Genomic DNA, 144,179 nt, shown 5'->3' on the forward strand with positions numbered 1-144,179 from the left:
CAGTTTGTACAGAATATCAGTATGACAATACGACACCGTCTGTCCTTAGACCCTCACATCGTACAAGGAAACACTTCCAGAGAAAACCCACAGTTTTAAAGTTATAGATTCATTTGCTGTGTCAGAACATAAACAAAATAGAACTCAAGAGAACAAAATAAAAAATAAACTAGTTTGGGATGTATTTAACAAAAATGATCTTCAAACAAGGTTTTACATAACTATTTTTAATGGTAAATCAATAGGTTTTTCAAAGAAACAATTTATAGTATCATACAAAAATAACACATGTCCGTCATCACGTCAACCCACTTTGTCAGTTATCTATGATTGATGACCTACAAAGATGAAAACACTGAAAGAAAGAAGATATGTATTTGTCAAGTCAAGACTGATAATTAGTTTATCCCTATGGTTTATCCATAAGTAGCATAATGAAATATTTGGTACGTTTTGTTTAGTTTTGAAGTTATAGTGCAGTGACAGTGTAGATACAGAGAGTACTTGATGAAATCTTCAAATAAAGTCACACACGCACAGTGTGTGTGGGGGGCCCGAGCAATGGGCTACTCCATATCAAACTAATGGCCTTGTCCTACAGTAGCTCTCAGGCTCATTTGCAATGCTGCCAAGTAGAAAACATCCAGGTTACAGAAGTACAGAAGTATTATGAGCAGAATGTAAACAAAGTATCCAAAGCTCAATTTGTTCTGATCGAAAGGGCTCTTGTCAGTAAAAGTCAGTACTTGTCATGACCGAAAGTAGCCCTTGATCTACTGGGTTGTTTTTGTCAGCTAGCTCCCAACCTATTGGTGAGGCCACTTCCATAGAGTCACAGTGTGAATGTGAGGGGTTATGAGTTGAAAAAGAAAGTGTGGATCTTCTGATGTACGCAAGGCTATTCTGAGCTGCCTAACGTTACAGATAATAATAATAATAATACATTTTATTAATAAAGCACCTTTCATTGCTAAAAGCAATCCCAAGGTGCTACAGGAGGCATTATAAAAACAAACAAATTAAACAAAAGTTTAATCTAAGGCTTTTTTTAAAAGAAAGGTTTTTAGGCCTTTCTTGAAGGCATCAGTGGTCTGTGGAGTCCTCATGTGGTCTGGGAGGGGAATTCCACAGGTGAGGAGTAGCTGCACAGAATCAGACGAGAAGGATGGCATTAATGTTTACATATTGCGCTGTCAGCACAGGCCACTTGCCAGAGAGAAGATGTTTTCCTTTGTGCTGAGTGTAGTCTTTAGAAAGAAAACAGTTCCTGAATGAAACTGCTTACAACATGCTATACTGTATGTAGAGTATCCTGAGTAGCTGGGTCATGATTTCTGGAAAGAGACATTGCTGTTGAATTTCTGCTGTAATGTATGTTGATTTAATTTGTGCCGCTTTGAGTCCCGCTACCTGAGTACCATCTAGACTAGGACCATTATATTCAAGAGAAGCAAAACAATCTAGATTGATAAACAGCACTACAGGTTGGAGTTATTTTAGTTTTGGGGGTTAACTCCACTGTGCCTGAGTTAATGTACTAAGTCACATTCCATCACTGATTATATGTTGATGTTTTTAGATACATTTATTTCCTTGAAGACATTTTGAGTTTCCAGTTGGCGAAATGTTGATGAAATCAGGAAAAATATAATTAAGAGGGTCATTACGTTACATTTTACTTAGCTGACGCTTTTATCCAAAGCCACCTATAAAAAAAAACATTACAATTTTTTATTCAGAACAGTAAGAAACCTGCAAATGTGTTGCTTCAAATAAGCCAAACCACTGCTGGTGCATTAGTTTCAAATGAGCTAAATCTTAAGAACAACAATTATTGTGTTTTTTGTCTTTGGTTTAATTTCCAAGGTGCAGGCAAACGATGGGTTTTCAGTGTGCTGCGGAAGATGTGTAGAATTTCTGCTGTCCTGATGTCGATTGGGAAACTCATTCCGCCATTTTGGAGCCATGATAGCAAACAGGCATGTTTCATTTGAGGGGCTCCCGGACCCTCTCGCAGTGAGTGATTGGCCGATGCAGAGCTGTAGTGTATGATTTAACTCTGTCTTAGATGTAGAAAGAGCCAGTGTCTTCACCGGGGTCAAGAATTTAATACAAGAGCAGGGTTGCCAACTTTGGGTACCTGGCTGGAGTGAGATTTTGATATCATGGGTTTAATTACACATATGCGCACAAAATGACTGCTATCGTGTCAGCAGCGGGACCTTAGCATATATATAGGATATATATACAATATATACAAATACACAATATTGGACACAGACTATAAAGGGCACAAAGTTTCATTCACTAATGAAAGTAAAACACTTGACAGCTGACACTTGTTTCCACTGTTTTATTGTGTGCCTGATAAGCAATTCATTGACTTATTGTACGATAAATAAAAATGAACTCGATACATTTCCATTTACATGAGGATATGACTAGCAGTTTGAAAGGATGTACTTGAATTATTATTATATGTTATCATTATGTCAGTGGTCTAAAATGGTCATACAACGGTGCCGACAATATTATCGTTTATCGCAATAATTTCCGGGAAAATGTATCCAACAAAATTAATTATCGTGAGAGGCCTATACATGAAACACACACACACAAACAAATCTACAGACTTACTCCAAACTGTCAAATATATTAATTAATACACTCTCACTCTAATATACTCTTTGACTCTATTTTGACCTAGTAGAACAATAAGCAGCAGACTTTTACTTTTTTATCATTTCTACTGGATCGTAGATCTGCGCATGCGCAATACGGGTCGGCAGTTGCGAGAGAGTATTTTTGTTGGGTAATCTATGGTAGGGCTAACCCATACAGTGGTGGGGCTCAAGTCAGTATTTGCATTGTAATTACATACACGCCCCCCTTGACAGTGAAACGCCACGCGTGAGGTTTAGATTATTTCCCTGTCTCAATCCAAATTGAGCTGTATGAAATAAAAAGGCACATTTGTCTTGTAGTAAATAAAAAGGGCGACCTGGAGCCAATCCTGCAATTTCCCCACAAGTGAAAGAATTGACATGCTGAAAACCCAACCCCTGCAGGGGGGTCTGGGGGGATTCTCCCCCAGGAGATTTTTTGAAATACTAACATAAAATACACATTCTGGTACTCTCTTGAGAAGAAAAATAAATCAATCTATTACTACACGACATATTTAAAAAAATTAATGCCATTTTAGTTTTGTGTTACTTTGTTCTGAAAGCTGAACCTGCTGCTCCTCACTGAAGAGAAAAGAGAGGAGGCTGTGTGAATGACTTTACAGTGTGGATAAGGGTGGATAGCCCCATTGTTCTATGTGTCAAAATGAAAGACAGCCCACACACCTATCAATCATCAAACCGTGGGGTCTTATTTCATTACGTGTTGATTTCTATCAACACGTAATGTTGTATCGATGTAGAGATGTACTACAGCAAAAGTATTCTCCGTCGGGACTTCCTGCAACAACACCACGCCGTTATCTTGATTCTGATTGGCCAGAAGACATTATCAAAGATGTTCTATTGAGAAGACGATCACTAAGTGACAAAAGTTTTCAAAACCGTTTCTAGTCTTCAGTATTCTTGTTTTTGGCGTGAGAATAGTTTGGGCAGCGTGAGAGCGTGAGATTGAGAGTGAAAGCGTGTGTCACACGCCAGATGCGTGAGAGTTGGCAACCCTGCAAGAGGGCATCTGAAAGGTGTGTATCTGATGCTTTGATCGATATAATGCAACTGTATTTTAACACGCAAACACACACACATGCACATGTTCAACAAATGAAACAGCGGGTGCACAACAAGCTGCTAGTTGCCTTGGCAAAACAACCTCCAATTGTAGAAAACCACAGAACAAATACACAAGTACACACTCACGCATACACACTGCTGCCAAAATGTGTAAGAGTTATTTGATCAGGTCATGTTGACAGATTGACCCTTTAATGACAAACAGACGGATATCTCGTCTGTGCTCCCCGGGAGGCAACAGATCGCAAGGCCCTGACTTCCTCTGCAGGCCCTTAATAGAGAACACAGCTCGGGTCAAACAAATAAACATGCTGTTGGTGACACACACAACCCTCCGTCCCAAAGTTTATCATCTGGGGGATTTTTCTTACCGTAAATGAACAACACGATCAAAATGTTGTTCTGACTCTGCGACCCGCTAACTCAAAAAACATGATAAGGCATTAGTCAGTTTAAAAAAATGGCAGTTTACAAAGTTTAAGCCAGTTCCTGTAAAGATGACACACCTGATTTACTGTAGAAATAAGTGTTTGGTTAATCTTATTTTGTAGGACATACAATATTGTCAATCCAGGGGATTCAGAAAACTCTTCACTATTTGCATACTTTATTGTTTTATTAATTTGATTACTCTTCCTTTTTGGGTAATTCTAAACACAAAAAAATCTAATTTTTAACATTTCAAAAAGTTAATAAATAATCAGAAAATATTATTTAAGAATATATTGTTGATACACTACCTAATTTAAGTTTTTTTTATAACATACTAAATACATTTGAAAAATGGGTGATCTACTTTTGGTACGTTTCCAAATAATAAAAAAAATGTTTTCATTAGATTATGTAAAAGATATGACAACAAATACAGTTACATCAAAAGTGTTAATGCAGAAAATGATAGTGGTGATATGATAAGGTGTATGAATGGAGAGTATTATAGCATAAGCTAAATAATTACCTAAAATGTACTAACACTATTATATCTACTATTTAACACTATTTTGTGTTTATTTGTTGAGACATTGTTCATGCTGCCCTCTTTTTTAATCTCAATCAGACTTTTTACCTGGTCAAATAAAGGATATATTAGCAGAGGTAACTCAATCTGCTGATGAAGACGGTGAGTGGAAACACCTTGAGTTGAGATTGTTGTGTGAAAACTCTCAGTAACCTCTGTTATTTCGAACTTGCAGCTCTAGGGTTATCACCTTAATGCTGAACAGAGGCAATTAAAGTTTTACGATGCTCTTTCGGGAAAAATGACTTCCTCTACAGTGAAATAATATTTACCCCCCAATAAACTGTCACTGATGCATTATTAAGAGTATACTACACCTCCCAACTTTTACAAGAAACGTTTACCAGAAGCTAAATCATTCTATAATGTTCTTCAGGATCTTCATCGCTTAGGCCACAGAGACGTGAAACTGAAGCTTGTTTTTCAACTTTTTGCCTACATTTAAAAAAAGAAAAGAAAAGCGCACAACAAGTTTACAGCTAGATCAGAGTCCTCGTGCAAAAGGCCTTGAGGAGGTGGTTCATGGAGAAATCGATGCAGTCAAATGAAATACAGTCGCAAAAAAAAGAGTTTGGAAAGAGAGATGGAGAAAGACAGAGAGACCAAACAGACACACACATATGTTGTTGTTATTTCGCAGTGAGGGGTTATTGATCAGATGGGCGGCCTCAACGATTTGTAATAACATCTGTGGAGGTCAGTCACATTGTGGCCCTGCTGCCCCCCAAAAACATCATCTGACAGGAGTGAGCCAGAGCACAAGAAAACAAGTAAATATTTTTCCCCTTTTTCAATATTCTCCTTAAAGAAACAGGAACGATGTTACGAGCGTTACTAACTCCCACAAACTCTCCCTGTTAGTATAATGATAAAACAATGAAGTACAGAAACAAAGACAGAATTAATAGGGAGAAAAAGGCAAAATATATTCAATAAGATAAAGGTAGGTTTAGTCTGCTGGTTAAAAGAGTTGTAGTAAACATTATCATTTTCAAAATGATTTCTCATATCTGATATTTTCCAGGGTAGACTGGAATAAAGATTGTAAGGCTCAAATATCTTCATGTTTCCAGTCTCCAAATAAAATGTTAGCTATTTTTTTTTAAACATTTATGACATGATCTCAAAAAAGTATTGAGCTTTGGGCAACAAATAAAATATGTACTTTGTGTTTAGATTACAGGTTACAAAGCAAAAGGCTACAAATCATATTCAATTGAAGTCAGTAAAATAAACCTACAAACTGACACCTAACTGCTTGTTCCACATTCAAAGTCGACTTTTTAAAGTGCTACAATGAAGCAGCTAAGTAACAAACACTCAAATACTTATTTAATAATTACTGGTCCCCTTCTCTTTCCCCAAAAGTCATGTTGAAAAGACTAAGACTAAGATTATTAAGAACTTTTGTTAATATTAATTTGTTCCCAGGGCTACATTATTTCCCCCGCATACTGCATTGTCTTGTTCGAAGACACAAACAAGGATTTAAAGATAATTTGTTGTCATTTTGCAACAAAGAGCTGCGCAATGCAATGACGTTGCAGATGAGTCCATTTATGGTTCACAAGAAAAACAAAACATAGAGCAAACCAAAAAAGGGCAACCAAAAAAGTTTGTGAATGATCAGAACTGTTAATAGTTAATACGGCCTTTATCTTTAACATTAAACATTTGCGACATCAGGCAAATATTATCCATCAACTTGAGCATTCAAGCACTATAAGCATCTTTGATATAAACACAGAATCTGTCTCCTCTTGTCCCACTGGAGTCCTCTTTCCTTCAGTCCACCCTTCAAGTCAGCCTGCCACCACAGAGCCACACTGTCCTGCTGCTGCTTGGTTAGACTGAGTCTTATTTTCCTGTGACGGACATCAGCCAGGAACAGGCTGGGTAGTGGAATAGCATTAAGTACTAGCTGGGTTAGCTTAGCTCCTCTCTCTGCTCTCCTCCTGAGCCATCACTCCGTCCTTGGGGGTGTCAGATCTGGAAGCTTTTCCTTGTTGTTTGATATCATTTCTGAGAGAAGTGTATTTATCTTTTTTATTTAGTATTTCAGTTGTCTAAAATGTTGTTTATGTGTTTGGTAAGATAGTTGTATAAATCATGTTACTGTGAAAATGTGGACATCATTATCTGAGGATCTCTTGGTGAGTTATGAGAAGGTTTTTTTGTCTGTAAAGATAAGGATAAAATAAAGTTATTGTATGTATTACAGGCAGTGGTGTAAAGTAACTAAGTAGATGTACTCAACTACTGTACTTAAGTACAATTTTGAGGTCCTTGTACTTTGTACATTTTTTGCTACTTTGTACTTCTACTATAGTTTTACTCCACTACATTTATGTAATACCTTTAGTTACTTTGCAGATTTTGATTAAAGATACAAAATATAATCAACACTTGAATAAAACTGTTGTTACACCTGGAGTACATTCACAAGCTACCCTGCAGCATAAAAAGGAATGCATATAAGCTGCACCTTTGATACCATTATAATCCAAACATATAAAATATATTATTCTGAAATGGTACAATCTGCATAATAATGAGTACTTCCACTTTTGGTAATTTCAGTATATGTTGATTCCAATACTTTTGTACTTTTACTTGGGTAACATATTGATGGCAGGACATTCACTTTTAACAGGGTATTCCTACACTCTGGTACTTCTGCTTTTACTCAAGTACAGGATCTGAGTATTTCTTCCACCTCTGATTTCATGTGAGCTGTCTGACTGTGCAACAGATACATGGCTGCAGCCTGTTCTCCCTGTATGGACATCTACAGGAAACATGAGGCATGACACTATGTGCTCTCACCTGGTTGGTTTATTGAGGGTGTTTCACAGCAGGATGCACTGCATGTTATCACTGTCACATCCACACCAATAAGTGCTGGGGGGGGCAACACTTTCCACCCTGCGAGGTCGACCGGTGCCTGTTTTTTAGCTCATTCATTCATTTACTTACTACCCCTTTCACCCCTCACACAAACACATACACAAAGGCACAAAGACACACTCACACAACCACACACACACACACACACACACACACACGCACACATATGCACGCTCGCACACACACAGAGGTTGTAAGAGTTCATGGCAGGGTACACAAGGACCCCTCTGAACTCAAAAAGTTGGCTCCTTTCCAACGACTATCTCACCTCAGTTGCACAGCTCATAACAGAGTCTCCGTGCCCTGCTTGAACACACACACACACACACACACACACACACACACACACACACACACACACACACACACACCACACACACACACACAGACACGTTAAAAACAGGCTAATATACTGCCGTGTTTTCCAAAACAACTGGGTTAGCCTGCTGGCAAGCACACTAAACAGCATTAAAAACCCTCTTTTGATCAGGATGACCTCGAGGCTTCGTTTCTCTATGACATTAACACACAGCGTGGGCACGGCCTGCACCCTGGCACGAAAAAGACAGACAGATGTTGTAACATGCAGCGTGAGTGATGAGCTGGTTAAAACCACATCAGACTCTGTAAACACGAATGAAGAAGAGAAAAAAAAACAGAGGCATGGAAAAAACAAGAGGAGAAAGCCTTGGAATAGTGCAGAATCACATTCAACAGAGGTACAGGTCACTTGCAAACATGTAAGAGCATGTGTGTGGTTTGAAGAATATGTCGCAGAAATAATAATATACTATATATACTATTTGATGCTGAGTATTAACTCTGATTAACTTATGTTTAGCAGTTTTAATGTTTAACATGTTCCTCATCATAGTTAAGCATGTTAAGATGTGCTACTTAGCATTAAACACAAATAACTGATACTGTTAGCTTTGCAGGTATTTTTACCTGATGATGGGGCGCGATGAAAAGTTAAGGGATTATCACAACATATAAGGTTCAAGGTTCTTTATTTGGCATACGAACATAGCTACAGAGTAGTTATGTGGTTGAAAATCTAGTGCAAGTAAATATTAAAAAGTAAATACAAAAAGAAAAATAGTTTTAAAATAGTGAAATAAGAGTCTATATGGAATGATATATTAGATAAATAGATACATAATTACTAAGTAGCAGATTAATGTTATGGATGTTGTTTCAACAGTTCAGTTGTTTAACAGTCTTATTGCCTGTGGGATGAAACTGTCTCTGAATCTGGTGTTTTTTGTCCGGTTGCTGCGGTAACACTTGCCAGACGTCAGCAGACAGAACAGTTTGTGGCTGGGGTGATGGGGGGCTTTTATAATCCGTAGGGATTTCTTCCTGAGCCGCTGGGAGTAAAGGTCCTCCATGGATGGCAGCTCCGTCCTGGTGATGTTCTGTGCAGTTTTCACCATCCTCTGTAAAGCCTTACGATTGATGGCGGTGCAGCTGCCGTACCAGGCCGTGAGCCAGAGTCCTGCATCGGGTCGGGTATACCCACGGGTACGCGGGTGGTATTTTTTCAAACGCTTTTTTCCGGGTTCGGCTCTGGGTAAAACAAAGATGATGCGGGTCGGTCGCGGGTGTTGCATAATAAATATATTAAAATAATAATAATTTAGTAAAATGTTTAAATCGTCAGACCTCTCCCCCGCGGGACCGCGCATAATCATAACCTCTGCAGCGCATCAATCTGCTGCTGAGCGCGCCACATTCGAAATGGCTGAGGTGAAGCTCTCTAGCGGAGAATACAGCATTTTCAATAACACTTCCTCAAGAGCGAAATCCAACGTCTGGGAGGCTTGTGGTGTCATCCTAGATGGAGGAAATAACCAACATCCCACGCTTTTTGAGACAAATATGCAACTGCGTGTGTTAATAATTGCACGTTTTCACTGCTCATAGCTGCGGGTTCGGGTCGGGTTGCGGATCTTGTGCCGACGGGTCGGGTCGGGTTGCGGAACTAATTGGCAATATCTGCGGGTAGCGGGGCGGGTTCGGTATTGCACGTCGCGGGTGCGGGGCGGGAGCGGTTCTTGAAAATCAGACCCGTGCAGGACTCTGCCGTGAGCAGCCAGTCAGGATACTCTCTATGGTGCACCTGTAGAAGTTGCAGAGTATCCTGGAGTCCATGTTGAACCTCCTCAGCCTGCGGAGGAAGAAGAGCCGCTGTCAAGCTTTTTTGGTGATGGTGGTGGTGGGAAGAGTCCATGTCAAGTCCTCAGTGATGTGGACACAGAGGAACCTGAAGCTGCTGATTCTCTCCACCGTAGTCCCATTGATGGCGATGGGGGTGTGTCCCTCTCTCTGCTGCTTCCTGTAATCCACAATGAGCTCCTTTGTTTTGCTGACGTTGAGATGGAGGTTGCTATCCTGGCACCAAGATGTCAGGTTTTCGACCTCCTCTCTGTACGCCGTCTCGTCACCGTCTGTGATCTGACCGATGACGGTTGTGTCGTCAGCAAACTTCACGATGGTGTTGGAGCTGTGTGTGGCCACGCAGTCGTGAGTGAACAGGGAGTAGAGGAGAGGGCTGAGCACGCAGCCTTGAGGGGCTCCGGTGTTGAGGATCAGGGTGGAGGATGTGATGTTTCCCACCTGCACTGCCTGGGGTCTGCCCGTCAGGAAGTTCAGGATCCAGTCACAGAGGGCACTGTTGAGCCCGAGGTCTCTGAGCTTGATGACCAGCTTGGAGGTTGTGATTTTTGTCTTTTTGGGGACAGGAACGATGGTGGAGTGTTTAAAACATGTGGGAACTACAGACTGCAGCAGGGACCTGTTGAAGATGTCTGTGAACACCTCTGCCAGCTGAACTGCACACACCCTGAGAAAACGGCCAGGGATGCCATCAGGTCCAGGAGCCTTGTGTGGGTTAACCATTTTAAAGGATTTAGACACATCTGCCCTGTTTAAAACAAAAGGGCAGGGCTCCTGGTCCTTCTGTGCCTCCACAGCCTGGCTGCTCTCAAAGCGAGCAAAAAAACTGTTCAGCTCATCTGGGCGAGATGCGCACGCAGACACTCCCGCAGCACCCCCCGCTGCTCCTTTGTAGTCTGTCATTGTTCTTAGTCCCGCCCACATGTTCCGGGTGTTACAGCCTTTGAAGTCAGATTCCACCTTCTCTTTGTACTGTCACTTTGCACTGCTGATTGCTCTCCGGAGTTCATACCTAGAATTCCTGAACTCCTCCAATGTCCAGCTCTGTGCGCGATAGTCCGCGCTTTCAGTTTGCCACGTACCTCGCCATTTATCCAGGGCTTTTGATTTGGAAATGTTCGTACAGAAACCTTCGGTACCACGTCATCGATGCATTTCCCAATGTAGCAGATGACCGTATCTGTGTGTGTGTTGATGTTATTGTCCTCAAACACACTCCAATCCATAGATGCAAAGCAATTGTGACGACCCCTCCACACCACGTGGGGTGCCGTCTGGTTGTGGGTGTGCTTTGTGGGTGTTCACAGGTTCCGGTGGTGATGAGCCGCACCTGTCGGGGAGGATACCTGCCTGATGAGCTCGGCCTGGGAAAAGTATATAGGAGGAGCCCAGCCGGATACGTCGCTCTCACTCCTTTGGGCACTCTCTCCGTGCCAGCCTCGGGGACCTGTGGCTGGTTCTTTTCATGACATTGATTATTGAGAATAAACAATTGGTATTTTCTTACCCTTCGTCTCGCCTCCCTGCTTTTTGCTGCAGCCCAGGAGCCGGGTTGTAACAGATGGGGGCTCGTTGCTTTGGACCTGGGAAGCGTGTGCAACTGGATGTCCGTTGTGGGGACGGATTTCGCGCAGCTGCTGTTGTCGCTGGGTGCGGCTGGTTGTTTGGGAGTAGCGTTGCAGGAGTGAGTGTTTTGCAGTTCTAGTGCACAGAGATTGTATGGCAGCGAGTACGGGCACAGTATCGTTAGTTACCGTGGTATCTGTCCCTGTTAGGTCTAGTACGGTCTTCCTTGGAGGTCGTAGGGGGGGCTGTTAGTGCGGTGTGAAAGTGGTTAGAGCTATTAGCTCGGGAGCACGCCGAGGCTGCAGGTGGTGTTACCGGTTTGCTGGTCGCTTCGCCGAAGCTTACGGTATTAAGTGTATAAGTACCCGCCATAACTAGCACCTGAAGACTAGCGGGGAGTTTAGCTAGTTTCTGTAGGCAGTTGGAGGGACGGGCCGCGGTAGCGTGTAGGCTGTATAGTAGCGTGAGCGTGCACTCAGTGTTGTCATGATGGTGAGTGTGGAGGAGTTTGTGAGAGCGCCTACAGAGGAGCTACTGTAGGGCTTCTCACGTGAGCAGCTGATCGGTGTTGCTGAACATTTCCGCTTGGATGTTGGGGATAAAAGGATGAAGGAAAACATAAGAGGGATTGTTAGAGTAAATTAGTTTGAGTTAGGTGTTTTCAAAGGGGGAAAACATACTGTTGATCCTAGCAGAGACAGTGGCAGTACGTCTGGCTGCAGTGATACAGGCCTGACTTTTGAACAGAGAAATGAGTTGCTGTTGTTGCAAACAGAAATGGAGAAGCTGGCAGTGGAAAAAATAAGGGGGGAGGTAGAAATTAAAAGGCTTGAGTTAGAGGAGCGGAGGTTGGGTTTTCCTGCTGGTGGTGCAGGTCAGGCCTCTAATTTCCCTGGTAGAGCTACTCCATTTGACGTTCGCAGTAATTTGCGGGTAGTGCCTCGGTTTAGTGAACGAACACAGAGAGTGGTCTGACGCTGAGGGGACCTTGTTGTTACAGTGTGTGTTAACGGGTAAAGCCCAGGAAGCTTACTCTGCTCTGACGGTGGCAGAGAGCAAGGTTTATCTGACTGTTAAGACTGCTGTGTTGAAGGCATACGAGTTAATCTCTGAGGCATATCGACAGAGGTTCAGGTCCTGGGAGAAGTCTAGCGGACAGACCCATGTTGAGTTTGCCAGGGATCTGGTTACTTTTTTCAGTAGGTGGTGTAAATCCCTGAATGTTGAAACGTACACTGCAGTATGTGAGTTGATGGTGTTGGAGCAATTGAAAAATTCTGTACCCAGCCACATTGCGGTTTACATCAGCGAGCGCAAAGTGAAGACTGCTGTAGAGGCTGCTGCACTGGCTGATAACTATGTGCTAACGCACAGGGGCGGTCGAGTTTTCAGGGGCCAGGATGAAGCTGGTATGTGTCGTGCAGCAGGGAGATGGGAAGAGAAAGCTAATCCGCACTGGGGTAATCCTGAGCGTGGGATGCAAGGTCAGCCACAGGGTGATTCGGAAATTTGTAATTTCTGCAGGGAGAGAGGGCACTGGAAGGCTGACTGTCCCAAAGCTAAGGCAAGCAGGGGGAACTGTGTAGGCCAGTTTAACTCTGCTGCTTGTGCTGTATCTGTGGTACCCTTACCTGTCAGCAGATTAATGAGCCATGCAGGTTGAAGGAACCACTGTTTTCTGCATTTTTGTCAACCGGATACGTGTCATTGGTGGGAAGTGATATCAGCGTGCCGGTAAAGATTTTGAGAGACACTGCATCGTATGACTCATACATTCTGAGCTCTGTATTACCGTTTTTTGGACAAATCTAGAACTGGGGATTTTGTCCGAATGCGAGGTATGGGAATGAATGTTGTGCCTGTTCCTCTGCATTCTGTTGTGCTTAACTCTGGTCTGGTGCAGGGTGAGGCCGCCATGGGGGTCCGGCCTGAAATGCCGATTGGTGGTGTGGATGTTATCCTGGGTAACGGCCTGGCTGGCAGCCGTGTGTGGGCTGAGGGTCCACCACCTACCATTCAGTCATCTTCACCCACTGTGACTGTTAACGCAGAGGAGAAAGTTAAGTGCTCTCCTGCAGTGTTTGTGGCTTGCTCTGTGACCCGGGCTGTGAGCCGTGCACAGGAGGAGTCTGGGCAGGGGGAAGAGGTCAGTGAGATAGATTCTGTGGTTATTCCTGACTGGTTGTTGTCTGTATCCCGCAGTGAGTTGGTGGTAGAGCAGAAAGCGGATGTCTCCCTCAGTCCGTTTTTTGAGGCGGTTCTCTCCACCGAGGATGGTAATGGTGTCACCAGGGGTTGTCAGCTGCAAGGGGGATTGCTGGTCAGAAAGTGGTGGTCACGTGGGAAAGGCTTCATTGGTGAGCCAGTGTATCAGATTGTGGTTCCTGTCAGATTTCGTGAGGAGGTCCTCAGGAAAGCGCATGGGCAGTCGGGACATCGGGGGGTGCGTAAAACATGTGGTTACATGTTGCGGTATGTCTTTTGGCCTGGTCTGAAGAGAGATGTGTCTCGGCACGCTAAATCATGTCAGACAGGTAAGCCAATTTGGCAGCGACCTTGGGGTCAGGTCTTTGGTTTTTTGCCAAGGGCTAGTTTGCGGTTTATGGAAGGACATTCCGGGTTCTTCCAGGTGCTGGGTCAAGGGACTGACCAGAGTGGTCTTCTGTCCACGGAAAAAGTATATAGGAGGAGCCCAGCCGGATGCGTCGCTCTCACTCCTTTGGGCACTCTCTCCGTGCCAGCCTCGGGGACCTGTGGCTGGTTCTTTTCATGATATTGATTATTGAGAATAAACAATTGGTATTTTCTAACCCTTCGTCTCGCCTCCCGGCTTTTTGTTGCAGCCCAGGAGCCGGGTTGTAACACAATCCTGCAGAGCTGAATCTGACTCCTCACTCCATCGCTGTACTCTCCTTGTTACCGGTCTGTCCCTTTTAAGTTTCTGCTTGTAAGCAGGCAGCAGCAGCAGTGAGATGTGGTCTGATTTGCCAAAGGGAGGTCGAGGGAGAGCCTTATATCCATGTTGAAAAGGGGAATAAACATGGTCCTATGTATATACTCGCATTTTAGACTCTGTTACTAACTGTATATCTGTAGACTTGGTATGTCTTAAATGTCCGGTTAGGATGTATTAGAACGAAATCTAAAATGAAAATTGTAAATAAGCAATCTGTATGTAAAAACCACCTGTATGTAAATTGTAAATAAGCCATCTGTATGTCAAATATGTCTTATATGTCTTAAATGATATGATGAATTAGAAATGGGGGACCCTGATGTAAACAAGACGAAAGTCTTTCTCTGGTCTGCATCCGCTTAACAATTGTATGTTTTGAGCTGTACTGTACTGTACCCAATATACAAGCTGTTAATAAACTTTTCAATCAATCAATCAATCAATCAATCAGTCCAGTATGTTTCCCCCGTGCGTTGGGCAGCTGATGTGTTGGTAGTACTTCGGCAGGACCTTCTTCATGGTAGTGGTGTTAAAATCCCCGGCCACAACGAATGCCGCCTCTGGCCGTGAAGTCTCGGTCTTGTCAATAATCCCAAACAGCTGATCGAGTGCCGTGTTGTTGTCGGCTAGCAGCGGAATATACACTGCTGTTATCACAACAGATGTGAATTCTCTCGGCAGGTGAAAAGCCCGGCATGAGATCATGAGGTGCTCTAAATGAGCGGAACAGTCAGAAGAAATAACCCTCACATCTGTGCACCAGTTGTTATTAGTAATTACACACACACCGCCACCTTTACTTTTCCCCGAGTAAACAGTCCGGTCCTGACGAAAAATATTGAATCCATTAGGAACAATGGCGGAATCCGGGAGAGCGGGGTTGAGCCAAGTCTCAGTGAGAATTGAAAGGTTACAGTTCTTAATGACCCATTGAAATCCGACTTCTGAGTTAATCTAGCTTATTTTCAATGGATTGAACATTAGCCAGAAGAATACTCGGAGGAGGGGGTCGGTTTTCTTGTTTCCTCAGTCTGACCAGCAACCCGGCGCGGGTGTCACAGTCTGCTCCATCATTCACCAGTAGTTTTCCATTCACCTGTCTCACCTGTTAATCACACATTTTTGCTCACTCTCTTTCTCTTCTGCACCCATTCGCTTCACTGCCAGTATTTAAACCCTCACCAGACACACACCCATTGCCAGATCGTACTTTGCCTTCATGCTAGTCTTTCACGCGTTTGTTACCAGATTGCCTACCCGGTTCCGACCCTGCCTGTCCCCAACCTGCCTGCTCTGCCTGATCCCTGATCCTGCCTGTCCTTTGACTATCCTGCCTTGCCTGCTGTCTGACCATGCCTGTACCTCCGTTGACCGCCTCGCCTGCTCCCTGACCCTCTGCCCGGCCCTTACTCACCTTCTGCCTGCTGTCCTCTGGTTCGTTTGCCGGTACATCATCCGGCTGAATACTGTTCTGCTGGTATATCCCTCTGCTCTGGTATTATTACCAATAAAGTTCATTACCAATACTCCTTGGTTTCTCGAGTGCTGCATTTGGGTCTTTCATAAGATTTTGACAGCGGGACCCTCGCTTGGTCTTCCTCCTGCGTCTCTCAGGTAGGACAGCAACAGGTAGCCATGGCGAATCTCCATTGTCTGTCGGTGGGTTATTGTCCACGACGTTTTGGATGTGAAGAAGTTCCTCTCTGCTAGAGTTGGTGAGGTCGGCTTGCCTGTTGGTGGTCGGCTTGCACAATATATATGCTTCCGTTAGGCAATATTATAAGGAGGAATCATTCTGTAAATTTTCATTGTTATGCGGATGATACTCATCTATATTTATCAATCAAGCCTGATGAAATTAAAGATCTAAATTCAAATTCAATTCAAGACTGCCTCAAGGACTTAAAAACGTGGATGACCTTAAACTTTTTTATGTTAAACACGACCAAAACTGAAGTTATTGTACTTGGCCCGAAGAATCTACGAAACAAATTATCTAAAGATATACTAACTATGGATGGCATTAATTTGGCCTCCAGTGAGACTGTAAGGAATCTTGGTGTTATATTTGATCAGGATTTATCCTTTAACGCCCACATAAAATCAATTTCAAGGACCGCCTACTTCCATCTACGTAACATTGCGAAAATCAGGCATATCTTGCCTCAAAACGATGCAGAGAAACTAGTCGATGCATTTGTTACTTCAAGGCTGGATTATTGTAACTCTTTATTATCAGGGTGTACCAAGAAGTCAGTTAAATCGCTTCAGCTAATTCAAAATGCTGCAGCTCGTGTACTAACAGGGGCGGATCTAGACAAATATCCATGGGGTGGCAAGAGGGTGGCAGGAGATTTTGAGGGGTGGCATCCCCTGGCAGAAGTATATGCTGATTTAATCGCAGTCATATCAATCAATGTTAACTTGGAAAGCCACAATATTAATATTTTAACTCAATAACATAGGTGACATTATTGTTGCACATCAGTAAAGCCTTACATATAAATGTATAAGGTGGCAGACATAATTTAATTAATTTTAATTGAACAATAACTGAATGAGTTTGTTTCTTAGACCAGTAGGGGTACCAAATCTATGAAGACTGCTGCAATAAGTACATTAATTAACTGTTTCGTCGATGTTTGTCTGTATGAATATGATACTATTAACAATCATATTATTCCTATCAGCTGTTAACCACTGTTATGATTCACATATTCATTTATTATTAAATAAACTATATTTTTTGGAGGAGTTAATGATGAATGTTCCTCAAGATGCTTGCTCACCCTCCTTCAAATTTGAAAGACAAGTAATTACTATCATATATCAAAAGATTCAAAGGAACAGTTCAGCGCCCCACCACTTTACTGCAAACAGTTACAACCTTGACTTTACATCAGAAAGAACAAACATTAAAGAAGTGACTAACTGCATCAGTTAGGGTTAAAACACGTGTATTCAGCTAAAACATATACATCGCTGCAGTTATTATCTAGTGGAAAGTCCTTACCTAGTGGCCTAGTTACATCAAAGTGGTTACTTTTTTTGGCTGGGCAGTGTAGTTTTACCAACACATCCTCACTCCCAGGTCGGCCTATGTTGACGTTATGTCAAGTCCCCTGTGTCGGCTTTTTCCAACGCAAGGGGGGCGGCCTTAGCGTCCATTTTCAACGCAAGGGGGGGGCCCTTAGCGTCCATTTTTAGCTTTCCGGGATGTCCATATGCTTCTATGGACGCTCATGGAAGCACGGCATTTGTGTCGACTGCCCTTAAAAGCAATGTGAGCGTCCATTCTCATTGGATAACGGAGAATTATACACCCGGAAGTAAGTATTCCCCTTACTGTCGATTGATTTTACAGTGATATCTGCACTACTCATCGACTAAAAAACACCAGATTATCCTTGTTAATTACACAACATTGATTGGTTTAAATTGTGTGCAATGCTTTTGTATTTTTCCCCTTCGATTCGGAGAAACAAATGTTTTTTCGGAGTAAAGGATGGCAGAAGACACTACACTACCCAGAATCCCCAGCTATCGTTTGGACTACACCATGTGCTCTGTTTGACAAACCCTGTGATAGTCCTCAAGCTCTGTGATTGGAGAGTGTGCTCCGAGGGTTACGCCGAGCCTCGAACAGCACTTGAAATGGGATGGAACCACGGCAGACTGTCCAAAACTGGATTTGAACGGGTCCACCGCGTCCCCCCCTCCCCCACCCCGTCCCCAGAACTACACATGCTGGCTATTCTGTTTCGCAACATGTTCTCTGTCTATGGCACGTCTCTGATTATTTGATTGATTGATTGAAAAGTTTATTAACAGCTTGTATATTGGGTACAGTACAGTACAGCTCAAAACATACAATTGTTAAGGGGATGCAGACCAGAGAAAGACTTTCGTCTTGTTTACATCAGGGTCCCCCATTTCCCCCCTTGCGTTGGAAAAAGCCGACACAGGGGACTTGACATAATGTCAACATAGGCCGACCTGGGAGTGACGATGTGTTGAGTTTTACACACCGTCTTATTTGACTTTCTCAGGACTTAAAACAGTTTTTTGGGGGCAGACCCCCACAAAGAAAAAATATATATATTTACACACGTAAGGTCATCATCAGTGGCGGCGCCAGAGTATTTTTGTTGGGTAATCTATGGTAGGGCTAACCCATACAGTGGTGGGGCTCAAGTCAGTATTTGCAATGTAATTACATACACGCTATATCGCCCCCCTTGACAGTGAAACGCTACGCGTGAGGTTTAGATTATTTCCCTGTCTCAATCCAAATTGAATTGTATGAAATAAAAAGGCACATTTGTCTTGTAATAAATAAAAAGGGCGAGCTGGAGCCAATCCTGCAATTTCTCCACAGGTGAAAGAGTTGACATGCTGAAAACCCAACCCCTGCAGGGGGGTCTGGGGGGATTCTCCCCCAGGAGATTTTTTGAAATACTAACATAAAATACACATTCTGGTACTCTCTTGAGAAGAGAAATAAATAAATCTATTACTACACATTTAAAAAAATGAATACCATTTTAGTTTTTTGTTACTTTGTTCTGAAAGCTGAACCTGCTGCTCCTCACTGAAGAGGGAAGAGGCTGTGTGAATTACTTTACATTGTGGATAAGGGTGGATAGCCCCCATTGTTCTGTGTCTCAAAATGAAAGACAGCCCACACACCTATCAATCATCAAACCGTGGGGTCTTATTTCATTACGTGTTGATTTCTATCAACACGTAATGTTGTATCGATGTAAAGAGATGTACTACAGCAAAAGTATTCTCCGTCAGGACTTCCTGCAACAACACCACGCCGTTATCTTGATTCTGATTGGCCAGAAGACATCATCAAAGATGTTCTATTGAGAAGACAATCACTACGTTTCTAGTCTTCGGTATTTCCAGACAAGATGCTATACTGAAATCAATCTTACTAACTGCTGTCTGTGCAATTTAGTCTGCGCGAGTTGGCAGACTTTATTTTGCTTACTTTAACATCATTTTTCATGGTGGGGCTAAGCCATTTCTTGGTATGGCTGTAGCCTACCCCAGCCATACCCTGGCGCCGCCACTGGTCATCATCATAACAGTTTGTTATGCTCATCGAGTCATCCGTGAGCAGAGCATCAAGTTGGCATGCCTATAACAGCTGAATGCGGCGATTACCATTTTGTTCAGCAAAGCGCCTCACAAACTTATTAAGATCAACAGTTTTAGTGCGTTTTAATTCAATGCTGAGTACAGCCAGACTTGACAGACTCTTCTCTGTCATTGTAGACCGCAAATACCTAATTCCTTCCGTGTACTTGGATCTGAATGCTTCTCGTTTTGCGCCGTCCCCCCGTTCAAATGATCATATTTCCAAGCTCGCGCCAGGGCCGGGGCAGGGGTTACAAGGCTCGCGTCTTGTGTTGCATTTACTTGCACTCGGACATATATCGGACGGATATTTTCTCTCATAAATGTCCGATGAGCCACAACTTTTCTTTCAAAACAAAGATGCCAACTGGGGTGGCAGCTGGGGTGGCAACAAGGCTATTGTTTAGGGTGGCAGTTGCCACCCCATGCCACCCCGGTAGATCCGCCCCTGTCTAACCAGAGTTAGGAAAAGGGACCACATTACTCCTGTTCTGGCTGCCTTACACTGGCTCCCTATAGAACACAGGATATAATTTAAAATTCTTCTTCTCGCCTACAAAGCCCTTAATGGGCAGGCGCCATCTTACCTTAAAGAACTCATTATACCCTACTGTCCTACTAGGGCATTGCGTTCCAAGAATGCAGGGTTGTTGGTTGTTCCTAGAGTCTCTAAAAGTACAATGGGAGCCAGGGCCTTTTCTTATCAAGCTCCACTTTTGTGGAATCAGCTTCCAGTTTGTGTTCGGGCGGCAGACACCCTATCCGTTTTTTGCGCTTAAGACCTTCCTTTTTGATAAAGTTTATAGTTAGGGCTGATTAGATTCAGCCCCTAGTTTTGCTGATATAGGCTTAGTTTGTCGGGGGACACCTTACTTCTTCCTTCTCTCTGTCTATACCTGTGTACTCTCATGTTCCGATTAACCCAGCTTCCCCAAATGTCTTTCTTTTTGGTGTCTATATACGCCGGGATCCGGAGTCATGGATGATCCTGCGGTCCTGTGTCCTGGATCGCGAGCCCTGGATCTTGAGTCGTGGCTGTCCATGTTGCTGTGGTCCTGGATCATAAGTCCTGGATGGATATCCTCGTGGATTCATCTTCCTATTATACACACATGCATTTCCAAACATTTGGACTACCTATGTTGCAAATGTATTATCTTTTCAATTTACACACGGCATCTATTGCACGTCTGTCCATCCTGGGAGAGGGATCCCTCCTCTGTTGCTCTCCCTGAGGTTTCTCCCATTCTTCCCTTTAAACTGTAGGTTTTCTCCGGAAGTTTTTCCTTGTACGATGTGAGGGTCTAAGGACAGAGGGTGTCGTATTGTTATACTGATATTCTGTACAAACTGTGAAGTCCACTGAGACAAATGTAACATTTGTGATATTGGGCTATATAGATAAACATTGATTGATTTATTGATTGATGTTGCGAACCATGTTAAAAGCAAAACGGCAAAAAGTAAATAAACACGCACAAAATACGAAAAAGGGCAAAGTTGGAAAGGAGCCAAACGACAATGAGGCCATCTTCACCGGCGCATCATCATCATTTAACCAAATTTCATTCCAATCCATCCAACAGTTGTCAACACAAAACACTTTAAACCTCCGATTTAAGTGCAATGGCTCCAAAGTCACTGACATTTATCTGGAGATACATTTCTGTACCATTGCATTTAGCTAAAGCTTTTATCCCAAGCGACTTACAATGACGGTGCTTGCATAACTACATAAAGTATAACTACCTGTGCTGGCTCTCGCCTTAGTGGCGCCCTGAGCAACATCTGGAAATGTAGATGCAATACAAACAGTCCTGCTATGAATGGCTGCCAGTATTTAACAGATGTACAAGTTTATATATTCTTACGAGAAGTTGTAACTGATATTGATCGGAAAAACCAGTCAAACTCAATTGAAATTGATATTTTTCTCTTGTGGTTTCGGAACAGCCGAGTTTGCCTCAGCCTCAGCTTAGAAAACATCTCTCTGGGTTGGCTGAGGTAATATGTAGTAAACACATTTTACTTCCTATGCATTGAGCAAGTATGGATACGTTATCTTTATGCCTTTTTCCCCCCAACATTGGCTTGTGCAACTCATTTCTACGTGGGAAAAAATGGTTGTAAAAACTTGCACCGCCCTCATCTTCACCCACTATGACAAAGTTGAGTTTGAGCTACAACAGTGTCTCAACATGCCTGTTTTTATGGTTTTCATCCCTATTTTTGTGTTTCTCTCCTCGTGTTTACTACGTCACTGAGCTATGCAGTTGTGATCCAAATGAAACCTGATATTGTTAATGTACGCTCAGGAATGTTTTTCACCCGGTGAGCGTCAGGGTGTTCACATCTCTTTGCTCGTTCCACAAAAGCCTCCTTTGAGGCTCCACTGTTTGCTCACCCTCTCTTTATGAATGAATGTGAAGGTACATACATCACATGTCATGCAAGAATTAACTCACAACATTTCTAAGAAGAGTGTGTAAGGCCTCTTCTCTGCACCCCAGTGTTCTGGTTACTGTTGTACCATATGTGCAGAACTGTCCATCATGCTGTAGTGTCCACACTTGTTATGCTCTCTCACGAAAACAAGTGGTTACTCCATCTCGGCTTGTGTTGATAATGAGACCATTGAGGTAGTCTTCCAAACTGGGCCAATGATTTATTGGTGTTATTGAGTTTAGAAAATTGTTTTATTTTATGTTATACTGTTATATATGAGAAAGAAGCGAGAGTTTAGGTAGGTTTAGGTAGCAAGTACCACAGTAATATACAGCTTTTGACCACACTTAAGGAGTCAGTTAATGAGTTTATTTAACAAACCTTATTTTGCTTTTTTACAGTAACACCACGCTTTTGGGGCTGCTGTACAAAATATACTTTGCTTTGAAATTGTAACTTTATTATTATATTGGAAACATGTCAGATCTCTTTCTTTGGGCCGCAACACGGAGCGTGTCTAACTGCATTCATAATAGCAGGAGCCTTAGACCTTATTTCAAACATACATATTCTGTTCCACATGTAAGCTCTGACCTCGTCACCACCTGTAAACACACAATAAAAACAGATGTGGGGGTGATGATAGTAATCTTGTCACCCCCAAAACACATTGAATACAGTCTGCTTCCTCTAACTTTAAATCAATCATCATCTGCAATGCAATTGGAGTTTTCTTTATCATGGATGGACATCCTGGAACATTTTGGGATATCATGGATGGATTTTGCTTAAATGTCATTGAACAATACTTACTTTTCGATGATACATCATCATATTCTCTGACCTTGATCAAAGCTGATATGTGATAATATAAAACAATATCTAGACATCACACATTCAAAAGACCTCATGAAAGACGACACAAGAAGTGAGGATACCCGGCCCGGAGGAAGCCCGGGGTCCCCTTCTGGAGCCAGGCCCAGAAGGAGGACTCGTCGGCGAGCGTCTGGTGGCCGGGCTTGCCACGGAGCCCGGCCGGGCCCAGCCCGAAAAGGCAACGTGGGCAACACCTCCGCTTCTCCGTCCCGCGGGCCCACCACCTACGGGAAACATCGATGGGGTCGGGTGCGCTGCCAGAAGGGTGGCAGTGAAAGCGGAGGGTCTCGACGGACCAGACCCGGGCGACAGAAGCTGGCTTTGGGGACGTGGAACGTCACCTCTCTGGGGGGGAAGGAGCCGGAGCTTGTGCGGGAGGTGGAGCGTTACCAGTTGGATCTGGTTGGGCTCACCTCTACGCACAGCGTCGGCTCTGGAACCTTACTTCTGGATAGGGGTTGGACTCTATTCTTCTCCGGAGTTGCTCAAGGTGTGAGGCGCCGGGCGGGTGTGGGGATACTCACAAGTCCCCGGTTAGGTGCTTCGTTGTTGGAGTTTACCCCAGTGGACGAGAGGGTCGCCTCCCTACGCCTGCGGGTTATGGGGGGGAAAACTCTGACTGTTGTGTGTGCTTATGCACCCAACAGCAGTTCAGAGTATACGGCCTTCTTGGAGACCCTGGAAAGAGTCCTGTATGGGGCTCCTGAAGGGGACTCTTTAATCTTGCTGGGAGACTTCAACGCACATGTGGGCAATGATGGAGACACTTGGAGGGGCGTGATTGGGAGGAACGGCCCCCCTGATCTGAACCGGAGTGGTGGTTTGTTACTGGACTTCTGTGCTAGTCATGGATTGGCCATAACAAACACCATGTTCGAACATAAGGATGCTCATAAGTGTACGTGGTACCAGAGCACCCTAGGCAGAAGGTCCATGATCGATTTCGTTATCGTATCATCGGACCTGAGGCCGTATGTTTTGGACACTCGGGTAAAGAGAGGGGCGGAGTTGTCAACTGATCACCATCTGGTGGTGAGTTGGGTCGAGTGGCGGGGGGAAGCCTCTGGATAGACCTGGTAAGCCCAAACGTGTAGTTCGGGTGAACTGGGAACGTCTGGAGGAGGCCCAAGTTCAGGAGGCTTTCAACTCACACCTCCGGCGGAGCTTTTCGGGCATTCCTGTGGAGGTTGGGGACATTGAACCGGAGTGGTCGGTGTTCAAAGCCTCTATTGCCGAAGCCGCGGCGGGGAGCTGTGGTCTCAAGGTCCTAGGTGCCTCAAGGGGCGGTAACCCTCGAACCTCCTGGTGGACACCGGTGGTCAGGGAAGCCGTCCGACTGAAGAAGGAGGCCTTCAGGGATTTGTTATCCCGGGGGACTCCCGAGGCAGTTGCAAGGTACCGACAGGCCCGAAGGGCAGCAGCCTCATCCGTGGCCGAGGCAAAGCAGCGGATGTGGGAGAAGTTCGGAGAAGACATGGAGAAGGACTTTCGGGCGGCACCAAAGTTGTTCTGGAAAACTGTCCGACACCTCAGGAGGGGGAAGCAGGGAACCATCCAAGCTGTGTACAGTAAGGATGGGACGTTGTTGACCTCAACTGATGGAGTGTTAGGGCGTTGGAAGGAACACTTTGAGGAACTCCTGAACCCGACAACTCCGCCCTCTATGTTAGAGGCAGAGCTGGAGTATGACGGAGGATCAACACCAATCTCCCGGGGGGAGGTCACTGAGGTCGTCAAACAACTCCACAGTGGCAAAGCCCCGGGGGTGGATGAGATCCGCCCGGAAATGCTGAAGGCTCTGGGTGTTGAGGGACTGTCATGGTTGACACGTCTCATCAACGTTGCGTGGAAGTCGGAAACAGTACCGAAGGAGTGGCAGACCGGGGTGGTGGTTCCCCTTTTTAAAAAGGGGGATCAGAGGGTGTGTGCCAATTACAGAGGCATCACACTACTCAGCCTCCCCGGGAAAGTTTACTCTAAGGTACTCGAAAGGAGGGTCAGGCCGATTGTCGAACCTCAGATTGAGGAGGAACAATGCGGATTCCGTCCTGGTCGTGGAACGACGGATCAGCTTTTTACTCTCGCAAGGATCCTGGAGGGGGCCTGGGAGTACGCTTATCCGGTCTACATGTGTTTTGTAGACTTGGAGAAGGCGTATGACCGAGTTCCCAGGGAGTTACTGTGGGAGGTGCTGCGGGAGTATGGGGTGAGGGGGGTCTCTACTCAGGGCCATCCAATCTCTGTACTCCCAAAGCGAGAGCTGTGTCCGGGTCCTCGGCAGTAAGTCGGACCCATTTCCGGTGAGGGTTGGCCTCCGCCAGGGCTGCGCTTTGTCACCAATCCTGTTTGTAATATACATGGATCGGATTTCGAGGCGTAGTCATGGGGGAGGGGGTCTGCAGTTCGGTGGACTAAGGATTGCACCACTGCTTTTTGCAGATGATGTGGTTCTAATGGCTTCATCGGTCTGCGACCTTCAGCACTCACTGGATCGGTTCGCAACCGAGTGTGAAGCGGCTGGGATGAGGATCAGCACCTCCAAATCTAAGGCCATGGTTCTCAGCAGGAAACCGATGGACTGTCCACTCCAAGTAGGGAATGAGTCCTTACCCCAAGTGAAGGAGTTCAAGTATCTCGGGGTCTTGTAGACCTAGGACCAGGTGGAGGGATTATATCTCTTCGCTGGCCTGGGAGCGCCTTGGGATCCCCCAGTTAGAGCTGGTTGATGTCGCCAGGGAAAAGAAAGTTTGGGGCTCTCTGCTGGAACTGCTACCCCCGCGACCCGACCACGGATAAGCGGGAGAAGATGGATGGATCTAGACATCACACCATGCTTTTATGTGGAATATACTGCACTGAAAAAACTTAAACGTTGACTTTAATTAAATGTATTATGTCATCAAATTTAACATAACTTCATTAGGTTAGATGAAAGCAATAATATTATGTTTAAATACAAAAATACTAGGTTCAACTTGATATTAATTCTTTAATCTATTCTAACCTAATACACTTATGTAAAATGTGTTGACATAATACATTTAATTAAAGTCACCGTTTCAGTTTTTTCGGTGTGTATTCTTTTTCGGTTTGCCACTTTGTGACCATCTCCCAAGAAAATACATGAACTGCAAGCATAAGCGTAGCTGTGGGTGAAAAATTATCTGGAAAATCTGTGTCAGCAGCCAGTGAATGTAGCATATTGTAAATTGTATTGTTGCAGTCTGCAAGGATTAAATCTAGCAAATTGAGATTTAAATGAGTATGTTGAACCTGGTTTAAACTCAAAAACAATAAAGAAAAGATAATGGTCTTATAGTCCCATATTAAAAAACGTTTCAAAGTGAGTCAAGGCTGGACGTGTACTTCACTAACATTTAAATGAACAATAACATTTTCCTTACTTAATTTTTCCTCCCTTTTGGTGTTAAATACACCAGGAAGAAATAGTTTCCATAATCCATGTGTCAATTATGTTTTCATACTGAACATCATTCGTTTTTCTTTTTTATAACCACTGGTTTATTAAATAAATCTACTGGACAAATCAATTATTTTAGACTCTCTTTAATTGTAATAACACTGGTACAGTTTAATAACTTACTAGTGCCAAGTTTAAGGACTCATCTCAACGGAACAAATACTGTAGTTTGATGAGCCTTTATAGGTTCATTGTTTTGCTCAGTGATAATAAGGGCCAGCTGAAAGATAGCCTCTTTGGTAAATAACCACCATGAAGCACAATTAAGGCTCTTTAAGGCACATTTTTTGTCATGCAAACATCTCTGTGTTCTGCCTTGCACGGGTTCCTCTGAATGCCCACCAGCAGGCGGGCTGACAGGAGTTCGGTGCATGATGACATTCAGCAAAGAGCTGCTGTTTATAGTGATAAGATAACAGAGGCAGGGCGATGAGTTGACGGGGCCATGAGGGGTACGCTGTATCTAAGGGTCAAACTTTGACAAATTTACCTCTGAGGCTCAGGTCAGCAGGGAGGTCAAAGTGTACCAGAGTGTGCCAACGATATAATCAACAGGTTGATGTGGGGCCATGGCAGCGATGGTGATGTAACAACTACAGAGATCAATATGAATATTTTGTATATGTTTGATTACTTATTTTCAATATACCTGAATGCGTAGCACTCTTTGAAAACAAATCTTACTTTGCTGAATGGATCATATTGTTGACCAGATGACCAGATAGTAAACTCCAAACAAAATTGCTCCATAGTAACCATTGACCTTGTCAAATGCTACTGCACTTGGTGCACTCCTTCAGTAACTGGACTTTAAATTATAATTCTACAGACGATCACAGCTGTTGACTGTTGAGAATAGGGCAGCACATATTGTCAGTGAGTGTCTTCAGCAGCATGTCAAATCACAATACCATCTATCTTTAGTCAGATTAGTCAGTCGTGGTTCCCTCAAGGGGCGTCTTTGGAGGCAGCCTTATTGTTGCCTCCAAAGAGAACCTTTTTCTCACGTATTAAAATGTCATACAAACTTCTTATTACACACTCAATCATTATGCCTCGTTTGCCATAATTAGTAATTATTTTATCCAACCGCTAATTATTTTTAAAAGTCTGGCTTGCCACAATGCATTGTGGGGCAGCTGAGTCCAGTAAAATCATGTGCCATGGATATATAAAGAGAACTGGATACTGTTCATTCCTACTGTATGAAAGTTGCTCAGTAGTGCATGAGCCCAGAACTGTGTAGTTTATTTAGCTAAAAAAAATGACATCACGGACTGACATGGCCACCATTTGGCCACTACAGTCATTCCAGAAATCTGCTTCAACGGACGGCGCACTTTCCTGGGGGCTTTGTTAGTATGCTAGCTATTTCGCAGCCAAGCTAGCAGCTCTGTCAGGCTGTTCTAAGGCAAAAACGTGCTCTGAGCTAAATGCCAATGTTCAAATGTTTTCTAAATAAATGCTTACATGCAGGTTATGATTACTCGGTTCAACATTTAGTGTGTTAGCATGCAACGTTTACTAATGTGTACTGAACACAGCTGACGCTAGTGGGAGCCTAATTCGTTTTTAAAGCATTTGTATGTATTAAAGGTTTGAATGTATTTCTGAAAACACAAGCAACCATGAGTCAAAATGACCAGAGCACGGAAAAAACGTTTTTCTCAATGTGGCCATTTCATATTTATTTTTCCAGTTTCCAAATTATGGGGGTTTTGCGGTGAGAAGTTCCTCTAATTACGACTTGGACCCCCTCAAAAAAGCGATAGAGATAACAGATTGGTGTTTATCCTATATCCTTCTTACCTGTAGTCTGGCTTTAATGTTAAAATGTATTTCTATTTCTGGAAGAATCTTGTTAAATGATTTCAGAAACCCCCAATGTGGACCATACCATTTCATAGCCTTGGTGTTAGCTGGATGTCCTGTCTGACTGCCTCACTCTTTTTTGCGTCATGCATTCCAATGGAGACGCTGTCGCTTAATGTAAGTTGCTTCCTATCTATCAATTTGATTACATTTGATTTGAATTGTAATTTCAGACATATTGTTAAGCGAGCAAGATACTATAAGAGTTGTAGGCTTTAGTTTACTGAAGCATGCAATGCTGTGCTCGGTTCGCTTTATTCGCCGCAGATACAATTGACAGTCATGGTATAATAGGCACTCTTGATAAAGACAATATATCTATCTAAATATTCATGATGTTTTGATGACTTGTTAGAGTTAAGGTAACACTTTATGGTAAGGGTACATTAATCATCATGAATTCATGCATGACTTAATGCATGAAAAAGCATGAATTCATTCATGTAGTACTTCATGGACTATCAGTAATGTACAAGGATTAATAGTATCTGATGCATGACTTAATGCAGGAACAATACCTTAATTAATGCATCAACTAAGGTATCTCAATCATTGTTACGTGCCGCAGTTGGTGCGTGTGTGTGCTGTTGTGTGTGTGTGTGTGTGTGTATGTATGTATGTATGTATGTGTATGTGTGTCTCTCTCTCTCTCCCTGATTGTCTCCAGGTGCAGCCTCTCACCCAGGTATTCCCAATCCCCAATCAGGGCCTCCTTAAAGGACCTGAGGAAGGCTGCAGTGGCCCCTCTCCTTCTCCTCTGGCTGCATGTGTGCAGCATGTCTCTGTGTGAGGCCTGTGTTTTTGTGACTTGTTAGATGTGCTCCAGTTTACCTTTTTGTGTATTGTTTAATTTAGTCACTTTCTTTTAGAAGAAAGTTGTTCTTAGTTATCTTAAGTTTGTTTTGTAAATTGGCTGGTGAGCCTATTTTCTTTTCTATGAATTAAAGCATCACTTTGTGGCTTCAGCAGTCAGTTTCCTCTCCTCTTTCTCTCGCCAGGTTGTTTTTGTGTTTTGTTACTTCCCTTTGTACCCCTAGTTTAGGAGGGAACGTAATAAATGGGGGTTCCTCCGGGATCTTTGAGACAAGGAGTGAGTATTTGATTGTTTGTTGTATAGTGTTGATATTGTCTTTAGTGGTGAGTAGTAGGGATGTAACGATACCAAAAACTCACGGTACGATAATATCGCAATAACAAGTCCACGGTACGGTATTTATCGCGATATTGAATAATAAAGAACACTTTTTTTTTTTCAATATACATTTTTTTTTACTCGGAAAATGTTTCTTTATTACATCATAAATCTGATTTGTACAGCATTTTAGTAGGATAGCAGTATTTTAAAGTGTCAAAAACAAAGTGACAGTAACAGACTGGAACAAGAAAACCAGTGTTTTTGTACCTATAGTAGCCTACTACCAAACAAAGTAGGCATTTTCTTTGTGCCACTGCATCTCACAAATAAACAAGGACATTTAATAATTAAACCCTGCAATAAAATAAATCAAGTTTCACTTTAGTTTTTCAAGTAACTCAACTCACTAGTCACTCATTCAGCATCATCAGACAGGTTTTTAGGAATATGAGAATGTCCACATTTCCAGGTATTTATAAGCTGGGATGTTTGGGCATTTACAATATCCCCTGCTCTGGAAAAAACTCTCTCGCTTGGTACTGATGTTGCTGGGACAGCAGTGGTCGCGTTAACCGAATATTTTATTTATCAATGACGGACAAATCTGAAAGCAGTCTGTCAACGTTCTCATTCATAACACTCCGTTCGATGTCTCACTATGGGATGCGCCTCATCGTGGAGCAAACAGAAGCATCAATCTCATTACGCCAATCCTGATTGGCTGGTGATCTTGACGTCAGCGTCAGGGAATTCACCCCCTATAAGTAGCTTGTGCCACGACGCATGCGTCATTCAAACACCTCTTCTCGCTTCAGAGCACATCTCTATAGTAGCCGGACAAGCTTAACGGTCCACAGACTGAACCCAAATATAACCATTTCGGTCGACGGGCGCTCGCCGGCTACTCCTTCTGCTTCGCAGGAAGACGGTAATACTAACGCCAGTTAGTATTGAAATCGACCTCGCCATTTCTTTCCCCAGAAAGTAAGGTAAGGTTTTGATTTTTTCTCAAGCTAGCTACGCACCTGTTGCTAGCTAGCTTCCCCTTACTACCGACACCACGGTAGCGAGGACGCTTTTCTTTTTCTCTCTCACGGAGGAGAAAAGGATTAGAAGTATATTGACACACCAGTCAATATTCTTTGAGAACAAAGGACCCACACCGTCCCTTTTTCTCCGGATTAAGGACGGGTTGGTAACACTTTTTCTCTCAACGACGTACCTGTTACGAGTGGGTCCTCTCCACGCCACGAGGCGAACAAGATGGACGCCTCTCCCCCTCACACCAGAGGAGTCAGGGACTCGGAGGCTCGGTCATGCGGCTGCGGGTTGAAGATAGCAGGCACAGACTCACACCAGGTCTGCTCGTCCTGCCTCGGGCTGGAACACGCCCAGGAGGCTATCGACAACCCCGGCTCGTGCGGGCTTTGTGCCCGTTTCATCCGAAAGAGCCTCCACCGACGGCTAGCACACCAAGCTAGCTTGTTGGAACAGGACTCCCTCATGTCCACTGACTCGCCATTTGAAAATCAAGACACCGGGGCGTCCGCCGCAGAGACTGAGCCCCTCACTGTGTCGGTCTGGGGCTCACTAACAGCGGCAGCTGCGGAACCGGGATCCCACGCCGTGTCAGGCCGGGACCCGGTGGCGGCAAGAGACGCGGGAACGGAGCCCCACATCTCACCAGGCGGGAGCACCCGGCGAGACCTCACCATGGTCTCGCCCGCAGAAGCTCGGCCTGCTCCGCATACCGCCGATGGAACTGCTGGTGGCAGCCCACCTCCTACCGAGGATGGGCCCGTCACCAAGCAGGAAACCCACGCTGCCAGCGAAGGTGAACCGTTTCCAGTCGACCATGACTGAACGGTCCTACAGAGCCGCAGCGTTGTCCGCCAGGGCTCTGAACGTTTCCTCACTGCTAACCGCATACCAAGCGGAGCTCTGTGAGGATATGTTGAGTAATCCTGGACCGGCCGTTCTGGATGAGTTGGCCGCGGTCACAGACATTTGTCTCCGTGTCCAACGCTCGCCGTCCAGGCCACGGGCAAAAATAATGGGGATCATGGTGGTGCAGGAAAGAGCTAGATGGCTCAACCTCACCAACCTCCCAGACCGGGAAAAGGAGGATGTGCTTGACATGCCCATCGTTCCCGAGGGGATTTTCGGCTCCGCTCTTGCCTCCATGCAGAGGAGATGCGAGTCGAAAAAGAAGGAGGACGAGGCCCTCCACCTCTGCCTCCCTCGAAGGGCTCAGCCGCTGCCTTCGCAGCGGCAGCTGCCAAGTGAGCCAGTGACACTCATGCGCTATCTGTACAGTCTTCATGCACTCAGTTCGCCCCAGGGCAAACAGAGTGTGGTTGAAGCCCAACCCTGCCTTTATCTTAAGGCGGTTGGTTCAGGTACCACATTTGACATTGAGGCATCCTCCCCGCCACTGTATTCCTCCGGGGAACAGCGGCCGGATTTGCCGTGTCCAGCCCGTGCTTTACGCACGTACAGGGACAGATCAAGGGTGCTTCGTCATAATGACCAACCCCTTGTGTCCTGGGCTAACCCTTATAAGGGCAAGCCTGTTACTAAGCAACGGTTCTCCCACTGGTTTGTGGAAGCAATTGCTTTGGGGCTCATACGAGTCAGAGTTCGCAGGCACCCTCGGGTCCGCGAACTCTTTCGACTCAGGGTCTGGCTGCATCCTGGGCTCTGTCCAGGATGTCTCCCATCCAAGACATTGGTGCAGCGGCGAGCTGGTCCTCACCGCTCACTTTTGTCCGCCTCTTAACAGGCTGGACGTTCTGCTCCCAGTGTGACTCAAGCAGTGCTGGGCACCTGGTTGAGTCAGAGCTCTACCTGTTAAGTTCTGGTTGGTTTGGTGATTTTCGAGATAAGTTCGTCTGACAATACGGGAGCTACAATTTCCCATAGTGAGACATCGAACGGAGTGTTATGAATGAGAACTATAGGTTACTTACGTAACCCCAGTTCTCAGAGTAACATGAAGTGAGATGTCTCACCAGACGGCCCTCCTTGCTATGGTGAAGCGAGAAGAGGTGCTTATTTTGAATGACGCATGCGTCGTGGCCAGAGATGGAGTCGTTACTAAAAAAAAAGTAATATATTACATATTACATATTACTTTAAAAAAAAGTAATATATTACACTACTTCGTTACTCTCTACATAAAGTAACTCGTTACTTTATTCGTTACTTTACTCGTTACTTTACTCGCAGGGCCGGCCCGCCCCTCCCTACAGGCAGATCACGCAGACTGCGGCGCACCTATGTAAGCGCGCCACAGTTTTGCCTCTGCGAGACTCCACTTGCACCCCCAATTACTATTGCATTAAGGAAGACATAACACAAGTCTTTCTTTTTATATGCTCTAAAATAGGCTACCAGCCTACCACAACAAGCTAACAGTCTGTGAAACGTCAAGACACTAATTAATGAAACCAGTTCAAGACGCATTATTCTTATCATTCTTTATGAGTGCATAACGGTAAGTTATCTAATTACTTATTTATTTAGAATTCCATAACTTAGTAACAGAGATGGTCAAACTAAAGTGGTAGAGACATGGCAGAATTCCTACAATGAAGCGGGGCATTGAACTGTTCACCCGTGAGAAGGCGATCCACAAAAGAGAGCGAGCGGCCCGGTTGAGGGAGTTTACAGATGAAAAGCCATGTTTATGCAGCACTGCTGCACGTGGAGATGTGGTCTCGCAAGTCGCGCAGATTACATAGGCCTACATGTATAAACCTGCGGCGGAAACCCCTCTTGTCTGTCAGTGAGTGTGATTATTTTATAAAAGTAACGAAGTAACGCGTGTCGGGGCAATGTTAACGCGTTACTTTGTAACGCGTTACACCCAACTCTGGTCGTGGCGCAAGCTACTTATAGGGGGTGAATTCCCTGACGCTGACGTTAAGATCACCAGCCAATCAGGATTGGCGTAATGAGATTGATGCTTCTGTTTGCTCCGCGATGAGGCGCATCCCATAGTGAGACATCTCACTTCATGTTACTCTGAGAACTGGGGTTACGTAAGTAACCTATAGTTTCCCCGCAGCGAGGCTCTGGTGTTATGCCGTGTGCATGCCCTCCAAAAGGAAATTATATAGTTTCCAAACCGTACTTTGCCGTACAGATCAACACATGTCTGGGAGCTTTCGCTTTACGCTGTGTGCGCTCCCGCGAGGTGCATGCACACACGGCATAACACCACCCCCCCCCCCCGTTGACAGTTCACGAGCGTGCTCTCTTGTCTCTTGTGAACTGTTCAGACCCGACGGGTAATAAGGGATTATGACGGACATTTTACGATCCTGTCTGTCAAAATGACAGACAACGAAAAAGTCTAACGCCACCTCAGTGGGACGGAGAGATATGCTTTGGCCATGGGTGACAGCAGTGGGTCAAACTGTGCATTGTCTCTCCACCACTTCAAAAACAATACCGTTTTTGCCAAGAAGGTGAGGCTTATTTACAGGGCGAGATATAAATATACTGTTGGTACTTGTCAATGTCTCTTGGTGTGTAAATGTAGCCCTGTAAATACGATGTCCTTTTGTGTTCTGTTGTTTTATGTTTATGTTGTAACCTACTTGCTGCCATGTTGGACAGGTCTCTCTTGAAAAAGAGATCGATGATCTCAATGGGACCTCCTGGTTAAATAAAGGTTTAAAACAAAAAAAAGTGTTTCAAAAAAAATAATATATCTTTTTTTTAATTCTTTTTTTTTTTAAATCGCGGTAGATTTTGTCAGTCTCACGACGGTATTGGGACGTTTATTTAGCGCGATACCGCGATATTCGGTATATCGTTACATCCCTAGTGAGTAGTAGTGTATATAATGCGGCTTTCACACCAGCGCTTTTCCCTTTCTAGCTCCGAGCTAGAGCTTTTCTGGTTCAGCTCCGGTTTCCCTTTTCTGCTCCCGCTCTGTTCACACCGCCCAGCACCCGACTGGTGCTGCCGCTGCTGCTTCATGACGTCACCGTTTACATCGCTGATTTGCTCCCCAACGGAATTACGGCACTCACAACAACGGGGAACTGCGTCGGGTCGATGATCGTGTTGCTTTTAATCACACGAAGCCAGAATAAATTGAATAACGACTTCTCCAACCTTATACTTTGCTCCAGAGTGCCGTGGTTCATTGTTTATTCATGTGTTTCTGCAGCATTTACCGACCGCTGCAGTGTTGGCTGCTCTTCCACGGGAGTTTATTCTCCTCCGTTAGCTCCCGGTTAGCTCACACTGCAGCGGCCGCTCTAAAGTATTCACTGTCCGACTCACACAAGCAGCTGATACATATCCCCAGTTCCCCTTAGCCTAAGTGAATGTGTGTCAGTCTGAATTGACGCTGTTTGGTATCACAACGCTGTTATGAAAGTTTCTCTGGTATAAAATGGGTGATGTTAGCATAAAAACCGAAGCTAAACTGACTACTTGCTATTGCTATCCTATTGTGGCATAAACCGTTTTCTACAGGCACATTTTACCGGCGTATTTTTATTATGATTCTACTTGTGATAGTCGGACACGACAACCTGTGCAACACATCCTCACTCCCAGGTCGGCCTATGTTGACGTTATGTCAAGTCCCCTGTCGGCTTTTTCCAACGCAAGGTGGGGGGCCTTAGCGTCCATTTTCAACGCAAGGGGGGGGCCCTTAGCGTCCATTTTCAGCTTTCCGGGATGTCCATATGCTTCTATGGACGCTCATGGAAGCACGGCGTTCGTTTGTGTCGACTGCCCTTAAAGGCAATGTGAGCGTCCATTCTCATTGGATAACGGAGAATTGTACACCCGGAAGTAAGTATTCCCCTTACTGTCGATTGATTTTACAGTGATATCTGCACTACTCATCGACTAAAAAACACCAGATTATCCTTGTTAATTACACAACATTGATTGGTTTAAATTGTGTGCAATGCTTTTGTATTTTTCCCCTTCGATTCGGAGAAACAAATGTTTTTTCCGGAGTAAAGGATAGCAGAAGACACTACACTACCCAGAATCCCCAGCTATCGTTTGGACTACACCATGTGCTCTGTTTGACAAACCCCGTGATAGTCCTCAAGCTCTGTGATTGGAGAGTGTGCTCCGAGCCCTTGAAATGGGATGGAACCACGCAGACTGTCCAAAACTGGATTTGAACGGGTCCACCGCGTCCCCCCTCCCCCACCCTGTCCCCAGAACTACAAATGCTGGCTATTCTGTTTCGCAACATGTTCTGTATCTATGGCACGTCTCTACTGGGAGTTGTAGTTTTAAAAGACGTTTTCGTATTTCCCATAATAAGAAGTTGCCAGTATTAAACTGTGTACATCCCTGGAGGTTTAGGGGATAGGAAACACTCACATTTAAAACATATAATTAATAAATGGGTGAACATTACTTGTGCCCATAATGGGCAGCATTAATATATATATACACACATGCCAGCTAAGGTCAGAAGAGCTTTATTTAACAGCTGGTCTTATGTTTGTGACCCCTGTTGTTAATTGATAACATTACATTAATTGATAAGCCTGAAACATGCACTTGTTAAGGTTCAGAGGCACATTTTGCAAATATGGCAGTATAGCCATCGATCAGCTTAAGATAAGATATACTTTATTGATCTCATGTTGGAACATTTGCGTTACATCAGCATGTGTTACAGTTAAATATGCAGTGGTGTTTATTTGTAAATCATTTAGTATAATCACACAAATTCTGTGTTTTATATTCAACAATTCTGTGTTCTTTATTTATTGATTGTTCAATACCTGACAAGGTCGGAGATGAAATATCTACATACATCTTATAAGAGTATAATACATTATGTATAATATCAGTTAAAATAAGTGCTTCAACATAGTTAACATTGCTGGAGGTATGCACAAATATTGATAGATGTCTTGTAATGCACTATTGAGGAACCTGCGACCCAAGTTTTTCATTCATTGCATAACTACACCATAGTTGTGTAGGCCTATATGATATGTCAATAAACCTTAGAAAATCTTGAAATCTTGAAAGGGATGTGCAAAATAGTCATTATATACAGTCTTTAATGAACTATTAGTAGAGAATAACGAGTAATTAATATACTTTATAGGGATCCTATTAATATCTAATGATAAAAATAATGAAATTCAATAACATGCTTTAACCACTAGGTGTCCCTTTATATCAGGTGTGCACCTTTATGGTGTAAATACAGCCTATCTACCAATTGGATCAAATATAAAAGTCAGCCGAATTAGTGTTGATACTGCAAGGAGACGTATTGTGTGAAAAGAAATGTAAGATGTTGTTTAATGGCTGATATATTTATGATCCACGTCACGTTTTCAGTTCCTCATGTTTGTCTAGAAGTCTTCTCATCAGGGCTCTATAAATACAGAACTACGGCAGATATGTAATATTTAATGCAGCCGAACCATGTATTACAATGCCGTTATGTGATGACTTCCAAAGAGAAAAGCAAGCACACTCGGGATAAAGTATTATTGTATTTTTTTTCAATGTTTTCGGTCTGTTTCCGTTATTTGTTAATGACGATGTGCTGTGAGATGTGAGACTGGAATTGCACAGGGGAAAATAACGTAGGCTATCTTTAGATGCGGATTTTGTTAAACTAATATGTTTTCGCTGTGGACCAACACTATACATTGACGGGGAAGGGGGTAGCAATAAAGATAACACCATTAAACAGTTACACAACATAACAGAAATAATATCGATAGCAGCGTCCCTAGCAACCACCTTGATAACAATGAAAACGTTATGGACGCAATTTCCTGAAGTAATCTTCGTAATAACTAGCAAACTAAAGATCATGTACATCCACTGCACACATAATCTGAAATAACAACTCATATTTCTCGCATCAAATGACATCAAAACGCATTTTAATGGCCAAACTAACTTTAAAATAGGCATTTTCCATCGAGAATAAAACGAAGTTCGGCCATGTTTTTTTTTTCTTATGGGAGAAATTTGAAGATCACGTGACGTCAAACAGAGCACATGGTGTAGTCCAAACGATAGCTGGGGATTCTGGGTAGTGTAGTGTCTTCTGCCATCCTTTACTCCGAAAACATATTTGTTTCTCCGAATCGAAGGGGAAAAATACAAAAGCATTGCACACAATTTAAACCAATCAATGTTGTGTAATTAACAAGGATAATCTGGTGTTTTTTAGTCGATGAGTAGTGCAGATATCACTGTAAAATCAATCGACAGTAAGGGGAATACTTACTTCCGGGTGTACAATTCTCCGTTATCCAATGAGAATGGACGCTCACATTGCCTTTAAGGGCAGCCGACACAAACGAATGCCGTGTTTCCATGAGCGTCTATAGAAGCATATGGACATCCCGGAAAGCTGAAAATGGACGCTAAGGGCCCCCCCCCTTGCGTTGAAAATGGACGCTAAGGCCCCCCCCTTGCGTTGGAAAAAGCCGACAGGGGACTTGACATAACGTCAACATAGGCCGACCTGGGAGTGAGGATGTGTTGACCTGTGCAGCCCATGTATTGATTCCATCCGATAGCTGCTATAATACAAAACAAAACGTCTGCCTCTCTCCACAATGATCAATAACAGTGAACGGATGGTCAAAGTAAGGTACAAATAAACAGAATCACACGAAACCTGGTTAGTGTTGCCTGACTTTATAAAGTGTGTTTATAAGCACTACTGCTTGTAGGCAGGCATGACAGTCGACCCATGTTCGGGGGAGGTGGGTTTAGTTTCCTGCACGCCTCGATGTAAGAGAGACGTAAGCGACGCCACCTCTTAGCTCCGAAGCTCTTGCCTCTAGACCGACAATTTTTTGGAGCTGGAAGTGAACCGGATTCCGGAGCTAAGAGCCGGCGCCGCTGCGGTGTGAACAGGAAAAACCTTCAGGCACTCATTTATTATTTTGTCTTTTTTATTTTCGGGGTAATCCTGGGTGGGGGTTTAGTCCCTGTTGGGGGCAGGCGTTTCAGGGTTTCGGCCGCTGATATTTGCCTTTTTTAAAGTCGCCTCGAGCCCGGCACGCTCCAGAAGATAGTTAGGTAAGTTGTGGTAGGCAGGATCTGGGGAAGATTTGTTGTTTGAAAGACTAGAGTCAATGTTTGTGTAGCATCAGATATATTTGAAAATTAGTTTGTGTGTTTAGTATGGCCTCCCTTGTGTGGAGTGAGTCCTCTCATACTGGTTCTAAATTAGGTGCCAGGTTGAAAGTGAGGTTAGCTCGTCTACAGTGGGAGAAGGAGGAGCGAGAGTTTCAGCTCAGGAGGGAGCTGGAGATCAGAAAGTTAGATGCAGACACAGCTTTCAGGATGCGTCAGCTAGAGCTGCAGACAGGTTCAGTTGGTACCTCTTCGGGTACACAACCATTGTCAGGTTCTGCTGCTGCTTTTGATGTTGGTGGCAACATTCAGCAGGTCCCTGCTTTCATGAGTCAGAAGTGGAGACCTTCTTTGGTGCATTTGAGCGCATTGTTGCTGCTCTGCGCTGGCCAGAAGACGTGTGGGCCATACTTGTACAGTGCAAGCTAGTCGGCAAGGCTCAGGAGGATTGCTCTTCTCTTTCTGTCGAGGATTGTATGTTGTATGACAATGTGAAAGGTGCTGTTCTCAGGGCATATGAGCTTGTACCTGAGGCCTACAGGTAGCGTTTCCGCGGCCTGAAGAAAACTTCTGGCCAGACTTATGTGGACTTTGCGAGGGAGAAGAAAATCCTCTTTGACAGGTGGTGTAGAGCTTGTAAAGCTGATGACATTACCTCAATGTGTGAACTAATTATGCTGGAGGAGTTTAAAAACTGTGTACCCGAGCATACTGTAGTTCATTTAAATGAGCAAAAAGTATCTACCCTTCAGCAGGCTGCCACTCTAGCAGATGAGTTTGCACTTACACATAAAAGCGTTTGTTCTCAGCGTGATATCCCTCATCAAGACCGTGATTCCCCTCAGCGAGATTTTTACCATAGAGCTCGTGACACATACGTTCCCCGTGCCAGTTTTCCAGTATCAGGTCCCAAGCTGGAAAAGCCTTGTTGTTTTTGTCATAACCCTGGTCATTTGATAGCAGACTGTGCAGCTTTGAAGCGAAAGCAGGCTGCCACTCTGGCGGATGAGGAAGGGATTGTGCTATCACACAGTGGTGTTTTGGCTCAGAGCAATTCTCCTCATCGTGTTGGTTTCCGGAAAGCTCGTAACAGCCGTGCCACACATGCTCATTCAGTTTCTCTTCCAGGACCCAATAAAAAGAGATTGTGTTTCTTTTGTCTTGACCCTGGTCATCTAGTGGCAGAGTGTGTAGCTCGGAAGAAGCAGGTGGCAGCTTCCAAGTGGTATGTGGAAAAGCCAAAAGGCCGGCACCCAGTTGTGATGCAACAGAGTGGTGAGTTGCAGTTAAGTTCTGCGTCCGTCTGTGACAGTGCTGTGGGTGTGGGTGTTCCCGTCTCTGAAGCGGTGGGTGTTGACCTGGCTCAGAGCGATGTGGATCTGTGTTCAGTGAGTGATGAGGGTATTCCATGTGATGTGTGTATTCCGTGTGTTGCGCCGATATTAGGTGTGTGTGTGTGGTGTGTGTGGTGTGTGTGTGTGTGTGTGTGTGTGTGTGTGTGTGTGTGTGTGTGTGTGTGTGCGCGTGTGTGTACTCCCAATCCCCAATCAGGGCCTCCTTAAAGGACCTGAGGAAGGCTGCAGTGGCCCCTCTCCTTCTCCTCTGGCTACATGTGTGCAGCATGTCTCTGTGTGAGGCCTGTGTTTTTGTGACTTGTTAGATGTGCTCCAGTTTACCTTTTTGTGTATTGTTTAATTTAGTCACTTTCTTTTAGAAGAAAGTTGTTCTTAGTTTTAAGTTTGTTTTGCAAATTGGCTGGTGAGCCTCTTTTCTTTTCTATTAATTAAAGCATCTCTTTGTGGCTTCAGTAGTCAGTTTCCTCTCCTCTTTTTCTCGCCCGGTTGTTTTTGTGTTTTGTTACTTCCCTTTGTACCCCTAGTTTAGGAGGGAACGTAACAATCATCATGACTTCTGAGTTATTAATGACGTTCATGTCTTCTTTATATAGATCTGCAGTTAAAGTGACAGGCCAAAAAACTGACCAGTCACAGCAATTCCAAGTGTTGTAATCATGATTAACTTAGCATTATTTTGTCATTACTTCATCATGTTTGTGCCCCTTCAAATAAAGTGGTGACCCGGTCTGTCGGTCACAGCAGAGCATGTATTCTGTATTGTAAAGTGTTGTAATCATGATTAACTACAAAACAATAATTTGGCACCTTAGGGGAAACCAAACTGAGAAACTTTTGAAAGAACATCCTGCAGTTATAGAATGGACTTACTGGTTTGGAAACAGGCATAAGAAAGGACCTCTCGGTCGTTGACTGAAGGACATTCGAGTCATGTTTCCCTGATTGAACAACCAAGAGCTCACTGACTTCAGATATGAAGAAGATGGACGTTTCAAGATAGCCCCTGTTCGTGCCTCACATCTATTATCATTACATATGACTCAGGTGATTTTTCTGAAATATTTTTCTGTCACTTGCAGATCTATATGAAGAAGACATGAGCATCATTAATAACTCAGAAGTCATGATGATTGAGATACCTTAGTTCAGAGGTGCCCAGTACGTCGACAATGCTGCTAGATCGTGAGTCATTCATAAAAAAAAAAAATCCAGTTCCGTTAGAATAGGCAAAACAGGTTTTGATCCCTCCTCCCTTGGCCTCCCTGCCACTTAATTCAGGAGTTTACTTGATTGATAGAAAAAGCGACCTATCGCTTTCCAGTCTGTTAACCCAGAATGCAAAGCGATACAAAATCAGTCAAGTGCCAGGAAAACTCAAATTAAGTTAAAGAAACAAACAAGAGACAAGTTACAAAATGAGTGCGGGACCGAGCAAAAAGCTAAAAACATACCACTTCACCAGAATGGGATGAAGAATATTTGTTTGTGATGTCACATTCAAAGGTTATTTGCCTTATTTGTAAAGCAAGCGTCGCTCTGCCAAATAAAGGTAACGTGGAGAGGCATTATCGGAGTGTTCACAAGGCATATGACCAGTGGCGACGGGTCATTAGGGGCCGGTGGGGCACAGCCCCACCTAGTGTCAGCAGAAAGTATTAAAAATAATGATTACAAAAAAATGCAAAAAAATAAAATAAAAAATATTTTAAGATCATGTTTAATCATCTGATTCCTCTATACATTGCTGTTTTAGTCTGTGTTCTTCTAATTAGTGTCTACAGTGTGTGCCTATTGAGCTATTTAGAGCCATGTGGGACAAAACCCGATCATGCCCCTCCCTCTCACTGTCTAAGTGAGCGGTGACTGTAAAAACTACATTGCGCATGCTCAGAGTATTGTCCTATTTAATGTGCGTGGCAAAAAAAGAATGACCATAGGCGCATAGAGCTGCCATCCCCACCATACGTCATCTCACATAATCCAGAGCTGATTGGCTGTAAGTATGTGTGCCGCGAAAAGTGTGGTGTGTGAAGAGGAGACCAGAGAGCTGCAGTCCCCATCCATGCTGCAGTCACGCGTCCTAAAACCCGGAAGTAAGCTGCGCATTGTTTCCCTCCACAAAAAAGCAATGAGATTTCTCCATAGGATTTTAGAAAATAGCTGGAAATAAGGTCTGTGGGAAACGTACCAGTTAGATAAATGCACGTTTTGTTCAGCCGGATAATATCCACATGTCTACCCTACTTTTATCATTTTCTAATCATAAATCTATCGATTAGATGTATGATATACTTTTGAAACTACAAGAAGATAAGGAGGACTTTTACAAAAAAGTAATAGAGATTTTTGTCCAGAAGGATAGGCAAATGGACTTCATCTTCAAGTCAAGGTAAGACCACAATTTTATTGAAAATGGGATCTTACTAAGAGAGAACAATTCAATATTTAAATGATAAAAATACATTTTTTTGGGTATCCTTTTGTTGAACTGTCTGTTTAAAATTAATCGAAGCATCAGACAAAAAAAGCTTTTGAAAATAATATTATATTTTGATTTAGGTCAAAATATAATATTTGTAAACCTGAAGAGTCAGTGCCTCGCCAGCCATTAACCTAACTGCACGTCACTGCAGAAGCTTATAGACATCTACGTTTTTTGTGCCCCACCACTTTTGTACATATAAAAACGCCACTGCATATGACAGTGACTTCCCTCCGAGTAGCGAGTTGAGAAAGAGAAAGGACATGTATTATTGCTACACAAATATTATCTCGCAGTCTTAGTGTCGCCAACTCGTTTCTAATATGCAAAAAGACAAAAAAAATGCGTCTATGGTCGGTGTATTTTCGATCTTTCCGATCCATACGAGATCTCTCCCCGTGTGCGAGGGGGCGGGGCAGTTTACACACACGCAGCTGCAACATGCAGCAACACACGGAGGAAATGGCGGAGAGAAGCGCTCCAAGGTGTGGTTAAATGTTACCCGTCTTGAGGTGGACAATGCTCCTTGTCAAGAGTGTTCAGCATGTAAGGGCGGTAACACGAGCCATTTGTCTAAACATTTAGCAAAAGTGCACCACATTCAGACGGAGAAATGCACGGAGTTAACTCAATGATACAAACATGGGTTAATGATTAGAGGTAACTGAGTTACTCTTTATTTTGTTAAAGTTTCAACTATTCTGTTTACAGTTCTGTCATCAGATTATTTAATACGATTTGTTAAAACATTGTTGTTTCTTTTGATGTGAAATATTATTTATTTAATTTAAATAAAAAGCAATGTTAATTTTGTAAACAATTTGTTAATTTAATAATATATGTATTTTTGAATCAAGTATTCATCTTTTTGTCTTCATTGTTAGTTTCCACATGCCTAAAACAACCTCAAGCTAAATCTAAAAGTTGATGGCTAAATAAGAGCGTTTGTGAAATTGTGTAAGGCATGTAATAGTCCGAATAGTCTATTAATCGTTTCATTAATCGGTAGATTAATCGATTATCAAATTAGTCGTTTGTTGCAGTCCTATTATCCCATGTATAAATAAAACGTGTTATTCAGGAACCCTTGCAATTTGGGATTTTATTGTTGGTTGGTAGACCTCGGTGAGCTGGTCATTTCAAAAGTAGCTCACCAAGGCAAGGCAAGGCACGTTTATTTATATAGCACTTTTCAACACAAGTAAATTCAAAGTGCTTTACAAAAAATGAAAGACATTAAGAAAACGGCATTTAAAATTAGTCATTAAAAAGAAAAGCTAATAAAATAAACATTAAAAGAAAAAATACATGGATAAAAGTTACAGTGCAGTCTAAGATATGAATAGTTTAATTAAAAGCAGCGACAAAAAGAAAAGTCTTCAGCCTGGATTTAAAAGTAGTAAGAGTTGCAGCGGACCTGCAGGTTTCTGGGAGTTTGTTCCAGATATTTGGAGCATAATAACTGAACGCTGCTTTCCCATGTTTAGTTCTGACTCTGGGGACAGAAAGCTGACCAGTCCCTGAAGACCTGAGAGATCTGGATAGTTCATAATTTAGCAGGAGGTCAGAAATGTATTTTGGGCCTAAACCATTCAGTGCTTTATAAACCAGCAGCAGTATTTTGAAATCTATTCTTTGACACACAGGAAGCCAGTGTAAAGACTTCAGAACAGGAGTGATGTGATCCACTTTCTTAGTGTTAGTGAGGACTCGAGCAGCGGCGTTCTGAATCAGCTGCAGCTTCCTCATAGATTTTTTAGTGAGACCTGAAGATAAAAGCATGGACAAGTGTTTCCAAATCCTGCTGTGACATTAGTCTTTTAATCCTAGATATAGATCCATAGATATATTCTTTAGGTGATAGTAGGCTGATTTAGTAACTGTTTTAATGTGACTGTTGAAACTCAGGTCAGAGTCCATGACTACACCTAGACTTCTGGCTTTATCTGTTGTTTTGAACATTGCAGACTGAAGCTCAGCGCTAACTTTTATACGTTCTGCCTTGGCTCCAAAAACCATTACCTCAGTTTTATCTTTGTTTAATTGGAGAAAGTTCTGACACATCCAGTCATTGATTTGTTCAATGCACTTACTCAGTGTTTGAATTGGAGCATAGTCTCCTGGTGAAATTGGTTACATAAATTGTGTGTCATCTGCATAGCTTTGGTAACTTATTTGTTGTTTTTCATTATCTGAGCCAGTGGTAGCATGTAGATGTTAAAGAGAAGAGCCCCCAAGATGGAGCCTTGAGGAACCCCACATGTCATATTTGTCAACTCAGATGTGTATTTACCTATAGAAACAAAATGGTTTCTGTCCTTTAAGTAGGATTCAAACCAATTTAGAACTGTTTCCGAAAGTCCCACCCAGTTTTCCAGTCGGTCTAGTAATATGCTGTGGTCAACAGTGTCAAACGCAGCACTGAGATCTAATAATACTAACACTGAAGTTCTGCCACTGTCTGTGTTTAAGTGGATGTCATTGAAGACCTTTACAAGAGCAGTCTCAGTGCTGTGGTTTGGACGAAAGCCTGACTGGAACACATCGAAACAGTTATTTAAATGCAAGAAATTACTCAACTGTTGAAAAACAACTTTTTCAATGATTTTACCTAGAAATGGCAGGTTTGATATGGGCCTGTAATTGTTCATTACTGAAGCATCTAGATTATTCTTTTTTAAGAGCGGTTTAATGACTGCGGTTTTCAGGGCCTGTGGAAAAATACCTGAGTGAAGAGATTTGTTTACTATATGAAGTATATCTGAGGCCATGCAAGGCAAAACATCTTTCAAAAATCCTGTTGGAATAATATCAAGGCAGCAGGAGGAGGATTTCAGAAGTTGTATAATGTCCTCTAGGTTTTTATCATTAATCTGATGGAATTGTGTCATGGTGTTTGAATTTATGTTAAGTGGACACAGAGACAACACATTTGCTGTTCCTGATGCAGCAGAGGCACTGGCTGCTTGTCTGATTTTCTGAATTTTGTCAGTGAAAAAGGAGGCAAAATCATTGCGTGCCCTGGTGGATAGAAATTCAGAGGCTACTGACACTGGGGGGTTAGTTAGTCTATCGACGGTAGCAAACAAGGCACGTGCGTTGTTTTTGTTTTTGGTAATGATGTCAGAGAATAACGATTGTCGTGCGTTTTTCAATTCCAAATTATAAAGGCCAAGTCTCTCTTTATAGATTTCAAAGTGAACCTGGAGATTTGTTTTTCGCCACCTGCGTTCAGCTTTTCGACATTCTCTTTTTTCTGTTTTCACGGTCATGGCCTTTCTCCATGGAGATAGTTTCTTGCCAGACACTTCCTTTACCTTAGTTGGAGCAATGGCATCTATAACATTTTTAATTTTTGAATTAAAATGATCTACTAGCTCATTTACTGAGATGTTAGCAGGGGCAAGTGTGGAAGAAAAATTCTGAGTAAACATTTCCCTAGTATTTTCAGTTAAATATCGCTTTGTGGTTACCTCTTTCTGAACATTTTTGTGAACAGAAATAGAGCTCTCAAAGAAAACACAGGAATGGTCAGAGAGTGCAACATCAGTCACCACAACCTTAGAGATATTCAGACCCTTTGAGATAATTAAGTCCAGAGTGTGCCCCTTATTGTGCGTGGGCTCCGTCACATGCTGAGTCAGTCCATAGTTATCAAAAACACAAAACATTTCTTTAGCCCCTCTGTCAACATGGATGTTAAAATCACCAACAATGACTAGACGGTCAAAGTCAATACACACTATAGACAGCAGTTCAGTAAAGTCATCAAAAAAGTTTCCACAGTATTTGGGTGGTCTATAGATATTTAGGAACAGAGCTCGAGAGGAGCATTTCAGCTGAAGGGCCACATATTCAAAAGAATCAAAGTTCCCATAAGATGTCTTCCTGCATTGAAGGGAATCATTGAACAGAATAGCAACTCCACCCCCTTTCTTATGCATTCTTTCCTGACTCATAAAACTAAAGTTGGGAGGGGTTGATTCGATAAGAACAGCTGCACTGTTATTTTGTTCAATCCAAGTTTCTGTTAAAAACATAAAATCAAGATTGTGCTCAGTGATAAAATCGTTGATTACAAATGTTTTTCCTGCCAAAGACCTGACATTTAATAAAGCTAGTTTAAGTTCGTTAAACACACTATCAGTCAGGTTTTTTGTAACAAGCTGTGGCTGACATGGAATCACTGCTAAATTTGATAAACTCACACAACGTTTGAGCACTTCCTGTATCTAAGATGATTCACCGCTCTTAATCTATTACCTATCAACACAGATATCGGCAAAGCCAAAAAAGTGTGGGCACCCCTGCCTTAGTTGATGCATTAATTAAGGTATTGTTCCTGCATTACGTCATGCATGAGATACTATTAATCCTTGTACATTACTGATAGTTCATGAAGTACTACATGAATGAATTCATGCTTTTTTATGCATTAAGTCATGATTCATGTACCCTTACCATAAAGTGTTACCCAAAGACCTTTGTTAACTGTACTCTCCTAGTGAACTCTGCATGCTCACAAAGCAGCAATCCACTCACCCCTGCCTCAACTGACTGTTCCCTTAAAGGAACAATACACTCACTGCAAAAATAACTGCTTCTCAACATATGGGGGAACAACCATGGCGGTTGTTTTTAGGAAACATTTTACTGCGGCACATTTTTAACCCTACATTTATGACTTTGTTTTTGCCATTCCACTTTCCAAGGTACAACCCTGTGGCCTCTCTACTCCAACACTTTCCATTCCTTCATCTTGTTGCTGTCAGAATAGGGAGGCCCTTCTCCATCCAGGGAATCCTGACCCAGATACTGAGGCAACAGCAGACTCAGTGTGTAGAGTTCAGCAAGTTCACAGAGATCTCCTTCCTTACCGGCTCCAGCCCTTCGACATCATCTCTATCAATACGAATGACCTACTTTCTGTCCAGAGTCAATAATCTATAGGCTTTTGTGAGTCCCATCAAATAGATAAAACTCTTTGTTTCTCAGTGTCAGAAATCTTTATGTTTGATGATATTAACACTGGCTCGATTTCAAGAATTGTAATGCTCAATCAAGGCCAATCAAATGTGCAACGAATCGAGACGCATTGAAAAGCTGTGAATGACAATTTGTGAAACAGGGAGCCAGGAAGTATTTGCCTTCTCTGTCGACACTATTTAGAAGCTTTTCTATCAACTCTGAGAGCCTCTGTGCTGCACGGGGAGCTGGTGTGATGTGGGGCAAAACAGGCTGTCAGGAGGCAGAGGACATGGCGGTGCAAGGCGCTCTTTGTGTAACTCCATTCCTGCTCTGGTGTAAATATTTGTCATTCTTAGTGTAAGGGTGGGCTTTGGATAATGGGGCACCTGACATTCTAGGTCAGGCGTTAAATGACCACTTACATGACTGTACGGAGCATTTTCATATACTATGGATCCAAACTAATCTCCTCCTCTGTGGCCTCCGCATTATTTCTTTACTGGATCATGGTGGTCTTCTCGTGTATGAATGTGCATCTTCGTGTGCATGCATGCCTGTGATTCTCCTTCGCACCACGTGCCAGCACCCCTATGTTACACACGGAGCAGTTTGAACCCCAATCCATGAACTCACTGACCTGTCAGTCACTTTGGACAGTTTGAGTCATCAGGTTTGCCTGCACTGTGTGCTGATGACTCCGCTGCTGCCTGAGAAGGTCAGCTATCTCGGTTTATCACTTATCTCTCTGCCTGCTGAAGTCCTCCCTACAAACACTAACTGATTTCAGTGTGAGAATTAGAAAGAAAGATTCACAAGAGTATTCAGGGTGATATCTGCAAGACGAGGTCAGAAATCAGCACTTCAATTGGAGGCTTTTGGTCAATGCATGAGGCTTCAATTAACTTTAAACAAATTATCCACCCAGCATTAAGTGAACTAGATATCTAGCACTAAAGAGGTTAATCTGACAAAGAAAAATCAGTGTAACATTTGTTTTAATTTTTCTTATTTCATGCTTGAGACGCACAATAATAAGTTGATCATTATTTTACTTAAATTACTACATTGTTTTGCTCTGTTATATGCAGTCAAGGTATACAGGTATAGGACATAAAGAGGTTTTATTGTTGTTTTATTTTATATTTTCTAAAGCCGTAAGGCAGAGGTGTATCTTGTCTGGGGTTTGTCTGGGTTTTAGGTGAGGCTTTATGCATGTATTTAATTATGGTGTCTATGTTCCATGAACGAGTACATTCAGTCGCTTTATTGTGTTCCTGTTCCTTTACGCTCACCAGACTAGATTTAAATAAACAAAAACTGTTAAATAAATGTAGTTTACCGTGCAATACATTTATGATATATGTTGTAAGTTCTTATAATGCATCCAGACTGAAGCTCATATGACTGAAAGATAATCACTGACTACTTAGATGAACACATAGCACAAACATTCATCCTCCATATCATTTATTGTGAAACATATTTCAGTCACTTATTTTTCAGGAGGTCAGAGGAGGATATTGTGCAGGACTATTTGCCCACAAAAGAACATGAGGAGAAAACATGTCCTGCGCAGTGCCAGCTGTTAGCTGGATGCCAACGTTACCTTGTGTTGAAGGTAAAGCCTTGCTCAACAACACGCAGATCACGCTTTGTTCTGTTTGAGTAATACAACTGGAGTGAACTCACAGAATGTTCTAACCTGTTCTAACCTGAACCATTATTCCACAAATAAAAGTAATCTTTTCTCATATTAAATATTATTATTTCCCTTGGTCTTTAAGTTATAACATTTACCAAAGTGGTTATGTTTTTGGTTCTATTTGTTGCTGTTTTTGTCTGTTTGTCAGCAAAAATATACTTGATTTTTCTGTGAAATTTGGAGGAAGGGCCAAGGAAAACAGCAGCTTGTCTTTTTTTTTCGTCCATGCTTTTCACACGACACATAGACTTGTTTTCTTAATGAATCATCTGTCTGTTTTATTTGCAAATGGGCCAGAAAATACATCTGTTTTGCGATGATTCTGTCTTTCGATCCTCATGGTTAATGAGTGTGTGTGTGTGTGTGTGTGTGTGTGTGTGTTGGTGTGTGTGTGTGTGTGTGTGTGTGTGTGTGTGTGTGTGTGTGTGTGTGTGTGTGTGTGTGTGTGTGTGTGTGTGTGTGTGTGTGTGTGTGTGTGTGTGTGTGTTACACCTGGGGAACTTCAAGGTTGTTCTGATGCCACCTGAACGTCTGTGAATGAGCACTTTTACAGGGTAACAACATGGGGCCCCGCACGTGTTATTTAAGTCATGCCAGCTCTAAGGGGGCGGTGTGTGTGTGTGTGTGTGTGGTGTGTGTGTGTGTGTGTGTGTTTGTGTGCAAGCATTGGGAGCAGGAAGACAAAAAGGTTGATTAAGCGCTTTGTGCACCAGGAGGACGCTATATAAATAACATGTATTATTATTATTATTATTATTATTATCTAACTGATATCAAAAAGCTGATAGGCCTACTATATCATAGCTTTCGTTTGTGTCAGAAATAGACTTTCAATTGAAGACTTTGCAGTTTAGAAACTGTTGGAAACCCCACACTTGTTTTTAATAGAGGATGCAATAGGAAACTTATGAATGTAATGACTTTCAGATGTGACATTTGCCAGACTCAAAACAACTTCTACTCCAACTTTTTTATAAATAATATTAATATTATGATTGAATAATATATGGACGATTATTTTACACGGAACACACACTCCAAAACACAAACAAAGCAAACACACACACATAACCCATGCTGCAATCTGTCAAATATTTGCCCACGGTCCAGAAGTGTGGCCGTAGTATTTGCTCTGCCAAAGTTTCGATTCCTCCACTCTGTAACACGGTTCAGGCGAACCGCGTCACCTCCGATGTTGACTGTAGGTTTATTTGTAAAGCGAGGGGGGGGGGGGGGGGGCAGGGGGGGGAACTTCCTTGGTCTGTCTGTCAGTGGTCATGCGGCCCTAGCAACGTGGATAAATGAAAAGTGGGCTCGACGCACACCATGCTGGACCGGCCCCTGATTGGTTCAGTGCACGGCAGGAATACACACTCTCAGGGTATATATAGTGCGGTAAGGTGTGATACTTCCAAGAAACGAGAAACCTCCAAGATTATAAAGAAGAGCTACGGTTGAACATTTTTTAAAGAGAAATAAAAATCGATTTGAGGATGAGGGCTCAGATCCAAAAAGTTCCTCAGATTGTTGAGTTCCTGAAAAAGAAGTCTGTCGGACTGCAGCACTTCAAGCCCACATCCTCAGTGTGCGTGCTGGAGGAGAAGGATGCTGTGGAGACTGTGCGCTGCCCTCACGCTGCCTCCAGAGCGCACAGCCTGGACGCGATCCCGGGACCCACCAAGTGGCCGCTCGTCGGCAGCATGTTCGAACTGCATCGGAAAGGAGGTCTGAACAGGCAACACGAGGCACTGGTACAGTAAAACTAACAACTTGACAACATATGTTCTACAATAATTGCGCGAGAAAATGTTTTTAAACGACATGTTGACTCATTTAAAAATATATTTCAGGTTGATTATCATAAGCAATATGGGAAGATTTTCCGGATGAAGCTGGCCTTTTTTGATTCGGTGAACATCGGCTCACCTTGCCTGCTGGAGTCGCTTTACAGGAAGGAGGGCAAGTACCCGCAGAGACTGGAGATCAAACCGTGGACAGCATACAGAGATCTGAGAGACGAGGCGTACGGACTGCTCCTTCTGTAAGTACACTTTTCATTTCTTCATATATAAATGTGTTCGTAAATTGTCGGATTAAAGTGCGCAAAGGTTTTAAAGCTGTATGTGTTTGCAGGGAGGGGAAAGACTGGCAGAGGGTCAGGAGCGTTTTCCAGCAGAAACTCATGAAACCCACAGAGGTAGTGAAGCTTGACCACAAAATAAATGAGGTAAGAGGCTTTAAATGCCATAATGTGTATTTTATATGTGTTTATATGATCGATGACTGACGGCTTGTGTCTGTAAATGTACAGGTGTTGATGGACTTCATGGGCAGAATTGGAAAAATAAACGTCAATGGAAGGATTAAAGACCTTTACTTCGAGCTAAACAAATGGTCGTTTGAGAGTAAGTTATACTTTTCTTACTCAATATTTTTTATCATCAGTTATTTGGTGCTTTAATTGTCTCGATCCTATGATTAGTGTATAAAATCTGTAAAAAAATAGCAGAAGAAAATGGTTAAAAGTGTCTTTAAATGTCCAAAAATGTTAAGTGTGCTTTCACATAAGTAAAGATAACAATCTTCATTTAAGCATCTGGGGAACATGATTGAAAATAATTAATGTATAAAACATTTTTGAATCAGCTTTACAGCTCTTTATGTTGTTTGCCTATATCTTAAGAATGCATGCTAAAATAGTTGTATATAAGCCATGCTATTTTCAATACCTCTATCTTTGAAAAACAAATGTATATGACAAAGTTGTATGTAGTTTGAAATATTTAATTGAAAACCCTTCCTGATTTTATATACATTCAGCTCAGGCTCTAAATCTTACTTTTTTGTAACTTTTCTTTATTGTTCAGCCATCTGCCTCGTCCTCTACGACAACAGATTTGGTCTCTTGAAGAAGGAAGTCAACGAGGAGGCTATGAACTTCATCACCGCCGTGAAAACAGTGAGTTCTCCTGTTGTTTGTTCCTGCAGTGTGTACTGTAGGAGAGGACACCTCTGATACTCTGAGGTGCAGAAACAGTGTAGTTCATGAGGTTCACCTCACACACAGGTCAGCCAGTTTCTGACAGAAACAGCGTAGTTCATGAGGTTCACCTCACACACAGGTCAGCCAGTTTCTGACTGTATTTACTGGGATTGATTTACCTTGGCAAGCCAATATCAGGAGTTGATACAGGCAAAGAGGTCACAGGGCAAAGAAGAAACAACCCTGATTAAGATTGCATCAACGTCTTTTGAGTGAGTGGACAATGATTGGATTGAATGCCTCTTTGTGTTTCTCTGTAGATGATGAGCACGTTTGGCATGATGATGGTCACACCGGTGAAGCTCCACAAGAGCCTCAACACCAAAAGATGGCAGGTCCACACGGAAGCATGGGACTGCATCTTCAGCACAGGTACGCACAGTGGTGAAGAAATAATTCAGATCCTTTAATTAGTTAAAAGTACTAATTCTACACTGTACAAATACTCTATAGAAAGTAAAAGTCCTGCTTTGAGAATTGTACATTTGTCAAGGTAAATTCAATCAGGGAAATGTACTTAAAGTGTTCAAAGTAAAACTACTCCCTTACATCAAATGTAAAAAAATAAAAGAAAGCACATCTTTGCATTTTAAAGGCTGGAACTATAAAATGTTTTTCACAAAACAAAAGAACATTTGTTATTGTTCCAGCTGTACTTAAATGCAATAAGTTCTTCATATGATTTGTGTGTAAAGTAACTAGTAATTCAAGACGTTGAATAAATGTAGTGCATTAAACAATGTTATATTTTCTTTTGAGATATAGTGTAGTAGAAGTATAAAATAGAGAGAAATTACTCAGGTAGAGTCCAAGTGGCTTACATTTGTACTTAACTTGATATACACTACTTAGTCACTGCCACTTGGTACACACACATGAATACTATACACTACATAATCACACAAACACTCAGATTTCTTAAAGTAGTATTTCAGTTTGATTTCACTGCTGCAAAACAGTTTGATCTTGTTTCCCGTCAGAGGATAGAGGAACAGAGGGAATTTGAGCTGAGTGCCTCACTGTTTATGTGCATTTGGCACTCTTTGCAGCCACAGTCGTAGTAAACCGCATGACCTGAGAGGACGAAACCAGCCAAATAGTTGTAGTAGCAGGTGGAGGGAGGGCAGAGCGGGGAGGGAGAAGGTGATGCCGGTAGTGCTGTTTATTTTAATGTGACGACGTCTCACACACATAAAGACACTTTCCCAACATTTGGTAGCTACAATAAACTACCCAGGGGAAACAAACACTTCTGGGCTGCGCAAGATCAAGTGAGGTACATTTTCTTTTAGTATTTTCGTAAAAACAAACTGTCAGTCAGACGTTAAGTACATTTGTTTTTGTGTCATGTGATTTTTATAGGATGCCCAGCACTTATATGCTCATGTGTCTCATGGACAGTCAGGAATCGTAGAAGAACAAAAATAGAAAGACATCACATACTTGATCATACTGTACAAATGATTCTGTCCATATGATTCACATCATATGGATCCGACCTAGGCTTCTAAAAGCGGACATTTGATTTCACACGTCACACATTCTGACACGCTCACATAGAGTGTAATGCATGAAACCTTAAATGGACAGTTATATCCCAAAGAAAAATACATGTGGACATGACTTCATCCTGATTGAAAAGATTGCAACAAAGATGGGACATGTCACTACAATCATATTAGCTGATCTTTGAAATAGGACAAAAACTTCCCTTTAGACCTTAAAAATAACATTTCTTGTCAAAAAAAAAGGAAAGCTGAAGATATTCTTAAAATGATGTAAAGCAGAGAAAAGAAGCAAGTCCTCAAGTCAATCCGATTAATGATGAATCAGAAACTGTTTCAGCTCTCGTTGTTAGCTATACAAGTATTAAGGTCATCACACTCATCACCATTGAACAAATGCAAGGTTAAATGAGAGTATGATTACATATTTTCGTTGTTTTGTGTTTCCTCAGCCAAAGTCTACATCGACAGGAGGCTGAAGAACAACTCCGCCAGAGCTCCTGATGACCTGATCGGCGACATCTTACACCAAAGCAATCTCTCTAAGAAGGAGCTGTACGCCGCCATCACAGAGCTGCAGATCGGAGGAGTGGAGACGGTGAGCAACAAAGACACACTTCACTTTAGGAAAAGTTTGGTAAAATACGCGTTGAATCACCTTTTTGCTGAGAGTTAGATGTGAAGTTCGATATCAGAGACAAGAGAGGTATCAATCTTCTCTTATTACTCTCAGCAAGAAAGACATTTAACCTAATTCTCCATACTGTCAAAATATCTCTGCCTATTACTGCTTTTGGTTTATTACACCTTATACTCTTAAAGAAAATAGCTATATATTTATCACTTAGCTTAACCTTTTGAACGTTTTACCTTTCGCCTGTTTTCCTTCCTGGAGGGAAAGGGGAAAAAAACTGTTCAGCCTCAAAAACAAACAGGTGATGCAGTTACAGTGCTTCAAAAGAGCAAAGTAAATGTGTTGTGGATGTAACTGAGGAGCCTTTGAACATTCCTCAGCTCCCTCCAGGACGCCACTGAGGAATGCACTTAGAGTAGCTGCCTCACTTAGTGACATCTCTGCCTCTCTCTCCGTCTGTTTATGTTTCTCAGACTGCCAACGCTATGCTGTGGGCTATTTTCAACCTGTCACGTAACCCAGGTGCCCAGAGGAAGTTGTTTGAGGAGATCAGAGAGGTGGTGGCTCCCGACCAGGACCCGTGTGGCGAGCACATCAAGAACATGCCATACCTCAAGGCCTGCCTCAAAGAGTCCATGAGGTACAGCAACAAGAGGGTCATGTTGGGGGGTGTAAAACAGCAACATGAAGCTCCTGATGATTCTCCGGCTACATTATGGGATTGAAATAGCAGGCCATGAACTGCAGTGACTTCTAAAAGCAGTCCAAGTAGTGTCATGGAGGCCTATTTTTTCACACACAATAATTACTCCTATTACAGCAATTTTTTGAGCAGCAATAGGCAATAGGAATATATACAGATATCAATATATCTTTAATAATACACATAGGATAATATCATGCGAATAATCCTGATTTAGTTAAAACAGACTTTCTTTCCAACTCCCTATACTTCCTCCCCAAATAAAGATGCAAAACTCACATTAAGTAAAGTTTCTAGGGAATTTGACTGATACTGTTATTCATTTAAAATGTGATATTGATATTTTTGATAATACATTTATATTATAACATATACATATAATTGTGTAATGTAAATCTGATATTGTGACAGGCCTAATGGGATAAATCATGATGGAGATCTTGATACAAAATGTTAAAGTTGTTGAAATTGTGATACAATATGACAGACACACAAGCAATGCAGCACAGTTAAAAGACACAACTATAAAAGATCATACAAGATATAACATTCCACACATACCGAGGTGAAACAGCTCAAGTTTAAAATAGTTCGAGCTGCATGTAACGTGACATAATATCCACAGATAAATCGGGTCCAATCGGGCACGCAGGCTGCATCACGGTTTCCCTCAGTACCACGGAGATTAAGAGGCGAAACTCTCACACATGACTGCCTCAAAAACATGAGATACTGGGGCTGTAGTCCAATAGTCCATTTAGCTTAGGAACCTTGGAGTGAAATGACCCGGAAGTCCCTCAGTGGCAGCCATGATAAGTGCCGTTCGAATTCTCTAGATGATAGGAAAGGAGGTTTCAAACTTCCTTTATAACCTCCTTTAGCTTAGGAACCACTGGACCTCCCTAACCGAAAGGAGAGGAGAAAATGCTTCCTCACAATGCCTTGCAGCCGCAGCATTTGCCGTCACTCAACAGTCGGCCGTTCACAGAAACAACCGATTATGGCCGAGAAATTATATCTTGAAAGTTACGGTGCTTATTAAGCTTTTTAAAACTTAGGTGGTAAGTTGCCAAAGTGCTTTGTTTTGAACGTTCATCAGTATTATAATCAAAAAGAGAAATATGAACGTTAGTTTTTACTGAAATTATCAAATAAAGTCAACATCTCACAGTCTTTACTGAGCTGTGTGGAGTTTGTTCAACTTTTAAAAGATGTTTGAATGGTGATATACACAGTGATAGATGTTAAGGACTAACGTTTATAATAAATACATTTGTATTGATTTTAAGATCTTTTCATACAATCATACGTATTGGGATCATTTGTATTAATGTGGACCGGAGGGAGAGGGTGACGAGCATAAGTTTCACTTTCCTTTTTTATTTCAATTCCAACTTTGGTCCTGAAGAATATGTTTCTCTGTTGTCCACGTTCATAAAGCATAAAGCAACAGCATCAGAGCACGGTGCAGAGTCTCTAGATGAGTTTACAGTAGTCCCTCGTTCTTATTAAACATCCATGTTGTAGTCCGCTATAGAAAACTGTAGTTTCCATAGTTTCCCCACAGCAGCAGACGCACATTCATGACGTCCGCTGGCGCATCATAAACACGTTGGATAGTGAAAGTGCATTCGGATTCTCTAAAGTACCGCAGTCTCTTCTCCTAAGTCCTTTTGAATTCTCCTATCCACTATCCCTTAACCCCGTGACGTTTCACTCAGAGGTCAAGGAATAGACGATAGGGTTAGAATTTAGGAATTTTTGGACTATTTGACTGCAGCCTGGGGCATGACCAGCATCAGGCAGGCATCCCAGCCTAAACCTTGCGGTCACGTTCAAGTCACTTCCTAACCCCTCCATAAGCCCCACTTCTTCTCATGCAGTCACAAATTGCCTAACATGTAATTTAAGGCTAATGCCATAACCGCAGCACACAGGGAATGTATATGATCCCTGACTGCAGATTAAATCTCAGCACATCACGTACAGTGAAAAACATTTAGAGAAGTTTAGCTACCATTAAACAGCTTACATAATATGTGTGTCATGCTCCACCAGCGTCACTGAGGCTGTATTCCCATGCATTTTTTTTTCTCTTCCAGGTTATCACCATCAGTCCCGTTCACCAGCAGGACTATGGACAAAGACACTGTGTTGGGAGATTATGCTATTCCCAAAGGGGTAAGTGGCTTAGTTCTTGTTACCATACACTTGACAGGAGCAGTTTACATTCCACTCTCCTCGTGTACTGTACAAAGTCTAAATGGAGAATATGCAACTTAACTAACTGCATGGTAGATTTAAAGTAACTAGGTATTTATTCTACTTTATTTATATCAACTGTGCTATCCATTTTATTTATCTTTAATTGATTTAATAAAAATGTTCTTGACCTTTGCTCTAACATTGTACAGTTCTGATTTAGCAAGCCTATAATACAATATCTATAAATCATTTGTATATTTTTCATCTGTTACAGACAATTGTAATGATAAACAGCCACGCAATGGGCACAAACGAGGAATACTTTGAGGAAGGGAAGCGGTTCAAACCTGAGCGCTGGCTGCGGGAGAACAACAACATCCACCCCTTCGCCCACATCCCCTTCGGCATCGGGAAGAGGATGTGCATAGGCAGGCGGCTCGCAGAGCTGCAGCTACAGCTGGCCATGTGCTGGGTAAGATAAAGCTCAGTTCAGGCCAGAGTTTGTTTCACTGCAGACTGTTTTTTTTGTTTTTTTATCCATGTCTGTTGGAGTTTTCATCTACTAATCAAATCAAACTCTTGTTTCTTTCTTATAGTTGGTCAGAGAATATGAGATTGTGGCAACAGATAATGAGCCACTCAACGTGATCCACTCAGGAGTTTTGGTTCCCGAAAGAGAACTTCCTGTTGCCTTCATCAAGAGATAATGTGAGTAGATCTCTCTACCTCGATCTCCATCTGTCTAAACCATTTATTTGGTATTTTAATAAATATGCTGATTATCTTTTGTTACCAAGAGTTAGATGAGACAATTGATAACACTCTTAAAACTGTCTGTTAAACATGAAGCTACAGCCAGTTAGCCTAGCTTAGCACAAGGTCAGGAACGTACTGTATAAGGGACAAGTTTGCCTTCATGGCTTTCTGCCCAAACCTGATCAAGATCTTTTCTTAACATCCTTAGTTTTATTACATAAACCTTTGGTGGTTTCTGTCAGAAAGCACTGAAATAAACTTTGTTTAATGTACACTCGAAACCTCCGTTTGTCAAATAAAGCACCTCTTACACTCAATAATTAAGACACCAGATCTCTTTCTGTTAATCTGATCTAAAATCCGATCACTAAGTAACACTCGCACTTATATTGGCTAGCGCTCCAACACATTGTACGTGATAGGCTAAGGGGTGAGACATTTCTAAGCGCTTGATCAATCACAACGGAGCTGGGCAGCTAACCAGTCAGAGTAGACTGTGCTCTGGTTTCAGACAGAGGGTGAAAAGAGGTGCTGCAGCACAGGCAGTATGAGAAATATAAAGACCTCTTTGTACATTAAAGCATGTTAACATGTCACAGTAGTTACAAAATACAAATATGAACCTGAAAATGACCATAATGAGCTTTAAACTCTGGTATGTATGTGATATTTTCTCAATAACTGTAAATGGACTCAAACTTTGGGGTATTCACACATCATTAAATATTTATTTTCCTCTCTGCCCTCAGGCTCCATATTCAACTCGTGTGGACGTAACGACAGGAAAATGATACCTCTGTTGCCATGGTACTGATGATCCAGTGACTCCCTGTATAGCTGCTCTGTAAATAGAAACGAAAGACACAGAAATTATTATACATGTAATCATGCCATACATACCTCAAACTTATTTAAAACAATTACTTGTGACTGATGATGACTGACCAAAATACAATTTTTGTACAAATTAAAATGTTGTACCAAGCAGCTGTGTATGTAAATGTATAACTATTACTTTTCCTTGTTTAATAACTTATATATATATATATATAAATATATATATATAGATCACTTTGTTTATTTTTCATTGTGTATATAACGTACTATTATGTTATTGTAATATTGTACATTGTTTTATGTAGAGACATATTTTGTTCACTGAAATAAAATACACGCATAAATGTATCAACCTGTGTTTATTTTGGTACATTGCCAAGACTTGGTACTATTGGCGATTAGACTCTTTACAGCTTGAGTACAAATAAATATGTAAAACGCTTATGTTTCCTGCCCAGGTCTGCATGCCTGTTTTCTTTATTAGACAAACTCTGTTTTCTTTAGAATTCAATCTGATGCTGGGTTAAACTAAGGATAATTCTAGTTAATCTAATTTTTCACATCAAATAAATCTAAATCCTTTTCAGATAAAGAACAAAAGTTTGATTAAATACCTTCAAAGGACGTTTAACGGTCACATGTGGTTAGCGGAATGTTTTTCTGTGTAGCTTGTGATTCTTAAAATGAAGACATGTCTGCTGGTGACCAAGTTCTGGCCTCAATGTGGACAAATTGTGAGTTTAAGATTTTCATGCAAAAAAATCTTAAGTGTGCAGGAGTTGACATTAAAAGTGTCTTTCTTATCTTTTTCTTTAACACTGGAATAAAAAGTTTACTTCACATAAGGTAATTTTGCTAAATGGTTAGACTTCTTTTTTTTTAATGTGATGAAAACCTGGAGGTAAAACAATAATTTCAAATAATTTTCCACTTAAATAAACTTGTTACATATGATAAAAACGTTTTTTAAACAAGCATGTGTCTTGAAACCAGAAAAAAGGCAAGACAAGTTTAACTCTAACCTTTTCATAAAACAGTCACCATGAACTTTTGGAATATGACAATATAAAAACACAATGGATGTATTGATATTAAATATAAACAAATGTAACATAATAAAATAACATTATAAAGATAGCAGTGTTCTCTCCCTTGCACTAAGATGTTTTCAACATTTCAACATAGGAATAGATTACTCATCTGGAATTCTCCTTACCTCAAAGGGTCCAGCTCTGTCTCAATGTCTATTATGTTGTCATTAAACAGATACAAAATCTAAATATTCCCGAAAATGTTTGATGCAGGCCGAAATGACCGAAAGAGTCTTAACAAAATATGAACATACAATAATAATAAAAACAATTGAATTAATTATATTCTCATCCTATCAACATCGACGACTTTTTAAACACCACATTTTAAATAAAGTTTGATTTTGTATGAAGCAACACATCTGACAATTCGTTAAAGAATACCAGGCAACAATTTCTCAAGCTAATAGACAGATATTTGTACTGGATGGACATGTTCGGGAAATCTTAAACTTCAAATCTAATTCATTATGGTTTAATCTTGGAGATAGATTATCAGGTTTTATATCCTCTGTACACACAAACTAGCCTCAGGCAACATAACTGACATTGTCCCTGGCAAAAGAAACAGGCTGCCTTTTATAAAAATACCAGTGCTGGTAATTAAAGTGTTGCATTGGAACGGTGCGGATCCTCCCCCGTCTCCATGTTTACTTAAATGACTTCCAACATGGCTGATGTAAGGTGAAGTAAAGTGAGGTTGGTGGAGGTGAAGTGAGGTGGGGTTAAATGAGGTGAGGTGAAGTAAGGTGAAGTAAGGTGAAGGGCAGCATGCTCACAACACTAAAGGTGCTACTGTTTAAAAACACATACCAACTGTAAAGGTGCTTCTGTTCAAAACATGTAAAATCCCATTCTCTCATAAAGCATAACAGCTTGCCTTCAGGTCTACTCCCTAGAATAAGGGTTACCAAGGTTAACAAACAAATACACTTGGTTTTTCCAACTTTACAATACCGGTAAAGCATCAATGAATTGTTTAGTATATTAAGTTGAATAATGTACCTACCATTACATCACACATAATTTAACTGCTCACATCTGGGACACCGTCTACTTAAAAGACATCATATAAGGAGTACTGCACGCTCACTCTTAAATCACCAAAGGCCTGAAACTCAGATTATTGTAATGGCTTTTATGACTGTATGTTTTTTAATATATTTCAAAGAGCTAAACTTAATTTAAAAGTGTAGTATGTCTATTTGCCTCTGTTAATGGATGTGATAAACTCAAAGGAAATAAAGAAGACTGAATAAATGTCGACCTTTCTTAACAAAACAAGGGTTAGGAGTTGGTGCTTCATCACATAGGAAAACAAATGTTGAGTCTCAAATGACGTAGACATGTGGAGTTGAAAATCTATGCCAACACCAATTTGTGTACAATTAGTGTTTATTTCACCACTTTGGTTCTGCTATTATGGCCCTCGTCCGGTGATGGGGGTTGCTGATATGGGATTATGGTTGTTTTGTTGTTTTTTTATTGTTTTTGAATTGCCTGTGGACTGCTGTGTGACAAATTCAATAAATAAGTACTGACAGTGGTAATCACTGAACCCAAATTGGGACATTGTTTCTAAGATATATTCAATATTTACCTGAACTACCCAATGGTGTATAAATGAAATAGTTGGTATAAGTTAATCAGCTATAACATTAAAATACCTCTTATGCAGCAACGATAGTGTATGTCTACTTTAACTGGGGTTTGACATCACATCTACCAAACTGTAGAGACAGAAGTTGTGCAAATCTACAGTCTATAGTGCAACTGAGTTTTCTGAGCAGCGTAATTTATATGTTCATCTAAATGCAGGTAGTTGACGTAACTGATCATGCATACAGTAGGCCCCAGTCAGTATTAAACCACGACCCCTGGTTTTTAGTTCTGAGCTATAGAGCCTTGATTGAGTAATCAATGTGTTAAATGTAACCAGCACTGTGAATAATGCAGTGAAGATGAATCTCTTGTAACAAGTCCACTTTAGTGATTATTCCAGGCAAAGTTTATTCAATACACATACTAATAATAAGAAATCATTAAATTTAAGTGAATGCCTTATGAAGCTATTAAGAAGTGACTTGGCTTATAAATGTGAATTCAGGACACAAACCCTGTGAAAGCACACTTGTGAAAATATGTTTTAAAGAGGGATTTAAAAGGGGATAAGGAGCTCACAAGTCTGATCTCCTCAGGGAGGTTGTTCCAGAGAGTTAGAACCGAAAATGTCGGGTTACACGGTATAATAGTTTACTGTTAATGTACACAGAAGTTACTCAAGATTACAAATGTTATGACATTTAGTAATGAATAGGAGCATATATTTCATTTTATTAAATGGAATGAGAAGCAAAATGAAAACAATTGAAACAGTAAAGAAAGATATCACAGGACTGTGTTTTTTTCTTCTTTTATGAAACAAAAAAAAAATCTGAGCACTTGTCAGATTTATTTGTTGGTGTGTAGCCAATGGACTACTAACTATATAAAGTATGTAAAACAAGTGCCGCTCTGTCAAGCTACAAAAAGATGCATGAATGTTATGAATCTATATGATTACTTAAACACTAAAGCTCTTGATGTTTTCTGATAATGTTCAATTTGTGGCAATTGATGACTATAGATAAATATTTTCATCAATTATTTATTGGTGACTGTGAGTCAAAGTGCAGACATGATTAATAGCATAAGTTAACGTTTATTTAACAAACTTTAGCGTTAGCAATGCCGGCTTGCTAGCTGTATGCAGACTGAATTTGCCATATGGCGTAATGTAAACTTTGACGAAAAAGCGACTACATTTTAGTGTTGTTACTTACTCTGAACAGCTCTAATGCACATCGCCACAGGTCCACTGTCAATCAGCATGGTGAGGGGGGCGGGTTCGGAGAGCAGCCGTTCGGGGATTGGCTCTGTCCGATGTGAACTCGCGGCGTGATTGGCTTAGAGCCAGATGTTGCCACTGAGTGCAGTGCCAGAGCTGATAAATTCGCTTCAATACCACCACCTAGTCGACAAAAGGTCCCATCACTGCGTTTTGATTTAATTTAAAACCATTAATTTATTTTAACAGTTTGTGTATGTACTTATTGCGAATGATAACCAAATATACATCTAATCATGTGTTACTGTCTAATGTCATACTAGTTGTGTTTACCCTCTTTTACAACTCCTGTGACTCAACTTGACTCTCACAGGAGGAAATGAGGAGCACGCGCACACACACACACACACACACACACACACACGCACGCGCGCGCGCACCCACACACAAACAAGTCTGCACTTTCTGTCAGCTTGTCACCATCAGCAGTGACAGGAAGCGTCTTTTTTCTTGTCGCGGTGTCGAAGGTTTTATTTAAGCAGCTGCGTAATGTTTTAAACGTATATCTTAGAACAAGGAAAACAACTGTTATAGTGGTTTTTTGTTATGTTTGCTCATGCGTACGGGCTAGTTTAGGTTATTTGGCGAGTCTAAAAGTTATTACAAAAGTAAACGTGTATAAGATTTACATGATGACTTCAGGGGGATTGGGCTTCACCGATGGCCTGGAACAAGACATCAGCCAGGAGGAGCTGGACTTCTCCGACCTGTTTCTCTATAATCCACCTGGGGAAGACTTTCCTGTCAGTGATAAAGGTGTGTAATCCTTACTAGCCTATATGCTTTAACGTGACTTTCCGTAGAATATACTTTCCACTTATTGTTTTTTTCTTAGTTTTTTTTATATTGTGAACGTGTAAAGAAAGATACATTTTATGTTGAGGTTGGAGTCAAGTAAAGATTTCGGATATCCATCAGTGGGTACTTAGCTGTCAGGTACTGATGTTATACTCCTCTAATCTTCCTCATTCACGGTCATTTTTAACTCGGATACATCATTAAAACCCTTCACTCTATTTGAGAAAATACAGAAAAGTTGCATTGCATTGTATTGTCAATATCACAGTTTAATGGAGCAAACACAATTCCTTCTAAATTCAGTCTTCATTGTTGTTACTTTGCTTGGATGCTTGAGCTTCACTGTACAGCATGATGCATGGGCATTTCTGTCATTATTTATAATCATATGTAATAAGGTCATTTAACAGATGCACAATATTATGGCATATAGAATAATATCTCAAAACAGTGGTTCCCAAACGTTTTGGTTTGAGTTAACGCAACAGCCCTTTCAGATTAACTCACACAAAATTAGTAATTCATCAATTCCCAAAGTCTGTTACAAATGTTATAGCCGAACACTATAAACTATTGTTATTGATAAATCAATATTGAAGATGGATATCGTTATTTTTTATATAGGATTAGACAGTAAGTATTTAGGTTCGTCAGTAGTCGTAATAAAAACAAACATTGGAGTCAGGCTAAATGTTTGAACAATTTCTCCATTACTTACATAATATCAGGAAACTAGTAGCCTAGTATTTTAGAAATTAATTCCTTACCTCATTTTTGACAGATGACTCAAGGGCTCTCCTTCAAAACAACAACCAGCCTCCTCTGCTGGTGGTCGACCCTCACACTGCCTACATCTCCAGTTCCAGCCAGCAAGACCCTTGTCCAGACCTCTCCTCCCACAGCCCCACAACAGAAGACCTGTCTGAGGCCGTGATTGACTCCCTGGGGCTGGCATCAAGACTGGCGAACATCCCTGCTCCCAGTCCTAGGATTGAGATCACTCCGTCAGGCGACTCTTTCAGCTCTCAGACCCTGGAGCCCAGCCTTGGCACCAAAGCTCTTGGGGCCTACAGGGATTGTGTGAGCCCTGCCAGCAGCAACTCCTCCTCTGGCTGGCCTGCAGAGGCATACTCTCCTTCGGCTTCACCCTGCATCTCCCCTTCCAATGGGGTAGGCTGTGGAATAGGTTTGTCCAGCTTGGAGCTCTGTACGGTTATCCAGGGCATCCACAATTCTTCTGCCCACTCCTCTCCTGGAGCCTCGCCTTGCAACAGCATCACAGACGAGACCTTTCTCCAACCTCAGCAGCACCGCACCGCCTCATCACTCCCCCACCAGCGTTCCCGCTCTGTTTCGCCACATGGAAAGAGATCCTATGACCAGGCTCATTCCTGTCGGGGAGGCACTCCTGTTAAGCAGCGCTCGAGGAGTCCCAGTCCCATCCCTTCTCCCCATGAGCAGCAGGCGTCCTACCTCCAGCAATACCAGGCCCACGCCGAGCTCCAGCCCCAGGCTCAGACCTCCTCCTCAGGATTGGAGGAGATGCTGAACAGCTTCAGCTCCTGTCCACCCAGAGCCATGCCCTTCTCAGCGGTGCGAGATGTACATGGGCAGGCCCAGAGACAGGACTGTGTGTATGGAGAGAGGTATGACTGGGCCATTGAGCAGGAGAGGATAAGCAGGGCAGGAGCTGAAGTCAAGTCTGAAACTTTCTATATGCTGCCAGCTGTGTGGGCTCCTCATCCAGTTCACCAAGGAGCCTTTGGGTGTGTTACATTACATTACATTACATTACATTGCATTTAGCTGACGCTTTTATCCAAAGCGACTTACAATAAGTGCATTCGACAAAGAAGATAGAAACTTGAAAAAAACAGAATCATATAAGTACATCAGGTTTCATAGAGACAAAACATTTCAAGTGCTACTCAACTGGCTTTAGATAAGCCAGCCCTTTATTAGTATATAAGTGCTTTGTTAGCAATGCTTTGTTAGTGTTATCTGTCCTTTCCTATCACTTACAGAGAAGTTATGTCTCTGAACTTATTTGGTTTATCTTATCTTGCAGATTACAATATACATCATACATGATAGTATATTTTGTGGTTTAAGGTAACATTTTGGAATATCGTTATTATTTTTTCTTTTCAGTTTCCCCTCTTATTGCTTTTTTCTGTCTATCTTTTCCCCAGTGGTCTCTCAGTGGCTCCACTCCCGTCTTTGGAGTGGCCGTTGCCCAGCCAGTCGGGTCAATACGAGCTTCTTATCCAGCAAGAACCCAGATCTCACCACAGGGCTCACTATGAGACTGAGGGGAGCCGTGGAGCTGTGAAGACGCCTAACGGAGGTCATCCGGAAGTTCAGGTGCTCCCCCTGGGTGTGGGCTTTGGTGGAATGTAACAAAAATGTTTAACTCAAGAACTATAGTATTTTCATTTTATGCGACTCTAAACTTTTTAATGTACTGGTGAGAAGTGAAAAAAGGCGTTTCTTCTTATTAACTGAGGGTGAATGGTTCCTTTTTATGAGTACACAAATCTTTACCCTAATACCCTTTTTTTTAAAACCCTCTTGGATCAGCGGGACGTTGTCACAAAGCTGAAACAGGGCTGTGTTTCTGAGCTCATGAAAAGTTAACCTTTTTTTTAAACCTACTTTGCCGTAGGTTAAACCATCCAACAGAACAAAAAGATGTAGAATTTTTTTTTTTAAACATTTAACATCTACGGGTAAACATTAATGCAGCAGTAATATTAACAACATCATTAGTAAAACATTGATAGATACAATTTTCCTACAGAATGAGGGCTTCTACTTACATATTGTTACATATGAGTACATATTGCTGATAACGTGCTTTTTGAAAAGTTTTGAATGCAGGACTTGTAGTGCAGCAGGAGAGATTTAATTGACGACGGTATTTCCCGGATAATGTTGTGTTTATGAAAGCAAACAGCCATGCAAATGAATGAAAGAGCCTCACATTATTACTCCCACAAGGAAAAATGATTAGGTACGGTTGTTAAAACGCCCTATGCAAATCAGTGTTCTTGACATGCCAGTTAGACAGTGACCAGTGAAATCCTCCTCACAGGGTGAGGGTTAGGGTTGAACAAGATTTATTGTGCCGTCTGAATTTGTTTACAGCAACCATGGAGGTTAATTATATTGTAGTTAATTTAATTCAGTGTGAAGCAAGCATTTAATCGCCTTTGTTGCCCTTACTAGCTCTGCGGGTACGAAGGCACAGCTCCACTGGGCTTGCAGGTCTTCATAGGAACAGCAGACGAGAGGATCCTCAAACCTCACGCCTTTTATCAGGTGCACCGTATCACCGGGAAGACCGTCACCACACCCAGCATGGAGAGGATGATGAACGGGACCAAAGTGTTGGAGATTCCTCTGGAGCCAAAGAACCATATGGGTGTAGTGTGAGTATCACGAAGACACTCTGGAATACTTTTTTTTAAAGGGTTCACCCCACAATTTAACATAGCAGTTTTTACTCTTACCGTAAGATGTATTTATGGAACAGATGCTGTTGGTGGGAGTTGCAGAGTGTTGGCGGTATCATCCTTAGAGATGTCTGCCTACTCTCGAATATAATGGAAGTAGATGGCACTCTGCTTTTGGTGCTCAAGGGCAAAAAAATACATTTGAAAAACAATAGCATTGTCTTCGTGCAGAGAAATCCAAGCTAATCCACAGTTGTGAGTTGTGTTGATTACCATACTATACTTGCCAACCATATCACCACACAGAAGGCAGCATACATCTACTCTTATTGAGTTTTTCAAAAGTTGTTTGCAAACACCACATTTAGTTTCATTATAATCTAGAGAAAGCAGAAATCTCTATGATCAATGTCTTTGTCTCACGTTAAAAACAAGTAAGACGAAAAATACTCAATATTCATTTTGCTGTGAAGTGCTCCTTTAAGTAATCTGCAGTCACGTCTGTGGTGTTTTTGCATTTCCTCTCCCATAGATACAGATGCGGAGATACATAAGACTGAGTTGACGTGACCGTGTCATCTGTTTTCTTTAGATGTACTGTTAAAAAAAAGTATTTGTGCTAATGGTTCTTCTCTTACTATTCTCACTCATGGGGGAGATTGCTGTTCATGCTAGCTACGCATTTGTTTCTGCTCCAAAGAAATTGCAGGTGCCACTGACTGAAAATTCAAGTGCATCACTTCCTGTGTGCCAGAGAGTGTTTTTCCAAGAAAGACACTGGGTGTTCACAGCCCTGCTTTGATTAACTTGTGTTTTATCAGTCTTTTCTTATATTTTACAGGATTGACTGTGTAGGAATCCTTAAGTTGAGAAACGCCGACATTGAACTAAGGAACGGTGAGACGGACATTGGACGAAAAAACACACGTGTGCGTTTGGTGTTCCGTGTCCACATTCCTCAACCTGGAGGCCAGCTCGTGTCTCTTCAAGCTGCCTCTCAACCTATTGAATGCTGTAAGGAGGGTTTCATTCCTCATAAGATTCATTTTGCTTCTAATATTGCAATATTCATTTGCACTACTATACTAATGCCTTATCAAACAACCTCAAACATACCTTCTATTGTCTTTTACCAGAATGCTTACCAGTAGTCAATATTGCAATTCTGGAATTTAATTATAATATATTTTAGTGGCCACCTGCCCTAAAGATGTTTCCTCTAGATGTTTTCTGATCTCCCTGTGGTTTCTGATAACGCTGTGTCTTCCTGTTTCCTCAGCCCAGCGCTCTGCTCAGGAGCTCCCTGCAGTGGAGAGGCAGGACCTGGACCGATGCTCGGTACACGGAGGGCAACAAATGGTCCTTACTGGACAGAATTTCACATCCGACTCCAGAGTGATCTTCTCTGAGAAAACACAAGGTGAAGTTTTAGCCTCCGTACTGCTTCTAAAAGGCTTTACTAGGTATTAAAGATAAAAAAATAAATAATATTTCACCTGAGAGAATAGTTAGAATTCACTTTCTTGCCAATAGTTGGATGAGAAGATTGATAACACTCTCATGGCTGTACAAATGTTAAGCTACAGCAACATTTCCCCCAGTATCTAATCCTTTCTGATGCTACTCTATATAAAAAAGTAAAACATTTTAGAAATAAGGCGATGTTTATTCCTTTTAAATGTAATTAGGCCTACATTACAACATATTTACACACAGATCATGCAAGGCCGGTTTCTCTTTTATATTTGGTTTAGTGCTTCATGCCCACCTCAGTTTTTACCTGCCGTTTTTTATGATGTCACCCATGCTCTGAACAAAGAAAATGGCTAGAAATCTGACAAATAGCACACCTAAGTATATTAATAAACAAATACAATATTGTATGTTTATCACTATAAAAAGCAGAAATGACTCGTTCATTCATCTCAATTGTTTTTTGTGACTGAGCCATGTTAGCCCCCAATCTTCACATTTAATTTGAAGCAAGATAGCAAATAAGTTCCAAAAATGTTTAATTGTTACATAAAAGTTATTATAAAAACTCTTGATGTATATACCTACAGTTCTTCTTTTGTGTTTATAGACGGAGAAAGACTACTATGATTAGTCTTTGATTATTTTGTGCAACAACACTCCAAATGTCCTGCTCGAGCATATCCAGCATGTCATATTTGTATTTTCAGAGTATTTGCATATCGCCTGGGCAACATTAAATTCAACTGACGCACATCTTCCTTCAGCCCCCACAAAATGAGCCACCCACTTTTTAAAACTTTTATTGTTTTACTGGCAAGGGACAACTTTGTATTTATTTCTAAATGGAAATGTCTCACCTTGTCACCGCTGCTCCTGCCCACACAACATTTTCACATTGGGTTACATGGTTTAAAAGCAGGATGGGTACAGTTGACTGCATGTAAAGCCTCCCTGTTGCGCGGGGTTTCATGCAACAGGATGTGGTTAGAGAGACTGATAAAGATTCAGAACCAGAGCAGAGGCTGTGTGTGTCTTTAGTTCAGAGTGTGGGTAGAAAACAGAAACAAAAGGTAGAAACTGAGATGTGAATGAAAAGCTAAGCCAGACCGAAAAGAGAAACCTGATTTCCACTTTCTGCTGTCTGCTCACATAATCAAATTTTAAAAAGGACTGGCGTTATCGTAATTCCTGCAAATTCTTATTTTTATATACAGTATAGTAGCAATAGTAGTAGTCAGATATTGTGGAAAATGTGCCCTTTTGCTTTCATTCAGGGATAAGAACATGCAAAAATAAGGCTACAGCCAGCAGGTATTAGCTTAGCTTATCACAGAGGCTGGAAAGGAAACAGGGGAAACACTTACCAAAAGTAACAAAATTAGCCTACCATGTATTTTTAGAATATTGCATTTTAAATAATATGTATTGTGCCTTAATTAATCAAGTTTCTGGTTGAATAAGTATTTGTTTTATTTGCGTGTGAGCTAGGATAGCTGTTTCTCCCTGTTTCCAGTTGTTATGCTAAGCAAACATTCTGCTGTCTGCAGCTACATATTTCTTATATTTCTCACCTTCTTATCTTATTCTCGTAAAAATATCAAACTATCGTTTTAAACTCCATCTGCCCTCTGCTTTCAGATGGGCAGCAAATCTGGGAGATGGAGGCCAATGTGGACAGAGACAAAACACAAGCTGTGAGTCACACATGCTATAAGGAATACGCATCATTTTACATGTCCAATAATGTGAATGTGTATATATTTAATCATCAAACCAACGTCATCTCTTACAAATTCACATAAACAGAAAGCAAAACATGTCACCACACACAATGTGCTACTTTTTACATTTTTGAAAGAGTTTTTCATTTCTGATACTGATCTTGATCCTAAACACAAAAGCAAGAGAATGGGCATCAGCCGCCTCTCTGTTTCAACATGACAGTTTATCTGACGCGTGATCATCTTTTCTGTGCTGAATCCTCATCTAGAACATGCTATTTGTTGAGGTCCCTCCATTCCGAAATCGGACCATTTCCCGCCCAGCAAAAGTCAACTTCTACGTGATCAACGGGAAGAAGAAACGCAGTCAGCCTCAGCACTTAATCTACACTCCGGGGATAGGTAAATATCTGCCAACCGTCTCAGATCTGTCTATCCTGGAAAAAGAGAGGTACCTTGAATGTTAGAGAAATGGGATGGTGACTAAATTGTCAACAGTGTCCAGGAAATAGCTCAACTTTAAACAGCTTAAACTGCTATATTATTAAAGTCAGTCAAAATCAGCTACTTGCTTCTTGGTATGATCCCCATTTTACACTGATGTTTTACAATTTTACAAGAAATCAGAACACACAAGAGTCAGTCATTAAACTGCAGCCACAGCTCAGGTTTTTGCGTAGGGGCATGACTCTCACTTGCTCTAAAGAGGAAAGTCTCTCAACTACTGTTTTTGCTAACAATGCACCACCTACAGTACATGAAATATACAAAATTGAAATGCACCCACACGCTTTCACACATGTTTATCAGGAAACAAATAGCATAATTAACATTTTCGGTATACTTTTCCTAAAATTACCTGTTTTGGTTTCTGTAACCAGATAATGATAGACCTACATTGATGTTTCACCTTTGTTTCTTTTGTTCTAGCCATTAAAGCAGAACCGCTGAATGACTACCAGCTGAATACGTATGGTTACTCAGACAATCAGCCCCTCACTGGCCTGTCAATGAAGTCACTCTACCATCAGCTGGAGCAGGAGAGCAGCCTTCAAGCCTTGAATGTTTCTCCAACAATGTACCATCTAACAACTGCAGACCCGAGAGCCCATGTTGTAGTCCCAGATATCCTGGACGAACAGCCACTCTATTACGGTTCTTTGGTCAACAACCCCGGGCTGTACCACTCTGCAAACCAACGTTACAGTGGGAGTGGTCCCATCCTCCTTGGCAGTTCCCCGGTAGCGTCCCACGCTGCCTCCACTCCCAGCCCCTGTGTGGGTGCCAGAACCGCTGTGAGCAAACTGGATGAAGGTCCTCAAGTTGGTGATTCATATGAGGCCTGTTTTGTGTCAAGACATCAGAGTTTTGTGCAGACGGCGCTACCACTGGGGAAGTCTCCACCATCAAGATACATCCAAGGTCCTGTCCAAGGGAAGTCTGGAGGCCGAGTGGAGTCTCTGACCATGAGGACCCATGAGGAAGGAGCCCCAGAGAGGGTCACCGTCAAACAGGAGAACCTCCGCTATGCTTACCTGGAGGATGGTGAGTGTTCTTATTGCATAATGTCATTCTTTACCAAATTACGTTTCATCCTCACGTTTTGTGTGTACAAATGAGTGCAACACGACGAATACCTTTGAGGTGCTTTCATCCCACAGGCCATAAGACTATTTAACACCTGAGCTTGCGCTATTTTTATAGGTTTTTAAAATATTTATTTTGTTATGTCTTGTAAATTGCACTGTTGAGGAACATGCGATCAAAATGTTTCATAGTACATTACATAATTACACCGTAGTTGTGTATATGTTATGATAATAAACATTTGAATCTTGAATCTTAAAAAAAATGTATCTTGTCCCTATCCATGGGGGCCAGGTTAATCGACACACTTTTGATTGTGATTGTTCTGAAAAAACAGGTTATATGAACTGGTTAGTTTCAAACATACCTCAACCTTAATTAGTGAGCCTTTATGTACTGTATGTACTAGTGTTATTAGTGTTAAGAAATACGGAATAACTACTACCCTGATATCCATCAAACTTGATTATGAAGCATGGGCAAAGGAAGAACACTTTACATTTTTTACCAGATCCAAATCACAGGCCTTTTAGTTTGTGTATCCAACAGTATTGAGAATAATAGGCCCTTTCCAAGGAAGAGCTTTTGACTCATTCCAATAGTGAAGCATATCTTTAAGTAGTTAAATGAATAATGGCTGAATTCAATTTGGATACTTTAATTACATGAATGGTTATCGTGCATGCTGGTGTACTGTCACAGGCCCCTAAACACTATAGATCAGAGAGTTAGCAGTCACATGTGCTTTTCCTGCTAAAACAAGTCAAACTTGAGCGCCACAGTTACATCATCTCTCAATCAGTCAGCAACTCTGATTCATTCTGAGTGCAGTCTATTTGAATGCAGAAGGATCTGTTTCTATCTCCGCTTCAGCTTTTATTGTTTCCTTGAAAAATATTTAGCTGAGTTCTTGAAGATACAGTACTGCAACAATTGCGTCAACAAAATACTAAATGGCAGAATATACTAAAAAACAAAGTAGATGAGTAATCTACTGGTCCAGACTGCAAACGCATACAAGCACATTGCAGCTGTACGCTTTCAAATCCTGCATTGTGGTTTGTGTTGGGCTTTTCTATCCAATTTCCTGTCTCTTTCCGAATCACTCACACAACCGAATAACACTCACTGCTCTTGTAGAATCTTCATGCTCATGTTGAAATAAATCAAACTTGGTTATGAATTTTGATGTATTTGAGGATGAAAAGGGGGAAGAAACAACACCACCATGAAGTTATGTACCCTGGCCTTATTTGCTGTAGAGCAAAGTCTCTGTTTACACCTCTGTGATGGAAGGCAGAAACAGGAAGTTTACTGAAAAGGCAAATACATGCACACACCTGTGGTGAAACGGAAAAAAAGAACCAGCAATGTCCTTTGTTCTGTTGCTTGATACCGACTGTGGTAAACATGAAAGTTTTAGCAGCTACAACAATCTGTTTTACCACACGTCAGCAGCAAATGGATATGTTATTATTTATAGTAATTTGTATTCATTATGAGATCCTATTGATAAAATGTTATTCTTTCAACAGTACTTGAAAAAAATAAGATCACTGATCTAGTGGGAAATACTTCATTACTTCAGGGACTGCAAGTCATCATTGGACTGATGAATACATTAATTTAGAACATTTCTGGTGGCCTTAACCACACATCACATGCAAGTTCAAAGGGGGAACGTTTGCCGCCCTCTCTCCCTCATTTCCTTTCCTTTACTCTTCACTATCTATACTCTTTGATATATTTGACTTTGGCGACCACTGCTGGTACTATTAAAAACAAATTGATGTAGGTCACTTTATCCCAAGAGATTCCACTAAGTAGAACAAGTGACTTGAGGATGAATTAGGTGACACCAATTTTGACTGGAATAGTCTCTTAAGTTTCACAAACAATCATAATTTGAATATCCGCCAACAGGGGCTTTAACCATAAAACAAATGATTATTGAAATTAGAAACAGTTTTATTTCGAAGGATTGCCCATAAAATAATGTTGTTTTGGTCATTTGGTGCATACCAAACAACGCAGTGCAAATGTCAAGAGTCAAAAATAGTGATTCATGTACAAGCTACGCTATAACATAAAATAAGCATCTTGTCTTAATTCATCTCAGCATGGTTGTAAATAAGAAAGTCGCTCACCCCTGTCTGTAATGTTTTACAGTGAATGACATCATACGCAGAGACATGAAAGGACACAATGGAGAGTGAACCTGGAGGCCTGCAGCCGCCATGATGTTCTTCAGATCAAGCTTAAAATGAGTGTGAGGAAAGCATGTATCAGTTATCAAATACAAATCTTGATTGGTGGCTGACATTTAAGGCAAACAATCTAAACTATTACAATGACTTTAGACTTTTTAGCCCCATACTGTGTATCTATTGTGTCTTTCTTTTATGTTGTTTGACTTGTCTTTATTCATATAATTGTACAATTGCTCTTTTTAAACATGTATAAAATATTTTATATAAAATGAAATCTGTTTATATGAATCAGTGTGTATTCAATGAAGTAAGATCTGGAATAAACAGAATAATAAATAAAATATTATAAACTAACACCATTTTTGTTTTTTTCCCTGATAACAAATGTCTTTGTCTTTGAAATAGCTTTTCTTGTGTGGAAGTCATACACCAGACACCATTATAAAGTTAATATAATATAAGGTATCAAGTGTAAACATGTTTTAAGTATGATTATTTGGCTTAACACCTAAATGTAAGGGTTAGGTTGGGGTTAGTCATTCAATTCAAATTTGGAGATACATGGCTTTTACTAGACAGACATTATACAAATTGTAATCTGACAATGTTTACCACTCAGATGTAGTGGGTTCTTACAAAACGGAAAAAGTACCTAGAACTTGAGTAAATGTTTAGTTGCATCCCACCCCTGGTGACGATGGCTAGTAGCTACAGCTCTAAGATATAAATACCATAAAACCATTTTTACGAAGCCTATCTTTATGTTTTGAAAATGTAATCTTAGTGAGAGATATTTGTTTTTATAAAAACGCTAGAGGGCGACATTTTCAAAACAATCATTCCCCGGTTCGGAAGTGGCTCACAGTCTTGTTACGTCACTACCGCTTGGTGAATTCCTTTTCTCTCTTTTGTGTGTATCTTTTCCTTTACAGATTTACTAACATTTGTGCTCTGATATTGAAGTTAACATCCCTGTAACGGCTGAAGGAGAGTGAAGTGTTCTTGTTACTGGTGAGCTTCTTCTTCCACACACTACTGTCTTCATGGTTTTAATAATGTAACCACACTGCTGTGCTACGTTGTAAATCATTCGTTGCAGAGTCTATTTACATTAGCCTCCAATGTACAGTAACGTTTTGTTTTATCAGCGTGATGCAATGAGACCACAGAACATCGTTTGATTCACATTTCCACGCTTTTGTTACAATTCAGTGTTTATATTCTGGTTGCGGATACAATACGAGACAGGCGAGCACCTCTTAATCTTGTCTGGGAGCCATGAAACCCTCATTGTTTAGGAATTACTGACATGTTGTTAATCTGCCTGCTCGGGTCTCTCTCGTCCTGTGACAGCTTTGCATCAAATCCATGTTTATGACAGTACCAACAGAATAGAGTTATTAGAAACATTGAATAACACACATTGAAATGTGTTTTTACATTGTGAATCAGTGCAGGGTTTCTATATAGTACGCAAAAATAATAGAACATTCAGTATGATTATTTGGCTTGGTAAAATCAATAAGCATATAAAATGCCTACTGTACATAGGATTCCATTGAATACAAGGAGGGTTTGTTATTAATATTGTGCTGTTACTGGGGGAAGTATACATTTATATAGTTAAGACTAAAACTATATTTGAACTACTGGAAGAATGAGTTAAATCTCATAATGAAGTCACTGAAGAAAGTACTTACTTTGATTTAACTACTAAATATGTTTACGTTAATTTGAAGAGTGCTCTTTTTTTAAATGAAATGTTGTAATTAGTATTGATCTTGCTCACCCTGTGTCAGAAAGTCTTTAGTGAATAAGACATGTTCATTTGCCTTGTCATGTACTTACTAATAATTGAAGAATAGATCTTGTTGCTAACCGTGTTCCTGTTGTTTGCAGAGATAGGTTGGTGCAAGGAAAAATAATCAAACAGACCATCAGCAGCATCATGTCTGCAGAAGTGGACCTGTCCCCTCCAGAGGTCCCTGAACCCACCTTTCTAGAGAGCCTCCTGCGCTATGGGCTGTTTCTGGGCGCCATCTTCCAGCTCATTTGCATCCTCGCTGTCATCTTCCCCACATCCAAGGGACACGAATATGTGAGTAGACACCAAGAAATAGGGAGGAATAGGGGATTCACATGAAACAAATGTTGCAGTTGATACCAAAATGTCACATCTACATTCTGCTGATTTCTTTCAATTGAACCTATTCAAATGGTCTGTCGAATAGGGATGAAATATGATTCTAAATCTGATGTAAAAAAGAACACAATCAGAAACATTTGCAGCATGGAGGAGCTGCAGATAGAACAGCCAGGATTTTTTATTTTTTTATTTTTTTTAATGAACAACTTTTTCTCCTATCTTGCTTGACAGATCTTAAAGCTCAAAGCTCTGCAATTACACCATTTGGTGTAAGAAATCTTGCAGATTGTTATTATTCAGTCCTCAGAAAAAACAGAATCAGTTATAAAGAGTAGTGCAGAATATCTTATTTATAAATGTCCATGAAGACAGGGCCACTAAGGGCTTCTGCCACGATCTCCATACTTTTAACTGTCAGGAGAGATTATTTATAGACAAGAGCAATTAAATCCACGGTCTCATAATTCTATTTTCAGATGCTCTCATTACTCTCCACAGTATGTCGCCATTTCATCCTTTACAGCAGCCTGCTGTCAGTCTGCCTTGCCATACAAAGACAGAAACAGTGCTGACAGGGGGAAACGCGTCTGGATGTGTTTGGCTTGTGTGTGTTTCTGAGTTGTATCCATACAATTCTCCACCACCAATGTAGAAAAGAAAAGAAGAGATAACAACAAAGTGGACGAGAGCTGAAGAAGGCTTTTGATGCAGTTTTTATTCATGTACATGTGCATCTTGCTAATATAGATTTTTTTTATAATTTCAACTACATTTTATTTATTTCAATTTTAATGATGTGCATTCTATGTAATCTATTTTTTCAATCTAATTCTACTAATACTATCTTATATTTGTTTCAATTATTTGGCATCCTCCCATTGTTTTTATGTACATTCTGTGTCTGTTTTCCATATTGTAAAGCACTTAGCATTTCTTTATGAAGGAAGCTATACTCAGTTTATTATTATTATTCATTTAATTATTATTATTGCTCCATAAATTCAGGAAACTGCCTATAACAATTCCATTCACTTATTAACACATAGTCTGAGGTATCTGGAGTGATGAAGAACTGGAATACTTGAATGTATAAGACTCAGCCCCCATCTAAAGTTTGTTGTATGAAGCACAGACTCAAAATGTACTTGGAAATAGTGTTTTGGCAGATTCCCTATGTGAGAGTGTCAGCTAACAAACACACCATCCAAATACATCTTCAAAACAAAAACACAGTTATCTAATCATGTGATCAAGCAGTCATGTGTCCTAGACCATATTTAAGGTGACTCAGAGGATTTATTTTTTAAATAACAGGGTGGTTAATACGTGTTGTGTCTGCTCACCAGGAAGAGACTGAGTTCACTGATGGCAAGGCCACCGAACAGCTGAAGAAACCTAAAGGACTGACCCCGCAGCTTCGGCAGAAACCAAAGAAAGAGAGCAAGAAGAAGCGATAGATAGTGCTGCGTGTGTGCATGTGTTAAGGTTTGTGTGAATGCGTGTGTTTGTCGACTTCCGTCAATCAACATTAAACGGTTACAATTATCACTACAGGAATATGAAACACTAATGCTATATTACAACATTAAACATGTCTACATTTAATTTGAGACACCTTGACCTTTATATTGACAACAGTATTAAAAAGAGCAATAGTCATGGCGTGTTTATGCAGCTTCATATTTCATTGCATATTTGTTTTGCAATTGTATTTTATAATAAATATCATTGATTGAATTGTATTTGGATTTCAACAGAAAAATAAATCCACTCTGTAGTCATTCACTTCTGCTGTTTATATTAATTGCAACATTTCCATTTGGTCAAATTAGTCAGAATTAGATCATTGTTTTTATATTAACTCACTTCGTATGACAGAATGCTTCATGACTTCCTGTTAAAGCTACAGACTTGGCCCCACAATAGCCTGTTCAACTAGGTATATTTAACTTGTTATTTTTCTCTTTTAACGGTTTACTTGATATTCATCGACCTTATAAAGGGGGTTAAGATAAGTAGAGCTATGTAATAAACAAATGAAAATAAATCCTTAGTGATATTTGAACGAATGTTAACATTCATTTTGAAACTGTTATACAATCCTTAATTCCTATTCTTAGCTTTTTCACACTTTCATGCTCTAAAACCTAGAGCACTGATGGACTTTAAAACTTCCCAATGAATATATCAAATGAAAAATAAAATGTTTTCAGACTGTAGTGGTTCCATGTAACTGTAAGTCAGTATGAATTAGGAACAATTTGCCTGTTTAAAATGAGTAATAAGAAACACTGAATATATAATAAAAAATAACTATTTGAGTACAAAAAAGCATTAATAAATATAAAAAGGTATAGGGCCTACCTGTATCAATCTAAGGGTTCAAGCCAAACCTTTTGTCAGCACAAACTTGCTTTACATTGTCACTACCTCAAAAGTAAATATTTACTATTGTTTATTTATTAGCTTTTTTATGCCTATGTGTATTTCAGTATAGTTCAAAACCATGTAAACGTATTTTTAACACGTGAAGCGGCATAACACAACATTTGAGTTTGGGTATCAATGCGCAGCCTGAAAGTTACCGTTCAAAACAGCGTTGTGAGTGTCGCTTAGCAACCGGTTCTGACAGCAATAGCATTTGTCAACGTTTCTGAGTGATACGTGAAATACTGTACAACAACTGAGTATTTATGTCGTGTTGTTAAACTACTTAAATCAGATTCAGATAGAAAGCTTCTGAATCGTGACCGCAGATTATATTTTATAAAAGCTAAACGTGGGTGTTGTCGTGCCTTCCAACGCCTCGGTGAATTAATGTAACAATCACGGCGTCGAGTTACGTAACGCGACGTAAATCCTCGACTTCACCATCGTTGCGTAGAAAGCGTACAACTCAGGCTCATCATATTTTTGCGCTCTCGTATTTTGTCAGTGATGCACTATCCCGTGCCTCCCCCCACACGAGGCATGTCTCCTCCACACCAGAGCGCTACTCCTGCCGCTTCCTCGCATGAATTTACCACGCCGTCTCTTCCCAGCTGAAAGGATACCTCTCCGCCGGGTTGGACGCTGTTTGTCCGGCCCATCGACCGTAGCCGCCCCCGGCAGCTGTGCCCTCTGCTCCCGAAGGCAGTCCCCGTCATGACCTCCCCTTTCTGCGATTCTGCCGATATCCGCTAAATGGGCTTGGTGGCTGGGCAGAGGTTTCTACAGCAACTGGCCATCCGCTTCCAGTATTTCCCTAATGAGGACAGCCTTCAGGATTTAACACGAGTCCTCGCTGCGCGTCTCTGATTTTTGGGCTGAATCTCCAGACGCGTCAAAGGTGAGTAAATTAGCAGCGCTTAATTGCGAGAAAATATGATTTATTTCGGGATTTCATCGAGAGTATTTGGTTTGTTGCTGCTCATGTTCCCATATTGATGTTTTACACAGCCTCTCTCACACTGTCTAGTATTTCATTGTTGCACAGGCCATTCAGTCAGAGCTGCTCGCACATTTGCTCAGTGCCACTCAGCCTGTGCCAGGGCTCCGTTGTTGTTGACGATCTACTACACCCCCCAGACAAATGCGCACTGTGTGTGCAAATGTCGTATTTTGGATTTTCTCACGGACAAAACAACATCAAGGATGAGGCAGTAAATCGACTGCAAACATAAAATTAAAGCCAACAATCCATCGAAATTCAAAATGGAGCTGTAACAGCACCTGTTTTGATTCATCAGGCCGCATATGCGCTGTATATGTGCCGAAGCCAGCCACAGCAGCATTGTCGCCCTTTACCTCCCTGTTCCCATTCACAAATCCCACTTTACGTGCCTAATGTGGATCAGTTTGGCAAACAGGGTTGATGTTTTCTTTCTTTTTTGTATTCCCTCCCCATAGCAAAGACGTTTATCATTGACAGCTGCTACTCCATAGGCAGCTACTACCCCACCCCTTGTTTCTTTGAAAGCAGCTTTACTGACAACTGGTGTTTTAATCCCGCGGAAATATAATTTTAATTATGTAGCTAATCTATTTACAGTCGGTTTTGGGATTTGGACAAATTCCAGCTAATTTCCATAGTGCAGCAGAATCAGGTTTGCTAAGAAATGTAAGACTTGAATCATGGGAGAGCTCAACATGGGATTTTTAACACTGGACAACCAGATGCTATAATATGCTAGCCTCATTTTAAAAGCACGAGGTAAGCATAGACTTAAATAAATAACATAATACCTTATTGGATTTAATGAATTCCTCAATTTTGTTTACAAACTGAGATTGTTATAATAACAATAGCGGGTCAAAAACACATTGTTGGCCTTCACAGGGCAGTAAGAAAGAGAAGCTTGTCTGGACTTGTTGGGCTTTGACCAAAGATCATTCTTGATTATAGATTAACCTACTCATGTTTTCTCAATGTTTCCATAAAATGATTCCCAAAGCCTTAAATCTCTTCATATGTCTTGCTTTGTCTGGTCAACTAGTTCAGATATAATCAATTTACTATCACAAAGACAAAGAAACTGCACACAGAATGTAAGTCTTCAGAATTGAGAAGCTCACTTTTTATTATTTTAATTTAAAAAATGATAAGCAATAAGTATTCAATAGAATTTGTCTCTGTGTATTTGCCCTTTGGTTAACTAGTTGATTCATTGTCTAATTGTTTGCAGCTTTAGATGGTTTGGTCAAACATTCTCTTGTTCCTGTCAGAGCAATTTAATGTGCATTTTTAGGGGGAATAAAGTATAACCCTATTTGTTTATTTTAATGTGCTGTAATTCACAAAGAAAGGCTGGCTGTGGAGTTAATTGATTTGTTAAAAGTGTGCCACCTCTGTAATGAAACATCCATCATGCCCTCTTTCCTACTCGTTGTCCTCCTTTATAGAGGCATGCTGTAGCAGCTTCTCCTCATAGCCTGGATAATGTTCAGTCTCCAGTTAAAGATGGACAGAAAACGGAAGTGTGTTTTATCAGCTGAATGCCACAATCCCCCTCTTGTCCTCCTCTTCCTTTTCTTCTTTTGTGCTTCTCCTCTGTGTGTTTTGTCACTGAGGAAGAGGGTAGTTGAGATGGGAGAGCAGGCACATACTTTGCAAACTGAGCGGGTCCAGCAAAACATTGGGGAAAAAATAACAGAGAATATCTGATCAAGGCGTCCACTGCTCTAAAATGGGACAAATCTTGATAGCTGTGAATGCATCGGTTTTCTTTAGTCCCCTTTTAAAGAAACTGCCCGTTCTCTCTTTTTAACCCAACCTATTTATAGATTATCTGTGTATTATGTATGTGGACTGCACTATGTCATGTTACTATCATGCAGCATATAGCAGTACAGGACAGTGACGTTAATGTGCACATTTTCGCTTGTTTTGATCTTGAGGAGCCATCTCTCTCTCTCTCTCTCTCTCTCTCTCTCTCTCTCTCTCTCTCTCTCTCTCTCTCTCTCTCTCTCTCTCTCTCTCTCTCTCGCTGCTCCTCCTCCCCAGGGCAAACTGTAATTTCCCATTTGACTGAAACATTGGCTCCAGCCCCTTCTCTTTCTGCAGCACAGTGGCAACTGTTACCGTCTGTTGTGACTCAGTGAGGTTTGTCATGGCCAAATGTGCTTATGTGCCTGACCAGAAACGTAAAGTGCGTGTGCTCAGCTGGAGATCGAGGATTACTAAATGCTGATTAACCAGACAAATCGTGAGATAGACTAAACTCCTTTTTGCAAACCAATTCAACATCAAAGGTAGGCTGTATTTAAGCGCAGCACTTTGAAAACATAATTTTCTGCAACAAATTGGTGCGGTTTTATTGTGGAACCAGCAACTTAAGATATTTTACGAGAGTGTGTAGATACCTGGAAGAAAAAGGTGCACCATATTGACTTTAGATAATCAAACATTTAAAAGATGTGTTAATATTTGTTCTTTCTTTATAGCGCACTTAAGATAAGATAAGATGAACCTTTATTAATCCCCGAGGGGAAATTCAGTTGTACAAAGCAGCAACAGGGTAAGCGTGAAAAAAAAACCAGTACAGCAAATATTCACACAGATCAATAAAATCTAAAATAAATAATAAATAACCTTAACCTGCTAACTGTACACTTTGGTAGCTCCTATCCAGACTTATAGTGAAAGTATATGTTCCGGACCCGACTCCAATATTGAAAACAAAATCCGCCGAACTCTGTCTTTACACAAATGCATTGGGTCTGAGCATTCTGAGTTAGACTTATCAAGGAGGTATCCTGCAATGTCATTTCAGTAACACATGTCCTTGTTTTGCTAAACAATGGTTCCTTGCTGAGCTGTGGTGGAGGCATAGTATAACATGAGAGACTTAAAGTCTAGAGCTGAATTCAATTGTAAATATATGACCTCATGATGTTGTTAAATAATAAGTTAAAGGACCACCAATGTGATTACAATTCATCCAGATGGGAGCATGAATGTCTGCAAAATATTTCATGGCATCTCTCAAATAGTTGGTGATCTATTTTAGCTTTAGCGGAACTTTAAAACAGATAGAAGTATATGGATTTCAACCTCATCACTTACATTAAAAGACGACATTGTGAAGGTTGTTTTAAAACAGACTTGAAATGACAATGTCCTTTTTATGGAGAAGCCAGATCTGAATTGACAACGTGGGTATGTCATTTTCCAAGGCGCCTGCTCTATTGACTTATATTCATTGTAGGCACCTAAGCTCAGTTTCTTTACTTCCCCCCAATCCCTACATTATTCAGTCCATGTACGGACAGTTTTATAGATTTTGTTAGCCTGGGTAAACACTGAGACTGTGAGAGAGACGCAGGCAAGTGATAAATGCACTGCGGAAATTGAAGTGCTCTTGAACTCAATCATGGTCCTGAGGTAAATACACCTCAGAGAGCCGCCTTTGAACAAGGCCTTTATTTGCCATGATTCATATCTAATCCTTCAAATCTCCTTTCCCACAACACAACCAGGCACAAGTTTATTTAGGTTTCTTCACACAGTCAGCTTGTATATGCTTTTATTGTTGTTGTTTTTAACACTATTAAACCAGATGTTGCATAACTTCATTTTTAGAAATGCAGCTCTTAGTGCTTTTAATTAAGATAGAAAATCAACTAAATGTACAGTAGAAAGCACTTTTAACATACTGATACAGTACAAATGAAGATCCTGTACAGTCAGGAGCAATGCAACAAGATTTCCTGTCTTTCTTTTTTTTTAGAAAGATTTCGATTTGTGTTCTGGGAAAAAAGGGAAAATAGAGTGTCTTTGTAGCTCGCCCTCCACCTCATCTCCCTCCTTGCTTCCTCCCATCCCACCCGCCCACTGCTCAGGTGCCTGTTCTTCTTGCACTCTTGAAATTGTAGCAATGTGTTGCAATCTGGCTCCCACACATGCTCCAGTTGGATGGAAAAGCTTAAGGGACTAAAATCTCCCTTTTCCATCTTTTTTGTCCCTTCTATTTTCAAAAGACTTCAATATTTTATTTTATACTAATGATACTTTTGCCTCCTTTACATAGCCCCCTTCATTTCACATCATAACGTTGGAAGTAGTGTTAACACTTCTTGATATTTGGTATCTCTGGTACCATATTAGGAAAAGGTGTGAGGATCAGCTACACTATAGCTCTGTTGTTTATATAGCAGCCTGTGAGACTTTGAAGGGCACTCTGGTGTTTGCAGCATCCTGGAGGGAACCAGGGGAAAGTGATTCTCTTTGGACATGGCTTCTGCCATCGCTGCTTTGGGATATGTTTGTAGTGCTGTTTGAGGATCATTACAACCCTGCATCTGTGTGTGCTTAATCCTGATGATTAGTCAGTTTTCCTAATGAAAGTCAAATCTTCCATAGTACGCTGTGCATGCTGCTGTGCATGCTGCAGTGCATGCTGCAGTGCATGCTGCTGTGCATGCTGCTGTGCATGCTGCAGTGCATGCTGCAGTGCATGCTGCAGTGCATTCAAATGAAGTTTTTAGTAGTACTCTTGATAAAAGTATGGAGCACTCACTCATTGCACTTTTAGAACTACCATACATTTTGTCACAGATATAGTTCCCAATCAGCTTATTGAGACAGTTTGTAACCCGCTCTGACCTCATTGAATCACATCAAGCTTCCCCGTATTTCTACAATTAAAAAGCCTCACATCAATCGACATTATGACACATCTGTAATGACAAATCTCTTTGCCTGTAAAAGGGGTGTATGTTTTCATGCTTTAACGTTCAAAGAAACTTTTTTCACCCTCCAGAAACCAGTGCCCAGTCGGCTCTGATTGGTAAGCTCTGTTGCGATTGGTCAATTGCTTAGAGATGTCCCTCCCCTTAGTCTATCACCTACAATGTTGTTGAGCGCTAGCCAATAGAAGTGCACGTGTGATGCGTAGTGATGTCACTATGTTGCAGAAGTAATCAAAGAAGTCAAATGGATGTGTTTCAGGCAGGGGAGGGAATTTTTAGCCTTTGCAGACCATTTACATGAACAAAAAGCACACAAACCATCATCTTGATTTGACATTCTTATGACCTGGACCGCTAAATATATCTGTTGCATAAGTGCCTTCATTATTCTTTAAAGACTGTGAGCACTCCTGTCCGTCCATCCTGAGTATGAGCTGGTAGATGTTCGAGGCAAAAGCAAAGTCCATTACTGATATCCGGAGAACTTGGATAAATCAAGCATCTGGTTCTTCACACAATTCGCACAGTCCTATTCACCCCTTTCTGCATAGACCTATCTCTCTGTGACTCAGTGTTGCACCATGGGATACGTTAACCCCCCAGCGCGCCAGATTACAGGCTGGCAGGAGTTGAATCAAAGCTTGCATGACCGTACGTGTGTGCTTCAAATCACTCTCACACAACTAGGCAGCTTACGCGCCCACACATCTCCACAGTGAGATCCATCCCCATCTTTGAGATTTCTCATACCTGTGTAATTATGTTATGCAAGCAAATTACACTTAGAAACACCCACTACGCCTCAGCTGTCCATGCAGTATACAACAACCACCTACACGTTCTTTTTACAGCCACAGCCGGTTCCTTCCTCCTTGTCTGTTAATAACCCTCTGTCCTGTCTGTCAGACTCTCACAACTGTGCTGCAAACCCTCACACGGATGCATGCATGTGTTGGGGGGGAACAAAAAGATGTGAGATGCAACATTGCTTGAGTATTAGTGTGCGATTGAGCCTCGTCTCCCAGAGAGCAAGGAACAGCTGCTCACATAGACACTGGTGCAAACACTGTCTGGAACTGAGAGCGCCTCTATCCACAAAGGAACGAGGCTGTTTCATGTGGGTATGACTGTCTCCGTTACAGCCGGCCTGAAATAGCCGGTCTCACAGTGAGTCACTCTGCAATGCCTCGAGGATGGACTTGGTGTGTGAACACGGCACTCCAACTTTCTGTGGGTGCACTTGACTGTCTGAGCGCGTTTGTCTTTGTCTGCACTCAGAATGACAGCGCGCTCTTTATCGGCCCATAATTGATGTATTCTGAATCAGGATTGAGAGGAGAAGCAGGGGTGTATAATAACCTGTAGGAGGTGTCTGTGTCTGTCCTTGTCAACTCACCGGTGTTAGCACTTGGCCTCATTACAGCCCACTTTGTTTGTTTTCCTTGTAGATGCTTATTGATTCAGAGCAGGTTGAATCAGATGGGGATGACCTTGAATGTGTGTTGGCTGTTTCAAGGTGTCCTGTTCTCCAAGTAGTTGCATGCTAAACGGTTTTAACTGAACCTGGACTGCCTCCAAGGATACTCTGTGATGAGCATAGATGAACAGCACCCACTGCTGAGAGGAGTTTCTGTTAGAGAAAGGTGGATGAGTAGAAACTGAAACAGGGTCAGTTCCTATTGCTCAGTTTTTTTTTTAGTGAACAGCTTTCCTTTCCTGTCAGGACATATTTTATTAACTCCTATGTGACTGAACATTATCTTAATAGATGATCCAGCATCAAGCATTTTATAGCAAACTGAGTATTTTCTCATAATATTATATGTTTCTATAACATTTCCACTTTTTGAAAGTAATAATTTATGATTTAGTCAAAAAGAAGCTGAAACCAGACAGTGATGGGTGTTTTTCCTTTTTTTTTTAATGCTGAAAGATTCCATTCTTTAATCAATTAACAATTATGAATAGCCAATGTTATTTCAGTCAACTGAATCATTTGTTAATAGTTGTATTGCTATTTGGTATATTAGGAGAAACAGGGACATATTTGTTTCCTTTTTTTTGTTATCTCTGGACATGCTGCATACTTACTCATCACTGCATGGCTCTGACCCCAGGTCTGCACATGGGGGCGGGCAAAAGCAAGCCCAAGGAGCCGGGCCAGCGCTCCATGAGCCTGGACGGCACCATCGGCTCAGGCTCAGACAGCGGGCACTTCCACCATCTGGGACCCGCCCAGCAGACCCAGACCCCCAACAGGAGCCCCGCCGTAGGGACAGGCAGGCGGGGGCAGCATCAAGGGCAGCACCACCTCGCCCCGACAAACACTCCTGAGCTGGCTCTCTTTGGGGGGGTGGACCACACAGGCACCATCACCTCGCCCCAGAGAGGACCTCTGTCAGGTAGGCACTCTCTCTGAGAAAGGGTTAAAGTTCAGTTATACAACAAATGCTACTAAATAATATTCAATTCATGAGCTTTTTGTTTTGGGCGGTCAAAAAGTCAGTACCACAGCTATGTTCAATGTTATGTGGTACAGCCCACAACTGGTTAGCTTAGCATAAACACTGAAAGCGGGGGGAGCTGTGTGACCCAAGGAAGCCATTGTGCCCAGCCTAGAAAAACTCACGCATAAAAACCTGTATAATAAGTAGGTTTTAGAGGTGCTGGGAAGCAGATTTTCATTGTTTCCAGTCTTTGTGCTAAGCTAAGGATTTCCTGACTCCAATTTTATATTGAGCGCAGAGCTTTGAGTGAAATATATCTTCCCATCTAACTCACAACAATAAAGTAATTTTAATTTATTTCCCAAAATATTAAAACTATTTAGTTAAATGTGAGTGACACACTAGAGCCAAATTAATCCTATGCCAAATGACCATAGATTGCACAAAATAGTCTACTGTAAAGTGATATGACCACAGGAAAATATTGGACATCAGCTGGTTAACAGACTTAAAAGCTTCTCTTTGACTTTGAAGCCTGTCATCTTGAAATGTAGCAGTAATATGTCTAGACCGACCAGATGGTTAGGTTAATGTTGCTCAGGCTGCTGTTGTATCCGCTGGCCGCCTCCTCCTGTGCATCTAATGAGCCGATCGATGATTGGCTGCAGAGTCCTTGGGTTGAGATCACTGCTTCATTACAAGGAAGCGGGAGAAAGATCCAAAGGAAAATATATGATGGCTTTGTCCTTCACAGACGATCGGTCACAAGAAGTCTGAACGTCAATATTTCTCATTAAGCCTTGGTAAACAGTTTTAGACAGATGTGAAAAAATACTGGGATTTAGAGCTATATAAGCAAGGGTTTTATTATTGAAGTTAGATTATAGAAGTGAATAGATCTCAACAGGAAGGACCATTGCCTTTAATACCATTGTTCCTTAAATGTGTATTTGTTTGTGTGTGTTGTTTCTTGCAGGAGGTGTCACTACATTTGTGGCGCTCTATGACTATGAGTCACGGACAGCGTCTGATCTGACCTTTAGGAAAGGCGACAGGCTGCAGATTGTCAACAACACGTAAGAATCAACCGCTTCCGTCCCTTTCTCTAAAGACACAACTTCATAAAAAAATCTAAATGAACCAATTTGTAAACGCACACGTGTTAATGAATGAACACAGTCAGAGCTGGTGACTGTGGAGCGATGCAGACAGCAGAGTCTGATCCTCTCCATCTGTTGATTAAAACGGAGCAGAACGGCTCTTTACAACTGCAGTCTGCTCCTCCTCAAAACTGTATACACAATATTTTACGAAACATTATGGAGAGCATGATATAGCAAGATCGCTACACTCATATATTTCCACCACACAGATAACACCTAAACAACAACAAGTGTTTTCCTATTGCATGACACCACATGCTGAAGTTTGCATGTGTCAGTCTGGTGGGATTAAGACGTTTCTGCATGTGAGAAATGATGTGTATATTTAAAAGCATGTGGGGCCGTATTATAGAAAAGTCTTAGCTTGTATATCCAATCTTAATTGTTTTTTAACTGTTGTATTTAGTTTTAGGTGGTGATTTAGGAAACATCTAACCTTTGCAAATGAACAGTTCCTAGATGAATGTCCCTTAAGGATTTCTAATGTTATTTAGCATCACACTTTTTAAAATGGAATTGAGAGATCCTTACTTAGACTTTCCATTTCAAATCAAGAATATTAGGAAGAAATGTCCTATAATACAGCCCTTGGAAAATAAATGATTACGTGTGTTTTAAATCAGAACAATGTTTTTTTTTTGTGCCTGAGCTCCTTCCATAACTTCCTATCATAACACTGAGCTGCTGTTATTTATAATGTGTCTGTATATTTGTCTGCCACTACATAGTACGGCTATTTTACATAAATAATTCAGTTCTAATATCTACTTTAAAAACAATGCATGGGAGAAATCCTTAAATGCAAATACTGAATAAAAAGTAGCGAGACTTTAAAGTGAATCCCGAATTCTACATATGTGGATGTGATCATTTATGAATAATAGTTGTGGGAATATTTTTGCCTTCCTGTCTCGCAGAATTATTAAAAATAGAAACTGGAACTGAAAACTTTGAAAGCAGTGCAGCTTGTGAACCCCCCCCCCCCCCCCCTGTGTAGTCCCGCAGCACTTCGGGCTCCTGCTATCTGTCAGCCTGCCAGTGCTGCTCGCCTTGCTGTGTCTCCTCGCTGGGTTTTGATGTGTCTGCTGTGTCTGTTATCTCTCCCTCTCTCCTTCTCTCTTATGCTTCATGGTTTCTCCTAGGAAAAAGTACAGCTTCAGGTCAGTAACACTTAATGCTTTTAAAAATCTCACGCAACCTTTTGTTCACCGTCCCTTTGCTGCTGAGCGGATTTGTCTGATCAAGCTCGTAGCGTAACTGCAATGAATTCATACATATTAAAAGATGTAACTTTCTTGATACGTCTCTTTTGATAGAGCAACTGGTAAAGGTTTAAAATGCATACTAAGGGGCTACAAGTGGAATAAAAGGTTGCATTTGTTTGTCTTTTTCTCTTAACAGTGTGTTTTCTTCTTCACTCTTTGCTGAAATGTGGGAATCAATTTATGTTTGGGTGTCAGTCAAAAACATTTAGAAGTTTTTATTCTATCACAAGTGATTGTTTTTACTAAGAAAACAATCTGAATCCAATCCTGTGTTGCAGGTACTTTCATATTTAATGGATTTGACAAGTAGCATATTTTCTTATTGGCAACATATCCCATGAATAAGCAAAACCAACAATTGTATTTAGCTTAACCTTCATTGTCGGCCAAACAATTTAAAAACAGTTGAAATGTTCCTCATTATGTTGAAAGTGGGCACTGTAGTTTACTTTGAGTCAATCCCCCATACAACTCCGTTATGCTGTATGACCTTTTCTATTCATCGATCCTAGCAGGTCCTGGTTTAGTTGTTTGTTAAATTGATCCAGAATGACTATGATTAGTGGTAAGCCTCGTGTCACTCGCTAGCAACAAATTCTAAGAACCTTTAAATCAGAGTAAATGTTTCATATTGTAGATCAATCATGAAAAGTGTGCACTTTTTGTATAGGCACCTAAGTATTTGAAGGGAATGCGCACACGCACATTTCAATGTTAATGCTAAGCTGCTTTTTTGTGCAGCCATAAATAAAAACATATAATTGTGTTTTGTTTTTTCAAACTTTCCCTTTTTATTTGTTGGAATCAAAAAGCCTCAGGCTGAGGCTGAGATCAGACCGTTTGCAATGTTGGTTTTGGTCTTTTGGTGGCATTTGTTGAAAATGAGAAAAAATACATACAGCTTTATTGTTCTTTCTACATCAGATATTATGTCTCTTAATTGGAAAAAACGGAAGGATCCATAAACCATGAAATGTTGTTGGTGTAAGTTTTCTGTTAATGGTTCTGTTGACACTCTGTCTGTCTCTGTCTTTCTCTCCGTCACAGAGAAGGGGACTGGTGGCTCGCTCGCTCCCTGACGACGGGAGAGAGTGGTTATATCCCGAGCAACTATGTGGCTCCGTCCGACTCCATCCAAGCAGAAGAGTGCGTTATCCTCTCATTGTTTCACTCCTGCTGTTTTTTTCCTTTCAGTGATATAAGATGTGTTTTCTTGGTGCTAAATCTAGCTGTATTCTCTATCTACTTCTACCACACAAAGATATAGAGAGTATATTTTCCGATGTACCATCCAGTACAGTTATGTTCAATGTTTCTGCCTGCTGCAGACGCTCAGCAGCAGCTTCTTTCTGATCTGATTCTCCCTGGCCCACTTTGGCAGGTGGTATTTTGGGAAGATCACTCGGCGCGACTCCGAGAGGCTCCTTTTGAACCTGCAGAACAGACGAGGAACCTTCCTGGTGAGGGAGAGCGAGACCACTAAAGGTGAGAGAGCAGACTCTCTGGAGACAGCAGACAACATCAGGATGATCCAATTAGCCTTCCTCTGTGTCTGATTATAAAGAAATGTTGATTCATGTAACTTGAACATGACATTGTTTTTTTTTTCTTTAAATGCATTAAATAACCGATTTCAGGCTTAATTGCCTAATCCTTGATGGCTCCATGATCAGCTGAAACAATATTTTTCTGCTGCTTGACTAATTGGTTAGTCTATGAGCAGAAAATGAATGCACAATCTTTTTTTTAAATCATTTTAAGTCGTATTTTTAAAGCAAAAATGACCCAATTTCACTAGTTCCATTTTCTCTAATTTGCTGGTATTTCTTACCTTATGACATTTTATACACTAAAACATACATAGATTGATTGTGATAATAATAGGGATGTTAATATGCAAATGTCCCGTCTGTGGGACTAATAAAGGTATTCTGATAAATAGTAGAGATAACTGATTATACAACATTAAGACATATGGTCAGTTATCATTAGAAGAAGCGGAGAATCACAGCATTATATACAAATCTTGGAGGATATTCTTCCAAATGAGCATGGATTTAAATCTTTATAACAGACCGATCCTTTGGGTTCTTTTTCCTGGCAATTCCTGTAAGAAAATATATCCCTTTTTATGAAAAAAAATCCTGACTATAAAACACGTTTCATAAAACCTGAGCTTTTTATTTTTAAAATGTGTGAATCCTGATGACAGATTCTGTGTCTCCCTGGAGAAAACTCCACGCATCCGATAAGTATCTTCAGGGACTCAATATAAAGACACAACCTCGTAATGAAGTCATCTGTTAACTTTCACAGAGGCCTATGGCATGTTTTTTGTGTTTTCTGGAGTTTTGCATCTTTCTGAGAAACTCTGCACACTTGTGACGTCAGTGGGCTCTTTAGGGGGTTGTTTAGAGGAAGTGTGGGGGAAAAAAGAGTGGATTGGATGGGCCTTGTGAATGGATAGGGGTGAATCACTCTGCCAGAACTAGGTCAGCCTCGGAGGGTGCTGGATTTCCCCCTGGCCATAATTCTCTATTCTACACACACACACACACACACACACACACACACACACACACACACACACACACACACACACTGAGAGAGGGGAGGAGAGGCATGAAGAGGGTCTCTGGCAGGAGGTGTGTTGGCCCCTGGGTGTGTTCTGTATTAGATGTCACATGTGAAGCGTATAGAGTGAAAGGGGCATGTTGAAAGTGTAAATCATGTCAGACTAATAGTGATGCATCTGATTATTTGTAAGGCTCAGGCAAAAAGATGCCTTAAATATGTGAGGTGAAAATATCATGACTGCCTTTGTTAGTGGTTGTTTCCCCTTTTTATGACATATGAGTAAAATATGTGTTCTGTTCATGCCTTTTTGATTCTGCAAAGCACATACTAAGTTAGTTCAAGCTGTATCTTGGTCTTTGGTTTATTACAAACGATCATGTGTTAGAAAAGGTTGGTTTATAGCATGGAAGTTCAAAAGAGGTCAATGGTTTATCTGCTGGAACAGCACTGTGATGATCAGATACTTTGTTCACTTCTTCTGATCTGTTATAAGGAGACTGACGATCAGTAAGATCAGAGAAGATTGTTCTTTATTTTCAACCTCCCTGTAGTAAAAAGAACTCTTCTTAAAATGTCTTTTCATCTTTTTATTTTAATATCTATATTTGACCTAATAGAAGTGAGAAATGGCTCTACAACAAATACTACTAATAATCTATAAAAAATTGTTTAGGTAGGAACACATCCTAAAAGTCTCAAATAGGTTGTTTGAGGTACTCTTGAGGATAAGAATACAGACAAATAACAATAAAACTCCAATGTTATTATTGTGTTATTATAAAAGCATTTTAAGCATTTAGAAAGATGCACATTGGGGTTTTCTTGGTATTGCATTATGAATATTTATTTTACTCGGATCAAATTATATTTCCTAGTTGGCCATGGAGGAGGACAGAAAGGCTTGGTTGAGTTTCCAGGGTCTTAAAGGGGCCATCAGGGACTTGCCCAGCGCAGCTGCTAGGAAACTCTGCAGAGCAGCTGTCACACATAAGCTTCATTTAATTTTTCTAACCCGTGTCTGTCTGTTGTTGTGTCTCGTTCACAGGGGCATATTGCCTGTCAGTGCTGGATTATGACAACACCAAAGGCTTGAATGTGAAACATTACAAGATCAGGAAGCTGGATAGCGGGGGATTCTACATCACCTCGCGCACCCAGTTCAGCAGCCTACAGCAGCTAGTCTTCCACTACCGCAGTGAGTCCCCAGACAGCTGCTCTCTGATAGTTAACCTTCCGCTGACCTGCCAGCTCACTCTCCCTTTTCTCACCTCTTTCAGAGCACTCTGATGGGCTGTGCCACGCTCTGTCAGACGTGTGTCCTGTGGCCAAACCTCAGACGCAGGGACTGGCTAGGGACGCCTGGGAGATTCCCAGAGAGTCCCTCCGCCTCGACCTCAAACTGGGACAGGGCTGCTTTGGAGAAGTTTGGATGGGTAAGATCTACAGTAGACACCACCACTTTTTAATGGAAGTGATTGCTTTCCTCTTTCACCATGACAGATACAGGTTAAACGGTGAAATACCCAATATGAGGATCAATTTGCTCTTTTTTGAAGTAAATATTTCAGATTATTGCTGATAAAAGTTATTAAAGTTTACGTATTTCTTATTAAAGGAGAAGTGTGAGATTTTGGGATATAGGCTTATTATTTTTCTGGCAGAGAAATACATGAGAAGCTTAACATCAGTCTAATGTCCTTTAAAACATACGGCTACTTTTAGTAGCCTGTTAGCTTAGCACAAATACTATAATCGAACAGAATAGCTAGCTCTTGTGCTGATTTTAACAAATGAGATATAACATATTAAGTTTAAGCTTAGAGATTCTGGTAGGTTTATATTTAAATCTTTAGATTGAGCCAGGTTAGTTGTCCCACTGTTTTCAGGCGTAATGCTAAGCTAGGCTAACCAGCTGCTGAATTTATGAATGGAAAGATATGGCAGTAGCATTGATATCCTCATTTAACCCTCAGCAAGGACAGATTACATATCAGGATGAGATCTAACATTTTGTAATGAGCCTGTGTGCGAGCATTTATGTCTGTATGCAGCTCATCTCGCACACAACTGGACCCCGGAGATTTGGATTTTTTGTATTATGCAGTATGCTCAATGACCTCTAAACACAACATTAAAAAACAAGCCTTTTCTGTTGTTTAAAAACAGACATCCATAGAGAGTTCGTCCCATTGGTCTCATTTTGAAGACGATAATTTGCATATTAATTCCACTGCAGATATAATTATGATAAAGTTAGAAACAATACTTTTTTCTGTTTTCTGACAGGCACATGGAACGGCACAACACGGGTAGCCATAAAGACCCTAAAGCCTGCCACCATGTCTCCAGAGGCCTTTCTTCAGGAAGCACAGGTCATGAAGAAGCTGAGGCACGAGAAGCTCGTCCAGCTGTATGCTGTGGTGTCTGAGGAGCCCATCTACATCGTGACAGAATATATGAGCCAAGGTAACACAGGATGCAGACTGTAACAAGTGCTGGGTGTCAAAACCTTACAATTCTTTGCTATGAAAATCATATTCTTCTGTAGACTAGAGTATTGTTAACCGTTAAGTATTGAGGCAGGCTACCTTTTTTTTTTTTTAATGACAAAAGTTAATACCAAAATAAATTGTACTTATGTCCTGGTATTCTTTCTAAACCTTTTTACAATATATATAAAGTACTGTTTACAGCATTGATTTGCTTTCGAATACCATCATCTATTCTAAATGCTGATAGCTGTGCTTCAAGGTTTACACATGATGGACAATGTGTAATTTATTTGGTGATTATCTGTCATTATCTACAACTGCATTTTGTTTGTATCTTGCCCTTACAGGCAGCTTGCTGGACTTCCTTAAAGGGGATGCAGGAAAGATGCTCCGTCTGCCTCAGCTAGTGGACATGTCAGCTCAGGTAAAGCTACTTTCAGATCAGCCACACAACATATAACATCATATTTGTATTTATAATAAAAGCCCCGCCCTCTTTTTGTCACTTCCTCTAGATTGCAGCAGGCATGGCCTACGTTGAGAGGATGAACTACGTGCACAGAGACCTGCGCGCTGCCAACATCCTGGTGGGAGAAAGCCTGGTGTGTAAAGTGGCTGACTTCGGCCTGGCGAGACTCATAGAAGACAACGAGTACACTGCAAGACAGGGTGAGTCCACAGCAGATTACTCTTTTATTTCTATAAATCTGCAACTGAACATCAATGATGTTCCCCCCTCTCCCCCTATTTTCTGTTCTGTTTATCTCTTTTTGTATTTCTTTATCTATTTTTTTTTTTTTTTTTTCCTCTTGTCTTTTTTTCTCCTCTTAATTCTCTGTCAAAGCGTCTTTGAGTTTCATGAAAAGCGCTATAAAAGTCCCATGTATTATAATGATGTTGACCCAAAAATGTTGTACTCACTTTTTACCTTTTGTACACATAAACCCCTGTTTCCTCAGGAGCTAAGTTTCCAATCAAGTGGACGTCACCGGAGGCAGCTCTGTACGGACGCTTCACCATCAAGTCTGACGTCTGGTCCTTCGGTGTGCTGCTCACTGAGCTGGCAACTAAAGGCAGGGTCCCCTATCCAGGTACAGACTTGCATAATGTTTAGAGCTGAAAAGTTAATTGGCAACTGTTTCAATCGATTAATCAGTTTGACTAATTATTTTTGACAAAATGATCAGATTCCCACTTAGTAAATGTGAATATGTTTTGGTTTCCTTACCCCTCAATGTCAGTAAACCAGACATTTTATAGACTCAAACGTTTTGATTAATCCACAATGCAAATAATCCTTAGTTGCAGCCATTATAATGTGTAAACACTGGAACAATGACTCTTAAACAAGACTTTCTCAAAACAATAATTATACATGATAAGAGCTGAAACAATAATTTGCCATTTTTAATGCAGAGATTATCCCTGCTCAGCTTCTCAAAAATGAAAATGTAGTGCTGTTCCTATGTTTTGTGTGACTCAATAAATCAAACTATATTTTATTATACCTTGTGTTCTAAGGTATCGGTAATCTAATGAGCATTAGTTGCAGCCCTTAAAGTTATTCATAGTTTCATATTGTAGGTATTTAAATGAAGAATATGAACTAAATCAGATATTGTTCATGTGGCTGTTTTACATAATTGTATTTGTCAGAATTATTGTATTAAAAGTCTTTCTTTTCACTAAAAGTAACTTGTGTTTCCTTGTTAGGTATGGTGAACCGCGAGGTGCTGGACCAGGTGGAGCGCGGGTACCGGATGCCCTGCCCGGCAGAGTGCCCCGGCTCTCTGCACGAGCTCATGCTCTCGTGCTGGAGGAAGGACCCGGAGGAGAGGCCGACGTTTGAGTACCTGCAGGGCTTTCTAGAGGACTACTTCACTTCCACAGAACCCCAGTATCAGCCTGGGGAGAACTTATAGAACCACACACTGAACCCAACACAGAACGATCTGCACTAACCGACCTCAGAGGAGCACCTGTGGGAGGATCTGAGCCTGTGAAACTCACCTGGGAGGACCTTGAGGTTCTTCTGCAGAAGAACCACCATGTGCCATAAAGAAATCGCTACAGAAGAACCTGAAGAACCTCCTGTCTGCAAGCACTCCCTGTTTACTGAAGGCTTTCCTGTAGAAGTGAGGGTCAAGGCTATAAAGGAGAACAGACTCTGATTTGATTCTTTGTTTTGAAAGGAGGGACTGATGTGGGAGGAACCTAATCAGGATCTACAAACGGAGAGAGGGAGGGAAAAGAATATCCATCCTGTAGAAGAGAGAAGGTCAGGAAGGATATTTCCGACATGAGCTGTTTAGCGAAAGCTTTCCCTCGTCCGTTGTTTCTTTTACCCTCGCCTGGTACCTTTTCCGCCCACAGGAGTGCATTGCCACTGTGGCTCAGGTGCCTAAGGGAAGTCTGTCTCTCTTAACGTCCTCTATCTCCCTTCTGGCTCTCTTTCTCTATTTCCCTCCAGTGTTCTCAAGTGCTGCTTCTTCAAAGTGTCTCCAAATAACTCAGCTCTGGAACTCGACTTAGCATCTTTATTCATGTTTACTTGGACAAATTATGTAGTTTAAGCATTTTCAGCAGCGGACAAGAAAAAACCTTGATTTCACTTAATTGTTTTCTGTGATAATAGGCAAGGTTGTTAGAATCCCTGTCATGGTAGTGCCAGGGTAAATGTATTCAACAGGCAGGTTCTGTAACAATGCAATTAGGTCAACTGAAGTCAAATTCGAGGCCTTTCTTTTTCTTTTCTAGCTGTATTTCTTGAAATGCTGAACAGATCTACCGGTTCCAACCTCAACAATTCAAAATGATTTTTGTAGTGTTTGGATGCTTTGATTGACCCTGATTTAACTGGACAGTTGCATTGAAAATGATCAGCACAGTCAGTGACACTAAAGAGCAGTTTGAGTAGTAGCTTGTTTCCTCAGAGGCGGGGTAACTGGGGTAACTTTCATCAAACATGTATGTGACCCACTAAGAGGCTGATGGCTATCCAAACCAATCATATTACTGTTTAATATTCAACCCAGCTCAAGATGGGAAAACCCTGAGTGTGAAAGCCTAACATGTTGTGTGCCAAATAAATCACATTTCTTTACTGATGTCCATGTATATAATGTTTTATTATCAAGGGGCTTACATGGGGGGTTTTAGTTCATAAACAGGAAATTGATTACTTACATTTTACAAAAAACTCTGCGCCATTTCTCTAGTTAACGTCATTTTAGTGACTAAACTGGAAGGAAAACCTGTTTAGGATTTTAAAAGGTTTGTAATTACTTCACAGCTGGTGTGTCCATGAAAAATATGCAACCAGGCGGCCCTAATGAAACTGTAAAACTTCAATCAGGTAACCCTAATAAAACTGTGTTTATGACTTCCTATAAGAGTTGATTTTAAAACCAGTTAGCATGCTTTTGTGACGTTCTTCTCTTGACCATTGGCTGGGTTTGTATTTATGCTGTACTGTACATCAACATGTGTATTTTTACTTTACTTGAGGCGAGGGGATCATAAATAGACATTTGTGCCATCAATCTCTAATTATTGTTATTTTTGTATATCTTACCCACTGCTGCCAGTACTCACTGTCATACTGTACATACTGTAGCTCTTTAGGGTTGGTTTTGTATCATGTAAGCCACTTTCATATGGCAGGTATTTATGTTGGGTGTCACACAATTCACAGTGGATTAGTTTATGACGTAGTCAATGCAGCAACGGTAGAAATAAAGTGATAGATTGTTGCCAAAAATTACTATCTAACTAGTTATCAAAATATGAGCCAGGCAGCAATAAGAGTAGGTCCATGCCCTCTAAAAAATAGAAAATCATTATCCGGCGATTATGAATCCTGGCGACTAATTTAATCAAAAATGTGGGCACTTGAAAACAACAATGTAAAGGGAGTTGTGATATGACGTGAAAAATGAGGACAAAGATGTAAATAGTATCTTAAACAAATGACTGTGACTATCATGTAATTTGCTTTTGTATTGTTTTTCTTTAATAGCCGTCCATGTTGAGGTTTTTACGCACGCCTGTTCCCAAAAAGTTTAAATAAGATGCTAATGGGGCTTAAGGAATGTGTTCTTCTTTTAATAGCCTATTGAACTTCTGCAAAAGACCATTTAAAATTGGGTTTGACATATATATTTCCGAGAACATCTTATCAGTGCTATTCTCTTTTAAGAATTGGAAATCCCCTGTTTTCTTCTGACGCACTGAACCGCCTGTAAGTCACACTGGAAGTGGATGGGCTCATGACAAACATGAGTAATGTGATTGGATTTTATTGTGACACATGAAGAAGTGTCTGTCTTTTATTTAACCTTTTATTTTTTTTATGAATCTATGCAGTTTTGGTCTGGCATTCCTGCAACTTCATGGCCATTTCGTTCTGAAGTAAAAAACAATAATCATAAACAGAAGGTGTGAGCATTTTGTAAGGACTTATTTGTGTCTTTTTGTTTCTAATGTAACAGCATTGAAATGGGTATCGTGCCACTTTATGTTCTTTAAATGTGCAATAAATTATATTTCAAATGTGTTTTTATAAGAGTGTGTGCTGGTGTGTGTGCTGTCCTTTTTCGCCTGAATACAAATATCATGCTGTTTGGATGTGACTCAGTGAATGAAGCGATCTGTGTGCTGCACCACAAGCCAAAGTTTGGAGAAGTGAGCCTGTGATGTGAGGGTCATCAGTTCATGTTTCCAAATGTTAGTGACATTTAGGAAGACTTGAATGAGGTGGAAGAAAAAAAGGAAGCTGAAGTAGCAGAAGTGGTATTTTAATTACAAGTGCGTAAAATATGTTAGGTTGAAGTGTGAACATCGAATAACGTGGAAGTGTCACATTAAGAGTAAATTCTGAGTGAAACTCAAGTGAAACTTCTAAAAGGAGATGAAATGTAAGTCCAAACAAAGTGGAAGTCCTGAAAGAAATGATCGCCAGTTTAAATGCATACGTTTAAGGACAATTATCTTTTTTCACATGACCTGTTTTTTGTATGCAAAACAGCAGAGCACAGTTTTTTAGTTTAAACAATTTTACCTCTACAATAATATGTTATTCAAAGCAACTGTAGCTACTATACATATTCAAAAAAGGTATTGAAAAGTATTCAAACATTAAATATAATGTATTTGTATGTAATGCACATTAAGCCACACAGCAGTATTTTTTTTGGTGACATTTTCCAACAGTCATTAAACAGTCATTTATATTAAATAAAATAAAATAAAAAGTTATTTATTCTCCTTTTTTTATTTACTAATGCAGCCGTATCTATCTTGTACCACAGTATATTTCCACTTCTGTTCTGGTGTTTTTTTTATTTTTACTTCTGAGAGGGTCTGGTTCAATCAATGAATCAAAGTGTATTTATATAGCCCAATATAACACATTTTACATTTGCCTCAGGAGAGTTTGTAAAGAATATAAATACGAATATGTTCAGGTTACTTCTGGCTGTGACAGTCGACCCCTGCTTCCCACAGAGCGGCTCAGGTGTGTCTGTCCACAGGGGGGCAGTGTTCAATTGGAGTATCAAGGGCACAGTGGCTGAGGAGCAGCCGGACACACTGAGCTGCAGCCCAGCAGCAGATTGTGACCCACCTGCTGTGGTGCCCTCCACCAAACAACATCAACCTTTGGAAGTCATTTACAGACGGCGTGATGGACACCAGTGCCCCTTATACTGTAATTTACGTGGAGACCTCATTTGCAAAATCACTGTTCACCTTTTGTCTCATGTTTGCTTTATGTCAAAATGCCCTTAAAGTATCCACAGCTGTTAATTGATTACAGATGAGCTCTCCTCATGTTGAGCAAATCGGCAGCTAACAAGCACTCTGTCCTGCAGCTTTTTGAAAAGTGCTTCATGACTTATGTACAGTGTGTGTGTGTGTGTGTGTGTGTGTGTGTGTGTGTGTGTGTGTGTGTGTGTGTGTGTGTGTGTGTGTGTGTGTGTGTGTGTGTGTGTGTGTGTGGGTGTGTGTGTGTGTGTGTGTGTGTGTGTGTGTGTGTGTGTGTGTGTGTGTGTGTGTGTGTGTGTGTTGTTTTTCCCATCTGCTGAAGTGGAGTGCGAGTCATTTATCTCAGTTATCCAGACAGTATCAGAGCTCCATCTGTGAAAACAGTAAACACACTGACTCACACTCTCTAAGTGACTGCCATTGATTGATTACAGACAAGAAAGCACTGCGGATGCACACAGTGTGGTTCTGAGGCTCAAACAGCACACATATCTCGCTCGCTGCAGCATCAGCAATGGTGTTCTGTATTTGTGCTGCAAATGAGTTTAACTCGCTCATCCGGGTGTCTTGAGCTGGGTACTTCTGTTCAACCTTTTCCTGGATAGAGAGGACCATGGCATCTCTGATGGAGCAAAAGAATGTGACCGGATGATGCACATTGGACAAAGCAGTGGAGACTTTGTCCAAAACATACTTATAACCCCAACAGCCATTTGACTGAGTTTATGAGAGGGCATGTTGAGGAAATTGTTTCTAGGAGGCGTCAAGATGGCTTGCAGGACTTTTGGTACCACCTGCATCACCACATCTTGTTGGTCAAGCAGTGTGGATCTTGGGGCAGACTGCAGTCGCTCTATCTCCTGCCGTACTACCGAGCAGAGGCCCGACCCATTAAGTGACATAAGCGGCCGCTTAGGGCCCCGCAGCCACTAAGGGCTATTGAACTATTTGTTTTAATCTCAGTACACCGTCGCTGTGATAAGTATGTTTAATTAATTGTGTTAATATGCATAGATTGCCTACCCTCAAAGTCATGTATTATATTATTGAATCAATAATATAATACATTAACCGTGCTTTACCTGAACCTCATCATGACACTAGAGAGGACGGCAGGATTGTAATTTCCCGTGTTCAGTGAATGCAACAGACCAACCAGAGAGTTGAATGGAAATAAACATCTGTCTTAATGGATGACAGGTACCTATCCTGTGAGCTGTGACAATGTTTAAAATAAACTGTCAGTCGGACTCAGAGTTTTTGAAGATGGACATAAGCACATTTTTTCTTAAAAAAGATGACAATTCTCAAGTGGTGGCTCACACAACAACCCCAGAGCCACCACTTGAGCCAGGTAAATAAGGTATGTAAATGTCAGTAAACTTCCAAGTTATGCAAACATGAAAGCAAAGCATAAATTACAGCTACGTTGACGTTACTTTGAATCGCGGGGGTAAGCTAAACCGTTGGCAAGTAGCTATAGCTAGCCAGATAAATTAAATAAACACTTTGTCATACAATCTAAATGTAATGTTTTTTAGCGTTACCTGGTGATTTCAAAGAAAGCTCTCTGGGAAATGTTGACTTTACTGTTCGACATGAAGCTAGAAGCTACCTTACAGTACACGGTTGATCCTGAGTCCTGTCAGTTAAAGTGTTTCATAGTTAGCTTAGCTAAGCATCAACCTAGCACTGAAATATATGGATGTTATGTGACAGTATTTCTGAGAAAAAGTCAGCTGAAATGGTGGCATAGTTGCCACTGCTTTACGTGTCCACAGCATGTTTGAACGTATTTGCAGCAGTAAATGTGGCGGTTTGGCCACTGACGTCCATATAATATCCATAAAGAAAAATCTGTTTACAGTTCTGTTTCATATGGGTGTTGAGAGATGTATCCATATATCTCTTAATTTTGCTCTCAAAGTGCACCAGATTGATGCTTTTAACTTCAATATTTAAAAACAATTCTTCCCGGGGGAGCATGCCCCCGGACTCCTCTAGAGGAGGTTAGGTCCACGGTGTTTACATGCTTATTTATACAATATGTGTGTTTATGCTAACATCATAAGACAAAAGTTGGTTCCATGTTGTGTGTAGTGAGAACGCGCTAGAGTGAGGGGGGCCCAAAAGCCAAAGCTCGCTTAGGGCCCCCAAAAAGTCCCGAACCAAGTTCATCAGCCTTGGGTGATGAAAACAAGGAGGGATGTCATCTGGGGACATGAGCAGACTTCTGGCTTCAAACACAATGTGTCGCAATTTCATTCTGTTGTTCACATCCCACAAAAGCTTAAGAAGAGGCTTTTTATCAACTTCATCAAAGTCCTTTAGTTCAAAGTCCTATGGCTGCACTCTCAGTGAACTTTTGCTTTCTTGCAGTAAGTCTGTCATGTCATCGACAGTCACCTCAGATGGGATCATCTCTTTCTGATGAAGGTGGAAATGTTAAATCACCAGTGCGATATTAGTCTTGTAAGACTCGATATGCAGAGGCCGCTTATATTATATGACATGAATGTGTGAAACAACACCCTGATGGGTCTGTGCTTCTTTAAATGAAATTCATGGACATTTTGTTGCAGGATATCTGAATGCTCCCGCTGACTGTTGAACCCTCCTGGATGAAAGCAGGGGTCACAGAGCGTGGAGTATAGAGCCAAAGAAGAGTTGCATCTGCTTTCTTCAATGGAAGAAAACAGTGCAGTGAGCTATGAACTTAAAGGTAAAAGGACATATAAAAGATAGAAGTGGATATGGTTACACACACACACACACACACACACACACACACACACACACACACACACACACACACACACACACACACACACACACACACACACACACACACACACAAGGCTACAGTTACTGTTTGTTTTCATCTCATTACAGTGACAGGAGCATGGCAACCAGGAGAGAAGTTGGATAATAGCGGTGTTTTCTTTTCTCTTTTTTCCCTCCACTTGTGGTCCAGGTTGGCTCCTCTCCTTCAAATGATCCTGGCTTTGTCAGCATACAGTTAGTGTACATGAAGACATTAGAGCCCTCTGTTGTAAGGTGATCCATTACATTACGAATACATCAATCATCTGGCACAAAAGTTAAAAAAAAATGGTATAGCACATTTTAAAACAACATTCATTGACCAAAGTGCTGAACAGGCTCAAAATTAAAATCACGCAAAGAAACTGCTGTACTACAGAAGAGGAAGTCAAGGTGGCAAACTCAACTCAATCAAAACCCTAAACTGCAACAAGAAGAGTTGTGTCTTCAGCTGAAACGTAATATGTTGCATGAGACCTGATGATTGTACTTTATTATTTCAATCTTTTAGATTTCAAAATAGTATTTGATGTCTCCTTGACTGCTTAGTTCCTTTTAACTTTTCAGATTTTATTTTTTACATTTCAAACATATGATCAGCTTATAAAACATGATGCATTGTTTTTGAATAAACTGTTAAACAATGTGTAAAAGTGCCAAAAAAATAGATCCCCCGCAACCAACTACAAGATTAGCGTACTGGTTACATGTGAAAGCATCAATAATAAGAAATCAATAATTTAATTAAAAAAACACTGTTATTTGTTTGAATGATGGTACCACATTATTTCTACAGTGTAGTATTTTACAGTCAATGTAAGTCCACCACTGCTGCTTTTACAGCCCAGGTAAAATATGGTACATGGTTTTGGTGATTTATTATAAACAAGAATAACTAACTATATATGTGTGTGTTTTTTTCAGTATTAAGGTCCATTTACAATCACTTTCACTGCTTTTTCATATCCCATTCCTCTCTCTAAATGCTTGACTTGTCTCTGCCTAATTGTATTTTCTGTTCTATCATCTGTCTCTCTTTGCACACTCAGATATTCTGTTTGAAGGTAAGACTTCCTCCAGGAGCTGGAAACTGACCCACATGTTCTCTGCATCAACGGACTTCAAACAGGATCCATTCAGTTTCCTCTGTGCTCCACTGCTCCTAATGACTCACACAGACTCTGAAAGATATACTCAGAGCTGATTCTTTTTTTTATATCTGAGAATGAACAGGTGTGCAGACTTTAATCAGTCTTCCTTTGTTGTGATTTCTGCGCTGTGTTGACAGAGCTGTTTGGAGCCCAACCTGCATGACAAACTACGACTGTGGCTCAGTTCTGACTTGCCAGCAAACACTAACGTTGGGACAGTTTTGATATGCAAGAAATACTGTGCACACATCTTCAAGAGACCTGAAAATATGCCCTGTGATGGAAAATATTCAACTGTTTTGATGTTGGCATGAGCCGAGGATATAATCTCTCCTCAGTGTGAGATTAATTGTTATCTCACACCTTTTCATGCCTTTCATTGGTTTGTTTTTAAAGGTTTTGGATTGTGGGTGAATACAAGATTTTATTTTTGTTTGTAATAATCTGTTTGCAGGGTTGCCAGGCAAATGTGTCTGTGTTTATTTCATGTTTTTCTTTGCAGTATGTTTTGAGGTGTCATAGCAAACAGTAGATGGATTTATACACACACAAAAACACACCCACACACACATTTCTGTGACATTTTGTGCAGACACCCAGCAACCAGAAGATTTTTCTCATCCCCTGACATTCTATCTTGCACCACCGTGAGGTTGACATTTGTTTTAAGTGAAATGTCTCTACGGCTATTGGAGGAATGGCAGTAAAATGTAGGACACACACACACATGCCCCCTCAGGAGAATTTTTTACAAACTTACATCTACCTAACACTTTTCAGCTATCTCTAAACTGACGTGCCAGATGGTGAGAGACACAGAAACATCTGAAAAGCCTAATCTGTTTGAAAAAAGGGCAAGCATTTTCCAAAATTACCTGGCAGGTGAGTGGTTTAATCATCTGTATCACCCTATATCACAGTGCTACATTATTTTCATTGATACAACTTGAAGCCTTACAAGAGGAATTTATGTTCTTGTAAAATCCCAAGACTCCAGCTGCTGTGCAAGGTAAATCTATCACCAACATAAAGTAAAATATTCACTCTTTTAAATAATTTCCTCCCAAATTTGCCAAAAGTTAGCATGCTGATTAACTAAAAATGTTACCTGCTAAACATCAACATAGTTAGTATAGCGATGTCATGTTAGTTGATAGCTTGCTAACGTTAGCAAGCATTTAGCTTGAAGTACTGCTGAACATTAGCACAACCTCAAGAGGCCACTAGCATGACTGTAGAGTTCCTCTTCTCTATGATTTTGTCTTTCTTTCCACTTTCTCCGTCCACTCTTCTGCCTGCTCATAAATCCTTCCTCCTTCTGTCAGCCCTCCTCCCGTTGCTAACACTTTGTGACATTGCTCATCTCCTCTCTTGCTCCTTTTCCCCCCTCACTTATCACTGCACAAACACTCTCCCTATCTACCTGTCTCCTCCATCTTTCTTCCTCTCTCTCCATTGATTTTAACATCTTGCTGCAACATTCATGTTTCCGGCTTCAACCGCCTGCCTCCGCTGTTATCCATCATCCTCTATTGGTCCATTCATCACTAAGCCAGGACGCTATTGGTTCATTTATCAAGCAGCGAGCAGCCCCGCAGCTGCAGACAGCAACCAGCACACCGGCCCAGGAATGTAAAGGCTCAGGGTTCGGCCCCTAATGTTGCACGGCACATGGAACTGTGCAGTAAGTATCTTGGGAAATGTTCCAAAAGGCCATACTCCTTTGATGGAATTTATTATAAAGTACTCAGTATTCTTTTTTAAATAATCGTCCGATAAAGAAAACAAATGGGAAACTCCAGAAGTTGTGAGACTGCAGAGACTGATTTCAATGTGTGACACGTGGCTGATGAGTTTGTTTCTGAGAGAAAGAGTTTTCTTCTCTCTGAATCCAACAAGACTTAGGTGTAACACTGGGTGGTGTGAATGTATCTGTATTTATAAGATGGCTGCCAAAAAATACTTGTTATTGGCTGCCAAGCATCTGGTTAAATCATATCACAGAACACCTCCAACTTGTGAGGTGGAATTTTCGACACAAAGTAAAATACAAGTGAGATACTGGTGATCTAAGAGTTGCTAGGTATTACGGTATGACAAAGACATCTATTTTTATATGAACTGATTTCATTTTACAAGTTGCATTTTCACATAAGAAAAAAAGCAGCGAGATATGACAAGTGTGGTTGCTTGATTTGTAAAACACACACAATTGGATTGGATAATAATAATGTACATAACCTTTAAAACTTTTTAGTTTCAAATGTTTTTTATGCACCATCGACCTACTCGATAAAGCGTCTGTATGATTGAAAGCTCCCTGCGCCGCTTGTCAAAAATGGACCTTAACCTAAATTGTAGTTCACGTCTTCAAAATCTGAGTTGTCATATAGAAACTAATTTACCTGTGCCTACTTCATTATTTGTTTGCCTAAATAAACTTGTATTGCCTGCAGCGATGGAAGCTACTGGTCCAGGTTCTGAAAATCATCAAATAACCAGTACACACATGTACACAAACATACAACACACACGCATACACACACTATTCTGACATGGACAGAAAGGCAGCTCTGAATGAGGTGCAGCTGCATTCCTCTGGTTACATATAAATGTTTGCACATGCTGTTAGCGTGTGCGACCAAACACAAATTCACACACACTGGCACAGATAGGGAAGTTCGGGGTCTTTATTGAGGGCACACACACACACACACACACACACACACACACACACACACACACACACACACACGAAACTATTGGAGGATGTGGTTCCTAATCAGTTTTAACCCGATCCACTTTCACATGCTGCACACGAGCAGAATGTAAACAACCAGTATATCTACAGGTGATATTAAGGCGTAAACATTTGTATGTATCTATTAACACTGGCACTCTCTGAGGACGCAGCTGTCTTTGAGCCTCTGACAAACTGGCTAATTTGCCGGCCTCTGTCTTCTCCTTGTTCTCACCAACTAAACCATCTGCTCCCCTGAGAGCACCAACGAAAGACTGACAGAGAAATATACACACACATATGTAATTCTGGAAATTGGGGTTCATATCATCACCACCAGCTTTTAAGTTTCCTATATACCACATGACCTCATCCTGTAGAGTTTTATTATTTACCTTGAGTCAAAGTTGTCCCTGAATGTTGCCAAAAGTCTTTAACACCCGGGTTTATTAAATCTTTTCATAACCAATTACATTTTGGAAATGTGTAGATGACTCTGCACACGTTTTGGAAGAAAAAAACGTTTCCCCCCAACGACATGTGATGTTTCTGTGATTACCAAATGGGGCCACAGCTGTCAACTCCACGAATGAAATATTAATATTTACAAAGTTTCAACTCTTTGGGCGCCAAGGGTCGGTTCACCAAAAGTAAGAAATGTTCTGACTCATGATGTGTGGGATGTAGATCCACACAGATCTGGAGTTTTTGATTGTCTGAGAAGATTGGGTCATTTGGATTATAGATGTCCATTACAGATTTCCTTTTTTTCTTTCATGATTCTTGCCTCATCCTGTACGGCGGCCGTCATTGACAAGCAACCCAAAACAATTACATTAAGAGAAATGCACTGCTTTTTTCTTGTAATGTAAGTTTATTTGGCCATTGTAGCTCGTTTGCACCTGTCGGTAATTGTAATTCTGCTGAGGAATATTATGTGATGTGAATGTCAATGGTCTTTTCGAAGGCCTATAATTAACTCTTAATCTTGATTTCCCTGTATCGAAAATGTTCTGCTGCTGGAATTTTAGTTCAGTTCAATAAGATATTTTATGGATGATTCACTCAATTATGAATTACAGTACATTTAAAAAGTCATCATCTTTTTTACACTGACCTTCATGTTTTGGAAAAATCCCATCCCTCCCCTTGAACAGTTTTTTGAAACATTCCCTCTGAAAATAGTGGATTGCGTGTTTTGTGGTGTTCACAGTAATAAAAACCTTAACGATCAGCAACATCTCTTTCCAGAAACATGGTCCCTTGTGAGATAATCCACTGTTAGAGGAGACAGAGAGCTCAGACAAATACATCTTAATCCTGGACACGTCAAACACATTGCTTTATTAATACATTAAATATTCTGAACATGCTGACATGTCGGGGTCAGTACTTTCTTTTGACACATGTAACTGACTGAATGTGATGGCATGTCTGTTTCTGTGAAGCAGCCCATATATCAGCGTTGTGACCACACAGCCTCCAGTGGTGCGACAGGGCACAGCTGAGAATCCACTGCCAACGGTAACAACGGCCTCCTTCAGTGCCACGTAGGCTACTCTCCAGCAGCGCCGCACCTGTCGCCATGCATTTGTGTGTGTGTGTGTGCGTGTGTGTGTGTGTGTGTGTGTGTGTGTGTGTGTGTGTGTGTGTGTGTGTGTGTGTGTGTGTGTGTGTGTGCGTTAGTGTGAAACATGTAACTGAAAAGACATGTGGTGCTCATACACATTCCTTCCTCCCCGCCCATGAATCACTCTGCCCCCCCCCCCCCCCCCCACCTCTGCAGCCACCGGCCCGGGGTCCTCGGAGAGAGATGAGGAGTGATGGGAGGGCGAATGAGGAGAAGTGTAGGAGGCTGAAGTATGTTTTATGGATGACTGTTTGCTATCTGCTTTTCTGGGCGTAGGTTCCATACAAGCTTAAATACAGGCTTTACATGCAATTTATACTGATTGTATAAGAGGACATGTTTATCTATGAGAATAAAGTAAGAACAATGTGATATGATGATGTTTAAAAACACATGTAAACCTACTGTATGTTTGAGGCTCTATTTAGATGTACTGTATTACTTTAGTAATAGTACTTTATGCTACTTTTAATGTGTTAGGATAATAAGTAAAATGTAAAGCAGGGACTTTTTCTAGAAAAAATATAGTAGGCAATACTGTGGCGCTGATCAGATATATCAAATATCGCGAGAACATGACACCCGTATACAAGATGGCGCCGCGGATGTAAACCATGGATGTATAATAAGAACTGGATACAGCGTGGGAGGCGGGGCCTCATTCATTCCTATGAGAGTTGCTCATTAGCGCATGATGATAAAATGGCCCAACTTTTGAGAGAGTGAAACGTCACAGATTATCCGGCATGCCTGAGAAGTACCCGTATGTGCGCTCATAGCGCATGCGCAACTTTAACCAAAATGCTCATTCACATCAAGCACGTCAATTTGCGTACACATAACAGCACCGTGCGTTCATGACAGCATGGTAATGGTTGTTATTATGATGGATTTGATATTAACGAGGCGGCAGTTAGCAGCTAGTAATTATGCTAATGTACACATCAATCGTTATGTACTTCTATTACGCAGGATCTAGTGATATCCAACAGAGCTTCATTTAGCATGAAAGAATTATTGCACTGTATATATATATATATATATATATATATATATATATATATATATATATATATACACACGCAGTGCAATAAACTTCTTAGTGCAATAATAAACTACAGGGACGTTAATCTAACGTCGGTAATATTAACTTTATTTAATACAACATTTACGGTACAAGATTTAATTATACAGCCCATGTAGTATAATATTTTACAAATGATGAATTACAGCAAACATGTGCAATATATCCATTATTCAGGGTTGCCAACTTTGGGTACCTGGCTGGAGTGAGAGAAACAGGTGTTTTTCACTGTGTTCCAAAACCCGGAAAGGTCCATCGTAAGGGGGCTGCAGGGGGCCTCTGTGTGCGTCGTGACGAATGAAGACGTGCTCAGCCGAGCGTAGCTCCGCGGGAACTTGAGACCCTGGCGCACCGTGCTGAGTAGTCGGGACTGGAGCGAAAGCCTCCGCCGCGTCACGCAGAAAAACTCGCTGGGCCGTGGCAGACCAGGGAGCTGATGCATTTGGGAGGAAATCCTCCGGAACTCTCAGCGGCTGACCATAGACCATCTCCGCTGTAGAACACTGCAGATCTTCCTTAGGTGCGGTCCACAGGCCCAGCATCACCCAGGGCAGCTTGTCGACCCAGTTACCGTCCGTAAGGCCGGTCTTGAGGGCCGCCTTCATGAAGCGATGAAAGCGCTCGCAGAGGCCGTTAGCCTGAGGGTGGTAAGCGGTAGTCCTGTGCAGCTTAACCCCCAAACCGCCTGCCACAGCGTTCCAGAGCTCGGACGTGAACTGAGAGCCCCTGTCTGAGGAAATGTCTGACGGGGTGCCAAAACGACACACCCACGTTGCAATGAAGGCCCGGGTAACGTCTGCGGCTGATGTCGAAACGAGCGGAACCGCCTCCGGCCAACGGGTCGTTCTGTCCACCATGGTGAGGAGGTAGGAAAACCCCTGAGAGGAAGGCAACGGACCAACCAGGTCAATGTTGACATGATCAAACCTCCTCTCAGGCACCAGGAAACGCTCCAACGGGGCCTTCGTGTGGCGGTGCACCTTAGCGCGTTGACAAGCCACGCACTCCCTGGCCCAAGTCCTCACGTCCCTTTTCAGTCCTTGCCAAACGAACTTCGCCGCTATACCAAACGTACCGAAGGTTTAACGCCGGGGTGTGACAGGCCGTGCACAGCCTCGAACACAGGACGCCTCCAGCTGGCAGGGACGACAGGCCGCGCCAGGCCCGTAGAGACGTCACACAGGAGAGTAATGCCCGCGTCGCCGAACACCACGTCCTCCAAGCACAGCCCCGCGCTCTCCACCTTCAGAGCCTGGACGCCGGGATCTATGACCTGGTCCGCCGCCATGCGAGTATAGTCCAGGCCCAACTGGACGGCACCGATGACGACCCTGGAGAGGCAATCAGCAACCAGGTTCGACTTGCCAGCCACGTGCTTAATGTCCGTAGTGAACTCCGATATGTAGGACAGCTGCCGCTGCTGACGTGCCGACCAAGGCTCCGCCACTTTTGACATGGCAAAGGTGAGCGGCTTGTGGTCGACAAACGCCGTAAATTCACGGCCTTCCAGCATGAAACGGAAGTGCCGCACGGCCAAATAAAGTCCGAGGAGCTCCCGGTCAAAGGCGCTGTATTTGCGTTCTCTAGGCGTCAGCTGGCGGCTGAAAAAGGCGAGCGGCTGCCAAGCGCCCTCCACCCACTGCTCGTGCACTGCGCTGACCGCGTAGTCCGACGCGTCCGTGGTGATGGAGATGGGAGCCGTAGATGATGGGTGTGCCAGCAAAGCCGTCTGAGCCAACGCGGTCTTGACCTCAGCAAAAGCGCCGTCCACCTCTGCTGTCCAGTCGATCTCCTGGACGGGGGTCTTGCCTTTCAACGCTTCATACAGCGGCCGCATGATGTGTGCGGCCCGGGCGATGAAACTGTGGTAGAAAGTCACCATCCCCAGAAACTCACGGAGCGACCGGGCTGTGAGCGGGCGAGGAAAAGCCGCAACAGCCTCCACCTTCGCTGGCAGAGGTGTCGCACCGCCCTTGGTGACGCGGTGCCCCAGGAAATCGATGTCCGACACCCCGAACTGGCATTTTGCAGGATTGATGATTAATCCGTGTTCGTTGAGCCGTGTGAAAAGGGCTCGGAGGTGGGACAGGTGCTCCTGCACTGAAGCGCTGGCGACGAGTATGTCGTCGAGGTAGACAAACACAAACGGCAGGTCCCGCAGCACCGAATCCATCAGGCGCTGGAACGTCTGAGCGGCATTCTTGAGTCCAAAAGGCATCCGCAGGAACTCAAAAAGTCCAAAAGGCGTTATCACTGCTGTCTTGGGAATGTCCAGGGGGTGCATGGGCACCTGGTGGTATCCACGCACCAGGTCCACCTTGGAAAACACCCCCGTACCCGCCAGATGCGCCGAAAAGTCCTGAATGTGCGGCACCGGATAGCGGTCAGGCGTAGTGGCGTCGTTGAGTCGGCGGTAATCCCCGCACGGGCGGAACCCGCCGTTCGGTTTGGGAACGATGTGCAGGGGGGAAGCCCAAGGACTGTCGGAGCGGCGGACAATGCCCAGGCACTCCATGGTTGCGAACTCCGCCCTCGCTACAGCCAGCTTAGAAGGGTTCAACCGCCGGGCCCTGGTGTAGACAGGAGGCCCCCCGGTAGTGACGTGGTGTTCCACGCCATGCTTAGTGGTAAGCGCAGAGAAGGTGGGTAGCGACAAGTCTGGAAACTCGGCCAACAGTCTGAGAAACGTGTCTGCCCCTGACAGCGAGCCTGACAGCCCGTCGTACGCTGCGCTGCCAAGTGTGCACACGAGGGAAGAAAACGTTAAGGCATCAACCAAACGCCTATTCTTAACGTCCACTAAGAGTCCATGTGCACACAAAAAATCCGCTCCGAGGAGGGGAAAATAAATGTCCGCTGTCACGAAATCCCAGCTGAAACGCTGTCCTCCGATGCACAGACACATAGGCCTCACGCCGTACGTGCGAATGGGACCGCCGTTAGCCGTCGTCAATCGCGGTCCGTGCCCCCCACGGGCGACGTCTTCACTCAACGCTGGAACTACGCTCCGTTGAGCGCCCGTGTCACACAGAAACAGGCTCCCCGAAACGCTGTCGCTGACGAAGAGGAGCCTGCTTGTGCCGCCGACGCTCAGAGCCACTACTGAGCGCCGCCCCCTCCGTTTCCCGGGGGTTTGTAGCTGCACGGAGTGATGCATCTCTTCGCCCTTGTCCCGAAACGTGCGTGGTAAACGCACTCTCCGGCGTCTCCACGCCGGCACGCCACAGCCGTGTCCGGCCTCCGCCACGCTTTCTTGACTGCAGGTGGGCCGCTGAGCGTCGCGGCTAACGTCTCTGCACCGGGCTGTTGTGTAGCCAGGAAAAAACGATCTGCTTCCTCAGCCAAAGCACGGGGCTCCGTGACAGGCGTGTTGGCCAGCGCCGTCTGTACCCGGGGAGGCAAGTGACGCAGGAAAATCTCCGTGAATAAAATCCGGGGATCTTCCCCCCCTAGCAGATTTAGCATTTTCTCCATTAGCTGGGATGGCTTGCTGTCTCCTAGGCCTTGAATGTCAAGTATCTGGCGGGCCCTCTCCTTAGCAGATAAGCTAAATGTCTTAAGGAGAAGGGCCTTAATCGCCTCATATTTGCCATGATGTGGGGGGGCTGCGATGAATCCCACCAACCTGGACGACGCAGAGCTGCCCAGCGCTGCTACCACATGGTAGTATTTCAGGTCCCCGTCACGGACCTGTCGGCAGGGGCGGACTGGAACTAAAATTCAGCCCTGGAAACTGACCCAGTCCGGCCACATGAAATGTCAAATGTTAGAAATCCGCTGTTTATTATTTAAAGTTTTACGTCCGATTCACTCCTTTTTTCCTCTCTGTACACAGCTCCAGTTTGGGCATTGGCCTGTCATCAGGTTTCATTTTTAGTTGCTGCTGTACCGGAAGTTTAGTACAATTATTTTTGATGAAATACTCCAATTCTCCACCCTCCATAATTGCACTTGCTTCAGTTGCTTGCTACTTTTTAAGGGCGGTGATGATAGTCACAGTACGAACTGAAGTTGATGCGATTTGATTGGATTGTGAGGCATGACGTAAATCTCATCTGATTGGTCATTCCCTCCATTTTTTTTCACCAAGGGAAGCCAATTTCGGCTAGCCTCCTCTCGCAACAGAGAGTGCAATGTACTGTTTCACCATAACATCTAGAGGGGCGCTGTTTCACTCTTTGTAAAATACTCAATGAGAATGGGGGAGAGACGGGCTGGCAGAATAATTACCGAAACTAAACAAAGTGTTTTTATTTATTTATTAAAATTATAACTACAATCCAAAAAAACAGGGGAAGCCAGGCTTCCCTGGGCCTCCAGGAGAAAACGCCACTGAGTTCAAGGGATAATTCTCACCCACCTCTTGCTCTTGCCCTGCACTTGTATGTGCCAGTTGAGCTGGTTCTTCCAGCAGCTCAACTATGTCCCTCATCATGAACGCAGGAGGCTGGCTGTATATCTGAACTTGCGCCCTCATCATTCTCTTCATCATCTTGCACTTGTTCTAAGCTGCTGCTGATAGTGCTTGTAGCAGCGCTGCTGCCAAAAAGGTCTGTCAATTTGCGACATTTATATGCTTCACCTGCGAGTGACTTCACCTTTTTCTCTCTTGCCTTCTCGGCCCCACCTTTTTCTTTTCGTTTTCTTTGATTTTTATCCATTTTTTTTTCATTCTCCCTGTCTGCCGTGGCGTTTAATCCCTTCTCTTCGTGTGGCCGGTCTTTTTTCTTCTTCGTGTGTGATTTTTTGCCAGATAAGAACCACACAACTGCATTAGCGGCCGCTGTCGCCCTCTGTCGGCTGTCAGCGCAACTTAAATGATGACGTTAAAGCATTTTTTTTTTTAAAGGGCCGGCCGTCAACGGCCCTTGACGACCGGCCGTTCTGTGGTTCTCCAGATGGCCAGTTCGGCAGGCGAAGTGCGCCTCCACATGTGCGAACCATGCCTCCGCGGCGTGCTCCCAGAATTCCGGCAGCTTTACGAACACATCGCATTCAGCCATGCTCGTTAATTTCCCGGAAACTTTCTCGGAAAAGTCAAGGTCACCAGTGTAGTGCCAGGAAAAGGGAGTCGGAGGCGGTGTATTAAGAACAGAGTTCCAATCTTTATTAGCCATTAATAACAGAGAGGTTATCACATCAACTGCTATGCTTGACGAGCTAGCAGGAATGGAAGCTAACGCTACAGGTGTTCCCACTAAAGGGTCCGTGTGGCAACACAATACGAGAGGTGAATTATGTCCAATAACGTGTCACCACAATATATATATATATACAAATACACAATATTGGACACAGACTATAAAGGGCACAAAGTTTCAGTCACTAATGAAAGTCAAACACATGTTTGTTTCCACTGTTTTATTGTGTGCCTGTCGCGATAAGCAAATAATTGACTTATTACATTACATTACATTGCATTTAGCTGACGCTTTTATCCAAAGCGACTGACAATAAGTACATTCGACCAGGAAGACACAACCTTGAAGAAAACAGAATCATATAAGTACATCAGGTTTCATAGAGCCAAACATTTCAAGTGCTACTCAACTGGCTTTAGATAAGCCAGTCCTTTATTAGTATATAAGTGATTTGTTAATAATTCTATCGCTCGAAGTGGAGTCGAAAGAGATGAGTTTTCAGTTTGCGCCGGAAGATGTGCAAGCTATCTGCTGTCCTGATGTCAATGGGGAGCTCATTCCACCATCTTGGAGCCAGGATAGCAAACCCACGTGTTTTTGCTGATGGGAACTTGGGTCCCCCTCGCAGCGAGGGTGCAGCGAGTCGTTTGGCTGATGCAGAGCGTAGTGCACGCGCTGGGGTGTACGGTTTAACCATGTCCTGGATGTACAAAGGGCCAGATCCATTCGCAGCATGGTAAGCAAGTACCAGTGTCTTGAAGTGGATTCTAGCAGTTACCGGAAGCCAGTGAAGGGAGCGGAGGAGCGGAGTGGTGTGGGAAAATATAGGAAGGTTGAAGACCAGACGAGCCGCTGCATTCTGGGTGAGCTGCAGAGGTCGGATGGCACATGCAGGTAGACCAGCCAGGAGGGAGTTGCAGTAGTCTAGGCGTGAGATGACGAGAGCCTGGACCAGAACCTGCGTCGCTTTCTGTGTCAGCTGGGGACGTATGTTCCTGATGTTGTAAAGCGTGTATCTGCAGCAACGGGTTGTAGCAGCGATGTTTGAGGACAGGTTGTTATCTAGGGTCACACCCAGATTCCTTGCAGTCTGAGTCGGTGAAACAACAGAGGTGCCGATGTTGATTGTTAGGTCGAGAGTGGGACAATCTTTTCCCGGAAGGAAAAGCAGCTCAGTCTTGTCAAGGTTGAGCTTGAGGTGATGAGCAGACATCCACTGAGAGATGTCAGCTAGACAAGCAGAGATGCGTGCGACGACCTGGGTCTCTGAGCGGGGAAAGGACAGAATTAATTGGGTGTCGTCAGCGTAGCAGTGGTATGAAAAACCATGCGGGCTAATGACTGATCCGAGCGAGTTTGTGTACAGGGAGAAGAGGAGGGGACCAAGAACAGAGCCCTGAGGGACCCCTGTAGTTAATTGACAAGGGTCGGAGTCAGACCCTCTCCAAGTTACCCTGTAGGTACGGTCTTTGAGGTATGAGGTGAGGAGGGAAAGTGCAGAGCCTGAAACTCCAAGTTTTTGGAGAGTGCGAAGGAGGATCTGATGATTCACCGTGTCGAATGCAGCAGACAGGTCCAACAGGATGATGACAGAGGAGAGGGATGCTGTTTTGGCAGTGTGCAGTTCCTCAGTGACAGCAATGAGAGCAGTTTATGTTGAGTGACCTGCCTTGAAACCAGACTGGTGCGGATCCAGAAGGTTGTTCTGATGGAGATAACAGGAGAGTTGTTTAAAGACAGCGCGTTCAAGTGTTTTAGACAGGAACGGGAGTAGAGAGACAGGCCTGTAGTTTATAACATCTGACGGGTTGAGAGTGGGTTTCTTTAGGAGAGGGTTTACTCTTGCCTCCTTGAGACTGTTTGGAAAGTGACCAGAAGTTAGAGAAGTGTTGATGAAATGGGAGAGAAACGGTAGAATATCAGGAGCGATAGTCTGAAGGAGGTTTGAAGGGATAGGGTCCAGAGGACAGGTGGTAGGGCAGGCAGAGGTAATGAGGGTGAGAACCTCACTTGGAGAGAGAGGGGAAAAGGAGGTTAGTGTGTGGGTGGAAGGAGGGTCTGGTGACCCAGCGGTGAGTAAAGGTGAGTCAGAAAAAGAAGAGCGAATATCATCAACCTTTTTTTCAAAGTGGATAACAAAGTCGCTTGACAGATATCGTATCGTACGATAAATAAAAATGACCTCGATAAATTGCCATTTACATGAGGATGTGACTAGCAGTTTGAAAGGATGTACTTGAATTATTATTATATATTATCATTATGTCAGTGGTCTAAAATGGTCATACAATGGTGCCGACAATATTATCGTTTATCGCAATAATTTCCGGGAAAATGTATCCAACAAAATTAATTATCGTGAGAGGCCTATACATGAAACACACACACACAAACAAATCTACAGACTTACTCCAAACTGCCAAATATATTAATTAACACACTCTCACTCTCATATACTCTTTGACTCTATTTTGGCCTAGTAGAACAATATGCAGCAGACTTTTACTTGTTATCATTTCTACTGGATCTTAGATCTGCGCATGCGCAATACGGGTCGGGGATTGACCAACCGGCTCCCACTGCTCTGCTGTCTGTTAACGTTGTTAAGAGTGGTGGGGGCGGGGAGGGAGCGGATCGACAGCTCGAGCAGCGCGTCAACCCAACATTGTAAATAACCAACCAAAAACGATCGCCGATTCATCTTGTTTTTGGCGTGAGAATAGTTTGGGCAGCGTGAGAGCGTGAGATTGAGAGTGAAAGCATGTGTCACACGCCAGATGCGTGAGAGTTGGCAACCCTGCATTATTACAGCTCCGTGGGATGGCAGTAAGGCGATATGGGTCCGTTCTTATTGTGCATCCATGGGTAAAGATCATAGACTGTATATATAAATAGACGTAGTGTCCGTGACGTCACCCATAGGATTCTGCAGAGTTGCCGAGAAGCCCTTAGTAGGCGGAGTCGGCCACTAACGGCTCGACTGTGACGTCAGAGTGTAATCCCGCCAGCTCCAAATAAGGGCAAAGAGGCGGAGCCGAGGCGGGACCTGCTACCTCCGAACTGGAAGTAAACAGAGCTAGCTCAGGCTAAGAAGCTAAGCTAACATGAAATACATGCATACCAAGTTACTGCTAACAGTGTAGTTCCCCTATATAAACGTTACATTCATAATCAAATGAGACAATCTGCAAGAGAATTAGCTATATGTTGTTATTCTTAATGCTTGTCATTCACACGTTGAGAAAAGACGGACTCCACCGCCCGGTGTCAGTACCAGATATGTTCGGGCTACCAGATATGTTCGGGTGTATTTCCGTCGCATCCGTCTTCCGTCATATCCGTCATATACTCACCTCCCTCTGCTCCCAGCGCTCTGCTGACACACATAGGCCGTCTGTGGAACTGCAGCCGGAGGAACTCGGGACATTTTGTTATGTGTGGGGTGCTATGGTGGGGTCCCATGTACTTGTGCACATAAATAATGTTTCTAATTATTTACAATTACTTTACTTTACGTTACTTTAGCCAACACTTTTATAAGGCCACTAGATTAGATAATTACGAAATGTGTAGATAGAATACATATATTTCAGGTTGTTATTTTGTCATTATGTTTAATGTTTTATTTACCTTTTAGTATTTTTATATAGTATCTGAACTTTGGAGAGGAGTTGGGAGATACACGACACATCAAATCACATCTACAGATCAAGGCGAAGCGAATGGAAGTACTCCCATACTCCTAGCGTGAAAATGTTTGTGAAAACGTGTGCAAAGTCTCCGAAAATCCTAAAAAATAAGCTCATATTTGAATTCATCATAAAAAAACACATCATTCAGTAAAAACAAGGCCCCACTGATCATCTACTCTCTGAGACGATTCCAGGGATGTCTGGCTTGAGTTTCGACCACCAGGGAAAGTGGACAAAAGTGCCCGAGATCAGCCTCTTAATTTACCCAGGGCCTAGTGCTTGGCTTTGGGCATGAAAATTCAGGAAACTCCCCTGAGTATTTTATTAAATATCTGAACTTTGGAGAGGAGTTGGGGGACACACGACACATTAAATCACATCTACAGATCAAGACGAAGCTAGTGGAAGTACTCCTGGCGTGTGAAAATGTTTGTGAAAAACGTGTGCAAAGTCTCCGAAAACGGAGCAGTGGCTGTGAAGCTAGCTTTGCGGCTAGCGGTTAGTTGTTATTGTTTGAAGTTGTTGCTATGGAAACAACATGACGGAGAAAAAATTAATATCTTCTACATATAATAACGGACAAAGTAAAGAATGAAGTGTAGGCTATGCCTGTTTGAGTTGTTGCTAAGGAAACAACATGACGGAGAAAAAGTATAATCTTCTACATATTATAACGGACAAAGTAAAGAATGAAGTGTCGGCTATGTTTAAATGTTCGGAATTTGACCGTGATGGCCCTCTTGAGTTGCCGTAAAATATGACGAATATGACGGATGCGACGGAAATACACCCGAACATATCTGGTACTGACACCGGACCTAACGGAGCCGCAGTGGGCTAGCTCCGTGACGCCGGCTGGAGCTAGCCCCCTGCGGCTCCGTTAGCTCCGGCGGCCACCACTGGGATAATTGGGTCCCCCATTAACATTTGCTCCCGTTTAGCATTATGGACGTCATAGCCATATACTATAAAAGTCTTACCCAAGGTTGAATCATAAACTAAAATGTATATGTATGTATAAAGGGTTACGTCCTTAGCTGGCTAATAAATAGCAAGCTAAGCTACCAAGCACACAAACACCTGCGAACGGGGTTAACATGTATATTACAGGGTTGCCAACTCTCACGCATCTGGCGTGTGACACACGCTTTCACTCTCAATCTCACGCTCTCACGCTGCCCAAACTATTCTCACGCCAAAAACAAGATGAACCGGCGATCGTTTTTGCTTGGTTATTTACAATGTTGAGTTGACAGCTGCTCAAGCTGTCGATCCGCTCCCTCCCCGCCCCCACCACTCTTAACGTTAACAGACAGCAGAGCAGTGGGAGACGGTTGGTCAATCCCCGACCCGTATTGCGCATGCGCAGACCTAAGATCCAGTAGAAATGATAACAAGTAAAAGTCTACTGCTTATTGTTCTACTAGGCCAAAATAGAGTCAACGAGTATACGAGAGTGAGAGTGCGTTAATTAATATATTTGGCAGTTTGGAGTAAGTCTGTAGATTTGTTTGTGTGTGTGTGTTTCATGTATAGGCCTCTCACGATAATTAATTTTGTTGGATACATTTTCCCGGAAATTATTGCGATAAACGATAATATTGTCGGCACCGTTGTATGACCATTTTAGACCACTGACATAATATAATATATAATAATAATTCAAGTACATCCTTTCAAACTGCTAGTCACATCCTCATGTAAATGGAAATGTATCGAGGTCAGAAAAGTTATGGAGTTCATTTTTATTTATCCTACGATAAGTCATTTAATTGCTTATCGCGACAGGCCTATGCACACAATAAAACAGTGGAAACAAACATGTGTTTGACTTTCATTAGTGAATGAAACTGTGTGCCCTTTATAGTCTGTGTCCAATATTGTGTATTCGTATATATATCCTATATATATGCTAAGGTCCCGCTACTGACACGATAGCAGTCATTTAGTGCGCATACAGTATGTGTAATTAAACCCATGATATCAAAATCTCACTCCAGCCAGGTACCCAAAGTTGGCAACCCTGATATTATTATAATTTTAGACTTCTTGGAAGTTCTGTTAGTACATTCAAGCGCACAGCACAACATTTTAATTGTCTGGTATTTGTAACAATATTCCCTAAAAGGCACAATCACCACGAACACGGCTAAAGGGTCAAGTACAGTAACTACAACTAACTAACGTACAGTAACTACAACTAACTAACGTTGTAGCCTCTATGGTTGGTTGTAGCCTAGCAGAGTGAACAAGTTGCTGTTAGCTGACAGTGAGGCATGTACATGTCCATCAAAGTGACCACGCCCTAATTTATGCAAAAGATTTAAGGCTTAATATTAATTAAACAGATGAGTTGAGAAAAAATTCACCATCAAGAAAACGAGGTGCCTCGGTGGTGGATGTTGCGTGGGGTAAAAAAAACAGTAGTCATGAAGGGGGAATCTAACTATACAGAGAATATGGTTTTTTGAACCACGATGTAAACATGTTTATTTCTGCTGTAAATTGGGCATTTTAACATGGGGTCTATGGCAATTGCTCCCTTCTGCAGCCTGCTCCTACTGGCCACTAGATGAACTGCAGTGTGTGGCACTTCCGTATTGGCGTCCCGGCTCTTCCCCAGAGTTTGCAGCTTGGTAAAGATAAACGCATGTAGTGCTGAACATAGATATATATAAACACGGTCGGGTGTTTATATATATCTATGGTGCTGAACACGTAACATGAACGTGCCGGGCGGCGCGGTCCCGTGGGTTAGATGCACGTTCATAATGTAAAGGGAAATAACTCAGAATAACGTTATTAGCACATTTTTACAACTTGAGGAACGAAATGTTTTTAATAAGGGCTATACAAGTGTTCATACTGGGTTGTTTATTTAGTTTAAAAAAAAATATCCAACGAGTTACAGACCACTCTTTCCCAATGTAAATCAATGGGAAAAAGTGTTTCCGGGCCCAGCAACCTAAATGAAGTGTAGTACCGCCGTTTGGCCACAACGAATATTCTCATCAGACTCCGGCGCACTTCCTGGGGGCTTGATGTAAACAACAAGGCGATGTTAACAACAACGCTATCCGAGCTCCTTAAAACAAAGCTGTCCATGCAGTCTGATGGTCTATTTGACATGATTTTTGTATTCTTGGAGTAATTATACCGGTTTTGACAAACAGAAATATTGTTTTTCTGCATTTTGGTATGAGGGGGCACGCCGAAGGTAAGAGGGCCCAGCGTCCCTGTTACCCGGTTTAGACAAAACCCTAAAAACAAATAATAATTAAAGCACAAAATGTAAATAATGGTCACTGTGACTCTACTATTTTATATTATATAATTAGAATATTATTGCTGTGGTTAAGTTGGATTTTACAATTGTACTGTTTTTCCAGCTATTTTGCATAGGTAGTGAAATAATAAATATATAATATATTACTGAGATGTAGTGTAGTAAGAGTAGAAAGTGGCATGAAAAAAACTCCTCCAACAACCTCAAATGTGTACTTAACTACAATAACATTTATTAATTGTACTTTGTTGTTTTCCAGCGCCCTGGGGAACAGCTGGCTGATGCTGCGAGAGGGTAATCAGAGAAAATAACAGGTTACGATAATTACAGATATATTTTTTAAACCCTTAACATCCAATCTCCTTTCATTTCTCTTTTAGTAGCATCAAAGTTCATCTTATTCAATCTGTCTGACACCTGATTTACTGCTTCATGAAAGTGTATTTGAGGATCACTTCTTCCATATTTTTATGAGGTATGTAATTAAACTACATTTATAATACTGACAGTCGTATCGTTTGAACTATCTGCAGATTCCCTTGATAAAACTCATCCAAGACTGTGCTACTGACCCTGGAAAAACCTGACACTGGCTGTCTCTCATCCTCTCACACTCTCCCGCCGGGGGCCCAACGTGCCCCGGGACTTAATGTCAAATTCCACATGGCTGAGCTACCTGGCTGCACTATTATTGGACTGCATGCCTGACAGGCCTGCAGCCGAGGAGACAAACAGAGACTGTGAGGCTGATGTGCCGGAGACAGGCAGGAGGACAGGAAGCTTCTCCACGGGGACGAGACCGACAGTGTCACACAAAGAAATTGATATAAGGAGAATGTGAAAAAGAGATAAACAGAGAAAAGACAAACAAAAGCGAAAAAAGAATAAGGCACAAACTGATTCAAAAAAACTTGAGTCCAAAACTGACCATTAAAAGTTCATCATAAGACTTTACCCTGTATTGGTGCCAAAGTCTTGGATATTTTACTTAATAAAACCAAATGTACTTATTAAAAGTAGTGATACCACAGAGAAAAAGTACTCCTGCATTCAAACATTTAAGAAAGTTTTTAAAAATTGAAGGAAAAGTAGAAGCTTAAAAATATCCCAGTACCAAAAGTACTCATTCTGCTTCTTCACCGCAGACGTTTGCACAATAATTCAATAAGCATAATTGACATGAGTCTCACAGCAGTAATGTTTGAACTCCTGTGGTAGGTGAGATATTTCTAAACAGACGATCATTGAGAATTAAGCTGACCAAAATCATTTAACAAGGAAAGTATTTTCATAAAAGCCCCATTTGTGCACGTTTTATTTCCCTGTGCTTCAGAGGTCCAGAAAAACCAAAAATTGGAGATGCTTTTCAGGAGGACTGGAAGATAATCTGCTGCCAGAGGAGCATGAGATCACCCCTGATCATAATAACCGCACATTACAGCCAGACGCTGTTGTGTTTGGAGGAATACAATGCTCTCCTTTCCGCAGGGCAGCCTCTTCTCACAGAGAAGCTCATATATTTGTAACCTCCTCTCAGCGTTCAGGCGCCCTCAGGCCTCCTCTCCCTCCTCTTCATCCTCTTCATCCTCCTCCCAGGTCAAGAATCCAGTATATGCAAGACGAGGATAAAAGTTTTTGTGGGAGGGAGAGTCCGATGGTTTGTCAGAGAGGTCGGCTGAAGAGGAGAGGAGGGACGGATATACGTCCAAACACAACACAAGCTCTGCTGTGGACGTTTGATTTCAGCTGATGGGGTGTTAAACACAAAGGTCTCCATGTGATTAACAGCCAGCACTCCTCTCCTCCTCCTCTTCCTGATCCTCATTCTCTTATTCTTTCATTTCCCTTTCTTTCTCCTTTCTCATGTTCCTCTTCTCTTCTCTCCTTTCCTATGCTTTCATTTTCTATCCTTTTCTTTATATTTCCTCCCCATCGTACCCCTCTTCTTCTATTTAATATATATATATATATATATATATATATATATATATATATATATATATATGCCGTTAATAACTGTGTAATATACACCTGGCTGATAAATCCTAAGAATTGTTACAGGATGTGTATTTTGAAAATTATGTAACTTTTTTATTTTTTTTATTATATTTTGTATTATATCATAACTTAGTACTTTAATGCATGTAACATGTGTAACATTGAGCTGTCTGTGGCTCTTTTTCTGCTGTAAGTAACCATGTACATTTCCCCTCTGTGGGACTAATAAAGGGATTCTGATTCTGATTTACTTTGATTTCCTCTCCTCTTCCTCACGCAACAGTACACTAATATATTATTTTCTCAGCTTTCCATTATTTCCCCTTGTGTTCTCCTCTTCTCCTCTTATCCCCTCTACTCTTCCTTCTCATCATTTCATTTCCTTTTACCTCTTTATCCTCCACTTCTCCTTAATGTACTTTTTTGCTTAATTCCTCACCCTCCCCCTGTCTTTCCTTCCTCCTCATCTCTTCCTCTCTTTCCATTAGCCTCCACTTCTCTGTGTGCCTTGTCTCTTAACCGCTGTTCTCTCCTCTCATACCTTCCTATAGTATTTACTTCCACCTCTCCCGTCTTTCATTTCCTTTTATTTGATCATCTTTCTCTTTCTGTCCTTCCCATATCCTTTTTCCATCTCCTCTTCCCTATTTTCCTTTTCTGTCTTCTTCCTCCTTTTGCTCTGTGATCCAACAGCATTACAAGTCTCATGTATCTCCTTTACTGTGGTGCAGAATCTTTAGTCGTAACTATTACAACTGCATATCTTTACATTTCTTGGGTTGTAACTCAGCTAATGTATTGTTTAAGAGCAACAACAACAAAGAGGAACTTTGGGACCAGTTACTGGATGTACGGGTTCAGTGATTTTGGATTGAGTATGGGGAAATGATTTGTGTTGAGATGGACAGAAACGCTCCCACCGCCTGTAGCTAGCAAATGGAAATCATTATGCGTGATTGGAGGGTTTGGCTGCCGGGAGAAAAAGCCTGAAGTCTCTGTGACTGACACTGAAGATTATAAAAAGCCTCTCCATATCAACGTAGATCTGTGTTAAATTGCAGTATTGTGTTTGGCAGGCTTTTATCTGTCTTTATCCTAAATGCAGCGATGCCTGATTCCCATCATGCAGACGGTCTACATGCCAGAGTCTGATAAGGTCTGAAAACAAGATGATCTCAGACCTGTTGTTTCCCTCTCGTGCTTTCCATGCAGCCCTGCTCCTGACCTATACTTTCTCTCCTTCTCCACCATCAACCTAATCTCAGTTTCCCCTCGCTCCTCATCTCCCCCCCACTCTTTGCTTTGATGTTCCTTGTCAGCATCACTCCTCCCTGTCCAACCCCAAACCCCCTCCTCCCAGACACCAGATTACAGGGCGCTGGAGGGAAGTAGCCACACAAAACAATAATTGTTCCATTGTTGTCAATACATGAAAAGTAAGATTCATGTGTTTAAACTTTGGGTTGGTTCACCCAAATTACAAGAACATACCCGTGCAGATAGCTGTGGTTTGCATCTTGGACATTTCTGCCACCACCCGAACACATCTCTTTCCAACGTCCTGTTTACTCTCTGTCTTCTCGGAGAAACAGCTCCTTCAGATGGGGTGATAAATAATATGGATGATTGGAGCCGGTAGTCTACAGCTTCGAACAGAGAGTCAAGGTCGAAAGGTCACACAGGGTGAGATTCAGTAGCGACTGGGACAGGAAATGAAGCAGAGGAAAGTTTACTCACTGGAGTGTGTCTGTGTTTTTGTGTTTTCTTACTGAGTTGTATTGATGAATTGAGACAGCGGTCATTTGTCATTCAAGGAATTCGAAGATTGTTAGGGTGGATACAACACATATACAAAATAATTTACACACAAGGGACTTAGGAAAGGATACGTTTGGGGATTTGTGTGTTTAAAAAACTGTTGTTTAGCTTTTGTTTTGTAAACCCAAGATTGTATTTGTGGTAAATGATACTGCATTTTGAAGATGTATGTCTTCTAACTATAAAACTACAGACACGCTGGGGAAGTATTGAAAGATGGATTATTACATTGCTGGTTTTTTCTATAAAACAGGACTTGTGACATTTCACAGGTTCAAATGGTTTATTTTTCCTATCATTTACCTAGACAGATCAACTTTAAACAGGGTTATAAGTGATATAAGTTTAGTAGTACTGATCTGCAATGAAAGAGGCTTGAAACGAATGGTGTATGAGTTTCCTAAAAGAGCTGCAAAAGGGGCTGAATAAACTGTCCCCAACATCACTAAACATATTTTTACTAAAATCAAACAGGCTATTTTTTACAAAACGCAGAAAACGTCACTAGAAAAGACAAGTTAAAACCAGGTAAAAGGGATGAAACCCAAACATTTGTATATTCATGGTGAACTGAAAGCTAAATGCATTAAACTTTACAAAGGAAATATTTTCAGTGATGTTAAAAGTCCTAAAGTGTTTTTGTCATTTAGCTTCCCCCTGTAGGATGTTTTGTTAATGAAATTCCACAGAAACCCTTGTTCTACAAATCCCCTAGTAATAATGCTTAGACTCGTAAAAGAACAAGTGAGATTTCTTAAGCCTCTAGACTGCTACCATGGAGCCTTATCCCCCTGAAATCCCCCTAAAATCTCCTTATCTTGAACAAGCCCCCGTACTACCATGTCTACATGGTCCACTCTACCCCGACACCCTAATCTTGACCCCGGCCTGATCCAGCCCCCCCCCCCTGAGGCTGTTTCAGAATAACGAATGCACCGCCATCCTGAAACCCAGCATGCCGCTGGGCCGTGATGGATGTGCACATCACAGCCACAGTTTACAAAAGCCTCCGTGAATGAAGTGCCGCCACCACAGATCCTGTCAGCTGAGTCCCCGCGCTGCAGCTCTTAGCGCTGCATGCAGAGGGGCTCCATGCTAGCAACAACTCTTAAAACCTGATAGAGATGGTGGAAAGCCTCATCCATAAATATCAAACCCCTTCTCTCCCTCATAGGCCCCACCGCTAACACCAAAAGCAACCATGGAGGATTTTAGTTCACTCAAGCACTTTATAGGGGTCTTACAGGGAAAAGCTCCGGTGTGAAATTGAAGATGAATTGTCGTCACTGAAGAATGTGAAGCAACGAGGTGGAGAGAGTGATTGTTTATTTTGTTTGTGCAATACAATTCATTTTTTTTCTCCACACTCTCTCGTTCTGTAATGCCGTTTGTTCATTCCTCCAGCAACAGGCCGTTAAACTGTAAATCAAACAGGAATCCTGAAGCAGTCAGACGTATCCCTCAAACAACAAAGCCCCCATCAATAACCCCTCACCTCTGCACGAACTGGCAGAATATTACATTGACTATCTATTTCATCCAATTCCTAACTCTCCGCTACCCAGAGCGCTGCACCCGGACGGTAACCTGAGCTTTGCCATGATATTGCAACTCCCTGGGCAGGAGTTGTGTTTGTGTAGCTGTGCATGCGTGCATGTGCGTGTGTGTGTGTGTGTGTGTGTGTGTGTGTGTGTGTGTGTGGTGTGTGTGGTGTGTGTGGGTGTGTGTGTGTGTGTGTGTGTGTGTGTGTGTGTGTGTATACCTATGGTGTATACAGAGTAGGAAGTGGTGGATTGAGGAACAGCGTCATAGCCTAAGCTCCAAGATCAGCCACCTGTGTGTTATCAAGGGCAGCCTGATAATCCTCCCTGCCCTGTATCTGCCCTCTTTGCCTTCTCTCTCTCTCACACACACACACACACACACACACACACACACACACACACACACACACACACACACACACACACACACACACACACACACACACACACCACACACACACACACACACACACACACACACACACACACACACACACACACACACCATGTATACATCACTTCAGGGGACTTTACATTGATTTACATGCATTTCCTGGAGACTTATCCTAACCTTAACCATAATCAACACATTTCTAACCCTAACCCTTACCCTTAACCATAATCCTAAACCTAACCAAGTCTTTACCCTAAAATTAATGATTCCCCTCATGGGGACCTCCAATTTGTCCCCATAAGGGAAGCCAGTCCCCACACGTGACTATGTAAACAGATTTAGGTCCCCACAAGTATAGTAATGCTAGACCACACACACACACACACACACACACCAAAAACACTCTGGTGTACATGTCACTGCTGTACTGCTCAACACACTCCTGCAGAACATATCACTCTAACTCAAACAAACTTCAGATGATGAAACGTGATTATCTTTGCAGTCGGTCTGCTTCGATGATCCATTTCTATTGCAGGGAGTTATTATCAAACCCAATCAAAATATTTCTCATGTGTGAATTTGAAGTTCAGAAACATCCACCTCCTTCAGGCAGCAGAGAAAATAAACCCACTTCACTTCTGATGAGGGGGAATTTCTCCCACCGCATAATTCAAACGTATAGAAAAAGCTTGGGAGCAGGTGAAGATGCAAATCCAGAAAATATGAGACCCGGCTGTAAGACTATAATTTCCTCATCAAGAAGAAAGTCATACTGTCACAAGAGCTGCATCAGTCCAAACCACATCTCAACAGGTAAAAATTAGACATCAGCCGTTCCCTCTTTAACCAAACCTACAGCAGGGTCTTTTCAGAGCCCGAACACGCAGGATCCAACATGTAAACCGCGCGCTGCACCCACAAACCACCTCCACAATTAATTTGAAATGTTTCACTTGCTCCCACCGACCTGTTTTTGCAATTTACTCATGCAAACCTTTCCAAAGGGGGAACTCCATTGCCGAAACATAGGTAAACCTATCCAACAAGGGAGCCCATTCTTTTGAAGGATCACTAAATTTCGGGTGTAATTTAATTCCTGCATGCCTCCTGTCCCATATCACGGCTGCGTGTCTCCGAGGTACAACACCACAGTAAATAATGGCCGGGGGCTCCACCTCTACTTGCCAGGCTGTTATTTCTTCACAGTGGAGAAATCCTAAAGGGACTGCAGTCATAAATATACATTCGTCCAACAGGTCTATAAAGACTCCAGAGATGAGAATTATGGCCGTGCAGAGGCGTCTGTATAAATTGAATACCATAAAGCCTGGATATAGGATGCCTATTCTTATAGTGAGGTATATCACTGCTCAGTGGGGTGGCTGCAATAATCAAGCAGAGAGAAGTGTTGGAGAAAACAGCTTTAGTGGACAAAGCAGAGGACACACTTTACTTGCAGGTAATCGTAAAAAGAGATTAAGTGGAGCGGGGCTTTGGGATATAATTGAAAGAGCAGTAACTCTTGACACCTATGATAAATGCTCACGAGTCAGTTGCTTTAGAATCGATTTTAGATACACTTGTAATCTAGTTGGATTCGTTTTTATAGCTTAAATGCACCTGTTGTTTTTTTTTGTGTTTTAGTGTTTTTACAATCTGAACACTGTTGATTGAAACAAACTGCACACAAACCTTTCAACAGAGAAAACACAGAGGAAGAAGAACTGAAGATCTTGAAAGTTACAAACATTTTAGATTCAGGCAGCTTTTCAAAACCAGACAATGAATGGACAAGAATACGAGAATAAAGCCAAGCAGTCATGTGAGGCTGTACTTAGGCACTACATGTTGCTTTGAGTTGAATGCTAACATGCTGATGTTTAGAAGGAAGCTTTCATATTTACAATGTAGGCCTATACTATCTTAGTTTAGCCTGCTAGCATGCCAACATTTGCTAGTACAGTACAGCTAATGCTAATGGTATGTCATACATTTAGCAGACAACCAAAGTAGTGTGCATTCTCCGGGGAACATGAATCTTAAAGGATTTTAAATGCAAAATGCACTTTTGCACTTCTTTTATACATGAATATGTGTCCCCGGTGTGTGGAACTCACCAAGTGTCAGAAAACACAACCCTCTCTCTTTTCCTCCATACCCAAATCTCTAAAAACGGGGCTGCAACGGATCTGATACTGATACAGATTTGAAAGTTCTCTAAAGTCAGGAATGAAGAGCTCCGCCTATATGGCCAACCCTCCACCTATCAGGAGAATGAGAGGTTGGGCCACGGCCGGCCATTGCTGCTCGAAAGCGCTGGAGACGCTGTAGTACATATGCCAGGCCTGTAAGTGGCGCTGTAGTCTGCCACAAAAGTAGCGAAGAAGACTTCCCGCGCATGGTTACCATGGTTGCCCCTCTGTTTATTCTCCGCTGTGGCTCTTTTTCTCCCTCCCTGAGGCAAGCGTTTGCTCCTGCTGCTGTTATTCATTGCAATCCCTCCCTCGCTGTAATTCTCTCCGGTAGTCCACCAGCAGATGACAAACACCCACCTCTCCGCCTTTTCCAAGGAACAAGGGGACCGTGCGGCAGAGTTTCAGTTAGATTTTTTTTCGCTGGTCAACATGTCCATTAAAGTTTAAATCTTCCGGACAAAATTAGAAAAGTGCTGGTCAAAGGTCTTCTTTGTTATTTATTGAGCTTTAAAACAAATGAATAACGACTCTATAATCATATAAGAATAAAACACGGAGGACGGAGATCTCTTTTTCTCCCCCTCTTCTGACAGCCCAGCAGCTGATCTCAAAGCAGGCTCCCCTCTCCTGCAGGGGGGCGTGGTCAGCTGCAGCTAATTTGCATTAAAGCTACGTCACAGAATCAACTCCTGCAAAAACAGGGCTGGAAAGAGCAAATAGAGCGAAATGAAGCATGGCTAAATGCAGGATCTGTTTGGTATTTTTGAAAAAAAACTATATTTATATACTTTATGGCCCTACAATATATTGTTCAAATATAGCATGATAGGTCCACTTTAAGTTATCCATACAAAAGCTGTAGAATTATTTCAGTGTCCAAGTTTCTGGACCAACAGAACAGTTTTGCATCAATGGACCAATGGTGTTTAAATATCCTTCCTCAATATTGTAAACATAGGCAATGAATATATGTCCCAATGTCCTTCTTGAATTAATGTACAGAGGATAAACATTGGAATTGAATCATTTTGAGAAAACTGTTATTTGTTGTAGTCGACGTGACATTGCTCACTTGTGATTTTCTGATTTGTGAAAGTCCTGCTTTTTTGGTCTTAGTTCCACCTCACATCTTCAGGGCCCTCCCTGGTAAACTGACTCCACTTCCCCTCTTCAGGAGCAAAAGCAGGAATGAAATCTATCGTTTCCAGATCAGTGGAGGAGGGAGAGAGGAGGAATAGCGTGACCTTCTTTGATCCCCTGTGAAGGTCTTCCTCACCCCACCCCCCCACACCTCTGCCTGCCTCCCCCTCCTCTCACGTGCATGTTCTGCCCTGCCAAGCACATGTCCGCAGGTATGAAATTAGAGAGAAAGACATTCAGGGCTTTTGCCTGCACACAATGTCTCCTCTGGTCTCACCTGCCTATCCTCCTCCTTGCCTCCGCTTATCTCTCCATCCTTATCAGCTCTCGCCACATCTGTCAGCATCCATATCTCAAACTAAATGACAGACCTGGAGTGGCACAAAAAGGAGGCAATGATGATCACAATCAAACAAGAGGATCTACAATTCAGAGGTGCTTAAAACCAAACACACGCGCCGTCTATGCACTTTTGTGCAAATTAAAGAGATATCTATCTTCTCTACTAAAAACCAGGCAGTTATTCATGCTTAACAAAACGTGTCCTGTAGTTCCTAATCACCTGCTGTGCTTGAAGAAAATCCTGAGGATGCAGAGGCTTTGTTTTGCAGGCTCGCTCAAACATTAAACTGAAGAAATACTGCTGGTTGTAGCTGAAAGAGAAAACATTTATCAGTGGGATCTGGACTGATTGCTTCAAAAAATGTCAAAGTTAATAAAGCCTTGCCCGTGTTTAGATAACTCTAAACATATCAAGGATTATTTATAAAAATTGACAGTGCTGATTTTAAGGCTAAAAATGAAAGCCACATTTTGGCCCATGACTGGAACATCCACGTTACACAGGATATTCAATTTGGAATTGATGTGAGTAAAATACATGCTTGTCCACTCCTGTAAATAATTTAACTCTGATGGGGATAACTCTTCCCAGGACTGTCTTTCAGCTTCATTCACATCATCATAACCGCCATGAAACCATAAAGAAAAAGAGCATTCATAGGGTCTCTCTGTGCCTGTGTAATACCATGCAAAAAAGTCACAAAATGTGACCTCTTAGTGCTGTAAGAGCCGGAACATACTTTGAGACCCTTGAGCTTAAGTATTTGTGTTTTCCAGAGGCGCGGCTTAGAACTAAAGGAACAAAGAGTATTTGCAGTCATGTCGGTTGAGTCAGGGATCTCATTTAAGTCTCTTCTTAAGATTTTTATTAGAGATTATTTCCTGATTAACTTGAGTTTTAACTTAGCCTTTTGTACACTTAATTAGTTTTAATGTGGATTTTAAAAAGCTCTATGGATACAGATTGATATCATTACAATTCATTGTAAAATATTCAACAGTGTCCAACATGGTCACCACAATACACTTCTGCGTATCAATGGATTTATACATCAGAATTAGAAACAACCTGAGCTACAAAATATCAACAACTTCATTTACACTCATTTAAAGTCACGACAGCCCTATGCAGAAAAAACAACAAGAAACGATGTAAGGGAAACAGGCCATACAGCTGTCCAATGATTTTGAAGCCTCCGTAAATGTCATTCCCATACAAGAAAAAACGACATTGTGATCATTAAGAGCGGATGTTTTTTTTGCAATCAACAAATCTGTTTTATAATGAAGCCCGCTGTAGTCCACTTACGTATGGCTGCTGGGGTGGGATGACCAATGTGACCTGTGCAAAAGTCAATTATATCCTTTTTTAAATAAAAGTAACTTTAATTGAAAACAAACACTTATTTTAAGCCAAACTTTGATCTTTAACTAAACCAAACCAAGTAATTGTATTCCAATTTATAACATTAACCATGTTTTTAAAAGGGTGGTCTTATCAGGCAGACAATATCTTTACCTCAAAACGTGATTTAAGTGTATTTAATGGGAACACTATTTGGTAGGAGACAAGGTTTACCTTTACAAATACATTTTGGATTGAAATATCATTTTAAGTGCAGCTTTAATTAAACACCATCCCATCACTGATGTCAATGAACACTGATGATTCAGGGACAGAAAACCCTGCCTGGAGCTTCCCATCAGACCACCATCGCCGGTAGTAAAACTGCCCCCGGAGGTGCTATCTGTGGTCGGGATCAGCTCTCACCTCAGCCGGCCTCCTCATGTCTCCCTCTAATCTCCCATACTGGGACCAGCAGCTCCCTGCAGAGACCTCCAGAGGAATGTGACAAGTCATGAGACCGCCACCGCTGCATCCCGCCCTCCTGCTCTGCTCCCGCCCTCCATCATGCACACACTGTGCAACACTGCTATAAACCGGAGGATATGAGACACAATAGAAGCTGACCCGGGTCACTTGAAATACTCGAGGTGTGTTTGATTTACCACACAAGGTACGATGGCACTGCAATAAAACCGGAAAACCTGTGTGCCAGGCAAGATAAATCAAGAAAAACCTCACATGTACCGCTTTGAATCGAAACACATGTCCTAGGCAGGAATGTGCCTATTTTTAATATAAAAAAATGTGCTGCAAACATTACATAATGATCTGCTATTTCATGGGAGGTGATAATTACTTGCTACATCTCTCATAAATCATCAGCAGCAGTGGGTGGCTGGTGTCAATGTCTCAAGTTAGGCCATAAAAAGGTCCCGCTCTGCCTGTGGATTTAATCCAACATGACTTTTGCACGTCAGGATCCCATTTGCAGCACAGGACAAAATCTCTTCTGCCGGCTGAGGTCGAGTAAAATAATATGTGGGCAGATTTGGAAATGGAACTGATACGGATCCAAATGGCAGAGGACCGCAGCAACAGCACTGGGCGCTAATGTGTGTGTGTTTGTGCATGTGTCCGAGGAGGGATGTGTGTGTTTGTTCAAGTGTTTCCTTTATATGTGTCCGCACATTCCCTGTAGCAGGAGATCCATCATCTGGCTCATATTACAAAGCAGTGGGGATGCTTGGTCAATTCCGGCTGACGGATGAAAAGAAGACCTAAGATGGCAGCTATGTCAATAACAGGCGCGGCCTGTGCTGACATCTGCCAGCCTCAAACCCTCACCCTCTCACCCCATTAGCTCCGTTTTGTACGCGATACCAACCAGATGTGACTCTGCCCACATCTCTCACAGCCCTGACCCCTCACCTTCATCGGGGTACAATTTTAATTCACTTATTTAGTCGGGTTATTTTAAAATAAGACCGCCATTTAGCTGTTAATAGATGGGAATATTTAGTTACTCATCCTGTAAACAAAATGTTCTCCCCTCCAAACAAGCCCCTAAAATAGCAGCAGTGAGTGGTGGGTACAGTATCTCACCATAATTAAATTACTTTTGCTGAAATTCCTTCTGTACATTACAGCTTGGACGCGCTTCATGAAAAGTGTTTGCGCAGAACTCCACTTAATTTTCCATTTTTTGGTGGGCTGGACGATGACATTGTAAAGTGTGCGCGCAAAGAAAGTATAAATCAAGAAAACCCCACATCACATAAATTGAAACACATGTTCAATGCAGGCAGGGGCTCATTTAAACATTAAACTAACAAGAAACACTTGTATCCAGTTACAGAACGCGGCACACATGATAATGTATCTCAGCTTTTTCTTAATGCAACTTGAGATATGATGATTATATTTTAAAGAACATCAACCTGGGACGCTCTGCAGAGAAAGTTTAGACTAGGGGTGGTCATGGTAGCACATTCTTCAACAAGAGGAGGACTTTGCTTTCTATAATCTGCCGTCCAACTGGAAGATACGAGAAGTTAAACCGGAGATATGTCACATACCATGATATGATCCGACTCTTAAGAAGTAAAGATAGCGATAGAGCGGGTGATGTGTTAAGTTTCCACCTCCCCATCCTCTCTACACTGTCATTACATGCTGCTATGGATTTACTCCTGTAGCAAATGCAGGACACTGAGCGGAAAGCGCTAATTTTAGGACATACAGCAGTAACATGGCCAAAGGTTTTTGGGTTTCAAAGAGTTTTGATTCCATCTGAGGCCACACATAGGCTACTTCACATGCATTACCAGTGGTTCTCAAAGTGGGGCGAGCCGAGGCATGACAGGGGCCGGGGCGCGAGAGACCAGGAGGAAAAATGGTTATTTAAAAAAAAAAAAAAAAAATCATAATTTGAAAAATTATTGATTCGAAAATAATATGATACAGTACTATTACGTCTGGGTCTCTGTGTTTCATTAAAGCTCGATTCTGTGTGTGTGTGCGTGCGCGCGAGAGAGAGCGCACCGGTACCGGAGATCGTTGTTGTTAGCTTCTGGTGCTAGCGAGCTACGCTAACGGATATAAGGAGTTTTTTCAACAACAAGGTGGAGGAGAGTCCTCTCCTGTCAGACTGAGAGGCTCAGTGAGCTAAAGGACTCTCTCAGTTTTATCTCAGTGGGTCTCAAACGTTTTGGTCACCATTAATGTAAACAATTATTTCCGAGGCACACATTTATATGATCATCATAATTATAAAAAAATAAGAGAATCAATTAAAAACAGGTATGAAATACTATATGACATTAAAAAAAGAATAAAGTTTAAAAGGGACTCGAGTGATTTGTAAAATATCCATAAAGAAATAGTCAATCTGTTTACAGTTCTGTTTCATATGGGTGTTAAGAGATGTATCCATAGATCTCTTCATTTTGCTCTCAAAGTGCACCAGATTGATGCATTTAACTTTAATATTTAAAAATCTTCCCGGGGGAACTTGCCCCCGGACCCCCCTATGTAAGGTCCACACACCACCTATACAAATAGCACTTTACCCCTGCTTACACCTATATGCCGTGAGCTGATATCGAGCCTTCATTGTAACAGTCGCGGGTACATTGTGTGTGTGGGGATTGTTGCAGTAGACAATTCCACTGTAGCGCCCGGTACATTAATGGAAAACCCTAAATGTTTGAGCACCCTCTATGAAACGTCAAGCTAACCCACAGCACCCCCAAAATAAATCTCTGGCGCCGCCACTGAGCCTGACTATTGGTGTTTTTTTTCTCCAAAGGGGGGGCATGACAGAAAAAGTTTGAGAACCACTGCCCTATACAGATCAAAATAATATCTATATATATATAATAATAATCAGATAAAATAATTGAATGCAGCATATTACTCATTTCAGAAAGTGTTGATTAAATGCACAGTATCTCATTTCTGCGTTTCCACTGCAGGCCTCGCTCGGCCTCACTCGGCCTCGCTCGGTTTGGTTAGGCCTTATTAGGCCCGGCTCACTTTAATGCTGCGCTTCCATTACAGTTTAGGAACTGGGGTAGTTACTATAGTAACGCAGTGTAGGCGGAGCCGTGACGTCATCTTCAATGAGAGCCCCAGAAAAACAACACAGCCGTTAGTTCTTAGCACTCAGCGCTCACAGCTCTTCATATCTGTTCAGAAACTAGACAAAAGTTAAACAAGTACAAACCACAGACTGCCTGTGTCATGGCGAATACAGTCACTGGTTTATTTATGTCTGTATAGGCCGTTGTTGTGAGTGTGGACGGTCGGAGCATATATAACGTTAGCTTAGCCAAGCTCCATTTAGAAAACACGCATTTTAAAATGGTTTTTCGCCTGCCGTCTGTCTGAAGACTTGTCAAAGCATTAATTCATGTTTTTTACTAACCGGTATCAGTATGTTGTTACTTCGGCATCATTTTGAAACGTGTATTACAATTAAATCACGGTCAAATATGTTCATCTTGTTGTAGTTGTAGCCCCCTTGCCAGCTATTCTCTCTCTCGTTTAGCATACTCAGCCCGACTCAGCCTGGTTGTTCCTGGCCCTAGAACCACGATTTAGTCGGGCCAGAAAAAAGGTGAAAAAGTAGCCCCGGGCCAAAACTAGGCCAAGTGGAAACGCAACCAAAAACGGGCCCCGCACAGCTCGGCACGCTTAAAGCGAGCTACCCGCTGCAGTGGAAACGCGCCATAAGAGTCCCTCAATCAAGACATTAGCAAAAGATGGACTTTGGTGATGTCGTGAAGTAACGGGAAATCATGGGAGTTGTTATTCTTATTGTTAAAAAAACACCATTGTCAAAAACCGAACTAAGTTGCATCAGCTGTTCCTAAATTTAGACAAAAATAATTTTGCACCATTATAACTTAAGAAGCATCAGGGTTGCGGAAGACTTCTGGCCAAGCTCAGTGTGCACCGAACGAGGTGAGTATGAGAAAGTGGAGACATCTGTAGTCATGTTTGGTTACCTGACATATAGTAGAATATATCCTCTCTCTGTTCAAGGTTGTCTGAGTAGTAAACTTAGGCTGCTACAAGCCAAGTTATATCAAGCAGCTAGATGCTAACTTTTTCTGCTTTTTTATCTCTTAAGCTTTAAATGGCTTTTAATGAGGTTGAGGAGTGCAGCTCAGACAAACCAAAACAATGGCTCAAAATCTCTTTGTGTCCCTCAAGGATTGTGACCACAAGCAAACAAGTGTATATTCCTTGTATAAATGAAGTATTGATATTATAGAATATCTTATCCGTGCCCCAACATCTTGGCATGTGGAGAGGGGTTTCGATCTAACAGTAGTTCATGTTAAATCAAGATTGTGTTGACATGAGAACCGTGCAAAACCATTTTGTTAGTTTCCCTAATGAAGATGGAAACTTTACAGAATTGGAGTGACAGTGGAGCAGTTTGGGCAACCTGCAGTCTGGGAATAAATGTGCTTGTGGCTGATTATCATCTGTTAGTAATCAGTGCTTCTGAATATTTGCTCATTTTTCCCCCCCTGAGCTTGAATATCTGCCAGAGACGCTCCATCTGGATCACACTGTCAGTGTCAGGAGACACTTTGCTCCAACTTGCAGACACTTGAGCAGCCTATCTGTGTCTCAGCTGCCAGAACTCCTCTTTGAATCAGTGTTTGTGGTATGAGAGTGTGAACTGTCCTGTACTTAAAGATCTCCTATCATGCTATTATTCGGCATATATTATGGGTCTCAGATATATTAAGATATATAAAAAACATGTCTATGATGTCTTTCGCTCAAAATACTAAACAGATCATGCATTTCAGACATAAAAAAAATAGGAATAGGAAAAAAAGAGAAGGGGGAGCTTGTGCTGAGTATCTGATCAGGAGAATTCTACCCAGATACAGCTAAATGCTGCTGTGATTAAACGCCATATCATCTTCAAAACCACATTAAGGTTTATTTCTGAAACAGTATGGAGCTCAAATGTTTTCTCTCTCACGGGTTTACCACAAGGTGAGTACCTTTTTATATCCTGATTTTTTACAAATACTCTCTCCAGTACAGGTTGGCTCTGAGTGTTAGGGATGCTTGCTAATGTGAACCACGACCATATTACTTCCAAAACAAATCGTGCTATGTTTCTGATAGCGACGTTTCTGATAGGGCGGTGGGTCTAAAGCCAGCCCACATTTCCGATATTACGTCATATCGGCAGCAAATCTGGATCAGCTCCGTTGTACCCCCGTTTTAGAGATTTGGGTACAGAGGAAAAGAGAGAGGGTTTTATTTTCTGACACTTTTGGCGCATTTCCACTGCAGCGGGTAGCCCCGTTTAAGCGTCCTTAACCGTCCTCAAGCGGCCAGGCCAGTTTTTGGTGACCTTTCCATATAGCCTAGTACCGGCTAGCGGGTACTTTTTCCCTCTTTTTCCGGCCCCATAAAATCGTGGTTCCCTCAGACCAGGGCCAGGGCTGAACTAGTGACGTCAACACTCTCGACTGCTGATTGGTCAGAGAGAATCGTCACAAGATCGCGCGCGAGTTCATCCCTAGCGTCGCATATATATTTAGAAGCAAGCTTGCAGCATTTTTATAAACAGCATTTTGTAAACGGAGGAGCTACAAAAATGGCTACGTCTAATAAGAAAAGCACACCGTGGTCGACCGAGGAGGTGACAACGTTCCTACATCTCATTGGGGATGATCAAATCCAGCGGGAGCTCGACGGAACAACTCAAAATGTGAAGCCGATCGCCCCGCCTACACTGCGTTGCTACCCCAGGTCCTAAACTGTAATGGAAATGCGCCACGGCCTCGGACGGCCAGCGAGGCAGCCCGAGGCCTGAGCGAGGACGCTTAGGGACGCTTAAACGGGGCTACCCCGTTGCAGTGGAAATGCGCCATTTGTGAGTTCCCTGACACACCGGGGACACATATTTATGTATAAAAGACATCAAAGAGTGCATTTTGCATGAGACCTTTAAGTCTGAATGCATGCATGTTTGGTCCTCTTTTTGTACATACTGTACACTGTACATCGATAACCTCTGAGGAATTCAGTCAGCTCGATCGACTGTGACCTCTCAATGTGAAGACAGATCAGTGTGCGAACCAACACTTTCACAGCTGCTCCACATGCCAACCTCTGGAGCTCCACTGGTGGATATTTGTGTGAGCGATTGTTTGGCAAAGCAGCACAGAAGCACACAGAAAAACTGTCACAAACAACTCCTTGTCAGCAGCTGAACGACTAACAGCTTTATTATCATCTCACTCTCCTTCAGTAGAAATACTTCGGTAAAGACTCATTGGGTGATTTTGGTGGCAAAACACTTGAAATGTAGACAGAATTATCTTGCTGATTCTAGTTTTTGTGTCTCTTCGATTTTTACAAAATTCTTCCCTAAATGAAGTTAAGTTATAAATTGAGTCCTGCACTCTAAGCTAATAAAAACAAATCAAAAGTCAAAAGGATGTGCTACACAGTATCTAAAATTTCACAAAAACTGTTCAACTCTGAGATGAGAAGAGTTCAACAATTGATCGTATGTAAGGTTGCTTTTAGTAATTATAGAACTCTTCATTAAATCCAAAAACACAGCAACATGTTTTCCCCAACAGCACATACAGTAAACAGAAATTCAGGTTTCGAACAACCTCTCTTTTTAAATTATAGTTATTTTAATCATGATTTTATTGTTTGTTACTCCTACGATCTGGCATCGAAATTACTAAAGAAGAAACACAATAATTCAGAGGATCAGACAGGTTTTGTAAAAAGCCCTAAGGTTAGCTATTTTAAGACATCAATCATACTTAACCAAGCTCTCGAAAACAATGCTAGGCTGTTCGGCAACTTGGCTCAACAAGAGGCCATGATTGAAACTGCAGGTCACACTAAACACGCTAGTCCAAAAAGACTATATTCCATACACAATAATTACCCAAAAAAACTGGTGTGAAGAATATTTAGTTTCTGAGCATCACAAACGATGTAATTCGAGTTTTTGTCATGTTGCCATGCAGTCCAATAAACGTCTCAATGAGTCATATCAGTCGTTTATTTGTACGCATTTCATTCAAGAGTAGAGTCAACAATAAAGTGACCAGCTCATCCGGAGGTAAGGGTTTAAAAATGTTTTATTCCTATGATATTAGCCTGAGCAAAATGATCCTTTAAAGGACAGATGTAAAACTGAAGTATATACCAAACAGTGACTGGATGCAGAACCTATACTACTGGCAGACAGGATAGCATTCCTCCTCTCTCCGCACTGTAACGTGTTTAGACATCTGCAGCAGGGTGGGATTATCCATCAGACTCAAACACTGTGCCTATCTCTTCATCAGCACATTGAGAAAACATCACAGTATCTCAGACCTCACCTGCTCACACCACCCAGCACGGTCAACAAAGTCCATGAATGTGATTAAGCTCTGGCTGACAGCCGGACCAGGACACCAGTGAAACTCTGGTTACGTTTTCTTCTTTATGGACAAAGGGCAGGGAAGAATAATGTGCGAATGATGTGGGTCTCTTTCTTTTCTGGTGGTGTGTTTGGAGTTATGCATCTCGTAGATAAGAGGCAGGGATGTGAATGTGTGATGATTAAAGAGAAGGATCCTATCTGCAGAAAGGGTAACTACGTGTGTGTGTGTGTCGGGAAGGCGGGCTCACATCCTGTTTGATAACCTAAGACCCTGACACACACACACTGCACCACCATCCAACATCAGGGAAAGTATACATCAAGTTGTTCTGTATGATTTATTTTTAGGACTATAAGAAAAGAGCAGTAGAGAGAACAGAACATCTGATGCAAATGAAGGAGGAATAAAGATAAAGACTGGCTTGTTATAACCCTCAAAAACCCTTATGCCGTAATTATGCTGCCTTGGAAGTTCTGCTTGATTGAACTCAGCTTGCTTTTGGTACCTCGTCCTTTCGTCTATTTTCCACTACATTACATTGCATTTAGCTGACGCTTTTATCCAAAGCGACTTACAATAGCGTTCGACCAACAAAATACAAACTTGAAGAAAACAGAATCATATAAGTACATCAGGTTTCATAGAGCAAAAACATTTCAAGTGCTACTCAACTGGCTTTAGGTAAGCCAGTCCTTTATTAGTATATAAGTGCTTTGTTAATAGTTCTATCGCTCGAAGTAGAGTCGAAAGAGATGAGTTTTCAGTCTGCGCCGGAAGGTGTGTAAGCTATCTGCTGTCCTGATTTCAATGGGGAGCTCATATACATATACGTCATTTACATATATACAGAGTTGATTGAATTGAATTAAAAAATAACTTTAGTCAGTCCTTTTAATCTGCTCAAAGAAAAAGACAGAGTTGGCATAAGTACTGAGAACCTCCACATTAAGAAGCAACCCCTCAGGTCTGCTACACATGAAATGATATGGTTCTGTAAGTTACTTATTTTTATACTCTTTGTAAAATGTTTACATAAAAATCTTCTTTCAGAATCCAACAATATGCTAGAGAAAAGGGGGCTTATATAGCGGTCTGGTTAGCATAATATAAGTCATAATTGACCCAGAAATATTAGAAAGGATCCACCAGAACATACTCAAGAAAAGGATGTGTGAAGGTAGACGTCTATCTGCGGTCAGACTTTCAGTTTAATATAAGCCGCAGTGAAAGTATAACATTCTGAAAGTCTCTTCTGTACTGTCTTCAGTTTTCTCTTTTTGGTTCAGAACAAAAAAAGAGACGTATCTGTTAGATGCAAGTGGACTTTCAGCCCTACTGGGGGCGCTGTCAGCACGTAGAGTGACCAGAACCTCGATCCAAACCACCAGACCACAACATGACCAGCATGAATAAACCCAGTCTAAAGTTCTGTGTGAATATGCAGCCCATGTACAGTATGTATATGCAGTTATTCAAGCGTGTGTGTCTGCGTGTGTATGTGTGTTGATGTGCAGGATATATGCCCAAGCAAACACGCGCCACACACATAGCCCACCGTGGGTGATAGCTCATGCTTAGTGGAGGAGTATTAGTTACAGGATTGAGAAATTATTTGATTATAAAATAGCGTTCACAGTGTGATCTTAGGCAACTCATGCCAGCTCCTGGCAATATGTGCCAGCAGGCTGAGCCCAGTGTGTGTGTGTGTGTGTGTGTGTGTGTGTGTGTGTGTGTGTGTGTGTGTGTGTGTGTGTGTGTGTGTGTGTGTGTGTGTGTGTGTGTGTGTGTGTGTGTGTGTAACGGGAAAAGGAAAAAAAGGGAGTAAAGGTGAGATAAAAAAAATTGTGTTTGCATGTATATACATAAACATCTAAGTGTGTTTAATGATATGCGAGAATGTGTGTGAGTGTGTGTGTTTGTATGAGTCTGTATATTGGCAAAGGAAAAGCAAAGGGGGAAAAGGGGAGTCAAGGCTAGATAAAAAAATGGTGATTGCTGCATTTACATAAACATTGAGCACATTCAAAAGTGTGTGTGTGTGTGTGTGTGTGTGTGTGTGTGTGTGTGTGTGTGTGTGTGTGTGTGTGTGTGTGTGTGTGTGTGTGTGTGTGTGTGTGTGTGTGTGTGTGTGTGTGTGTGTGTGTGTGTGTGTGTGTGTGTGCATTCCTGAGAGGAGTGGATCAAAGCCTCTGACACCCCAGGCTGTGTCCTCCTGAGGGAGCCGGCTGTCAGATCTGGGATCAGAGATCAGCGGCGTCTGTCCTCCTCCTCTCGCTCTCTGTGGGGTCTGTCACAGCAAGTTAGCACTTAGCCACAGGCACAGATCTACAATCAGATTAGGCTCTCCCAAAATAATAACTGTTACGACTGTCGGCAAGGATTATACCGTCCGGAGGAAGAGACGCCAAGGATAGAGAGCTGTTCAATTTTTCAGTTTTAAAGGATCAGGTCTGTTAAAGCTGTTGTAGCCTCACGGAGCAAAAAACAAACACCTGTTAACAAGTCAATGTTAAACCGGCCCGGCTAAAATAACTGGATGGCCTACCTGCCTGTCAGCCTTCCATCTGTGCACAAACGTATCTCATGCCCTCATTGGTCATGTGTGTGTTGGAGGAGGGGCTCTGTAAGGAAGTAGCAGATTTCTTCCGGCTGTGTATTTTCAAATTCTAGCACACTCAAGCTAGTTTCTCCAAAATTACCTACCCCACCTTTAATATATAGCTTTCCGTTTGCTATTTCCTGGAAAGCTGTCACGTCATCACTGCTACAGCAAAAGTAATAATGTTTATTTTATTGGCTGTTATTTTTTAAAGTAAAAATGCAAATAAATGTTGACTTTAACGAGATGTCTTCTAAGAATAATGTTTATATGTGACTATCATTCAACTGAGAATGAGTTTTGGAGGAAACATGACGCCACCAGGTTTGGGTTTTGTGTCAACATAAGGAAACTTTGATAATTAACATATCTGGCAAGTTGTACACTGTTTATACTGAATGTGTCAGTAAAATGTTCAAACCACATTTTCCTGTTTTCCTACAAAGTCCAAAACGAAACCTGTTTATGGTAAATTATTGACATATACCAAAACTGCAATATTTCCCAAAATGAATTCAAGCAGCTTTAATTGCCTTAACCCTCCTATTGTCTTCGTTCCCCCCCCCCCCCCCCCCTTTCTTTGGTGTTTGCGGTCAAATTGGACCGGTCCTGTTTTAACTGCTTTTACATTAACACATAAACCATTCATCATCACCAAATGTCATTTAACACCCTTTCAAACTGTACATATTGTATCAGACTACTGGTATACATGAAAAACTGCACTATACAAAGAATAGACACTGAACATGTATTGCGTGTGCCAGGTGTGATCCATGTGGGGGGATGGGTGTGAGGATCTGCAGTACTTCCTCCTTCTTTTTCCCCTGTCTGTTTGTTTTGTCTGTTTGTCTGTGTGTATGTCTTCCTGGCTGGGCGTGGCTACCTACATTCCGATTCCCGCCAACTCACCTCCGCTGCTGTTGTTCATCTCACTGATTGCCACTACTCACCTACACCTGCTTAAAACCCTGATTCCCATCCTCAGACTTTGCCAGTTCTTCGTTTATTCTTCAGTGGTAAACTATCGTCCAGGCCTACTAGTGTTTTTCCTAGTGACTTTTTGATGCTCCTTGTGAAAGGAAATTATTTCCTATGCTTGTTTTTCCTGTTCCAGATCCACATACTCCAGCCGCTCTGCCTGCCACGTCCAGCCTCCCCTCCTGGTCAGGCAACACGTATTCCCTCTACGAGCTCTTCGTCAACTCCTTTTCAGTGTCGTGGACAAAATAAAGCCTTTTTTTGACACTTCACCACTGTCTCAGTTTTAGTGCTTGCATAGCGGGTTCTCATCTCCAGTCAGTTCTCGGGAAACCTAACAGAAGAACTGGCCGTTGGTTCCGAGCTGAAGTCAGGAGGAGAGCAGAGCGAGTGTCTCTCCAGATCTTCTGACAGCGACGAACATGCTGCTGGACTGCTAGTTCTC

At 41.9% G+C, this 144,179-nt stretch overlaps 4 protein-coding genes across 5 annotated transcripts; all 4 read left to right on the plus strand.

The window, feature by feature from the left end:
* Positions 1–50,451: 50,451 nt before the first annotated feature.
* On the plus strand, positions 50,452–58,989 carry LOC117539590 (1,25-dihydroxyvitamin D(3) 24-hydroxylase, mitochondrial). Its single transcript, XM_034205808.1, has 12 exons — positions 50,452–50,709; positions 50,809–50,999; positions 51,092–51,185; positions 51,270–51,363; positions 51,826–51,917; positions 52,262–52,373; positions 53,959–54,104; positions 54,614–54,780; positions 56,946–57,024; positions 57,323–57,520; positions 57,645–57,756; positions 58,554–58,989. The coding sequence occupies exons 1-11, from the start codon at positions 50,452–50,454 to the stop codon at positions 57,753–57,755; spliced, it is 1,542 nt and encodes a 513-aa protein (XP_034061699.1). The 3' UTR covers position 57,756; positions 58,554–58,989.
* A 4,068-nt stretch (positions 58,990–63,057) lies between these two features.
* On the plus strand, positions 63,058–74,220 carry LOC117539593 (nuclear factor of activated T-cells, cytoplasmic 2-like). Its single transcript, XM_034205816.1, has 10 exons — positions 63,058–63,375; positions 64,199–65,183; positions 65,610–65,781; positions 66,646–66,848; positions 67,714–67,886; positions 68,152–68,292; positions 69,987–70,042; positions 70,339–70,471; positions 71,000–71,614; positions 73,826–74,220. Exons 1-10 carry the CDS (start codon positions 63,249–63,251, stop codon positions 73,870–73,872), a joined length of 2,652 nt encoding a protein of 883 aa, XP_034061707.1. The 5' UTR covers positions 63,058–63,248; the 3' UTR covers positions 73,873–74,220.
* Positions 74,221–74,715: 495 nt separating this feature from the next.
* Positions 74,716–77,797, plus strand: manbal (mannosidase beta like). Its single transcript, XM_034205817.1, has 3 exons — positions 74,716–74,877; positions 75,766–75,964; positions 77,359–77,797. The coding sequence occupies exons 2-3, from the start codon at positions 75,815–75,817 to the stop codon at positions 77,467–77,469; spliced, it is 261 nt and encodes an 86-aa protein (XP_034061708.1). The 5' UTR covers positions 74,716–74,877; positions 75,766–75,814; the 3' UTR covers positions 77,470–77,797.
* A 1,098-nt stretch (positions 77,798–78,895) lies between these two features.
* On the plus strand, positions 78,896–98,689 carry LOC117539537 (proto-oncogene tyrosine-protein kinase Src-like). 2 transcript variants are annotated; one of them, XM_034205741.1, is made up of 13 exons: positions 78,896–79,340; positions 86,299–86,583; positions 87,605–87,704; positions 88,934–88,951; positions 90,104–90,202; positions 90,438–90,541; positions 92,679–92,828; positions 92,911–93,066; positions 93,920–94,099; positions 94,473–94,549; positions 94,641–94,794; positions 95,085–95,216; positions 95,839–98,689. In XM_034205741.1, the coding sequence occupies exons 2-13, from the start codon at positions 86,307–86,309 to the stop codon at positions 96,045–96,047; spliced, it is 1,656 nt and encodes a 551-aa protein (XP_034061632.1). In that variant the 5' UTR covers positions 78,896–79,340; positions 86,299–86,306; the 3' UTR covers positions 96,048–98,689. The 2 variants fall into 2 exon arrangements, with proteins under 2 accessions (XP_034061632.1, XP_034061633.1); XM_034205742.1 differs by lacking the exon at positions 88,934–88,951.
* Positions 98,690–144,179: the final 45,490 nt, after the last annotated feature.

This window comes from Gymnodraco acuticeps, unplaced genomic scaffold, assembly GCF_902827175.1.
Source record: "Gymnodraco acuticeps unplaced genomic scaffold, fGymAcu1.1, whole genome shotgun sequence".
Classification (NCBI taxonomy): domain Eukaryota; kingdom Metazoa; phylum Chordata; class Actinopteri; order Perciformes; family Bathydraconidae; genus Gymnodraco; species Gymnodraco acuticeps.

Coding starts and splice junctions, on each gene's coding strand:
- LOC117539590 (XM_034205808.1), top strand. CDS start 50,452: ATGAGGGCTCAGATCCAAAAAGTTCCTCAGATTGTTGAGTTCCTGAAA. Junction 51,186..51,269: donor TTGACCACAAAATAAATGAG/GTAAGAGGCTTT, acceptor GTAAATGTACAG/GTGTTGATGGACTTCATGGG. Junction 54,781..56,945: donor TGCCTCAAAGAGTCCATGAG/GTACAGCAACAA, acceptor TTTCTCTTCCAG/GTTATCACCATCAGTCCCGT.
- LOC117539537 (XM_034205741.1), top strand. CDS start 86,307: ATGGGGGCGGGCAAAAGCAAGCCCAAGGAGCCGGGCCAGCGCTCCATG. Junction 90,542..92,678: donor GGAGAGCGAGACCACTAAAG/GTGAGAGAGCAG, acceptor TCTCGTTCACAG/GGGCATATTGCCTGTCAGTG. Junction 94,795..95,084: donor CGAGTACACTGCAAGACAGG/GTGAGTCCACAG, acceptor CTGTTTCCTCAG/GAGCTAAGTTTCCAATCAAG.
- manbal (XM_034205817.1), top strand. CDS start 75,815: ATGTCTGCAGAAGTGGACCTGTCCCCTCCAGAGGTCCCTGAACCCACC. Junction 75,965..77,358: donor CATCCAAGGGACACGAATAT/GTGAGTAGACAC, acceptor TCTGCTCACCAG/GAAGAGACTGAGTTCACTGA.
- LOC117539593 (XM_034205816.1), top strand. CDS start 63,249: ATGATGACTTCAGGGGGATTGGGCTTCACCGATGGCCTGGAACAAGAC. Junction 65,184..65,609: donor GTTCACCAAGGAGCCTTTGG/GTGTGTTACATT, acceptor TCTTTTCCCCAG/TGGTCTCTCAGTGGCTCCAC. Junction 70,472..70,999: donor AATCTACACTCCGGGGATAG/GTAAATATCTGC, acceptor CTTTTGTTCTAG/CCATTAAAGCAGAACCGCTG.